General features: G+C 39.9%; 7 protein-coding genes across 15 annotated transcripts; 2 read left to right on the forward strand and 5 right to left on the reverse strand.

Annotated features, from left to right (window-relative positions):
* The first annotated feature begins 550 nt into the window (after positions 1 to 550).
* Positions 551 to 16,764, forward strand: CDC23 (cell division cycle 23). Its single transcript, XM_039334094.1, has 16 exons — positions 551 to 1,074; positions 1,856 to 1,928; positions 4,894 to 5,031; positions 5,146 to 5,188; positions 5,653 to 5,758; positions 5,956 to 6,088; positions 6,370 to 6,547; positions 7,655 to 7,752; positions 8,818 to 8,899; positions 8,997 to 9,150; positions 10,599 to 10,718; positions 11,232 to 11,307; positions 12,442 to 12,503; positions 12,821 to 12,899; positions 13,386 to 13,505; positions 14,419 to 16,764. Exons 1-16 carry the CDS (start codon positions 935 to 937, stop codon positions 14,587 to 14,589), a joined length of 1,773 nt encoding a protein of 590 aa, XP_039190028.1. The 5' UTR covers positions 551 to 934; the 3' UTR covers positions 14,590 to 16,764.
* A 1,491-nt stretch (positions 16,765 to 18,255) lies between these two features.
* On the reverse strand, positions 18,256 to 31,613 carry KIF20A (kinesin family member 20A). The gene is made up of 19 exons (XM_039334097.1): positions 31,513 to 31,613; positions 30,747 to 30,911; positions 29,451 to 29,537; positions 27,556 to 27,675; positions 27,206 to 27,344; positions 26,926 to 27,113; positions 26,697 to 26,841; positions 25,930 to 26,130; positions 25,592 to 25,703; positions 25,340 to 25,411; positions 24,793 to 24,933; positions 24,373 to 24,538; positions 22,877 to 23,038; positions 22,516 to 22,655; positions 22,293 to 22,395; positions 21,193 to 21,397; positions 20,650 to 20,741; positions 19,804 to 19,941; positions 18,256 to 18,998 (listed from the first exon to the last, which is right to left on the reverse strand). Exons 2-19 carry the CDS (start codon positions 30,891 to 30,893, stop codon positions 18,654 to 18,656), a joined length of 2,703 nt encoding a protein of 900 aa, XP_039190031.1. The 5' UTR covers positions 30,894 to 30,911; positions 31,513 to 31,613; the 3' UTR covers positions 18,256 to 18,653.
* Positions 31,614 to 33,511: 1,898 nt separating this feature from the next.
* Positions 33,512 to 41,574, reverse strand: LOC120304021 (bromodomain-containing protein 8-like). The gene is made up of 7 exons (XM_039334103.1): positions 41,236 to 41,574; positions 39,999 to 40,487; positions 37,821 to 37,963; positions 37,216 to 37,305; positions 36,761 to 36,829; positions 34,376 to 34,606; positions 33,512 to 33,733 (listed from the first exon to the last, which is right to left on the reverse strand). Exons 1-7 carry the CDS (start codon positions 41,536 to 41,538, stop codon positions 33,727 to 33,729), a joined length of 1,332 nt encoding a protein of 443 aa, XP_039190037.1. The 5' UTR covers positions 41,539 to 41,574; the 3' UTR covers positions 33,512 to 33,726.
* A 4,607-nt stretch (positions 41,575 to 46,181) lies between these two features.
* Positions 46,182 to 68,055, reverse strand: BRD8 (bromodomain containing 8). Of its 5 annotated transcripts, none has more exons than XM_039334101.1 (22): positions 67,923 to 68,055; positions 67,409 to 67,505; positions 65,958 to 66,027; positions 64,643 to 64,692; positions 63,768 to 63,890; positions 63,578 to 63,658; positions 62,780 to 62,844; positions 62,160 to 62,296; positions 61,679 to 61,894; positions 57,739 to 57,883; positions 56,615 to 56,824; positions 55,868 to 55,944; positions 54,929 to 55,393; positions 54,259 to 54,352; positions 54,077 to 54,123; positions 52,960 to 53,165; positions 52,530 to 52,622; positions 51,505 to 51,573; positions 51,085 to 51,262; positions 50,682 to 50,786; positions 50,370 to 50,414; positions 46,182 to 47,186 (listed from the first exon to the last, which is right to left on the reverse strand). In XM_039334101.1, the coding sequence occupies exons 1-22, from the start codon at positions 67,939 to 67,941 to the stop codon at positions 47,127 to 47,129; spliced, it is 2,652 nt and encodes an 883-aa protein (XP_039190035.1). In that variant the 5' UTR covers positions 67,942 to 68,055; the 3' UTR covers positions 46,182 to 47,126. The 5 variants fall into 5 exon arrangements, with proteins under 5 accessions (XP_039190035.1, XP_039190032.1, XP_039190034.1 ...); XM_039334098.1 differs by having other exon boundaries at positions 55,868 to 56,166; positions 67,923 to 68,054; XM_039334100.1 differs by lacking the exon at positions 61,679 to 61,894 and having other exon boundaries at positions 55,868 to 56,166.
* Positions 68,056 to 68,134: 79 nt separating this feature from the next.
* Positions 68,135 to 70,637, forward strand: NHP2 (NHP2 ribonucleoprotein). Its single transcript, XM_039334104.1, has 4 exons — positions 68,135 to 68,363; positions 68,475 to 68,544; positions 68,858 to 68,963; positions 70,169 to 70,637. The coding sequence occupies exons 1-4, from the start codon at positions 68,213 to 68,215 to the stop codon at positions 70,292 to 70,294; spliced, it is 453 nt and encodes a 150-aa protein (XP_039190038.1). The 5' UTR covers positions 68,135 to 68,212; the 3' UTR covers positions 70,295 to 70,637.
* A 1,253-nt stretch (positions 70,638 to 71,890) lies between these two features.
* RMND5B (required for meiotic nuclear division 5 homolog B) lies at positions 71,891 to 87,119 on the reverse strand. Of its 4 annotated transcripts, none has more exons than XM_039334108.1 (10): positions 84,822 to 87,119; positions 84,563 to 84,724; positions 78,807 to 78,952; positions 77,387 to 77,521; positions 75,763 to 75,863; positions 75,132 to 75,280; positions 74,190 to 74,355; positions 74,022 to 74,124; positions 73,754 to 73,908; positions 71,891 to 72,989 (listed from the first exon to the last, which is right to left on the reverse strand). In XM_039334108.1, the coding sequence occupies exons 2-10, from the start codon at positions 84,699 to 84,701 to the stop codon at positions 72,926 to 72,928; spliced, it is 1,158 nt and encodes a 385-aa protein (XP_039190042.1). In that variant the 5' UTR covers positions 84,702 to 84,724; positions 84,822 to 87,119; the 3' UTR covers positions 71,891 to 72,925. The 4 variants fall into 4 exon arrangements, with proteins under 4 accessions (XP_039190042.1, XP_039190041.1, XP_039190040.1 ...); XM_039334107.1 differs by having other exon boundaries at positions 75,132 to 75,298; positions 84,954 to 87,112; XM_039334106.1 differs by having other exon boundaries at positions 75,132 to 75,298; positions 84,822 to 87,106.
* Positions 87,120 to 89,908: 2,789 nt separating this feature from the next.
* N4BP3 (NEDD4 binding protein 3) lies at positions 89,909 to 116,457 on the reverse strand. Of its 2 annotated transcripts, none has more exons than XM_039334110.1 (5): positions 116,304 to 116,457; positions 95,913 to 96,338; positions 94,087 to 94,623; positions 91,723 to 91,980; positions 89,909 to 91,381 (listed from the first exon to the last, which is right to left on the reverse strand). In XM_039334110.1, exons 2-5 carry the CDS (start codon positions 96,312 to 96,314, stop codon positions 90,809 to 90,811), a joined length of 1,770 nt encoding a protein of 589 aa, XP_039190044.1. In that variant the 5' UTR covers positions 96,315 to 96,338; positions 116,304 to 116,457; the 3' UTR covers positions 89,909 to 90,808. The 2 variants fall into 2 exon arrangements, with proteins under 2 accessions (XP_039190044.1, XP_039190045.1); XM_039334111.1 differs by lacking the exon at positions 116,304 to 116,457 and adding an exon at positions 96,609 to 96,671.
* Between the last annotated feature and the right edge of the window lie 16,813 nt (positions 116,458 to 133,270).

Here is a 133,270-nt window from a genome sequence, read left to right on the forward strand (position 1 = left end):
TATGAGCAGGAAGCTGGGACTGGCATTAAATGAGGTAGATGATGGTACAAAAGATTCTTCTCCAATGTCTAATGGCCAGGCAGAAATAAGATGCCTATTTGGGGTAAGTAGAGATCTTCCATAAGTTGCTGCTGAATTATAACTCTGTGAAAAAGAAGAACGTCTGAAATTATTGGAAACCATAATATTAGCCGTATTTATTCAATTTATCAATTCAAGTAGTTAATTCAACTTAACCGAATGTTTGGAAAAGATAATTCCTGTGGGATTTAGGCAGAGACCAAAAGGATGAGATGGTAAACAAATCAGTGGAAAGTGATATTAAGTTGAATTAAGATGGCACAAGATTAAATTAAATCAAACGTACCTTTCCTTTTAATTCTCCCATTTCTTGACCTAGTCTTTCAAAAATTAAAATTTTGGTTATAAGAATTTTCTGTGCCACGGAAGTAGAGTCACGGGGGCTTAGTGGGGCTCAGAAAGATGGGGATGATGGGGACGATGATTTTAGAGATACAGTAAGAGTAACGTCGCCACGCACCTTTCAAACAGACGCGGAAAAGCCTCACCGGCTAGCCTTGTAACCGGCTAGCGTTTTACAGGAAAGTCATGCGCATTCCCAACAGATACGACCCTCCCACCTTCACACATACACCCCAACAGAAACCAGAACGGGTGCCAGCTCTCGACATAGCCATTCACACGTGAAAAAGGAGGAAAGTAAGAGCGGGTCTTCGTCCCTTACGCCAACCTCCCTTCCTCGACCCCTGTCATCTCTCAGCCAATGAATACTCAGAATTTCGGTTCCCTCCGTTGCTATTAGTCACCGAGGGCAAAGAAGAGAAGAACGAATCCTCCAATAGCTTTCCGAGTTTGGCGTGGCGCGCGCGCTCCGAGGGCCGAGTTGCGGAACGGAGCTGGGGACGCTGGGAAGATGGCGGCGGGAGCGGCGGTTTCGGTGCCGATAGCCGACTTTGCTTGTGCGGATTTCTCCGACTTGCGGGAGATCAAGAAACAGCTGCTGGATGTGGCGGAACGGAGCCGGGAACGCGGCCTTCAGCATAGTGGGAAATGGTACGGGGAGGGCGGCGCCTAGGAGGAAGGATTTGTACGCCGCTATTCCGATGTGCCGGGAGGTGATGATGAGGCGGGAGGTGGTGGTGACGCTTTATGCCAGGGGTCTTCAAACTTGACCCTTTTATGACTTGTGGACTTCAACTCCCAGAATTCGGCTGAGAATTCTGGGAGTTGAAGTCCACAAATCATAAAAGGGCCAAGTTTGAAGACCCCCGGCTTTATGCAGTTTGACCTGTGCGGGCATTTGCTGTGTGGTTGTTAAGAGCCGAAAACGACTTGACACATAGGCAATCAGAATTAACGCAGGCAGTTGGTCAAATCTCAGAAATAGTGGGACTGCCCTATTGAATTCTTTTAACAGGCCTGTGGCGTTTGGGATAGGTGGGTGGGCACAAAACAAATTCTGGGTCCTGCTGATCATAGCATTTTAGCAAGCGGCCTATAGATTTGCAGCTTTTAAGTAGGAGTTCAGCTGGAACAGCTTCCTTGAGTGTGAAGTTATACAGCATAGGGAGTTTTTGTATGAGTCCAAGATTGCTGGGTTCATACACGATGAGCCGTAATTTGTTTGATTGGGATTTATTGAATAATCTATAATTGATTGACTTTAGAAAACATTCTAAGATGTAAACTGAGTTGCAAGCCAAAAACTGGTTGACAGACTATGTCTAGCCAGAACTGAGTAAATGATATTGTGTAAACTTAGACAATGTGTTATGATTAACCAGGCAATTTATAAGCAGTGTTTGCTCTAACACAGTAGATGTTATTGTTGCAGGGCCTCAGAACTGGCCTTGGCTTTGGACCCTCTACCCTTGAATGAACTGCCTCCTGTTCCCGAACTTACAGAGGTATGGATAATTGTCTGTATTGTCTATAATATTAAACTAAAAATGATTACTTCAGTGACATTGTAAAATCTAGGGACATTGTATATTAATAGTTGGTGATATATGCAAGTTAGTTGCTAAGTCTGCAGCACCAAATTTACTTGGGAATAAGTTTAATTGAACATAATTTTTAGTTATGATTGTATTGTTTATCTCTGACCTATTGTTTGCTTGAAAATCTTTAGTCGGAAAGGCTCCAAGTACTAAGTATTGATCAAATAAAATTGTTGTTGGCATTAAGATTACAATTTTAAAAAAAGATATGAAAAAGAAAATTGATGAGTTGGGAAAACAAAAATACTCAGGAATCAGTTTAATGATGTAAAATCTTAGCCTTCAGCCTGATGGAATGGATTTTGGACTGTATTGAGACTGGTAAATCCTCATTATCTCAAAAGAGATAATTCTTTTTGTGAAAAAAAAGGGCAAAGAGAACTTTTAGTTTGTACTTCATTTATATTTACTGCTCGATCATTAGTAAATGATTTGTGGGAAAGGGTTTCAGACTTTAAACTTTAAAGAATTTTTATGTCACAATACATGCAACCATATTTTTAGTTCTGTATAATGATAATTACTTTTGATCTTCGTTCCTGAAGGATTATACTTTGGGCAAATTTTAAGATGTCCTAGTATTCTATTGAATGTTTCCTTTTTTTCTCATAACTCACCAGCTCAGCTATTCTAAAATTGTAGTTTTATAAAAATAGATTTTCTGAAAGTGATTTCTTATGTTCCAAACATAGTATAGGCCTGATTTGCTAAATTTTGCACACAACTATTTAAGAGTACTTAGACTTACATACCGGTCCCTAGTGCTTTACAGCAGTCTCTGTTTACAGAGTCAGCATATTGCACCCAACAATTTGGGTCCTCATTTTACCGACCTTGGACGGATGAACGGCTAAGTCAACCTTGACCCAGTCAAGATCAAACTCCTGGCTGTGGGCAGAGTTAGTCTGCAATACTATATTATAACCTTTGTGCCACCGGGGATAATTTATTAAATCTATATTAATCATTCTCAGAGAAGTACAAATCTTATTTTGTTGTAGCCAATAGAGTTTGAAAATTCATGATTTAATTAATTTATTAAATTCACAATTTAATGTTTTTGTTTATAATAGAAGTTGGGAACAGGTGGTCTTCCAAATGTTACTGAACTACAACTCCTAGCAAGCCTCAGTATGTCCAAGCTATGTTGATTGTAATTGCTGTGAGTTATAATTCAATACTGTTGGAAAGGAATAGGTTTTCCCACTTTTAAGGAAAGCCTGATGGTCAAGAAAAATATGTTCTAGAAATATCAAATTGACTAAAGCAGTCTCATATAAAGAAAATTTGTATAAATGTTTCACGGATGGTATATGACCCCAGTAAAATTAGCAAAAATGTTTAAAAATACTTTGAATAATCGCTGGAAAAGTAAACAAAGGTCAATACTTATTATCATATCTGGTGGACATGTCCTAAAGCAGTGGTTCTCAACCTTTTTAATGCCACAACCCCAATCGGTCGTAAGTCGAGGATTACCCTACCGGTCGTAAGTCAAGGACTACCCTACCGGTCGTAAGTCGAGGACTACCCTACCGGTCATAAGTCAAGGACTTTCCCTGCCCGGGAGCGCCGCGCATGCGTGGTGCCGCCCCCTGCACCGGCCGAGGTGTAGCTGGCAAGGGGCAGCGACGGCGCAGGGCGACTACTGGCTGGGCCACCAGCTGGCCCAGCCCAAGGGAGGTAAGGCACCCGCCGGGCCCCACGCGCGCCAGCAATCCTCCCTTCGCCCGCCAGCCTCCCACCTCCCACCCCTGGCCCTCTTTTACTTACATTTTTAGTAGTTGCTCAGCAGGGAGGGGTGGAAGCTTCCAGACAGCTCGCCTTCGCTGCAGACAACTTGCAGTACCGTTTGCAGACTGGGGCTTTTGGCGGGCTCAGCAGGGCAGAGACAGCCTGGACAATTCCTATTGGCTTTTAAAAGCCAATAGAATTAGACTCTATTCAAGACAGTCTATTCTATTGGCTTTCAAAAGCCAATAGAATAAAAGGGAGTAGCACAGCTAAGAAAAGGGGGGAAAAAATGGCAGACTGCGTTGTTTGGCGACCCTCGTGAAATAGTCATTCGACCCCAAATGGGGTCATGACCCACAGGTTGAGAACCACTGCCCTAAAGCAAAAAAGATTTTGGGGTAAGATACATACATGGTTGGAAAAAATGATTAAAAGAAAGACAGAATTTAAACCAGAACTGTTTTTGTTAGGAATATTAGGACCTAACTATGAGAAGGAGAATGAATATTTAATATTGCATATACTGACAGCAGCGAGAATAGTGTTTGCCCAATATTGGAAAAATGAAAACTTACCAACTGAAGAAGTTTTAATTAAGAAAATCTTAGAATGTGCAGAAATGGATAGATTGACCTTACAGATTAAAGAGAAAGAAGATTCAGTTTACTTAGAACATGGAATAATTTTTACCAATGGTTAGGAAAACGAACTAGTGAGAAATGAATGTGATATGTTATTTTGAATGTATATTAATAAGAAGAATGATATGCATTAATTAATTGATATTGTTTATGATTATCGTTTATTACACATTACAGTTATTTATTACAATATCAACTATTGTTAGCTGAACATATGTAGGCAGACAATAGTCTGTTTGCTAAAGATTGAAAATGCTATTGGGGGATAACCCCAATGTCGACCCCAATCCTCCCCATCACCAATCCTGATTCCAACCCCACCCTAAACCTTAATCCTTATCCCAACCCTATTCTATTCCCAACCCTATAAAACTCAATAAAATTCTAAAAAAAAAATCTATTATGAAGAAAAATATGTTTTTTCCCACAAGCTTTCCATGCCAGCAATGTATCATTTGTTATAGAGTGGTTTAACACCGCTTTCTTTTTTTCCACAGGAAGATGCTTGCGATTTGGATGCTTACACTCTTGCCAAATCTTATTTTGATCTAAAAGAATATGACAGAGCAGCCTATTTTCTAAGGAATTGCAAGAGCCCAAAAGCCTATTTTTTGTATATGTACTCCAGATACCTGGTGAGCTCAAACTACTTCCTTTCTGTTTCTGATGGTCAGATCAGTGTGATAAATATGAGAATCTAGTAGGATATACACTTGCTTAATCTTAAATTAATTGTTCTTTGTTTTCAGTCTGGTGAGAAAAAGAAAGATGATGAGACAGTGGATAGTCTAGGTAAGGAATCCAAGGTAAATCTTTCATTTGACTTAGTTTGATTGTTGATATGCAGTTTCTTAGGCATATTATTCTTTAGAGGAAGGCTGCAGTGCTTAGCATAGCTAGGCACAAAAATCAATTCTCAATATGACACTATTATGAAATACACAATAGCCTAACACAATATAACACCGAAAACGATGTACCTCAGAGTTAATAAATTCCAGACCAGATAATCTAAATGCAATGGTGCAGATATGGTATATGTGTTTTATCCTTGATTGCTGTGTAAGAGATTTTGAAAGCAAAGCCTGAGAAAGATTGTTTTATCACCTGAAATATAAAGCACTTCTGAACTAGCTACAAATTGGAAGGATGTGAAGTTGTAAATTACACATCCATTGTTAACATGTAAAATATGATTATATGACAGTGTAGAAAAGGTGACAATTGTAGTAAAAGGCAGTTTTCTTTCTCTACAGGTCCCTTAGAGAAGGGACAGGTGAAGAATGAAGTTCTGAGAGAATTAAGAGTTGAACTTAGCAAGAAGCATAAAGCCCGAGAATTGGATGGATTTGGACTTTATCTGTAAGTTTTGTATGAGATAACCAGTAATGTTAGCTACATAGAAGCATTTGCATTCCTATGTGAAGCAGGAATTGTGAAAATAGCAAGGCTTTTTTTTTTTCATTTACTTGTTTGCTATTCATTGTACAGTGTCATAAATTGGAGCAACATGATTACAGAGTTTTGTTTTTTCAGTCTTTGCCTTTGTGTCCCATTAGGTATGGAGTTGTATTGCGAAAACTGGATCTAGTGAAAGAGGCTATTGACGTCTTTGTGGAAGCAACCCATATCCTGCCATTGCATTGGGGAGCCTGGCTGGAGCTTTGCAACTTGATCACAGACAAAGAGACGGTAAATTGTGGGATAACTTCATGCCCAGTCCTTCTTTTCTCCCGTTGCTTGATCACTAAGCATTGACTGATCTAAATTTGATATTGTTCATGGTGTTTTTCTGATGAAGAAAAAAATAAATCTAGCTAACCTAATTAAATAAATAGCCTTGGAGGTTTTCACCTTAATCCTGTCTGAAGATCTCTTCAAATGAGCAAGCACAGTGATTCCTACAGTTCAGGGGAGGTACTATAGACTCCTTCTCTAAGTGTCTTCCTCTTCTATTTGGTGCTTGCTGCCAGCTGAAGTTCCTGTCCTTGCCAGATACCTGGATGAAGGAGTTCTTCCTGGCACACATATACACAGAGCTGCAACTGATAGAGGAGGCCTTGCAGAAGTACCAGAGTCTCATAGACGTTGGGTTTTCCAAGAGCACCTACATAATCTCCCAGATTGCAGTGGCCTATCATAACATTCGAGGTCAGTGAATCTTTTTAGGCTTGTTGTGGGAGGGTCTCCTTTTCAGTTCCGTTATGCGCTGATCAGAATAAGAGAGTTGGAAGGGACCTTGGAGGTCGTCTAGTCCAGGAGTCTCCAACCTTGGCAACTTTAAGACTTGTGGATTTCAACTCCCAGAATCGGGAGGCTGAGGAATTCTGGGAGTTGAAGTCCACCAAGACTTCAAGTTGCTAAGATTGGAGACCCCTGTTCTAGTCAACCCCCCTGCTCAAGCAGGAGACCCTATACCATTCTGGACAAATGGCTGTCCAATCTCTTCTTAAAAACCTCCAGTGGTGGAGAACCCCTAATTCTGAAGGCAAGCCATTCCACTGGTTAATTGTTTTCACTGTCAGGAAATTTCTCCTTAGTTCTAGCTTGGTTCTCACCTTGATTAATTTCCATCCATTGTTTTTTATCCTGCTTTCAGGTGCTTTGGAGAATAGCTTGACCCCCTCTTCTTTGTGGCAGCCCCTCAAATATTGGAACACTGTTATCATTTCACCCCTAGTTCTTCTTTTCACTGGACTAGACATACCAAATTCCTGCAACCATTCTTCATATATTTTAGCCTCCAGCCCCTTAATCCTCATTGTTGCTATTCTCTGCACCTTTTCCAGACTCTCAACATCTTTTTTATATTGTGGCAATGAAAACTGGAGGCAGTAGCACTGTAAAACAGTACTAACACTTCTTGTGATCTTGATTCTATCCCTTTCTCAATGCAGGATTGCATTGGTTTTTTTGGAGGCTGCAGCACACTGCTGGCTCATATTTAAGTGATTGTCTCCTAGGGCTCCTACATCCCTCTTGCAATTGCTGCTGTTGAGTAAGGTTCCACCCATTCTGTACACATACATTTGTTTTTTTCTTGCCTAAGTGTAAAGCCTTACTTTTCTCACCATTAATTGTCATTTTGTTAGATAGGGTCCAATGTTCAGATCTGTTGAGATCCAGATGGATCTTGAGCCTATCTTCTAGGGTGTTGGCTAGTCCTGCCAGTTTGGTATTGTCTGCAAATCTGATGAGTTCTCCTTCTATTTCCTCATTTAAATAATTTATGATCATTTCATGTTGCTTTTTCTTCAGATATCGACAAAGCATTATCCATCTTTAATGAATTAAGAAAACAAGACCCTTTCAGGATAGAAAATATGGATACCTTCTCTAACTTGCTTTATGTCAGAGTAAGTACCTTTTTTCTCAGCCATATTTTAACAAAATACTCCCGATTAGTATTATGTTATTCGCAGCCATACAATGTGTTCAAACTGTCAGCACTGTCTGAAGCAGCTGCCACCTCTTATAATGCTTTCAGTCACCCTCTGCACAGAAGTCCAGTTTCCATATAGTCAGCAGCCAGCTTTGGATTAGACCTCTTCTGTTCATTTGGCCTGTTTTGCAATTCTCCCTTGCAGTACTCTCCTTATTCCCTTTTCCACACACATACCAGCACAGCATCTCCTCCTAACATACTCATATTTTGATATAGAAAGATGCAGTCCATCTTCATGCATCAAAGTGCTGGAGAAGAGGACAAAAAGCAGGAAGGGAGGACATACACAGACTGTTGCATGTGACTTTACTACAAATAGTTTTCAAACATTCCATATCACTAAAACATCTTACACTTTTGCTGAAAATCAAGATCCCTTTAAATCAAGCGGATGCTTACTTTGATACATCCATATAGGTTTTCTTGGCGACATGGGTCATTTCAAGATGTTTGCCTTCCCATCTTCTCCAAGTACTTATCTCTTTCCAAAATCGGCCAGTTACCTAATGCTGCCATCTGCTGTGGCTTTACTGAAAACTAGATAATATAGTGGTTGTGTTATTTGGTTACAATGGGTCTTCAAACTTGGCCCTTTTATGGCTTGTGGACTTCAACTCCCAGAATTCCTCAGTCCGTGTGCCTGGCTGAGGAATTCTGGGAGTTGAAGTCCACAAGTCATAAAAGGCCAAGTTTGAAGACTCTTGGGTAACAATATTGCTACAATAATCAAATAGGGTTGTGGTGTAATTTTATGCCTTTCTTTGCTTGGTTATCTAGGAAAAAGCTAACATATTAGTAGAGCTCGCTTGATGGATTTATTTCTACAATTGTAGTGTGGCAGTCAAATCCTTAAGGTGAACTTGGTAGTTAACCAAGTGGCTGAATTTGAGATCTGAACTACTGTTTTTCCTAATTTCCTTTTGCAGCGGAGTAAATTTTCATTTTTTCCCTCACTCTTTATTCCTCCCCTTACTAGGGTATGAAGCCCGAATTGAGCTATTTGGCCCATAACCTTTGTGAGATTGACAAGTATCGTGTAGAAACTTGCTGTGTAATTGGTGAGAAACTTTGCATGTTCTTTTCTTGAAGAAACTGATTTTTTTCCCTTTTGAACAGTGCCAGTGAAGCTATTATTATTATTATTATTTAACTTAGGGAACTATTACAGTTTGCGTTCCCAGCATGAGAAAGCAGCCCTCTATTTCCAGCGAGCACTGAAGCTGAATCCTCGATATCTTGGAGCATGGACCCTTATGGGGCATGAATACATGGAGATGAAAAATACATCAGCAGCTATTCAAGCATACAGGTATGTGTGTAAGACTTAAGCTCAGTTGCCTGGGATTGGAATTGCTTTAACTGGATGTTACTTTTTACAGAAATTTTACCCTGTCCCAAACTAAATGCTCTGGGCATCAAATGAGAAAAGATTTATAGCAATAGCACTTATATACTGCTTCACTGTGCTTTACAGCCCTCTTTAAGCGGTTTACAGAGTCAGCATAATATTGCCCCCAACAATCTGGGTCCTCATTTTACAAACCTCAAAAGGATGAAAGGATGAGTCAACCTTGAGCCAGTCAGAAACGAACTGCTGGGAGTCAGCAGAATTAGCCTGCAGTACTGCCTTTCTAACCACTGCGCCATCATGGCTCTTTTACAGAAAAAAATTATTTACTAATAATTTACTAATAGAAGCAATCTATTAACCTAACTTTAAGCCTAAGATATAATTATGGTGCCCGCAGCCTGCGTAGGGAAAAAAATGACGGGAAATAGGATTGTTTTCCTTTACTTGGGAAAACAGGGCAGCTGCATGTCCCTTTGGCAGGAGAGAGTTTCACAAAGTGGAAGCTACTCTAGAGCAGTGGTTCTTAACCTGGGCGATATCGCCCCCCAGGGAGCGATTTCATTTTTCAGGGGGGCGATGAAACAAAAAGGGGCGACGTGGGGGCAAAGGAATGAAAAGGGGGCGATATGGGGGCGATGGAGCGAGGTGTTTTGGGGACACTTTTGAGACTTTTTCATACTGTGAATCGCTGTATATCGCTGTATATACAAAAACATCAGATCGCTCGCTATTAGTGGATTGAATTGTGTTTTCAAATGTTCCTCCAGCTGGCTTCAGTACAGAACACCGTACCTATGTGAAGACGCATTGCTTATCTTCATGTGCATTGCGCAGCAGCCTCTACCCTTTTTATATTTCTTTTTGCGTCTTAAATTTCACTTGTAAATCAATCATTAAATACTACTGTTTTTCTTTTCAGGCATTTCACTTTCTTGCAATTGAATTTTGTTTTCAGTGGTCGTTACATTTCAGTATTTTGAATAAATAAGATAATAATGAAATACATGTATCACGAAGTTTGGGAATAAAGTGACGGGTGGCACCAAAATTTTTCACACAGTTGAGATATGGGAAAAAGACTGGAAATAAATTATTTGCATCGATGTGTCCTGATGACAATTTTAAAGAAAACAAAAAAAAGTGTTTGCATAAATTGAAGAATTATTTCCTACGTTGTGATTGAGAGGTTACGTTGGGGGAGGGGGGCGATGACAACTTCCTCATTGGCTCAAGGGGGCGATTCTTTCGAAAAGGTTAAGAACCACTGCTCTAGACAATTCTTGCCACTTATTTTGCTTTCCCCTCCCTCATACGTCATTCATTTCCTTCCAAAATAAATAAAGAAATGCGTATGAAGTTTTTAACTATATTACTCTTTTTTTTTCCCAAATGCCCTCCTCTGTTAGACATGCCATTGAAGTGAATAAAAGAGACTACAGAGCATGGTATGGACTGGGGCAAACATATGAGATTCTCAAGATGCCATTTTACTGCCTTTATTATTACCGGCGAGCCCATCAACTCAGGTAAAACAGCGAGCATGGTTATCCCTATTGCTGCATTTTTTAAAATCCACTATCCTTGGTATGTGAAGTTAAATTATTATATATGAAATAAATTATTTATTGGGAAGTATCTATTTATAAAGAAGAATGCCCTGCAAACGATAAAACCTTGGTTTTCAGTGTTGACTATTAGCTCTATTAAAGGCAAAGGAGTATAAATTGCAAAGAATTACTAAAGATATCAATTTCATAAACTAATTATTGTGGGGAAAATAAGTCCTGTGCTTATTCAGTGCTAGCCTTTAGGGTTTTTCTTTTAGCCCGGTGTGATAAATAAAGCCATGAAATTAGTTGATATTGGAGGAAGTTTTTCCAATAGTTGGATCTGAAAAATCCCACTGCCAAAATCTGACAGGTCTTTAATTTTTTAAGTTTGTGGTTAAAACTGGCCAGCAGGCAACTGCTCAGCGAGCTATAGATGATTTTAAATGATTTTAATCTTTTTGTCAGCTAGGTATCTTGTGTTTTTCACAGACCCAATGATTCCCGTATGCTTGTTGCTCTCGGAGAATGTTATGAAAAATTAAATCAGCTAGTAGAAGCCAAAAAGGTACTAGAAAGCACAAATTTGCAAAAGGGGGGGGGCGGGATTTGTGGTTTCATGGGGAACCAGCTAGGGGAATTATTGCATGTATTATGTTGTCCTAGTCTGTGCATCATCCTTTGAAAAAGGTTTGTGAGATGTAGATCATATGGCTAGGCCAGGGGTAGGCAACCTTGGCTCTTTTATGACTCCTGGACTTCAACTCCCAGAATTCCTGAGCCAACATGGCTCAGCTTGGAAACCTCTCCCTTTCTCCTCGCATGGCTGGCTCAGGAATTCTGGGAGTTGAAGTCCACGAGTCATAAAAGAGCCAAGGTTGTCTTCCCCTGGGCTAGGCTATCTATGTTAAGAAAGGGGACAAAAAGCATCAAGTCCTTCCTAGAATGGAATGAAAAATTGGATTATGATGTACATTTTATTTTCACACTTCCACATGCCTAATATAATGGGGACCAGTCCTTTCTTACTGCTTCATATCCTAAATTCTATTCCAGTATGAAGAAAAAGAACGTCACTCAAACTTAGTGTTATAAAGTTATTTTCATTCCCAAGTCCTGATAATAAAGTTACAAAATGCAGTCAGAATATCTTAATATAAATATTACATCAGAATCAGTGAAAATCCAAAACATAATTAGTATTTGTAGTATCAAAAAGACTTTTTATTATAATAGTGTTGCTCAATTTGTGCTGATGTTTAGGATACTTTTGCCCAGGTAGAACAAGAACTTGTTGGCAAATATAACAAACATACAATGATTGCTAAAGAATCATTTTTATATTAACCCCATTTGCTAGTCTGATCTATGATGTTAGTGTCCCAGTAAATGCAAAACTCCATAATCTTTCACACCAACCTCTGACCAATAATTCAAAAGTAATTTTTTGCTGTGCAATAATCAGTATATGAGCCATCAACAAAAGGAAATGGATTTGATCATCTATATAATAGTTCATGTGACATCCCTGATACATTTTAACTAGCTTACTCACTGGGGGGATGTTTTATGGTGATGGTAACAAAGAGTGAGTGTGCATTTTGCCATCTGAATTTGGAGCCCAAATAAGTGGAGAGTTGGATGGCATACAAGTTTAATAGTTTAATATTCTTTACTTCATCTTTGCTTTTATTCTTGACAGTGTTACTGGAGAGCCTATGCTGTAGGGGATGTGGAAAAAATGGCACTGGTGAAGCTAGCAAAGTGAGTATGGCATTGCATTTCCCTTGCCTTACTTTGTCGATTAAGGCTGGAATGTTTCTGTTTTAAAAGAAAAGGGAAAATGGGGCTTGTAAAGGCACATGGGCAGTGGATACATCATTGTACCATGGGCATTTTTCTGTAGAAATACAGTTCATGTGTGGTTAACTTTATAGGCTTCTACCTAAAAGCCCCTTGCGGAGTGAATCAGGTCCTACAGCTTTGTACTCAAAAGTATAATGTTGAGTTGGTACCTCCTGCTGAGTTGGTACCTTATCCTCAGTCAAGAGCATCCTCTTACCACTTGTGTCCTTTCTTAGGCTTCATGAGCAGTTGAATGAATCAGAACAGGCTGCTCAGTGCTATATCAAATACATCCAAGATATCTATTCTTGTGGGGTAAGTCAGCTCTAAATAAGTTTGGGAGAGCATGAGAGGGAAATATAGGAAAATCCTAAAAGTCCTTAGAGGTAATCCTTGACTTACAATGGAATTGGGACTGGATTTTCTGTCGTAAGCTGTGATGTCACCTGACTGCATCACTTTGCAGTTGCAGTCCCAGTAGTTTCAGTTGCCATCATAACCCCAGGATTGTGCAGGTTGTTGGGTGGGAAGAGATGGGCATCCCCGGCAAGCAAGCTGGGGGGGGGGGTACTGCAGGCAGGTGGTAGAGAGCAGGGAGGGGAGTGCCATGGGTGTGTGGAAGGTGCCATAAGTAGGCATTGGGGACGGTTACAAATGCAGGTGGCCCACACTTTGAGGGTGCTAAGATGGCCAGAACTTTGAAGACTCGTGTTAAGTCATTTTTTTCAGCTGTAACTGAAACATTTAGTTGTGACCTTGAATGGTTGCTGAATGAATGGATGTACCTATATTGTATCCCAGGAAATAGGAGAGAACTTGGAAGTAAGCACCGCCTTCCGCTACTTGGCTCAGTATTACTTCAAGTGTAAGCTCTGGGATGAAGCCTCAGCCTGTGCTCAGAAATGCTGTGCCTTCAATGATGTGAGTAACTGCTACAGTTTAAGTGGACAATTTTTCACTGGGGCTTTATACCTGTCCCCATATGTATGTATGGGGACTCCCTTCTCCCCCTTCATTTGTGGCTAGGCCAGAAGCTGTGTCCTCCAGGCTTGGTATAATTCATATCTAAAATTAATCTGGCAGAGCTACTGCTTTAACTTAAGATGGTAAAAAGGAATGCCCTATGCCGAGGTGGATGGCAAATTTAGTAAATGAATAAATAATTTATTTAGTAGAGATGGCCTTTATTATTTGTAGGAATTCCATTCCAGCTTAACTAATAGATAACAAAACTGCAGCCAATGAGATCTTGAAAAAAATTTATTCTACAGGGTCTGAGGTACTTCTTCCAAATAATCCTTTGGTTTATTCAGACATTCGTGTATTTGCAATTTGCAAACTTTTGGCTATTAAAATGGTGGCAAATATAATACTGAGCCTATTGCTTTTCTTTCTTATCAGAGAATGAAGTTCTTTAAATTAATACTGACAGATCCCAGAAAGCATATAGACGATTACAAGAAATATTCATTTAGCTGCCTCCTCTATCGCATACGATCAATACAAAAGGCAGCATGTAGCTAGCTCTCTGAGTATGTTGCAGAACTCACCTCTACTAAGCTGCCATTCAGCTGTTTAATGGACTAAGGAGAGTGATATTGTAATATTCTCATATGCACACGAGATTTACCTTTCCTATATATCCTTTTTTCCCACCTATTGTGTGTGTGTGTGTGTGTGTGTGTGTGTGTGTGTGTGTGTGTGTGTGTACATTCTTTATATGAAGCAGTACCTACTGGTTTAGTTATAATTTAGCATGCTTTGCCTATAACCTGTTTTCTATCAGCATCCTCCCTTCTTTTTCTTTCCTCATGCATCTGGCTTTTCTTTGTAGACAAGAGAAGAAGGGAAGGCTCTTTTGCGACAAATCTTACAGTTACGAAATCAAGGGGAGACATCAACTACAGAGACAGCCACACCTTTCCTACTTCCTTCTTCCCTCTCTGCCAACAACACTCCAACCCGTCGAGTATCCCCACTGAATTTGTCCAATATTACACCTTGAACTGAACTACCTTTCTGTGCTGGCTCAGTTGAGAAGACGTTCCTGTTGTAAACTGGGTCTTCCTCTTGAGGAAGGCTGTTGTATTCAGTTCGGATGGCTGACATCACGTTGCTCAGGATGACTGTCTGTTGTATTGTAGCCATGAAATGGTAATAGCTCAGACTGTGTAGCGAGCTGAATTCACGTACATCTCAGTCTTCTTACAAGTCTGGCACCTGAGTGTGAGAGAGAAAACCTCTTTACACTGGCTGTGGGGTTGTTTTCTGTCCCTTTCTTCATCACATTCCTTTCTGAGGATGTAGTAAGATGCAAGTTTATCAGATTTGCATCATATTTGTAACAGTATCACATTTATTTGAAATTGAAAAGGAGTGTCTGTGAGCAGGTGACTTTGTCTTTTTATTATGTGACTAATAAAAGTTTACCTTATAGGAGCAACAAGGCAGAGAACGTGGATGGAGAAGGGAATAGGTCACATCTAATTCAATGTAATAATGTCAGGCTGAAACTGGTAACATGAAGTGATGGGTATATTTTATGCCAGCAGGTGCAGTGTTACTACTTTCCCAAATGGGCTCTAGAAGTTGTAGACTAGATTAGTTAATCTTTTGTTGATCAAGAACCAGAGGAGATTACTTGAGAGCAAATCTATTCATTTCTTTGACTTAGCAACTTGTAAATGTTCAGTTTAAACATTGACTATGTTATTGTAACCTAATGATTGCGACCAGTCTTTAAATGCCAAGACTGTTAGAATTCAGGAAGCATAAAACAATTTTTGTGTGGTTAAGAATCATGTTATCTGCTATTACCATGTTTTTATCAATATATTTTCAAGAAATCAGATTTATGATTTCTGACCTGTTTCAGAGATGTTGAGGCTTCAGTATTCATATTTAGAACTTCCTCCTCAAGGAAACTCAATGTGGTAAACTGCCTTCCAAATTTATGATAGCAAATAAGCTTTATAGTCAGTTCAGCCACCGTTCATAATTGCTTGGATCATCTAATCATAAAATAATTCTTATAAATAAAGTAGAAGTAATCTAAAGCTATCCCATACTTCTATAATTGTAAAATAATCCAACCCACTCTTGTACTGTACGGCAGTCATTAAATTTGGTGCCTTGTTATACTACTGGAAACTGAAGCAAGGCTGCCTCCCTTTGAATAGCAGATCTTGTCAACATCCAGTTCAAGAATCCGAATAAAACTCCAGGTTCATTTCGTTTCTGAAAAGCTTACTGTTTATTGAATACACAGCTTGGTTATGTCGAAGAAAAACTAGCTCTGAAGTTCCCAGGCACCAATTCATTGACTTAAACAATAATTCTCCTAGCCAAACCCCCAACATCTTATGTAATACATATCAACAAGTTCAGTTTGTTATGGAAACCGTCTGTTTCAAATCCACACCTGTTATGGTGTCCTTGACAAGGCTTCAGCCTCTCAGTCTCCAAATGAACTGAAGAGGTTTCGTTTCTCCATTTAAACCACTTGAAAGTAACATACTCTCCCCCCCCTCCTTAATCTGAAGGCAAGATGAAACGCAGAGGCACCTTGCTGCCAAAGTTTCATTCTTGACAGATCTATTTTTCCCAGATCAGAATCAATAAGTTTGTGCACAAGGAACTTCCTGCGAAATAATCAGAATTGTGTTTGGGTTGGTTGGTGTTCTAGATGTATCCCTCCTTTAGCCTTGGATTGCTGCAAATTGTTTCATGAACTAATGCCTCACATGATTATCAAAATCTAAATACTGGAATCTTTTACTATTAAAATTAGGCCTTTATCAAAGTTGGTGCATACCCATAATTTTAACAAACTAATGCCAGTTGCTCAGGTTTTTGAAGGCACAAAAATATCCCATATCTGCCATTGCCAGGAAATTGTCATATGCTTGCAACTACACCATTCAATCAGGATTTTGCACATTCTTTGTATTGAGTATATAGTAGTTGATGATTTAGGCACCGAAGAGGAATATTAGAGCCAATCCGATTTCATGGCTCAGGATTTTTCTGAAAAACAGTACATTTGTGCAGTTAATGTTCTGAAAGATATGTTTCTTGAAATAGCCCTGTATGTATTATGCTCTTAACAGAACATTTTGCTATATGAAAAGCCAGAAAAGAAAAAAATAAAATGGAGGCGAACTTGTTTTCTGCTTTTGAACGAGTTGCAAGTTTATATGAAGTTCTGATTACTTTATGCTCAGGAATGCAGGAAAGAGTATACGTAGTCCTTTGCATCTAGTCAACTATGTCTCTATTGTTTGACATATGTTAAGCATGTGACATGGATTTTTTTAAAATCTTAACCAGAAACATCAGTAGAATTTTCAGATTTTTCTATAGAACTCCTTCATGGGGTTCCATGAGATTATGGGGGAGGGGGGGGAAATGTTCATGCAAACTCTGCCAATTATCTATCGCTAGAGCTTTGCCTCTGGATCAGAGGTCCGGGTTTTGTTTAAAAAACAGTTCCATGGCCCGAAGAAGGCTGAAAACTCCAGTTGTGTACCTTAAAAACAATGGCTCCAATTTACACAGTATTTAATGAGTATTCAAGTTGAAAAATGTCCTTTACAGACTATCTTTACAACCTGTTGCTTAATGACTGTTCAAAACAGATTGAAAAAACTACAATCCTTCCTTTGAATTATGCCTGCTGTACCACCCCTGTGGCCATTTAATTACATTTCAGGCATTTAGCAACTGGCTCACATTTATGTCTGTTTGTGTCTCAGGATTATGTAATCATATTTTGCCATTTTCTGGCAAAAACACCCATTGGATAAGCTGGATTCAGACTTAGGACCACATGATCTGCTTAACAACCATTGTAAAAGTGCATATATTTGAGCCTGTTTATGTGTTTACTCAACTTGCGACTGCAACGATTTGCCATCAAAATTAGATGCTCAATTTTGGTTACCTGAATATTTTTGCAACCTATGGATTTACCAAGGTTTCCCCCCCACACAAATTTTAGAAAATTTGGACATTTTTTGCCTAAAAAATTGTTATTTTGTTTTCTAAACTTTCATTTTCAGTTTCAAAACCTACAGTTATCAAACTTGAGTCCATAAAAAGTCAAGTGAATCAGATCAAAAGTTAGTAAAAGCTGAAGCCCATTGACAGGTGCGGGACAATGGCTACCACAAGGCCCTTTCAAATATAGGATAATTGCCCTGAGAAACATCCTAAGACCTGAATAGCTGCGTGGAACTACATGCACACCAAAGCTGGGTAAAAGCTGTCTGCTATAAACCTACAGCAGCATATAATATTGCCTAAGGTTAACATTAGGGTTGACAGAAGAGGGTTTCCTGAGGACCATTTGCCAATGGGAGAAGAAGGCCTCCTGTGTTATTCCCAAGTTAAGGGAGACAAATCTTTGGGAGATCTGCTGAGGCTTCATTCTTCCAGCTTTTAGGAAAGAAGCCAAAGTTTCTCTTTCAGTAGTTTTTCTCTGACATTTGAATTAGAATTTTAGCTTGGGGTGACATTACTGACCACCTTGAATTCTAGAAAGAAGGTATAAATTGTCAATATATTTTGCAAGATACCTCTCCCCCCCCCACCCTGAATTCCTAGAAGGAACTCATATTGGCCAATATTTGTAAATACCTCAATTGTATAGAATCCAGTCTACGCAACTCAATAACATTTCAGAATTGAAAATAACGCATTTATTAGGTGTTTAACATAGATAAAATACATGTGCTTCTGCATGCTGTGTAGCATTTTTTTTAACACAAATAAAAGGGATGTAACATAAATCTAAGTTTCATAACCATTGGAATAGCAGCTGGCCTGAAAGAAAAGACATGCATAGTAATCATCTTTGGTAAGCCAAAGGTGTTCAGAAAGCTCAGGCCTTCTCACTAAATATAGAATAACTTATATACATTAGATTGGATGTAAAGGTACTTGAGGCTGATCTGTTTAAGCCACTAGGTCACAATCCACTTTTAAAGCCTTCCTGTACCTGGAGCCAACTCACGGACGGTAAAGGCACTAATTGGCTGCACTGCCTGACAAGGCCTGGGTTCAAAGCATTCAGTGGTTTTTGCCAAAGGGCAGTGGTTTAAACCCTGGAGTTCCTCGGGCACGCAAGATGCGAGTATAAGGGCTCTCTGTCACTGCGGGCTGAGTCGTTGAGCGAGTCAGGAAGTTGTGCAAGAATGGCTTCTTGATGGGAGGCTGACTCTTGGGCTGCAAGTTTTCATTATTTGCACAGAAGCGCTTTTTTGTAGAAGCTGGTACCCCCGACACTGTCTCTGCGTTTGCTGCAGCCTGGAGCTTCTGCACAGTTTGATACTGCTCTGCGATACAGGCAGCTTTCTTCCGCATATCCAGCTTCACCAGTATCATGTTATTCTGAATTTCAGCCAAGGTCTGGTCCTAGAAAGAACATCCAGCCAAAAAATGGTGATTTATCCCGACCAGTGGTTCTGCCATCTGACAGCTGCCTCCTAGGTCTATGAACTGAAAGTGACAGTTTGTGCCTCTTCCTGGCTAACTAGCACCATTTCCATTTCGGCCAGAGATCAAACCGCACGAACAACAGTCTCATCTACATAAGATCTGTCAACAGACTTTTGTTTTGGAATGCAAATTGTTCTAGTGGTATCTTGGTACTTGGTGTTAATTGGTTCTGGGAGGTGTGATGGGTACTAAAAAGGACAGGTCCTAAACAAATCACATGACCACATAACCCTTTGTTTCAGCCAGGAAGAACTTTCTGTCTGTCCCTTTTCCTATGCCAGCAATCTTCCCAGCATAACCAACTTCCTGTTCACCCTCTGTGGCCATCTAGCATGGCTGACTTCCTGTCCATTCCTCACAGCCACCCCCCCTCTTCTTATAGCATGTCGAGTACTAAACAAAGACCGAATACTGGGACAATATTTTCATGCCAAAATGCATTGAGTACCAATTAATTAATTAAATAATAAAGGCTTGCGGCAGTCCCATCTTCTCAAGATTTTCTTTTTAGTACCATACTTGGTAAAAGCATTCCCCAGCCCTCCCTCTAATTAAAAGAAAATCTAACTTACTGGGCTACTGCCTCTGCTTCACCATTTTTAGTTTTCTTTATGCTGAGGGATTAACTTTGCAATTTGTTTAGAGGGCAAGGTTTAAGGGTCAAGGTGTAATAGAAAAAAGAGCCTCACAAAGCGGCTAGATTCAGCAGGCCTTTCCATACCTGCTTGGCCAGGATATTGTCACACTTATTGAGGGCTTCGCGGAGTTTCCCAGCACTTGTGCTGTGACAACATGCTCTTTCGGCTGACTGGAACAGCTCTCCAATATTCAGCAGCTCCGAACGCAGCATCCTTACATTCTGAGAGCAAAGAAGAGTCAAGTAACAAAGACAGGAGTAAAACAAAAACCAAAAAACCCTCAGTTATAAAGGGCAAGCTGCCCACTAGCGGAGAAGAGGAGCCAGAAAGAATACACAGGAGTCCTTGAGCTAGGACTACTCATTCAGCGATCATTTAAAATTACAGTAGCACTGAACAGAACGGATTTACCACTGGCCCACAGAATTGTGGATGCCATCACAGCCTCTCTAGTCACTCAGACATTCAGTTTGCGATTGCAATGTCACGGTGAGCTGCAGTCATACAATTGTCATTTGCAACCTTTCCTGTGGCTTCTCACAAGCAAAGTCAATGAGGAAGCCAGAAGGGATGGTCACAAGTCGCTCCAATTGCTTTTTCTCTCTAGAAGTCCCATTACAAAGAACAAGATCCCAGAGAGCACATGCCTGCCTGCCACCACTGCTTGCCCACAACCTTGACTGGCCTTCCCAATGACATCTGCACAGCCCTTCACATTCCTTACACGGGATTCCTGCCTCTACCCACTTGACAACCCATACTGTCTGATATGCCACACAACATTTCATTTTATTACTGCATCACTTAGTGACAGCAACCCCACTCCCGACTTCTGTCGTAACTCAAGGAGTTACCTTGATCAGCAACATCCAAAAGAAAAGAAAATCTAATTTTCTTTAGCAAGCTCTTGCTCCCTCAGCTGAAGTTACCTTTTGACCTTCTTCTAGCTTCCGGTCTAAATCAGCAGCAATGGGCCTGGCCGAAGGTGGAGGCTCCAGCATTTTTTGATACTTAAGCAGTTCTGTAGGAAAACAGGGCCAAGTGCAAGAACAAATTAAGCCTAGCAAGCGAATTGCTAATGTACATGGCAGCTTCCAAATCAAGACCAAGCCCTGAAAGATAGAGATGTTTTCCGAGAAATATCAAATCTCTTGCTTCTTTCCCACAAAATAAAGCAGACCCACTGAAATTAGATGTAAGGAGGAGATTAGAAGTGATGATGAAAACCATTATTTCTGTTTTTAAAGCTATCACATACCTATGCAGGGATGGGCTTGTAACAAAAAAAAAAGCCGCTAGTGTCACAGGACACAATTAAGAGGACTAAGTAACAGAAAGAACAGGGGATAATGTATGTTTAACATTGGGCACATGTACATCAATCTTCACAACCCTCCAATAATTAAGGCAGTCTGCCTTTCTCCAGATCTACGGTCTGATCGCCATGCGAGTTTACAAGAAGAGGGCCTCACCTTTGGTAGATACACTCAGCTTTGCCTGGCACTTCTCTAGTAAATCTTTCACCTCCTGCAATTCTTGCTGCAATTCTTGCTGCGTAGATGTGATTCGTTTGGATCTACGTATTTCTTCCATATTTTGTCTCTTATCTGCTTTGGAGTCTTGTTGTTTTGCCTCCTGCAAGGCAGCTTCCAACTCTTTTATCTTGTCATCCCGACTCTGAAGAAAAAATAAGATGTTCTAACTAGGAAATGGGGGGAAAGGAGCTGTGGAACTAAGGAGGTATCTCCCCAAGGTTCCTATAAAAATGTGTGATTCTTAAGCATCAGGCACAAACAACTAGAGCCACACTCACAGAGTCACAAACAAGCCACCTTATTGTTCTATGTGTATTCTGCGGGAATCTCCCCATACTGGTAGCTTTTGCTAGGAAAGACTAAAGCTCAACAACATGAGATGTGTGGAGTGTATGTGATTAGACCTTGCCCTCTTGTGTTAAACTGATGCTGATTTCCCAGTGGAGCCCTCCTCCCAACTGACTGCTCTCCAAGATCAAGGCAAGTCCTCACACATAAGAATCTTCCACTAGCAAAGAATTTCCATTATAGAATCATATGTATCTGCTTTCTTTGTTGTTAGCAGTAGTCAGCATTTTATTTACCCACTGGGACTGTTAAGACCATTGTCAAACGGCTCAAGGCAGCCTTACCAGCAGGTTCGTAACCTAACCCAGCAGTAAATAACCAAATAGCTACACACTTTTTAAAAAGCATCAGTTCTGAAGAAGAGATTGGGACAAACATGATATCCAAGTTACATCTGGAGTCAGTTAAGCAGTTTAGAGTTGCAGCATAGCCTTTTTCTAAGGCACAAGCCGACCAAAATGTAGACAATTTTAATGCCCACAGCAAATTCTGGAATCAGGATGGAAGGAGGGAGGGAGGCATGCATCAGTTACATGAAGGAGTCTTGGTAGGTCTCTCCATTGCACACTACAAAAATACTAAAGTTTAAAGGACATGTCTTCTCTAGACTGCCACTTCTTTGTTTGTGGCAGATGATATAGCCCATGTCCCCAGAAAACCCCAGTACATCATCTACCTCGTATTCCTACCTCTATTTCTTCCAGATAGTAGTCTGTCAGTGACACCTTCAAATTATTCATTTTGTCTTCATAAAGCTCCTCTAACATCTCCTTTTGAGAATCCAGATGGTCACTACAGAAGACATTGAAGAAGGGAAAAAAAAGATGACACAGTAAGAGAGGTGGATAGAAAGCCAAGGACCAATCACAGAGGCTTCCTGGAAAATACAGGTAGCTCCAACAGCAACAGTACCTGCTCCACTGCTCTCTCTGTTGTAGGTGTGCCATCATCTCATTGCAGATCTCATCACGGAGACGCACCTCCAGCTGAAGCTTCTCCTGACGCTCCTTCAGCAGAAGCTCTTGCACAGCTTTAACTATATGCACAAGGTCCTGGATTTGGGGATGAGGAAAATACAAAGAACATGGTGATTTAGGTTCAATGGGACAGTCAACATCAGAATGCTTCACAGACCCAACCAACTGATTTAAAAATACTGATCAATACTTAAATCATATGCTCAAAATATGGAAGTTTCTAAAGTCCCAGGTGTCCAACTGAGTAGCTTTGAAAACTTCTTAGTTCAGTAAATAAGGAAGGACCAACCACTTACCTCCTTATCATATGCAGTGACATCTGTTTCATCTTCACTGTCTTCATCAGATTCTGTTTCTTCATCCAAAACAGACACAGAGGCCGTACTAGTTTGAATGCTGTGTTCCTTGATGAGTGAATGGATAGACAAAAGCCCCACCTTTGTAGGAACCTGGATAAGCTGTAAGAAACCAAATTACACTATCAACACAGTTAAAAAACAACAGCACTCATTTTCTTCCACCTTATGCCAAAGGTTACTCTGAGCGGAATATATTGTTTATGTTTTTGAAAAAGGCTTCCAGGACAAAGTGGCCCTGATGTTTACCCTCAGGAGGATGCAACTTGTGAAAAAAAAACCCATAAAGAACACTATCTTAGAGCATCTACATAAAGAATAGACTGCTTCCATGAAACTGTGGCTCTTTGGGTGATCATCTTTTGTATGCAATGTGTGCCTCCACACTGAAAATATTTGAACATGTTCTAAAGCAGGAGGTTTTTGTTGGAAACTTCCACCATAATGTGCACATGAAAGACAGCTCCTTCTTTTTCCCTCAGTTCCTTGAGACCACTGCAGCAGCCCTAGAACTCCAATCTTACACGCAGGAGTAATACAAGAGAAGGTTGACCGTAGGAATGCACAGAGAACTACTGGAAAAACCAGCTACAAATAAGTAACTTTTTGTTCTTTTATATAGTCTCTCTCTCTCACACCATTAGCAGCCTCATTTATTCAGATGCCCTACTACAGTAAAAATAAAGGGGAGAATAGTACATCCAAAGGAAACACCAGATCACAACAGGATACCCAAATCACAGATAGAAAAAGGACTAGAAATAGCAACCTTAAAAAGGTCCAGCAATTACAGGCCTCAAAGCTGAGTTATAAAAGTTGTAGTATATGTAGTAGAATGTCCTTCGGTGCTCCCTGGAGGGGGCAATTTAGGCCTGTCACTATCAAGTCCAGAGTCTGGTAGAACAGTAGGGGGTTAATGGCAGGAGGGAAGGCATATAGTAGGACTTTCAGCCAGTCAACACTGAAGACTTTTGTTGCCACTGCTCCCTGGTTGGAAAGCCAAAGATGACGGGCTGTACCTTTGCAACTGAAATGGGTGTAGCTAAGAATTTATTACTAGTCTCCCAAAGATCAGCATAAATTGCTCAGACATAATTGGTTTGCTTGAGAAAGCCCTTGTGAGTGATGGGTGAAACCAATGGAACCCCGTGGTCTCCAGAGCAAATGGAAACACAGGAAGCAACAGCCAAATTCATGCAAGTACAGGGAGATGATCACTGCAGGAAAAAAAAAATTGCTCTGTAACCTTTTGTGTTGACAACATTGGAGGAAGGACATCCTCTACTGGAGGAAGAACATTAGACTAGTAATTGGCTAAGTAGCCACAATCAACCTTAATAATTATAACATTGCACAGGACATTCCATCCCATCTGTTTTCTATCCAGTGAAGAACTCGAACGCTACCCAAATTAACTCCAATATTTCTGCTCTTACCTGGCTGGCAATGGCAGAGAACTTAGCCACATGGAGGGTCTCATCATATGAGGAAGCACAGGGGTTAATATTGACAATCATACAGGACTGCCCACGTCCTGTGAAAAAGCCTTGGAATACACGGGTTAGTTTGCTGTCCCGGAAGGGCACCACATTCTGCTTTGACCTATTGAGAGAGAGAGATAGAGAGAGATGAGAGAGATGAGAGAGAGAGAGAGAGAGAGAGAGAGAGAGGATTTGTGCTTTGGAAATGCTAATACAAAACATGAAGTCTTCCCACATATCATTGTCCTCATCTTAACCTAGAACACGTAGGCACATTCATCAGTATCTTCAACCAGACTGGTCTTAATACCAGAAGGGCCAGACAAAGCTACAGATTGCCGGTGAATGCTAGAAGTAGAAGTTTCTTTAACTTACTTGGTCTGATTGTGGCGCAAACCTGTGAGACATCGCCCCAACGTGTGCAAGGAGGTATTGATGTTATTGGCTTCCTTCATACGGTCCCCGGTTCTCTGCTCTTTGCAGCGTTCTGAGCCAGCAAGGTCACAGAGTGACAGCCTGGTGAAGAGAAAAAGAAGTATTTGGATGCAAGGCCTGGTTTCCCCCCCCCCCATCTCCACCACTCCCTGCTTTTAGTGGAGTCTCTCCTCCTCTTCCTACCCATCAGATTCTAACTTCAGGTTAGAAATTCTGGCAATCAGCATGAGAATCCATGACAAGATCCAATTATAGTTTTGCTTTTTAATTTTAGTACTTTAGGTTGCCTTGCTCCATATTGGCATGGGGGGAAAACTCTTTTTCATTTCAGGTTAGACACAAGACTGAACATTTTACACCAAGCCAAAGTTGTCATTCTGACAAACACATGTCAAAACTATTCAAGGCGGCTTCCCTGTGTATATTGGAAAAACAAAGCTGTCTTTCCCATTCCTTTCAGGCCTTCAGGAAGAAAGATTTCCCTTACTCGCTGATCTTTGGGACCATTTTACTGCTGTTTTCCTGAAGGTGTAGAATTCGGATGGAGAAGATGCTGTGGCTACAGAGAGCAAGAGAAGAAACATTTTTAGAAAATAAACTGGTTTAAATTATTAAGCTCATTTATTCTCATATTTCCCAATCCTGGGTAAATTAATTTTTTTTGTACAGAGAACATATTTTCCTAATCCTCCAGAATCCCAACACTCCCTCTGTCACCAAAATGAGGAATATGGCAGACCTGCGGCTAGAATTCTCATTCATGTGGGTGCTGGCAAAACTCTGATTTCTCCGGCCTAATTTCAGCAGTTTCCAGGCCTCTTCAGCACTTTGCACATTGACCCAGTTCAGATCTATAAAAGCAAAGATGAGTCAGGGAACAGAAATACCAGGAATTAGACTCTGCATTTATCTAGGAATCATCAGGGAAAACATCACCCCTCAATAAAGGGAGGAGTGTGTCTTCTATCACTGGTTCAAGCCACTCAAAATATGGCTTATTAGATGACTGATTAGCTGGATTAATTATTATACAATTTTAATCCAATTTATATCCTGGGTGAGAAGGATGAGCTGTACCTTTAACATATGTATTTCCAGTATGATCCTCACAGAGCCTCAGTGTAGGTCTCTTGCGGTTTGGGGCAGATGGAGGGGTCTCCAGCAAGTCATAGATCAGTTCATTGTAGATCTCAAAGAAGGAGACCCAGATAGAAAATTGCACATCCTCTTGAGTCACAAATGAAACACTATCTGGGTCAGTTTTGTGAGGTCCTGTCTCTATCAATGAAAACAAAACAAAAAGGTTATCAGTGATTGTAACAATTCATAGTTGATCCAATTAACAGACTTTCTGAAAATAAACCCAAAGCACATAGTGATTGTTCTTAATAAGCCCAGCTTCCATAAATTAACTAATGTTTCTCTTAAAGCAGAAGCAATATTTTCTTTTGAAACTAAGCTTCTCATAGCACCAAGGGAAAGTTTTAGCTTCATTATACATTATACCCTTCTACTTTACAAAGCCCTCACAGTTAGCAACAAAAGATGTTCCATTGTCCAGTAATTGGTAAACTAGAAGATATTTGAAGGGGCACTTTATAAGTTGCAGTAGAGAAAAACCAAAGATTGCATAAACCCAGTCCTTTTCTGTGAAATGTAATTGAAACATACATTGGATTATGGATATTGTTCTGATTAAGATGCTTTTCTTGAATTCCATTGTTTCTGAATGTCTTTTTACTGCATTTCTTACTGTTGAAGGCTTTATTATTCTTAGTTTTGAGGTGCTATAGTGCTTAGTTTTTCAATTCTATGGAAAATAAAAGGTTCATGACAGCACATACCTTCCAGCTGGCTCCAGTTCGTCTGGTTTGTCGACTGGCAAACCGAGGAGAGTCCACCAATGCCACTGTCAATACTACCACTTGGGGGTGCTTGTGATTGGGATGTTGTTCTGTGACTTTTGTTCAAAGAAGTAAAGAGTTCCTCCTGCCAATCCAAAAAGAAGAATTACAGCAGGGATTTTGATCAGCTCATCCTCTTCCTTGCCCTTATGGGCTTTGAGGCACTTACCTCCTTTATCCCACCATAGATTAGAGCCTGCTTCTTGGTTTCCTCTTGATGAATCTGTTTGCTGTCCAGCCAATTTACTATGTTTGATAGGAAAGGTTTCAGGTCTGTGGCTCGGTACAACCGTGTCCCAATACTGTTGAATATGATGACTAGGGAACGGGGTAGGATCCCTCTGTCAGTACCATTTCCTTCAAGCCAAGCACAAAGAAGCAACAGTCAAAACGAGGGACCCCTATTAAGCAGAGGCTATCTGGAACATTATACACCAAGCGCTGCTTACCTTGGATTGTATAAGTCTTTCCTGAATTAGTGACTCCATAGGTATAAACAAGCCAGTTCTGCCCACTGAGGACATCCTTCACCACTTCCTTCATTGTGGCATCAAAGAATGCTTTCTGGCCTATCTCTGGCCCAAAGATCTGAATATCAAATGATAAGGGTTATAAGTGCTCATACAGAGTAGGATTTCTCTAGATGTATGGTTAATTACATCAAATTTTCAGGAATTAATCCCTCTTTGTCCATGAGTTCTTTACCTGCAAAAGAGTTTTAAACACCACAATCTCTACTGGTTTCAGTAGAGGTCTGAGGAGGAGGAGGAGCACCATTGCATTAAATGAAAAAACGTACCTGGGTGAAGGTGAATTTGTGCACTGCCTGGCCAATTCCTCGCTCGGTGTTTCTCATCGTAAAGGAATCTTTGGGTGCTTTGAGAAGAAGGGTATCAGCATTTTCTATGCAGACACAGTCCTGAGAAGTACAGTTAGCATTCAGTACCTAAAATCATCTGCCATAGCAGCAAATCACTCTTCTGCAGGCACTCTTAATTTTAAATATTTATATCCAGCCACTCTATCAAAATATCTTGAGTGTCTTATAGCACAACAGTAAAAGACTATAACAACAACAATAAAGTTGGGACCTTGGAGGTCATCTAGTCCAACCCCCTGCTCAGGCAGGAAACCCTATACCATTTCGGACAAATGGCTGTCTAGTCTCTTCTTAAAAACTTCCAGTGTTGGAGCATTCACCGCTTCTGGAGGCAGGTTGTTCCACTGATTAATTGTTCTAACTGTCAGGAAGTTTCTCCTTAGTTCTAGGTTGCTTCTCTCCTTGATTAGTTTCCATCCATTGCTTCTTGTCCTGCCTTCAGACGCCTTGGAAAATAGCTTGACTCCCTCTTCTTTGTGGCAAAGATTTATGTATTCAGCCTTTGAGACCTCTTTGTTATATCAGTGGCCAAATTGAGTTGGTATCAAAAGATGTGTTTTGCTTTTTGAAATATGCCTCTCTCCTTGATCTGAGAATCTCCATCTCATCTCCACCCATAACTAAGCAAGCATTCAGGATCAGCAAGGTCAAAAGTATTGTCATTTGAAAAAATTAAATCATCAGCAGCTACCCCTTGTATGGAAAGAATGTAGACTTTACCAACACCTGCACATTTCTCTTTTGAATCTCTTATACACAACACAGGTAGTCCTTGACTTATGACCATGATTGAGCCCAAACTCTGTTGCTAAGTGAGACATTTGTTCAGTGAGCTTTGTCCCATTTTACGGTCTTTCTTGCCAGTTGTTAAATGAATCAATGCAGTTATTAATAACGCGATTGTTAAGTGAATCTGTCTTCCCTGTTGACTTTGTTGTGAGGTCACAGAAGGTTATCACATGAGCCCAAGACCCGGCAATCATCATAAATATGAGTCAGTTGCCCAGCGTCTGAAGTTTGATCACGTGACCATGATGATGCCGCAACAGTTGTAAGTGTGAAAAATGGTTATAAGTCACTTTTGTCAGTGCTGTTGTTCAAACTAAATGAACTGCTGTAAGTTGAGGACTACCTGTATTTTAGCACCCCTCTGCTCTTTTGCATATAAAGCTCTGCAAACCAATTTCAAGTGAGCCCAATAGCCAAGCAAAGGAACCATTGTCCAAAATGGTATAGGGTTTCTTGCCTGAGCAGGGGGTTGGATTAGATGACCTCCAAGGTCCTTTCCAATTACATTATTATTATTATTATTATTATTATTATTATTATTATTATTATTATTATTACTGGCTTGTCAAAGTTCTCCTACACCAGTGGTGGAAAACCTATGGCAGGGGTGCCAGAGGTGGCACTCGGAGCCCTATCTGTGGGCACGCGTACTGTGTCCCCAGCCCCGCCTCCTCCCACGGCCCCCTCCCCACCAGCAGCCCCCCTGGAGGAGTCACCCCTGGGCACAGCCCACGTGAAGCAGCGCAGCCAAGGACATGGTAGCCAGGTAGCGGGGAAAAGACTCTGCCTTGCGCCCCGTCACGCATAGATGATGCTGCGGGGCATGGGTAGAGGGCGTGGCCACCATGGTGCTGCTGGGCTACCTGGGTGATCTGTGACAGACCATGGAGGTGGTAGGTGGCCCAGTGGGCAAGGCGGAGCAGGGATGGGGATGGGGGGACGGTTTTGGGGCAATCGGTCTCTAAAAGGTTTGCCATCACTGTCCTACACTAACTGATGGCTCCTGCTCTGTTTCAGGTACTCACTTGATCCTCTTGCCTCTCGATTTCTGTGGGCTTCAGTGGGCGCACTCTTGCATACACCTTCACCTTTCCTCTGTCCCTGGAAACAGCCTATAGAAGTTACAGGTTATTTGGCAAAACAGATCTAGTATCAACCTGATCGACACATTAACATTCTATTAAAAATAGAAGCCAGTAATCCCAGCCCTACCTTCCCACCCAGCAACCCAAGAAAACTGTAGTCCTGTATTGTAAATTGGAACAAGATAAACATGGAGAGGCTGCACAGCAGTGACAGAAAATAATTCAGGAGCAAGAAAAAATTAGGCAGTATCAAGTTTGTTAGATTTAAAATAGGGATGCATTGCAAAAGAAATTCAGTTGCTCAGGGCTTGAAAAGGCTTTGGGCATAGCCACAAATCTACTCCAAAACTTGCTCCCAAACTGGTGCTTAAAGTAACTGAAGACGCAAATTGCTACTACAAGAATTACATGAGGATGTAACCATATTTACCATGTTTAATTTTAATTAAATAAATGTAAATCAAATGCAATGTAGTGCTCATCATTGTCCCGGATACTTTATAGAGTATGGCTCTAGCACAAAAAGCCTGCCCGCCTGCACCCATTGCCTTCTCCTCCACTAAGCTGAAGGAAAAATCCCTCACTGTTTGCAGAGTTGTGGGACATGTTGTAACAACAGCTCTATTTAGATCATGTTTGGTGAGAAGACAGATGAAAAGGGAGGGTGTACTTCCTTATTTCTTCTTCCCACATTACATGAATGTATGAGCTGACTGACTGAAGAAAGCTATAGTAAGTTGCTAGTTCTAAGAAATAATGAGCATTGGGTGTTAAATAGGTAAAACCAAATATCACATACTGATCAAACACTAATTCTTTAACCATGTCCAATGGAAACATTACTATCAAAAAAGTAAATTAAAATCATATTGCACAAACTAATTATACCAGACTACTAGGCAAGAGAGAAATTTGTGCTCCTCTATTCTTACATTATCAGAAATTCTAGAAACAAAGACCATGGGAAAGCTCAGGCCATTCAAGTCCACCAACCTGAAGCTTTGTAAAAGCACACAAATAGGATTGGAAGTCTATGAATCTATTACTATACTCTTATAGCAATATTAAATTCCTGATAACCTTGCAGCAGACCAGCAGAGTTGAATTTGGAATTCTTGCCCTGATTCCAGGACACCAACAATAAAAATGAAGCTGTTTCAGCTTTTTTTTTGGTAGATATGAGACCCTAGTGCCTAGTCTAACCCCTAACTCCTCTTCATGCCTCCCTAATCTTACCGGTTCTTGATCTGCAGAGATGGCAGAGAAATCTGGCAAAAGAGCTCGTCGCAGTCCACATTCTGCTGCAGTGGATTCCAGGACAGGAGACAGGGCAGCTTCTTCATCAGAAAACAGTCCAACTGGGGAGGCAAGTCCCTGGGCCATGACAGCCAAGTGCTCTTCCTGTAAGAGCAGCAAAAGGAAACATAAGTATTCCTGCAGGCTTCCCAGTTTATCTTCAGGCTCTTGGCTATTTCTAAATACCGCTTAGAACTACTGTTAGAAAATGGCTGCACTGCATACCAACCAGCAGCAGGTCCAGGCAGGCCTCACAAGGGGGCTTCACCACTCAGAGGGTTGGTCTCTATTAACTGCTGCCCCTTTCCCCCAGTGAAGCATATACACAGTTTAGGGATTTAACACACACACACACACACACATACACACACCACAAATATTTTCCGAGATGACAGATCTTCATCCAGGATCAGGATCCTGTAATATCAGGGGTAGGCTCAACCTACGGATTTTACTGCCTGGGCAGCAACATGTGAACAAGAACCTTTTATTATTATTAAGGCGTCCATGTCGGTTTAGGAATATTTAGTCAGTCGCGCTCGTTCCTTTAATTCCGAAGGACCTTAATAAAACCCGCATAGCCCACTTGGAGGCCGTTACAGAAGTCAAGAAGCCGCGTGGTCCCACGTAAGTCAAGCGCTCGGAACACCCACCCTGGGACCTCCTCCAGCATAAGCGATGAGATGTAGTTCAAACTGAGTCTCACCTGGTGCTTCCAGCGCCACTTACACCTCCCCTGCTCTGCCCAGCTCGACCACCGCCTGCTCAATGCACCACTTCTGTTTTCCTTTCCGACCAGTTTCAAACCTCGCGGACAATCCGTTCAACCAATCAGAGAACGGGACACGCAAGAACCAATCGCTGCCCGGGGCGTATCTCTAGAGGAGCCAATCGAGTCAGAAATTGCTTTCCGATTCACTTGGGGGCGCCTTTTGTACTCGCTAGGGGGGCGGGGGGGCGGAGCTTGCTTTGTTTCGTTTGGGGGCTTAGACGAGGTTAGTCCTCGCGCTGAAACGCTTTCTCTTTGCTAATTGCTGGTTCGGTGCTTAGTTTAGTTCGGACGAAATACCAGCCGGCATGACTGGACTCTTCTTATCCTCTAGCTAGCTGCTTGCGAGGCGGTGGTCCTCGGCTAAATAACGCGACCGCCGGGAAATCATGGGATAGATAGAGCATGGATTTTTGAAAATTGTCCCGTAGCTCTTTCGCGAGTCACGTTTTTGTATTCTACAGCCCTCCATCTAACTCAGTGATTTTCAAAACTTGGCAACTTTTAGGACCCGTGGATTTTTAATTTGCAAATGCTGTCTGTGGAAATCTAGGAGTTGAAGTCCACAGATCTTAAAAATGGCCAAGTTTGCAAACCAGTGCTTTAACTCTTCACGCTCCTCACATTGCATTCTGGAAGCCATGTTGCTCCTGGACCGGCCAAGATTTGGAAGCACACTCCTGGTCTCGCTCTCAGTAAAGAAATACTGGGGCCAGGTTTATATTTCAATAAAAGAATTCTTAAAATGAGTATAAAATTGAAACCAGGAGTTTTCCTTTTAGGACTACTGGGCAAGGAACTTGGAAAAAAATGGAATTTTTTTACTGTGTATGTTGCCTGCAGCGAGAATCCTTTATGCGCAAAAATGGAAAGACCTATCAACTGCCCACAATCGAAGGGAGGGAGGTAGCAGAGACGGCAAAATTAACTCTTTTAATGGAAACCACTTCTAGGCTTTGTGCTCAAGACAGGGGAAAAAATGAAATTTTGACTTTGAGATTTGCTGATTAGTTTGTTGTTATAAGAAATGGCTAGTATTTGTGGGGTGCTCTCTGAACTTGGTTTTCTTGCAGACGTTTCATTACCAAACTACTAGTGCTAATAAAGTGGGATTTGCTCTCATTATATATTAGTGGTTTGCCCTGTCACTTTATGGGAGTGAATTTGGTGGCTCCTTGATTGGGGTATTGTTTACATCTTGATTGCTGATCTAATGTTAATATCTGCTCATCTGGGTGTTTATCGCTGGTAAGGATGTATCTTGGTCTTTTGTTTCCTTTTTGGCTTTTTGATTTCCTTTTTGAATAGTATATTTTCATTTCATTCTTTAAATTATGCTATCATTTATTCATTTTATGTTCCAAGACATAATCTTCCATAAGCCATAATCATCAGCAGATGGGCCCATAGGTTTTACCCTCTGCCCCTTGTGGAATCTCACTTTTTGTTAAGACAGAAGAGTTTCTAGGCTATTCAACTGCACCATACATGCCACTTTTTGCTTACTATTATTAGCAGCATTGATAAAGGACTGTTCTGGTCACATTTTGGCCAATGTGCTACAAACATATCCAAAAGGCAGTTTCAAACCAGACACACTATTTTATACACGCTGGGATCTTTGAACTACAAATATGCTTTGGAAAAATAAAATGTTCTGCAATTGTCATAAGATGCAGAGTTGCTTTGCAGAGTGAGTAGCTGACATAAATTTATTAAATTAATATTTTATTGGAATAGGGTTTTGTAGCTTTTTCTGAGTACACATTATTAAGAAGTTTGATATGTTCCAACAGCAAAGTTTCACTTATGCTGTGGCCTATTGCTTGTCTTCATTTTTTTATTTCCCAAATTTTATTTAGGAATTCTGAGACGAGAGACAATAATGATTTAAAAGAAAACAGTAAAAGAAACACAATATAGTACTTTTATTATTGTCTAAAAAAACCAGTGAATTTCCAGATATTAAACAAGTCTCCCAATGAACAAAATAGGACACACATTCTATCATGAAGAATCTTAAGAAAAGAAAGTGAGGCGTCAGGCAGTGCTAAATTAGTAAACAAACAACTTTTTCCTTAGAACAAGATTTCAGGAAACAGGGTTGAACTCTTAACTTCTAAACATGCACCTGCTTTTTTCACTTCTTCATCAGCACCTGCAGAAGAGAAATAAAAGTAAAATTGTCCATGTTTACAGTGTCCCAGAACAGTTTCAAGCTCCGCTATGAAAACATTTGTGTTCCATGTGAAGAGTTTCACCGAAAATAAAAGCGATACCTTAAAAACCAGGTATATTTGTCATACAATTAAGAAAGGAAAAGGCTTCCAGGTTGAGATGAATGCCATTTATAGGTAGTCCTCGACTTATGACCATACTTGAGTTCAAAATTTATGTTGCTAAGCAAGACAAGTGAATTTTGTCCCGTTTTATGACCTTGCCCTTCTTGTTAAGTGAATCACTTTGCTTGTCAGAAGGTCACTAAAGGTGATCATATGACTGTGGAGCCATCATAAATTCATGCCAGTTGGCAAGCATTCAAATTTTGATCACCTGACCATGGGAACGCTGCAACGGTGTTAAGTGTGAAAGCGGTCATAAATCACTTCTTTCAGTGCCATTATAACTTCAAATGGTCATTAAATGAATGGTTATAAGTAAAGAACTATCTATATATTACAGATACTATTGCTGGGGGGGGAGATAATTGACATATGACCATCTTTTGCTTTCGAGGAATGAGAACCTAGCAGAGGACTAAGGCATGCAATTTCTCTTGTTCAGAGATGAATATCTTTACCTTCTCACAAATCCCTGCATTTCGTCTGAGCACAGGAGGGCCTCGCCCAACATCTGGAGTTGCTCCAGCACTTCCCGCTGCATCTCCACAGCAATGTGATGGATGTGGTGGTTAGAGTTATTGTACATGATGGCATTCTGAAACATCAGCATGAGATCGCGTTGGAACTGGACCATGTGCTGAATGTGGCCTTTGGACAGGTTTCTCTTTATGGAGGAAAGATCCATTGGTCTTCAGAAAAGCAGGAAAAAGCACAGAGTTCAGCTTTGTGTAATACCTTACAGAGTTTGCAAAATAAAAAGGATGCTTCTGAGATCCTTTTCCATTATCAATATACCAGAACTAGTGAGAAATCAAATTAAAATTAGACTAATAAAAGCAATTAGATGTGAAACTATCATTTGTGTTACAAGATATCTAAACTTGGAACAGAAAACTACAGTAGGTTTTCAATAATACTCAACCTTTGATAACAAACTAACAGTAATTCTAAATACATTCCCTTAATATTGTCCTGCACTGATATTTATGGTATGCACTTTCAACTATGCATAGGATCAGTTTATGGTTATACTGTATCTCAGAGAAAATAGTTAATGCTGGAGCAAAAACAAGTATTATAGCACCTTCAAGGCTACATCTATCACAGTTTGTACATTGTACCAAGTGTAGAAAAGCAAATACTAAGTCAAAGAAGTGAAAAGCTTGACAAGAAAAAAATAAATATTTGAAGACTAATAAATGTATTATAGCAGGGGTCCCCAACCCTCAGTCCGTGGACCAGCACCGGTCCGCGGCATGCCAGAAACCGGTCCACACAAACAAGCAAAGCCCCATCCTTGGGATGCAGGCAGTACATGAAACCACACCCCCTCTAGTCCACAGAAAAACCTCCACGGAACTGGTACCTGGTGCTCAAAAGGTTGGGGACTTCTGCATTATAGCATAAGCTTTTGTGGATTTCAATCCTTTCAACAGCTCCATGAAGTGTCATTTTGAGAAAGGAATGTGTGTGGAGGGTAAGAAGAAAATCTAATCATGCAAACAAGGTACTTGCGAGTTATTAGATTATTTGCAAATAGGGGCAATTCAGGAAACAATAGCTATGCTATGAAATCTCTTACAGTATTAAGTAACGCATGTACACTAATGGAAGCTGGGAGAATTGTAAGTTAGTGACCCAAATAGCTCTCTTGATCGAAATATCCACTTTTTCATGGGAAGAAGTTCCCTTATTTTTTCTGAGAACCTAATGAACATAGATGAATGGCATCTTACACCGGACTTCAGCCTGTCGCTGTATTTCGCTTTTCACTGAAATGACTCTCCTTCCAGAGATCCAGAACTTTGGTTCATACCTTCTGTTGTCAAGGAGATAGATTTAGCCATGTTCCACTATTTCCTGGATTAAAAAAAATCACCGTTTCTTCCCTTTCAAAACTGCTATTTATCAACGTGTGTATGTATATAGAGAGGGAAGAGATATAACATTACTACCAGTCTATGATTAACTGCAGATGCAATGAGAAAGCCATTCAAGCTTTGCAGTACTATTCATATCCTACCTTTCAAAGAGCTGATAGAAGAAAGCAAAAGGACATAATATAAATCATGGCATTTGGTCCCTGACTTATCAAATGACATTACAGCAAATTAATAGTAAAGTGTCCCTATGTCCCAATAATTCCATTTCTTCTCTCCTACTTAAAAACAGATTTTCTTCCCCTGTTGCATTTCTGCTACAGCTAAAATCTTTGTCCCAGTGAGATTAGCCTATGTTGCAGGCATTTTTCTTTTATATTTGACAGGCTACTTGCCATGCTACTGTTGCACAGTTCAGGGGAGAAGACCTCGAATGCAGCTGCACTATGAGAATTTAATGGGATTACACACTTCATAGGTGTGCCTAAATAGTACATGGGAGTTCAAAGCATTTTGGGGCTAGAAGGGTTAGGGGGAAAAACTCAGTGGTTGGCATTGATTGGTCTCCGAACTCACCTACTGGCTTACTCAGATTGAGCAATGTTTGGCTGAAGGTTCTCCCTATGCTTTACCATGCTAAATGCACTTGGGAGTTACAGATGAGGAGGCCAAAGCGGGAAAAGCGGTTTAAATTTAAACTGTGTTAGGAATTTCTTGGAAATGGAACGGATGGCAGAGTGGCAAAGCTCCAGAATTTCTGGACACCCATCCTAATAAGCAGTGCAGGAGGAACAATTCCTTTCCATGACGAAACAGATGTCAGGACTACAAAACACATTGCAGAGAGAAAACTATTTTCTGATTTCCAAAGGGGAACACTTTCATAAGCAGTGGACAGAGACAGAGGAGGAAAAGCAACTGAAAAACACATCCCTTACTAGCGCTCCCTTTTCCCTCACTGACCTTTTGACCACATCTTTGTAACCAGGAGCCTGCTTCTCTGAAACCGGCTTCAGGAAGGGACCGCTGTATCTAGGGAGAAAGACGACAAGGTGGGCTAGCAAGCATATCCCATCCTTTCCTGTGCAGCTGGGAATAATAACGAAAAGCTGGAATGATGAAAGTCAACTCCTGCAATCAGCCCAGAATCATTACATTACAATAGCGGAGTAATATTTTATATGTTGATGATGTTAAATGTATGTTTATATCACTTCATATACAAAAGCATCTGGAATGGTACAGGTACCCTGTATAGGGCCTTATACATAATAAGCAAAAACTCTGAAACTGGTCCAATAGCTAACTGGTCGCCAGTTATGGGCATAATACAAACTTTCTTGTAGACCTCCACTCTAGAGGACTTTCTAGTCATCTTCTCCTCAGAGGTCAGTAGTTTCGGTAGCTTAGTAGTTTACCTATGGCCAGCAACCATCTTCCAAATAGATAACAGAGTTTTCTTAAAGAGCAAATGCTGTTGAAGTGGATCGTCTTGGCTCAAGTGCATCCTGGATAGAAAAGAAATCAAAGGGATTCATTCGCATTTGTGAATGGGAAAGGAAGAAGGCAAGAAATTTTCTTTAAAAACTTTTCAAAAATTCGTATGAAACGTGTTAATTCAACTACCAAACCTAGTATTAAGTTTATTCCTTTACTGAAGAGAGTTGTACAACTCACCCAACCCACACAACTGTTCCGATTCAAAGCTATTGCTAGTTGCATATACCTCGTTGAAAGCCACTTTATACAGTCTCCAGAAAAATCAATCATTTTAGATACGATGGCACTGTTCACTTCAGATTCTTGATACTCTTTTCTCCCTCTTTTATTGGCCAGAACATTTATAAAATGGCCCAAGCCCCCCCTCTTTCTAGAAAGTTTTAGGCTGCCATATTTATCTAGGATTATCCTATTGAATTCAATGGACGTCTTTCTAAACAGATGTGTAATATTGTGCCATTTAACACGGCAGCCATAAAGTAGAGAAATAATTCCATTCAAAGTCCATGTTATCATTACTTACAAAGGCAGGGAGGCTGTACTGGTGGAAGGAGAGCTTATTAAGGGTGTTCCATAAGGACTGGAGTCGTCATTGCTATAACTCAAATGGAAATCATTGTCTTTCCACTCTTCAGTTTGATCTTCAGTGTTTTCCACAGCTACCTCCTGATGATCACACAGCAGGAATTAATCTTTTGGCAAAATAACAATAGAAATCCCAAGCCCATGAAATTCAGCCATGAAGATCCAGTATGGAAAATGCACTCTTGTGGGAAAAGTAGTGCCAAATGCCTCAAAGGAGTTGGTAAAGTACTCACCCCTCAAAAAAATTAAAAACTTTATGAATTCCTTAGATCTTAAGAACTACCATTCCTTAGCTGATATATTCTTTTTAGGGAAGCTATTTGAAAGGGTAAAGACTGTACAAGTCCAGGCACTCTTGAAAGAAATGGACTATTCTTCTATTTCATCCACTCTGGGTTCAATTTGAGTTGAATGAGCCTTGTTCGGCCTTATAAGACAATCTAAGGAGGGGTTCTTGGTGCTCTCTGAGCTTGCTTGTTTTCTTGCAGCTGTTTCATTGTCCTCGCACTAAGCACTGATGATGTTACCTAGTTAGGGTAATGAAACGTCTGCAAGAAAATAAACAAGCTCAGAGAGTGCCAAGGACCCGTCATTTCAACCCTGAGCTACAAATATTCTCCTTCGTAGGCAAGTCTCTTCCTTAGAAATCAGGAGGTTGCATTCTCCCTAAACAGCAACTGTGTAATCTGGGGGTGCTCCTAGAACCATCATTTTTGGTGGAAACACAGCGGTCTCTGTGACAAGGAATGTTTTCCAGCTCTTATTGCTTTGCCATTCAAGGCAATCATTCCTTGATAGGAATACTTTGGCCACAGTGATCCATTCATTGGTTACCTCAAGATTACTGTAGTGTGGTGCATGTGGGATTACTCTTAAATTGCCCTGAGTCTGCAACTAATCCCTGCAAGGTCATTTATGACATACAAACATTGTCTAGATCTAGACATTTAACCAAATGGCTTAACCAATCTAAATTATATTTACGAGGTTCTTTGGAACATACCACATCAATGAAGCAGTCCAAAGCTTGGTTGGGGAATTCTTTTCCTGTTCAGATCTTGGTAATGTCAGTGCCCTTAGATTTTCCCCTATAACAATTTTGGATCCCCTTATACTTAGGACATTCATATTCATTTATGTATTATGGGTATTACTGTCCTGTGTTTTAAAGCTTTTTACGTTAAGATTGTTTTAAAAAATCTAATTCTCCTGTATTATGTTAAATCACTAATGCTTTAACAGACTGTAAACCCCACTGAAATTACCTTTAATAATGAAAACACAACTTAATAATTTTGCATATAAAAGATAATAAAAACATCTAGCTAAGTTACCAATCATTTTGCTCTCACTTTGTTTTATCCCACTACTAACACACTACTTTCACTTTCCCTTGGTTCTTGTCTGGCTGCATTTATATTTGTCTTTTCAAGTGAACACAATCTCTTCCTTCATCAGGAGTGTGGATACGGTGAAAGGGGAAATGGGCGAGCAACACCAAAGTTATGTGTATGTATTTATTTCATTTTGTTAAAAGTATCTGTATGTGAGTGTGGAGGGAATGTATGTTAATATCTGATAAGTATTACGGTATATGTATGGGGGAGAGTTTGGAAAAATAAAAAATTATTAAAAAAAACAAAGAGAAAGAAGATACAGAATATTTTCAAACATGGAATATATTTTATCGATGGTTGGAAAAAAGGGATAGAGACTAAGAATGTAAACTTGTATAATTAAGCAAACAAATTAACCCAGACAACACGATGTTTATTAAGCACTAATCAAATAATAATAAAAAATTAATAGATTTTTTTGAAAAAAAAACCAATCTCTTCCTTCATCTAGTGAATGGAAGTTTCTTAACAGGACTTTCTCATAAAAGTTGGCTTGCCTCAACACGGAACTTACAAGGAGTTCAAAAAACCTTTTCACTCTCCACAAAACATGCTTAAGGAGGGCAAGATGGAGCAGCCAAACATTGCCTTTTGATTGATACCTTTGGAGCAGGATATTTAGCAGTCCGCAAAGGCAAAAGATAGGATTCTCCATTGATCATCCCACCCAAGTAATCCATCTATTAATAAAACAGTGTTCTGAGCTAGCCATAGCTTACCATTCTAGTTGGTGGCATCTCTTTCTTCCCTATTTTCCATTCACAAGGCGTTTGCTTCATAAGTTCTAAAGTTGAGGCCTCATCCACATCAGTTTCTGCGGTACCGGACATCAGATAGTGCATGATTTTCTTTCCGGATTCCTCATCAAACTGTCTATCCTGAAACTTAGAGCATCCAGGCTCCTCACACAGACTAGGACGTCCTTCCATGGCCTCCCCTTCCAAATTCACGACCGGCAGCCCTTCCAAGACCTGCAGTGCCCAATTTCCCCTTCTCTGGGAAGCTGATCTCTCCTTAGCTTGCTTTTTAAAAATCTCTGAATGACTTTCCTGCCCCAATTCTTCCTCTTTGTCTACAAGTGATCCTTTGGTGTCACCTTTGTGAGCTGTGGCAAGCCTTCCATTCTGCTCTCCGGCACCAGAGAAAACCTCAGGACCCTGTGCCAAGTAAGGGCTGCTAACACAAACGGGCTCCATTAAATATGTCACCTAGAACAGAAGGTAAGAAGTTAAACAGCTGAGGCTTGTAATTAAAACCACTCTCAGAAAAGCACACCTGAAGCTATTTTTCTTTCAGATATTATGTTCTTTCTTCTTAATGAGCATGCTTTGCAGTGACACTGAGACCACATCCCTAGCTTGGCAATTTCTTTCCTCCAGCCCTCCAGGATTTGTACAGCAGATATCTGTGAGCTAGACCCTGAGAGTTGTTGCCAGGCTTGCCCAAAGGGCATTAAGCTGAGGGTGGCTAAAGTGGAGTAACATATGTTCTCGGAGGTTAGCAATCTTTTCAAGTCTCCTGAAAATTATTTAGTGTTCAGGTGTCAAAAGAAGGGCAAATATATCCAGATGGCATAAGACTGGAAAGAAATCTCAGAGAGTTCAGCAATTTTTATTTTTACTTTGGGAGTAGTAAAAGTATCTTGGGGATCCATTGGAAGTCACTTTGCTAACCCCTGGTATAGAGAAAAAGTATAAAGTTTCAATAGCACTAGATCTCTATCAAAATTAGACTCTATCCAGTATAAGCAGTTAAGACACATCATTACTCAACTTTATTTTTGAAATAGTAGAAAATATTAACCTTTGCTCATCTTTACCACTTATCCTGGCTTTCTCTTCTTATTGAGATTTGCCTCTGTAGGCAGACTACTCATATTACTGAGAACAATAATCTCAGCCGCTCAGTAAATTATCATATCCCACCACTTGAAGTCCTGTGTACTAACTGCTATACCTCAGACAGAAACCTCAAGAGGGCATCCTGCTTGCATTTCCCACTCTCATCCTGCTCTCCTTCATTAGCATATTCCCATGCTGTGGAGTCACCGGTTTCCAGCTGGCTCGCTGCCTCCTGGCTGCTGTTCTCTTCTAACTCCTCCTGAACATCATCTTCAGTTTCCCTCCAGCCGCTCAGTTCCTTTAGGTCAAAGTCTAAGCTAGAGTCTGGAGAACTACAGAGAGATTTGCAGCAGCTGCTCTTCTCAGATTCAGTGAAGTATTCTTCTTTGGATTCCAGCCAGGTCCACACATGACCCATCTAAAAAGGTAGAGAAGGAAAGGTTTGTGACTTATGCAGTTGCTTCTTTTCTTTTGGGACATTCTAGGGCAGGGGTTCTCAACCTTGGCAACTTTAAGACTTGTGGACTTCAACTCCCAGAATTCTTCAGCCAGCTTTGCTGGCTGAGGAATTCTGGGAGTTGAAATCCACAAGTCTTAAAGTTGCCAAGGTTGAGAACCCCTGTTCTAGGGTCTCCCACATCTGAAATGGTTCCATCTCTAAATAGGATAGCTATCCCCCATACAAAATGAACAGGGCTCTTATTTGAGAAGTAGCAGCCATGGCAGAGAAGAACCTTTGAACAAATCCATTTTGTACATCAATCATGCCCATTCTTGAATTGGCTTTTCTCTCAGCCATTCACCTTTTGGACTACTGCAATGTACTCCTCATGAAGACCATTTAGAAGCAACATTAGCCCCAAGGTGCAATTCAAGCTGCCCCAATAAAGCTCTGTGTAATTCACAGTTGAAACCACTTGTTTCCAATGGTTTCCACTCATCCCATCATATCCTGCCTAGGTTCCTGGAATGTCATCTTGTTGGACGCAGGAGGTATGCTTTCTCCATTACAGTGTATGCTCTTTGAAACAGCCTTCCCCTTCAGATGACCCCCGCCAACCCTATTAGCTTTTCAGAGGACACTGAAGAACAGGCTTTTTCCTTAGACATTGGTGTCAGCATCTTAGTTGACCCTGGAATATATCTTCATGAGAGAATTTTGTCTGTATATCTCATAGTGGGAAAATGTTTGGAGCGCCAATTGTATTGTGTAGTTTTATGGGTAGTCCTCAACTTACAACCACACTTGAGCCCAAAATTTCTATTACTAAGCGAGTCAATTGTTAATCAAATTTTGCCCCATTTTATGACCTTCTTGCCATAGTTGTTAAATGAATCCCTGCAGTTGTTAACTTAGTAACGTGATTGTTAAGTGAATCCGGCTTCCCCAATGATTTTGCTTGACAGAAGGTCAAAAAAGTGTTCAGTTGACCCCAGCACACTGCAACCCTCATAAATATGTACCAGTTGCCAAGTATCTAAATTCTGATCACGTGATACCGTGATGCTGCAACAGTTGTAAATGTGAAAAATGGTCATAGGTCACTTTTTTCAAGGCTGTTGTAACTTTGAATTTAGCTGTTGTCACTAAATGAACTGTTGTAAATCGAGGACTACCCATACTCTTATTTTATTTTGTATTTTCTTTATCGTTAATTGCCCAGAGTCATTGAGATCATGTATACTTTAAATACATATATTCGTACACATGCACTGCTCAAATGCAACAATATCTATTCTATGATGGCTATTTCAAGTCAAGAACTTCAGTAGGAGAAACCTGGAAGAGAGCCATTTGTTAATAGTCAGGTCTGAGGCCAATGTATTTCAAAGAAAGAATGCCACTCCTCAGTTAAGATGGGAATTGTCATTATTTCCATAATAATGACAATTTACTCTTTCCGTGAAAAAACTCTGTGGCCTTTGTCTTATTATCCTCAGATATAATGCTCTACATAGGCTGCATCAGTATTTTTGGATAATAAAAATGAAGGCTATAGCTGCAGTTCAATGCCTTATTTCTAAATGTGCTACAAAAGCAAGCTGGGATAATAGCCAAAACCCTAGGTCCTGACAAAGATGGCAGGGGAAAACTGCTAAGTTTGCCTCCTTGATATCTTGTAATTAACTATATCCAGCATGGCCGGCATTTTCTGACTTCAGGTAGTCTGACGTACGACCACAATTGTGCCCAAAATTTATGTTGCTAAGAGAAACATTTACTGAGTTTGCCCCATATTACGACTTTTCTTGTCACAGTTAAGTGAATCATTGCACTTGTTGAGTTAGTAACATGAATGTTAAGCGAATCTGGAGTCCTCATTGACTTTGCTTGTCAGATTGCAAAAGGTGATCACATGACCCTAGGGCAGAGGTCCCTAATCTTTTGGGCACCAGGGACCGGTTACCTGGAGAAAGGTTTTTCCATGGACCGGAGGGTGTGTGGTTTTGTGTGCTGCCTGCATCCCACGGATGGGGCTTTGCTTGTTTGTGCGGACCGGTTACCGGCATCCTGCGGCCGGTACCGGTCCTCAGACCGGGAGTTGGGGACCTCTGCCCTAGGACACTGCAGCCATATATGAACCATTTGCCAATCATCTGAATTTTGATCATGTGACCATGGAGATGCTGCAACGGTCGCGTGAACAATGGTCGTAAGTCACTTTTTTCAGTGCCATTGTGACTCTGAACAGTCACTAAGTGAACTGTTGCAAATCGAGGACTGTCTGTAATTTTGCAGATATTTCATTACTAGACTAGGTAACATCTTCAGTACTATATTCTTTGAAGACCCATGGTCTGCTCCCAAAATGCCAAATATACCCAACTGCCCAAACAAAACAGGAACCCTGGTACAAATGCAGGCCACTTGTTCAGAAAGATAGAAGAGATGAAATACAAGCATGCATTTTCATTCATTCATTACGTATTTTCTATTCTGTTGATCATGTTAAACTGGGAATTCCCAAACACCCCATCGTTCTTGTTCATTAACCGTTATATGGGACTTAGCCAGGCAAACTACTCTCAGGTCAGCAAAGGAATAAAAAAAAAAGTATTTTACCCTTTCCTTATTTATTCATCCTATACACTGAATATATTTATTGAGGGAGGCTGGATAGGAAGATAATGAGCATGGAAGCAGCATCAACAATCAGCACAGTGCTGACGATACTATTCAAAATGCAAATGATCTGTAAACTTTAGTAATAAAGTTCAAGGAGCACAGTGAAAAAGGGATCTAAAATTCTACATAAAAATGGCTAAATAACAGATACAACAATCACCATTAAAACTGACTACAAAGATACTGAAGAGGTGGATACTCTTGCCTAGTATTTTATGATCAACTATCAACAAAAGACAATTGGCAATCAACAAAAATGCTGCAGACTCCTATTTGATAGGACAACAATGAAGGCCTTGGAAAAGATGCTCTGATGTACCTGTAGCTACAATATTAGAATTACGCAAGCAAATGGATTTCTCTGATACTCTTTGGAAGCAAAAATTGGGACTTTGAAGAACATAGGAATAGTATGGGCATGTTTGAATTTTAATATTGGAGGAAAATCCTGAGAACATGAAGAATAGTCAAGAAAACAAATGGATCATAGAACAAATCAATCCAACATAATCAATGAGGCTCAAATGACTGTATTTTGGAAATATTATGTATAAAGATGTAGACATCTGGAAAAATCTATAACCCTGGGAAAGATGAAAAGAGATGATGATGAAGCGGAAACATAGCAGATAGACTTGACTGTAGCAAGGATTGGTGTGCTAATATTTGAAGGACCAGGACATATTATCATATATTTATATAGTCACTAAGAATCAACATCGACCTGATGAACATAATCAATTTGCATCCAATAAGTTATTGTTTAATATATATTGAATATAACATTCAATAGATTTCTACCACTTAATAGCTGGTCCTGGAACTTGGCTTTGTTAGGTAGTTGCCCAGAATCCAGGGACACATAAAAAGTCCAGCGAGTCAATGCTAAACTGTGTGTATTTCCAGTTTGATGTAGTGTGCAACTGATGAGAATGATGATATTCTAAATGTGGTGTCTATGTAATACATAGACTCAAGTGCTACATTATTTAAAGCAATGCAATTACTTTAAATAATGATGTCATTAATGTAACTCAGTTCACACAATGAACATATAGTGGTCAATACTTTTGCCAGCAGCAATCAATGACATGTACAATGTGCCTGAAGGTAGTAGTTATCCAAATTTCCACATAAGGAACGTATCTACTATAAGAAATTAAAAGAACTGCCTGTTTACTTCTTTCTTACGTTGTTCAATTGAAGCAAAAGAGCTTAATACCAGAATGTGGAATTAATATCTGTAAAAATTGGGCATCACCATTTAAAGTGTCATTTTACACCAGTTCTTGACATTTGTGGTTTGAAAAGAGTGGATTAAAAAAAAAAACATTTAATTAAGCAAAATTCGAAAAGATGCAAAAGATGAGACTGAATTTACTATCAGTCAGAAGGCATAATATGCTGTAGGGACAAACAGTATAATTCAATCTTATTTAGCGTGTATATTCTTTTCAGAAAAAATGTCATAGTTCCATAAAGCAAATTAAAAACATTCCTGCTATATAGCAAGCATATAGCAAAAGAATGATCCTTTGGCCTCTGTGCTGTTGACATTCTTATGTTTTCAGAAAAGTTTGCCGCTTGAGCCCATCTGCTTAAAGGTCCCAGAAATGTTTGTGTGACTACTGGAAGAACTGACAACAAGATTATGTAGATCTAGATCTTTTCCTATCTGGGCTGGCTTCTCACTATGCTACTATAAGCAAAAATTACAGAGGGCTGGAACTGGTGGGACATAGAAAAACCTGGTATATTATGGAGATAACATCTGCCAAGCTTTCTTCTATGTTTTATGATTCACAGACGTGAAACAAATATGTTCAAGGTGCACAGCATTGTGTGATTTTAACATATGCAATAGCATTAAAACATGCAATCATAATCTGAAACCTTAATTCCCGAGACAGGAAAAACGGCTATTGTACACTATACAATATTACATTTTTTTATTCTTGCATTTTGTGATTGTCCAGATAGTTGAGGTTGCTAAACAGTATTAACAATTGAATAAATTTTCAACTGAACATCCAAAGTTTTAATGCTATTGTGTCTTGGACTGTACCACTATCATACCCAGTTATTGAAGGGAAACATTTATTCATTTATTTATATCTTGCCTTTATTATTTTCACAATTAACTCAAGGCAGCAAACATATCCAACACACCTTCCTCTCATTTTCCTTACAACATCCCTGTGAAGTGGGTTGGGCTCAGTGTTTGTGACTGGCCCAAGGTCACACAGTTGGCTTTCATGGCTAAGGACTTGATTTCTTGCTTTTTAGCCTAGTGCCTTAACCACTAGACCAAACTGGCTCTGGGCATATTTAAGTAATTTAACATTTCCAAGTTTTTATAACAGAAGCTAAGTTGCCTGCAATCGCATCTTTTGCCTTCAATATGAAATGTGACTGATTTGTGCTATTACTTGTCTAACATGAGGCATCATTATGAACTGCTGCTACAAGTAAAATAAGAATTTTAGAAGTCAAAAATAATAGGGAAATGAATGTTTAAGATCTTCTGGCTTGAAAGTAGTAAAATACAAAAATGAAAGTAGCCAGCATACCATGCTATACTTGATTCTCTACTACAATTTATTATACACATTTACAATCCACAAATACATAAAAAAAATCTGTACACATCACATTACAATACATACTAGCCACCAGTTGCTAGCTAATCAGAACACTCAAGGACCTGATTATAACTGCCTTAGAACAGGCAAAGGATCATTCTCCTGGCCCTGGGATTTCAATTATGCATTCCAGGATAACACATACTAATACAGATGGCTATCGATAGCCGTGTCTCATTCAGAATCAGCAAAATTCTCATTCAGATGCCACAGCCTGGGGTGTCTCCTGCCTTTGCATCATTTCTTCATCTTCATATCTGCTTCAATGGCACAACGACGTCCTCTAGTTCCCCCATCCTGTTCAAAATGCAAAGGAAAAGGGAAACCACTGTTACTAGAAGGGCTTATGCAAAGGACAGAGAGGCTTGGCTGCTATCTGTGTTGCCAGGAAAGACTTGGCAGTCTGACAATACCGCTTTCCTTCCTATAACACAGGATTCTTTTCTGGAATGGAATTGGGGGGTTTCTGTGTCAGCTCAGAGCAAATGGGGGGAAATATGTGTTGTGGCTAGTTTGGGGATGCTTGGAAATTATACTTGTGATTTTTCTCTCATTTGAATAACATGTGCTCATGTCTTCAAGTGGACAGGAGGGATGTTGTCTAACATACCTGATCAACTGCTGCTCTTTACAGAAGATCTCTTCCAGATGCAATACCCTGGCACTATTTTCCCTAGCATCTCCTCACAGCGGCTCTCCATGAATGTAGGGCAATCAGATAGCTTACTTCCTTTTGCTGCCCTCTCCATCTGGCTGCCTGTCCTCATGTTTCTCTGTCTTAATAGATAAGTATTAGAAATCCTACTCTTTTGGCTGGAGGATGAACCTGTCAAAACGTATTTTTGGCGTATTGAGAGACAATGATTGCCCAGATTACCCATGAAAAGAACAAACCAACCACTGTATTTTAGTCTTGTAGTAGTTTTATATACTATACCATCTCAGAAATTTGGTTCTCACGAGTCTCAAACTCACTGAAACCATTGAAACCAGCATCTTAATTGGCGCAAAATTCAAATTAAAGTATCTATAATAGATAGCTAAGGTTTCCTGGAACCTATCCAGTAACGAATAGCCCACCATCTATTTTGCTAACTGTATGGTTGTCAAATTACTTTCAGTTAGGAAGGGTTTTTTTTCTTAATTCAATCAGAATCTGTCTTTAAGCCCATTATATTAAACTTAATGGATTTAGAATACTATAATACAAAAGCATAAAGGATTTTATTTGGTTTCAGTGTGGCACATTGTGAAAATCCAAACAGTGGTGGTCAATTCAAACAATTTAGGTTTAGGAAAATATTTAAACCAAGCCACTGTGTGGTTGAAGGACTGCAATGATGGAATATCAACTCTGAAAGAAAAAAACCCTCAATGAAACTGGTATGGGTGGAGAAGAATAAAATTCCTCTCTGTAAAGGGAAACAAATTGAAGAATATTTACAGGTTTTTCATCTTTAAAATATGTGAGGAATAAATATGTTCAATACATTCTCCTGCACCACCAATAAATGTATGTTGTATTTTCTTTTACACATAACAAAATTAAATATAAATGAGTGTAAAAATGATAGATGATCTCAGAGCAACTTCAAATATCAATGATATATCAGCCAACTATGGCCATGAAAATTTATCTATTGGGTTATTATTTTTAGGCTTTGCTATGTTTATGCCATGCTGCATTTTTACACAACTTATTTAAAGATAAGGTTTTTCCAATAACACTATATTCTGAAATTGTGGAACATTTAAACAAAGAAATATTTTTCCACCTAATTATAATTGGAAAATGAGTCAATATGCAAAAATTAGTTCTCAACTATTCAGCTAGGCAAATATGGTTAGAAAACCACTAATGTAAAGATCATTCAGCAAAACAGGTACATGCATATCATTTATGTACATTACTTTTTTCTAGAGTGGATATAGCAAAGTATAATCCATAAAGCAAGGTTAGCAAAACTTTGCAACAATACGCAACATATATTGGAACAATGAATCCAAGAAAAGCATACAGAGGTTTCACAAGAAACTATGTTCTAATGAGAAGTAAGGCTCAAACAGACAGCACTTACAATCGCTCTGTACGAATAATTATTAGGCAGAGAAACTGAAACTGAACACAACGACAAACTACAATATAAAACCTTGGATCTTTTAACAAACTTTGATTTTTGGAGCACAATTAGGATTCTACTTCCCCTGAGTTTTTTTAAAAAAATCTTTATTTATATAAATTACCTTCATTTTCAATAAACCATTATAGTCACATCTGAGAGCATTTAAAAAGTACTATTTGGTCATATGTTTCTTATTATATCCTTGCTAAGAATTGAATTAATTAGTTCTCTGTTTTATATTTAATTTATCAATTGTTCATTTAAAAAGAGCAGGATACCTTTTTCTGCCATTCTAACAACAGCCTTACAGAGGAGTTAGGTTAAAATTTAATGATTGGTTTAGTTATCCATTGCATTACATAATTAACTAGGGTTTGAACAGGAATCCTCCTGCTACTTATTCAATTCTAACACTACAACACTTTTCCTCAATACTTTAGACCAGGGGTGTCAAACTGCCGGTCCGCGGGCCGGACGCGTCAAGCGGAAGCTGCGCCCATCCCATTGCCAGCAAAACTGTCCCTAAATGTTGCGTGATGTCATGTGACATGTCTGCTTTAGACCTTTCTGAAACATATAATTGGCTATCTCTGGAATTCCCTGCCCAGAGAAAATCGGCTCCATCCAAACTTTAATGACGTTTATTTTAATTAGATTTTATTCAAATTATTTATGTTCAAGGAAGATGAATAAGACTGGCATGATTCTATATTTAAATATTTGTATTGATCTTTGCTGACTACCTAAACATTTTGATGCAGTTTTATTGTTCTATTATATATCTAAAAACACCAAGTACCCTGCAGACCAGTAAGGAAGAACAACGTAAAGTGCTGCAAGTCAAGATATTACTAAGTTACATTCATTTTATTTATTTTCAATAGCCAACCTTTTCAAAATGCTGAAGACAATCTTGTGAACTATATAGTACAAAGCTATAAATGTAAGGCACAGCAGGGTCTTGCACCCCAAAATGACAAAAGCCTCTATCCCAGTGGTTCTCAACCTGTGGGTCGGGACCCCATTTGGGGTCGAACGACCATTTCATGGGGGTCGCCAAACAAGGCTGTCCACCATTTTTTCCCCTTTTCTTTGGCCACACCCCTGGCACCCGGTGATGTATAAGTGGTTGGGGGTCACCATAACATGGGGAACTGTATTATGGGGTCACGGCATTACAAAGGTTGAGAACCACTGCTCTATCCCTATCATACAATGAAAACGCTTTAAAGCATAACTGAGTGTTTCTTAGAATTCAGTAATAAAAGACCTAGAATCTTCCAATCATTTTAGGAAGGCCTATATCATGTATTCAATGTTCCCAATGTTATTGTAATTGTGATTGTTAAGTACTTACAAAGAGAGAAAGAAGAAATGCTGGGGAGCCCATAGGGCCACTGTCCTATTAAGAAATAAACAGAAGAGGTAAATGAATTTGTCAAGAATGAATACAACATATCTAAGCACCTAATTGTAATGACAGTCACTGTTCCATATATTTTACATTCAGAGCCAGGAATCTCCGATTCACTGGATACTGTTAGGCAGGAAAGTTTCAACAATTTAAATATCCAAACACCAGGAGTTTTGTGGTTTCAAAAGCTGCTTTAAATTCTCCCATACAGGTTATAGTATTAAGTCAAGATTCATCAGCTCTTATTGGTCCTACCTTCTCCGAAGCATCTTGTTTCCGAGTAGAATCTCGTCCACGGAGACTTTTTGCACTGATCCCAGACTCATTTGTCTGCATGATCAACTGCGTGGCTAGAAATTGCTAAAAACAAAAATCATCGCACAGTATGCATTACGATTCAGAATGAATAGAAAGTTTAGCATCTTACCATCATAACACTGGAAACAATTAGCTTGTTTTTAACCCTGTATACTTCTTGCTTCCTTTGAAGCCCTCAGGTATCAGTCTTATCAAGTTAACCTATTTCTTTCTATTCTAAGTCAAGGAGACATTAATAATACCAGAAGGAGCAGGCCACTCCCCTAAGGACGTTAACTTCTCCCGTGTCAAATCAGAAGAGGACTGTTGCTCAATGAAGGTATTAAGATTGTGCCTTTACCTGAATCTGCTCCAAGACATCTCGCTGCATTTCTACAGCCATGTGATAAACATCATGATCAGAACTATTGTACATGACAGCGTTTTGGAACATCAGCATAATATCTCGTTGGAACTCTGCTGTGGTTCTGATCAACCCATTCTCAATGTTCTTCTTAATTGTTGACAAATCCATTGGCCTGCAAAAGAGTCAAGCAAATAGGTTTTGTCTTAAAATCAAATGCATTAAAAATAGGTGCATTATGAGCAGGCTCCAAGCATCAGAGTATCACTTATAAAATTAATTGTTCTCTCGTGTTTTTCCTCTGCTATTTTATTTAGTAGTGGACTGAATGGGCCCCAGGCCAGAATATGACAGCAGTAGCAGAGGAAGGACTAGTGCTGATAGGTGACTCAGTATCAATAAAAAACAAATACTAACCTCTGTACAATACTATGGTAACCTGGAGCAATATCGTCAGTCACGGGCTGTAAGAAGACATTGGCATACCTGTTCAAAGAAGACATATTAGTCCTAAGAAATATTAGTCCTAAAATAGACATATCAGGCCTAAGGCAATAAACATAATTCCCACTTATTTATTTGCCTCTCACCTTTATTATCTTTACAAATAACTCAAGGAGGCAAGCATATCCAACACACCTTCCTCCTCCTAGTTTCCCCCCAAAAGCAACCCAGTGAGGTGAATTGGGTGGAGAGAGTGACTGGCCCAAGGTCACCCAGGTGGCTTTCATGGCCACTTGAAGAAGCTTGGAAACCTTTTCTAATCTACTATCCATTTATTTGCTCAATATGCTGTACAAGGGGGAAAAATCTTGCAGTCTGAAAGCCTGTCCTCTGTGGCATGAATTCCAGAAAAAAAACCCAAAGTGTGTATTTGCATCGTGCGATAGAGTACAGCAAAGCTGTAATATATAGTAGCAAGCATGCAAAAGGCAAGTAGGTACAGCACCATGAAAAAAGAAGCTAACCTCTGATCACCAGACACGCCCTGCTTTAGAAAGTTCTGCCAAAATTAATTCATTTCACACATTTTCTAATGCAGCTCTATGTGTCTGGTAAGGACTTTCTGGTGAAGAAATTGTTAAAAGTAAAAAATGTAGGACTTCAGAGGCTGCCAGACTATGTGCTAAAAGCTCCTATGAGTAAGTTTAAACTGCAAAGTTTGTTTAAAAAACATTTTTAATAATAAAAATAAATTCTCTCTCTCTCTATAAAATATGTGATAACAATTGCAAATTATTTTTGAATAATAAAAATAAATTCTCTCTATATAAAATATTTGACAAGAGTTACAAATGGCAAGCATGCAATTAAGTGGTTCTTTTCATCCCATTATCCTCCATAAGATAAGCTTTCTTTTAAGATGATGCTTGTTGCGACACACAAATTCCTATTTCTATTTTCCAGGAGAAGCACAGCAAGTCCCAAGGTTGTTGATTTACCTGTGATTAGCAGCTGCTCTCCAGACCAGCATAATTGCCTTCTTCCAGATTTTTTGTGCCTGAATAGCCTCCTGATCCTCACTGCAAACAGAGCTAGAGAAAGATGGGAAAAGCCATTCTTCAGGAAAGCGTACAAGTACTTTACTTCCTGAACTAAAGCACATAAAGAAGGATCTAGTAATGAACTCTCTCGGTGGGAATCCCCATCTTTTACATTTTCCTGCAAAAAAGGATGGCTGTTCTCCTCAAAGCTGGAGTCTTACCATGAGGCTCCACCAGAAATCAGCAACTCATTAGACAGTGTTCTAAATTAGGCAAGCCCCAACACTAGAGAATATGGTAGAAAGGGACAATACTACAACTAGCCTTCAGCCAGCTGGAGTTTGCTCTGGGGTATCTACTGAGGAGCTGGAGGTTGACCGATACTCACAACTGTGAGGAGGCAGGGCTGCTGGGAATGGAATCAGCCAGGGTGTGAGACTGCAAAGGTGCATTATGGATACTGAAGCCATCATCACTCTCACTCACAGGGGGCTCATTGTCCATTTCTGAGAGATATCCCTCACCCTGATCTTCCTCTTTGGGCTCCTCCAAACTGGCAGCCTCGCTGGCACCATCCTCCTCATCCTCTTCACCCTGAGCATCCCGAAATACAGGATTAAAAGTCTAGCAAGTCAGCCCAGCCAAAATGCAACTGCCAACAACAGCACTCGCACCAGCCTCCAAATATGATGGTTGCGGGAAAAGCAAAAGCTACAGTACATGCAGAAACACCCCCATGTATGGCAGAACATGCTCAGGGAGAGGCCCATGCCAACAGCTTCCCCATCTAATCTGTACTGCCTGATGAGAAGTTCAGATGGAGCTCTGTCTCACATATCTGAATATGGACTGAGGACCACTTTAAAGCCAGGACCTTCTCAGCAGTGACACCACCACTGTCGAGCAAAATTCAACCATTCCTTTAGATCAGGGGCCTTCAAACTTGGCCCTTTTATGACTTGTGGACTTCAACTCCCAGAATTCCTCAGACAGCATGCCTGGCTGAGGAATTCTGGGAGTTGAAGTCCACAAGTCATAAAAGGGCCAAGTTTGAAGACCCCTGCTTTAGTTTAATAGTAAGTAGCACTTTTCCCACAAGTCATTTGCAGCTACTGAGGTTTTGTTTCTCCTTGGTTTCTGTTACATTATTTTTCATGTTTACATTATAGATACTGCTGCATTTTTTGTTTTTAACTTGTCTGATTACAATTACTCTGTATCTAACATAAATAATTACTGAGGAGGACCTTGGCTAAAAAAAAAAAAACTAGCACAAAAATAAACTCCTAAAATTAACACAGCTGTAACTGAAATCCTACCCACCACCAAACTCCCCCATCCCCCTTTCCCATTGCTTCCAGAAAAGTTAACAACTGATTTCTGGGCATCAGGATGAATTGGAATGGGATTTTGCAGTAGGTCTGGCTTTCTTTGACTATAGATCAGTTGCAAAACAAAGAATAGCTGCTTACATCCTGTATGTATGCAAAGAGTAAATAAAATACCTTCAGCTGGTTTTCAAAAAGAGCTTGAGCTTCATCTTTCATTGATTCTGAGAAGAAAACAACAACCGTTACTTGCGAAATGCTCATAATTTTAAAGGACATTCTCCATCAGATTCACATAGGTTGTCTTTCCTGGAAACCTATGGCAACTCCCCGCTTCCCTTTCTATCCAATGCAGTTACCTGACAGCTCATATTTGTGGTGGACATCTGCCTGTGAGGAATCTTCACTTGCACTTGGAGCGTGTGGAGAGGAAGTCTCCTCATCAGGGGGAAGCTAGAAAGAAAATAATTTTTGTTGTGTAGGACAACGAAAGCAGGCTGGGAGGCTGAAGTGACAGAACCCCAACTGGACAGCCGCACGTATGCACATCCAGACAGGGAGCTCCTTGAAGACCTAACCAATGACTCAGAGCTCTGTAATCTCACAAGGGGAAAACCGGTAGTATATGATATTGGGAATTGCCTTCCAGCTGCTGAGAATCTTGGATTTCATTTAAGAAACAGCAAGGGACATTTTCAGACTGGTGACTGCACAGGGACAAGCCACATTTGCGGCAGTCTTCAACAAGAGAAGACAACTGAGTCTTAATTTTAAAAATATTGAAGCTGGGACATTGTGATTCTTAGATACTTCTGGTTAGCGAACGGTAATAAATTGTGTAAAATAATAAATGATCACGAATGTTTTATACTGGAGTTAACATTCAAGACTGTTTTTTAATGTCTCGGCACCAGAACAATACAGTGCCAAATTTAGCCAAAATACGAAACGGAACCAAACACAATACGAGAGCTATCCTTTCCATTTCTTTCACGCAAATTCTAAATTACCTACAGCGTATCAATTTACCTCTGCTTTCACAGTGCCATGATCCATGTCATCTTTTGTCGATTCTATATCCATATCAGAGCCTGTCAAACCAACCACCGTGGTCTCTTCATCTTCAGAGATCTGGCCCCTCAACTCAGAAGCTTCACTTGTTCTAGCGGCTAGTGCAGCAGCTTCTTCAGAGCCCAAACGTACCTGCCCTTGTTCAGCAGGCTCAGTTTTAATATCGGCTCCCAAATCCCCAAGGCTCATCAGATCTCGGATCCCCTTTGCTTCCAATTCCTCACAGTCCGGTCTTTCTTGCTTTATCGTTACTGTCATTTGGGGTATCTGGCTCTGCTTGTCGTGCTCCTGTTGGATCGGATGCTCTCGCTGGAGGGGGTGCTCCCACGGACTGGTTAGAGACTGAGGATCCTCAATTTCTTCACAGAAAGACAAGGCAGCCTCTACTGCTGCTACATCCAAGACTTCAGGATGATCATCCACCTTTCCAGACAAGAACATAAGGAGCAGACATAGATCGTTCATATAACAGAGAGGGAACCAGGACTATGGGGGTGGGGGGGTGGGGTTGACATCCCAACTGTTCTACATGCCAGAATGAAGAGAACGTATGGATGGAAACATTTTTTTTGGCCACTTTTCATAAATCAGGCATACTGCTACAGGTGGATAATACATGGAAAACTATATAAAACAGTGGCTTTGGACTGTAAAAGATTATAACAAATGCAAAGCTTCTTTCTAAAGGAAGTTATTTCCATTTTGGGCTGTGATTACTAAATCTGTGGGCCTCTATTCTTCACCGGTCAAAGAAACTAATACATGTTGAGGTGAAGCTATCTGTTGAGATAGTTTAAAAAATGAGGGAAAGTAAACCAGGCAAATGCCTTTTTGATGAAAGAGATTTCAACTCTTGCTAGAAAGTAGGACTAAAAGCTCAGGCCTCTGGATAATTACCTTGTCCTCAATGATAGCTATGATGTCCCCAACAGTTTCAAAATCAAGTTCTTCCCCAGTGTAGGAAGGCTCTTCCCCTGTGTAGGAAACGGCAATATCCATCTTCTCAGCCAAATCCAGGTCTTCTTTGCTATCCATGTGGTCTTTGGAAGTCCCTACACCACCAGATGCCCCAGAGCCTAGGCAGTCTTTCTTGATGGAATCAATGATCATGGAAATTTCACTGCTATCCATTGATACTGTCACAGTGTGAGGATCAGGCACTGCCTCCATGGAAACACAGGTGTTGGGCTGATTCACTGGACAAGAGTGACAAGTCAAGTGAAAGCCTGGCAGCTGCAGCAACCAGCAATGTGGGTCAGATCAAGGTATCAAAAAAAAGCATTTCACAGCCCTGCATAAAGGCACATGCAGGCTGGTACCACTTTCTGTCCCCTCCCCCACCAAGTTCTGAAATCAAAAGAAGAGCTACTTCTTAGCATCAAAGCCTAGTTCTAGTCCCACTCCAGTACTTTTACCATAACCCTTTCTTTAATCTGCCCTGCCTGAAACTCAGAGAACGTTTTCTAAACAGCCTTGAGCCAATCATTTGCTCTATAATTAGCATGATGCTGTTGAAGTCCAGCAATCTATCACTCTGCTATCAAATGGAGATGCCCACAGCCCACATTCACACAGCCCTTCCTCTAAATCAAGGGAAACAGTCTTCTGTTAGGTACTGAGTGGCATACGAGTGCAAGGACGCACCTGTCGCTACACTTTCTGGAGTTGCAGCAGATGGCACAGCAGGTGGCGCTTGTAGTGTGGGCACCATGACTATGGTGGCCTGAGACACGGACTCTATAGGGGGAGGCAGGAGTTTGGCTGGAGGCTCACTGGCAACAGCAGAAAAGGAAGCAAGCGATGAGGTGAATTGTGCTGGACCAGCTTCTAAAAGGCGGGAAAGAGTAGGAGCACCTAACGAAGTAGGAAGACAGGAAAGGCACATTAAGCCACAAGCAACAGCTACAGAAGACTACAAAGCAAGCAGTTCCTGTACTTATCCCACAATAGCTCATGCCACAACACTAACATATAACAACACCTTTTATAAAATGGCTACAGGCTGCTCTGCTGGAAGTCACCTATTAGAATCCCAAAACTAGGATGTAGCATGCTTTCAAGTGGGCAATAATACAACTTATTATTACTGGGAAAAATGCAATCCATGTTCTGCACCAAAGGGCTCTTCTTCATTTTTGTATATCAAATGATAAAAAAATAGTATTTAATTTATGAAGATATGCAGAATTTACAAGATCTTTCTCTCACTCTGTGATGCATCCGGGACCAGCTGTAACTTCCGAGCAACTTTCAAGGGTAGCCCAATGTACAACACAATACAATAATCCCAGTGAGGTGACTGGGGCATGACTGACCATCCAGAGGACTTCCTAATCTAAGAAAGGGCACAACTAGCCCATTAGATGTAACTGGGCAAATGCCATCTTGGTCACAACTATCACCTGCTCCTTGAGTAGAAGTTGTGAGTTCAAGATAACCCTGGGATGCACATCAGAAGGCCACCCTCCAAATTTTCTCTTGGTACCCAAGAGGCATAAAATCCTCCCTTTGCATCAATAGAGCACTTGACTATAAAACTATTTACTTGCTGATACTTGGGAAAGCAAATTCTGCATCAGGCTGAAAGCATTCAAATGTACAGAGCAAGTCAGAGCAGAAGGATCAAATATTACATAACATTGATAAAGCCTAGATTAAAAATACTGCACTTCGTACAATTATCATGTCTTCCAAGAACCCAACTTTTGCAGTGCTGCAATCACAGGTTTAAAACAGTAGGTAGAACATTGTCAAACAGCAGGCCCTACCTGACGCAGCAGGGGTCGCAGGAATAGTGGTAGAGGCCGACTGCATTTCCCCACCATGTAATACCGGAAGAACTCCTCCCACTTCCAGGAGGAGACCAGAGCTGCTTGGATGACCAGCAACAACAGAAAGCTCACCCTCTGCCACCTGCCAAAACACACCATATTCTAAAGATCAACATAAAGAAGATTTAACTTTCGGTAAAGTAACCAAGTCTCACTCAGCTGCACTATGTTGTAAACTTTTTTAAGGCTGAAGCTTTCTTGCCTTTGTAGGAAAAAAGAACTGTAAATGATTTGTTTGCAGTGTGCAAAAGTTCACCAAGGAGAAAAATAGGGGAAATTTAAAAAAAATGCAAAATATATCCCTATCTAAACAATGTTTCTATGTTGAGTTTGAGTTAAATACACTTGTTCTTTAGAATGAACACCAGAACAAGATAATCTTAAATTTTGATGATGTTAAATTCAGGGAGATTGCACTAAGTCTCCATTTGCCTGGCATTTAATGTACTATACTACAATGGCTCCTGCCCCTGTCTAGCATATCAGCTTAAGGCTTACTATGCCATTCAAAAGTTCTTTCTGGCATCAGCTAAAAAAAGAACATAGTTGTGATTTGTTAGTTATTACATTTCTGATAGAATCCTGTACCTGAAAAATAAGTAGCAATGGCTATTTAATAACTGCATCAACTGGGAGAATAGGAACCAGAATATGCAGGAGGATGCATTCCTTGCTTACCAATAAACTAGAAAAACATGTCATGAAAACCGGCTCTAAACAGACTTATATTGGATTCAAATTTTTGATAAGATTCCAGGCAACAAAATTTGGCTACATAATTTTTGTTTGTTTGTATAAAAAGGAAAAAGCTGAGAACATCTTTTTGGAAACTAGAGGCAGAACCTTTCCAATATTTTTAGGAAGACACACTCAGAGACAAAGAACAAGTTTCCTCAAAAAAAAAAAAAAAAAAAAACAAAAACAAAAACAAAAAAAACCCACGAGAGATGGATTATCTATGGTGTAAACAGTGAAACAAACACTGTGTGTGTGTGTGTGTGTGTGTGTGTGTGTGTATATATATATATATATATATATATATATATATATATATATATATATATATAACCTACATAAAACTACAATGCATCAATACAAAGGGTCAGCACCCTCAACCAGTGGAACTTCCCTAACACGGCTCATTATACATCTCTTTTTCTTGCATTATCTCCCACCCTAGCAGAAGTTATTGTTGCAGCTATGCTATGACTTCCCGTATGTATGTATGTACCATGTTTTCCCGAAAATAAGACCCAAGTGGAAAATAAGCCCTAGCATGATTTTTCAGGACATTCGTAATATCAGCCCCACCCCAAAAATAAGCCCCAGTTAAGATCGTCAGCCTGATGGATGCATTTAGGTCCGTATTTTCCCCAAAATAAGACCTAACCAGAAAATAAGCCCTAATGCATCTTTTGGAGCAAAAATTAATATAAGACCCAGTCTTATTTTCAGGGAAACATAGGTATTTATAACTGCCCATTTCATGGATTTGTGATTCATACAATTTCATCAAAACAAAGAAGAAAACACAGGTTTTTTGAGGTCGATGAATATGTTTCCACATTCAAGGATATGTTCTAAATATCATCCAATCTAAATACCATTCAATCTAATGCAATTTTTAAGAGTAAAAATGAAGTAAGGTTTCATGTAATTACTGCACTTTGCATTTGCCCTATAATAGTTCAAGAGACACCATTTTAAGCAATCTATAAACTACTAAAACTCTGTGTGTAACCTTTAACTGTACAAAATGTTGCATCGTAGGCCAACAATTTTTGAACCACGATATCTCAAATGGGCTAATTTACAGAACGTGTCTAAAATCCATAATTCAGGACTCCCAAGAAATTGAATCTGGCAAATTTCATAAAATATTTTATGATATAATATAAACTATAAGAATGTTATGAAAGTTTGTATTATATTATGAAAGATTTTATGATCAACTCCTGATTTTTAACTGTACTATACAGTTCAGCGTGGCCTATTTTCATCTCTGGGTATCTCCCTGAATTTTTAAGAATTTTTCCAGTGAAGGCAGTACATTAGAAGCTCTGCCATTGTTCAGAGCACTGAGGAATCTGGTAAGGAAATATCTCTGAAAAGATGGCCTAATGGGTCATGGGTTTTCAAGTCACACATAGTACTATAGGCAAATTTTCTTTCACTCTATGTATTTTGGTTAGCCGGTCCATCTCTTTCATAATTTTAATATTTGCAGAATTCATTTATTTTTATTCAACCTAGATTGAAAACATTTATAACATACAGAAAGTCCTTGATCTATGAGCATTCGTTCAGCTAACAGTGCTGAATGAATGGTTGTGACCAGCGCTCAGAGTTTCAGCCATCCCAGGACCTATGCAGTCCAGAGATTGCTATGTAGGCACTTGGCAACTGGTTCGCGCTTACGACTCAATACCCCATGATCATGCAATTACCATTTGCAACCTTCCTTCCTGGTTTCCTTAGAAAGTGAATGCGGAAGCCGGCAGGGAAAGTCACTGGGATAAGTCTGCCATACCCATGCACCCATCCTTAGCCGCTCTGTGTTTGTGCTATGCTGGCCACTCATCCACCCCCATGAACCTTGCCTGAGCCTCAACACTCTCCCTGAATCGTGATGCACCCCCTCACGGACCACATTGTGCCCTCCCCCACCCAACCTGCCTGCCAGCCTGCTTATGAGCTGCCTGGGACTTAACTTCCTGCTGGCTTCCCCACTGACTTGTTTGTGGGAAGTCAGCAGGAAGTTGCCTTGCCTAACAACTGTGGGATTTGGTTAACAATGGCAATCAGTACAGTAGGGATTGCTGTTGCTAAATGATATGGTCACGCTATATAATTTCATTGCTTAGTGACAGAAATTTCAGACCTAATTGCTGTCCTAAGTCAAGAACTATCTGTACAGTTAGTCCTCGACTTAGGATTGGTTGCTTAATGACCACTTGGACTTCAAAAAAACTATTTATGATCCATCCTCGAAGTTGATTGCTGCACACTGTGGTCATGTGATCGCATTTCTGGCACTTGGCAACTGGCTTACGTCCATGACTAGTTGCAGCATCCCATGGCTATGTGACCATGATTTGTGACGCTTTTGGCCAGTTTCTGGTGGGTTTTGTCAGTTTTTTTAAAGAATGGATTTGCTTAACAACCGTGATTCATTTAACAACCATAGTGACTCACTTCACAACTGTTATAAAAATGGTCATAAAACCAAGTCGTCACCTGGTGCCTCAATCTGCAGCTGAAATTTTGGGCTCCACTGTGGTCATAACTCAAGGACTACCTGAAATTAAAACTGACCTGATCCTGAAACATCATGAAAGTAGATTAATGAGCGAAGCATAACCATTATTTAATAAATACTAACCTTACTAAAAGAAAAAATATTTAGGAACAACAGCTTTCCCTAAATCTGATTATTTTGGGACCGGAACTCGTAACTACCACAACTAAAGGCCATATTTCTGTGAATTCTGGTGCCAATATGCCCAGAACATACCAGACTGCAGAAGGCTGATGATCAGATTAAGAGCAGTTTTCTTAAATTTGTTATCCCCATGTGCCAAAGTATGTTGGACTATATGTATTCCTCAACCTACAACCACAATAGGGACCAGGCAATTTGTTAAGCTTTGCTTAAGTGAGGCATCACATGACTACGCCCAATTTTATCACCTTTTCGCCAGGGTTGTTAAGCAGGCGTCGTTGCACTATGGAAAAAGTACTGTTGATGCCATGCATCACTTTCACTCCTAAAATCTATCTGAACGATTCCATTTGAAAAGCTCTGTGCCTTTTCTGGTGAAAGTCAGTCACAGAGATTCCCCCAGATTTTTGAACATGTAAGGAGGGGACTCCATACCAGCCTGGGGCTTGTGGGCAGGAGGCTGCCTTTCTTCAGCAGCTCTGAAAGCAGAGGAGAAGGAGGCGGAGTCGCTTTCTGTCCTAGCATCTTTTTCTGGGTTGAATCATCTGTGACTGGGGTCAAGGGGGCATCCAGGGAGGTGGAGCCCATAGGGGTGTCAGGGATCCCAATGAAGGAGGCAACTGGGGTGCTGGGCAATGTCCCTGGAGTTACCTGAGGAAGAGAAAAACCACACCGTTCAAAGCCACATCCTCACCATCTTGACATGTCCCTGTGACTCCTCCCAACAGGGCCAATGACACAGCCTATCCCAAGCAGCTCCTCCATCACACTAGCTTCCCTTGTAATTCATGTATCTCCACCTGTTTTTCCCTATATCAGCCACTGTCGCCAAAATGTGCCTGTAAAGCAGGAAGTCTGTGAGAGCTGTGGAAAGCTCCGTACAGCCTAATGGCTTCGTGTTCCTGCCAGATCTTACCCCTGGACTTGTCTCTTCCACACTGGGTTGAGACAAGTCTCCCAGAGCATACTCTGCTCCTGGTGATGTTGACCCTGCTGGAGAACGGACCATTATTCCTGGCATCCTTCGCGATGGATTTTTAATCGCTTGACGAGCTAAGGAAACAAAAGGCAGAAAATTACATTCTAGTTCACACTATTCAGATTAATTAAGAATTCTCAACACAAAATATGGTGATTGTCAATTTTTCCACTCCCAAGTCAGTCCAATGGGTAATCCCCTAAATACCTTTAATTCCATCCCACATGATATTTATGAATACAGAACAGGAAAAATGTTCATTTACTAGTTAACAATTTCTTGCTTATGACCATATTGGACAGGTTTTCTTTTCATTTTTTTCTATGCTTCTTTTTGGGTACAGGATCATTATGACAACCCATTATGCCTTAGTCCAGCCTTAAAGACAGTATTTTATGCTCAGTCTTTCCACAGGAAATTTGAAGAGGAAATAGGGATGGCCAAATAATTTTGTAGATCCTACTTTTTTAAACTGCATTTTACTACTTTTAATTTCTGTCAAAGAAATTTAATTCTGAGGACCTTGGTTCAACTAAAAATCCAAAATTCCAACTAACCTTGATAAGCAGCATCAGTAGCTTTTCTCTTCACTTCAGCCTCCTCTTCTTCTATTCTTTTTTTCCTGAAAAAAATGCAGATCACACAAAGTTATGGGAGCAAAACAGAATAGATATTTCCCACTCATATAGCTAGTCCTCATTTAACAACAGTAATTGGGAACAGACTTTCTATTATCAAGCAGCCTGGCTGTAAAGCAATGTCAAGTGACTGTGCTGTTTAGCACTTCTGATTGCTGTCATTAAGTGAATCCCACATGGATGCCATTTGTGACCTCCTGCCAGCTTTCCCATTGACTTTATTTATCAGAAACCGGCAGTGGTGGTCATAAATGGCAATAATGTGACCGAATGTGGTAACATCATAGTTGTGAGCCAGTTGCAACTACAAGAACCAGTTATCACTCATTCAGCCCCATTGTAACTTTGACAGTTGCTGAACGAATGGTCATTAAACAAGGTGTATGGGATAAAAAACAGTGAGAAACCCATTTTTTTATCCTTGAAAACAATTTTTAACCAAAACCTAAAAAATGTCAGGTACAGGTAATAGAACCCGTAGGCGATTCATCAAAATTCTACTACAAAGGGCAGACAGGCTGGCAAGGAATGACATGAATACTAAGATAGAAGCATATGAATACATTGCTTATCTCAGTAATTTTTATGCATACTTAAATAAACTTCATTTTTGAGGTTCATTTAAAAATTCACCTGATCCCAAGGATTCAAGACATGGAATTTGTGAGTGAAAGAGTTGGGGAGAGTGTGACAGAACAGGGAAATAAGATAACCCACATCACAATGTCATTGTAAATTTCCTCCAGCCTGTGATCCATATGTCCTGCCTGGATTAGTTCTGCATCTCTCTTCAGCTGCCTGTAAAGAAAATACAGGGTATACATTTTAATTTAATTAATTAATTATTAGCAACTGTTCTATAAGAAAACAAGGGTATTATTGATATCTCACCAAATCTGAGACCTACCTGTACTTTTCCTGTGTCTCCTTAATAAATTTCTTAAGCTCCTCCACTCGTTCTGCTGTCAGTTTTCTCACAATAACATCTTCTACAGTTTCTACAACTTCTCCTTTCTCACCACGCTTTCTTCTACACACAAAAAAACAGGAGGGAAGAAGACTCTAGCGCAGTGTTTCTCAACCTTGACAATTTTAAGGCATGTGGACTTCAACTCCCAGAATTCCACAGCCAGCATTTCACCTAGTGGGGTGAAAGTTTGTGATCCCTGCAGAATTAGCTAATCGTGCAGTACTGTGCGTACAATTTAATGAGAACTTTACTTCAAATCTATATTAGATTCTGGTTAAACAAACATCAAACAATATGGTATATTTTGCTGTATTTTTATCGAACACTATTGGAAAAAGTATGAGAAAAAAAATCTTCCGCAAAGATCAATAATTAAATAAAAAGCAGAATGCATTCCTGAGTTGGGATTATTTACTCTGTTCTTACTTTTAGCCACCAAATCCACAAAGTAAATGGGAAGCTCGAATTCAAATCATTTGCATATCAGCAATATCTTCGATTTGAATGTATCCGAACTATCAGTTTTAGCAATCTGAATAATCACTGTCTGGGAGCAGAGTTTCAACTGCTCTGGTAAGCTCACTCACAGTGGTAAGTATCACTGCTGTTATGCTCTTCAGTTCAAAGGCTGAACAATTTGTTAGTAGAGATGAACCTACTTCAAAATGATTTAGAAATGCTTTGTACCCAACATTTCCCAGATTTCCCTGGAAGCCTGCCAGCATTCAGGGTGCTTTATCAAATAACAAGGACATACTGTGTTCAACTTCTAATCTTCCTCTGGTAAGAAATGGTTCAACCTTTAAACTCACTTTGGAGTCTCTGTTGTCTCCAGGAGCTCAGAATATTGTGATGCACAGTGCTAGAAAAAAGTACAGACATATATTTTTTTAGAAAAGAGTCACCATAAACAACACAAAAAATAGTATTCCAACAAAAACTTGTGTGTGGCATATAACACATTTTCCACACTGTAAACATATTCCCTAACAATTGGAGAAGAGGACATACTTTCTGATAAACTACATGGAACTTTCCTTGTGTGTAGCAACCAGGAAGAGATGCTCACTGAGGCACTAGCACCATTACAGTTATCTCCAGAGAAAATGAGAATATACCATCAGAGGAAGAAGTGATAAGAAAAATCCTGAACTGTGCTGAGATGGACAAATTAACAAAAGAGATAAAAGAAAAGGAAGACACAGAGTACTATCTAATATGGAACAAGTGGTATGACTGGTTGGAGACTAGAAATAATAGAGGAGAATAAATGTGGAAAGGTCAAAAGTGGAAAATGTGTGTATAATAATGTATAGTAATAATAATATGTATTATTCTTAGTATGAAGTATAGTGTGAAGGAAGAAAAATGTAAATAAGAAACAATGGGGCAACAAGGACAAATATTCTAAAGAAGAAAAAGGGGGGAAAATGTAAGTAATAGAAGATTACCTTTACGAAATTGCTGTTTAAAAAAAAGGGAGGAGTATACACTGTGTGTGTGTGTATGTTTTGTTTTGTTTTGTTGGTTTAAAAAATAAAAAATAAAAAAAGAGTTATCTCCAGAAATCCTCTAAAACAGTGGTTCTCAACCTTTTTAATGCTGCGACCCCCAACCGGTTGTAAGTCGAGGACTACTCAACCGGTTGTAAGTCGAGGACTACTCAACTGTTTGCAGAATGGGACTTTTGGCGGGCTCAGCAGGGCAGAGACAGCCTGGACAATTCCTATTGGCTTTTGAAAGCCAATAGAATTAGACTCTGTTCAAGAGACTCTATTCTATTGACTTTCAAAAGCCAACAGAATAAAAGGGAGTAGCACAGCCAAGGAAAAGGGGGAAAAAATGGCGGACTGCGTTGTTTGGCGACCCCGTGAAATGGTCGTTCGACCCCAAATGGGGTCCCGACCCACAGGTTGAGAACCACTGCTCTAAAACAATGCTCTATTAATGATAACTAATGCAATGCCAAGTTTTTTTTCCATTTTTTTAAAAAATGTGTGTGCTGTGAAGCAAGGCTCCAAACAGTTTAATCCATGATCTTTATTTCCTAGATGTTCATAGTACATCTTCCCAATAGAAAAACAAAAGGCCATTATTATGCTTAAATGTAGTATTTAAGCTTCTTACCTTCTGAGAAAACCAATCAGGTGGACGGCCTGGTTCTGCAAAGGGTTTAATAGCTCTGCTGACAGATACCCTATACAAATAAGATGGAATTAAGATTTTCTTTCTCTTTATACAAAATATAGAGTATACCAGGGATACATTTACTAGACTGAGAAAAAAATACTGTATAAAAATACAGTATTTTGATAAAATACACTTTGAAGTTCATTTTGGTTTATATTCCACTCATAGTGATCTAGGGTCAAATATCTATTCATATCTGAAACTCACTGGTCAATTATACTCCATCAGTCTAACCTATCTCAGTCTTGGAAACCTGGATAATTAGAGAAGAAAACTACTCTAAGCAATTTGATTCTTTGGAAATAAAAGGGGCTGTAAATGGAAACAATAATCATCATTTCCTACTGCCTTTTTCTATTGCACAAATCTAACTTGGATAAAAATACACCATACTGTTTTCAAATGTTAACTGCATGAATTTTAGTTAATTCCTCTCCAAACTTTTGTCTCATTCCAGAAGCAGAAATCCAGTATGAATAAGGTGTTAAGTTGTATAATCTCTAGCAAATTTCAACAGTCAATTCAAAAACTATAGTTATGCCTCTTTTCTTTTTGATGACTTCAATCTGTGCTTCTGAATTTAATCAGAACAAGTGCTTAATCACTTTTCAACTAAAATTTAAGGATGGAAAGTAGTATATAATCCATTGATTTGGCTATTTGCACTAATAAATAACCTCACTTTTCATTGTCGTTAACAGTACGGGGAGGGAGAGGGTGGACTGTAGGTTTTATCCAAAGGTACATCACATCAAAACAACCAAATAATTTCCATCTTGGAATTTGCAGAAAAAAAGGGGAATATTTATTGCAAATCATTTTAGAAACTTCTGGAATATGAAAGCTGGGAATAACAGATATTTCTCAATTTGTTTTCATCAAAATACCTATCACTAATACTGAGTTACATCTCAAAATAATTTAATAAATTATTTTATTGAATATTTAATAAAATGGGTGTTGTAACATGGCTTAGTATATATAAAGTAACTATAATTAGTTGATTTATATAAGGGATACTGTAAACTGGTACATAGCAGTACAAATTAAATTATTTTTAATTCAGTGATGCTACTTACAACTATTCATTTAGTGTTCAAAGTCACAACAGCAGTGAAAAAAGTGATCTATGGCCAGTTTTCACACTTACAATTGTTGCAACATCTCCATGATCTTGTGACCAAAATTGGCAACTGTTCTAGGGTCATGTGATAACCTTCTGTAACCTTCTCATTCCGTTTCCGACAAGCAAAGTCAACGGGGAACCTAGATTCACCTAACAACTGCATGATTCACTTAATAACTGGCGTGATTCTAATATTCTAAGCCATTTTGTTGAATACAAGTTGGCAGCAAATGTTCAAATTCATTAATGGTATTTATCTCACCAATTCTGGTCCCCACTTCGCATGACAGAAGAAGCCAAGCACAGCTTCTCTCGAATAGACCACGGTTCCGTGGGCCCAGCATTCATCAACTTGTGTTCTAACAGGGGGGAAAAAAAATCACAATATTGCTGTAGGATGAGATATGAAGCAAATTATACATTCCTGATCTACCTGAAGAAAAAACATACAATTATCTGGAAAAATCTGGTAATAGCAGAAGGAAAGAATATTAGGTATGTTCGCCACACTATTTCTAAAAATAATAAAGGCGAAATTTAAAAAAACAACAACACTTAATCGCAAACAAATGGTTCCTAGAAGAGGGTGGGTAGCAAAAGGCCAACTCGCGCCCCTAAAATGCGTGCTACAGGCAGATACAGCATGAAGCCTGGCTGTACACAGCTGCGCCAGATGACTATGGTCTTCTCAGAAATACAAGGCCGTGGACATCCTGAGACCTAAAAAGGAGGCCCTGATACATTTGCCCTTAGCAAGGAAAAAGACCATTACTCACTCCCCGCTCCGGCCGCCATTTTCACGAAAGGACGATGGATTTCGAAGCTCCGCAGACATCGAGTCCGAAACGTTAGGTCAGGCCTCTCCGCTCAGACCGGTAGGCGGTCCGTTCTGTTCGACACCTCTTCCTATTGGTTGATTGAGAAGAAAAAATGGTGGCCGGAAAAACGGTTTTTTAATCTCTATGGTTGGTTTCCCAGGGGTCAGTGTTCTGGGAACGGAAGCGGAACTTGGTTAGTGTGGGGGAATAGAAGTGGCGCGTGGGTCTAGGTTCTTCGAATTGCGGCTATGGGTCGAGTCAAACACCAGGAATCAGAGGAGACCGAGGCAACAACCCCAGAACGGTCGTACCACGAGCTGGTCGCAAACGTAAATGCTATTGCGCGGCCGCTAGCTTCTCGGAAGCTCACACGCAAACTCTACAAGTGCATCAAAAAAGGTGCGTGCTATTTGGTGGGTGAGCCGCTCCCGGGTGGCTGTGATGGATTCTATTTCGAGCTTTACTGTCTCTTGGGGAATCTTCTTGAAAACTTTCGCGTTTATTTTATAGCATCGAAGTTTAAACAAATCCGGCGAGGGGTGAAAGAAGTCCAGAAATTCATCAACAAAGGCGAAAAAGGGTAAGAAACCGTGATGCTCCGGGTGATGGAATCTACTTTTTGTGAAAGTAATCTCCGAATTTCCGCTTAAAGTAACTACTAATAGTGTGTTTTGGACTAAACAAACTCTTTTAAGTCTATGAAAATATACATGCTTAAATTAGCTTTTTCTGTACAGAGTTCACAGAAACTAGTGTAGTTCTAAGCAAATTAGAGACATATTTTTCTGTAATTGTGATAAACTTATTCGACATTTGCCATTATTTTGCAATTTGTTTTATTAGTCCCTAATTTCTAACCAAGTGCTAAAATTGCTTTGTTTCATTTCTTATAGAATCACAGTTCTTGCAGGAGACACATTGCCTATTGATGTTTATTGCCACATCCCCATCATGTGTGAAGACAGGAGTCTTCCCTATGTATATATTCCATCTAAAACGGTAATATTTGGTTAAAGGAAATATATGTTCTTCTTGCTGGTCCTTGAGAAAGGAATAAATATATGAGATGTGACAAAAGAATTCAATAGAATTTTGTCTCACATGATAACTTTATTTTCCTATGTTAACAGAAAGTCTCAAGATATTTAGATACGGATACTTAGTTTTTCTCAAAAGCTACTAATCTCTACTTTTTAAATTTCATGATTTTACGGATGTCATTGATTATTAAATGTCCCAGTTTATGAACAAACTTTTGTATCTTATTTTTTTATCTTTTCAGTTGTGACTTAAATATGTAACAAAACTGGATGCAATAACATTTTAGCATTCAGAAGTTGGAATTCTAAACTGCATTCATTTTATAGATGGCTTGCTGAATAACATATGACATATGCATTCATATAATAGTAGACTGTCATACACAAGATTAAATAAATTATTGCTTAGTACAGTGTTTGAATCTAGCTAGCAAATGAACATTAGGATTTTCAAGCTATGGATCCTTACAATGTCAAATATAGTTTCAGCATAATCATGTCCAACTGTTGAATATGATACTAATACATGAATTTTAATAAAATAGCTAAAAAGTGATACACGTCAAGTTTAAAGATTTGAGTACCATATTTTGTTAATACCTTGAGGTTATGAGAGGCCAGTTAATATTGAAGTCCCTGGGAATTCCTTCCTAATATCAGCTCAGAAGTTGAACTTACGGGGAAGTGGTAATTTAAGAATTTAATGCCAATGATTCCTATGTATTCTGTCCTGCAGGTGCCATGTTAAATTTTTAAGCTTTTTATGTATAAGGTTTATAAATATGTATGGTCATACAAAAATGTGGGAATCCCTAATATTTCTTTCCTTTAAATTATTTATGGTAAATTTTAATACCTTAGCAAGATCATTTTGTCTCACATCAAAAATGTGAATTCTTTAGTATTAACTAAGCCTTATTCTCAAGTGGTTGAAATTTGGTTTCCATTTGTTAAGATGTTTGCAGTGCGGTTGCCGAATTAAGCTTTAGAATTAAGCTTTATAGAAGGTAGGTCTTCACCCTGAAGAGGCTAAAATCAAATTTCTAAAATACTGGATTTGTTTAGTTTACATCTTGAAATATGCATGAATAGTCTGTGCTGAAAAAAGGGAGACCTCTGTGTGTGATCCAAGGAGCTGAATCCTATTTCTTCTCTTGCATTCAGGATTTGGGAGCAGCGGCAGGCTCAAAACGCCCAACCTGCGTTATCATGATAAAGGCTCATGAGGAATATCAAGAAGCTTACAACGAGTGCTTGGAAGAAGTGGAGGCTCTCCCCCTTCCTTTGTGAAGAACATTAATAACAGACACTATTAAGATTCCAATATGATATAATATGCTGGATTCTATAGACTTTATGTGGTTAAATATCAGTTTCATGCCAGCCTTGATTGTTGAGCTGAGGAATATATCAAATGACTTACTGAGAGTCCAGGAATCATGGCAGCTATGCTGTTAATCGTCTATTTTTGAAGAGTTTGGGTAGCAATACTTGCTGGAAATTTGTGTTGGTTCTCAACCTGTGGGTCGGGACCCCATTTGGGGTCGAACGACCATTTCACAGGGGTCGCCAAACAACGCAGTCCGCCATTTTTTTCCCCCTTTTCCTTAGCTGTGCTACTCCCTTTTATTCTATTGGCTTTTGAAAGCCAATAGAATAGACTCTCTTGAATAGAGTCTAATTCTATTGGCTTTCAAAAGCCAATAGGAATTGTCCAGGCTGTCTCTGCCCTGCTGAGCCCGCCAAAAGTCCCATTCTGCAAACGGAGCTGCACCAGTTGAGTAGTCCTCAACTTACGACCGGTTGGGGGTCGCGGCATTAAAAAGGTTGAGAACCACTGGTTCTAGACCAGTGTTCTCAACCTTTTTAATGCCGCGGCCCCCAACCGGTCATAAGTCGAGGACTACTCAACTGGTGCAGCACCATTTGCAGAATGGGACTTTTGGCGGGCTCAGCAGGGCAGAGACAGACTGGACAATTCCTATTGGCTTTTGAAAGCCAATAGAATTAGACTCTATTCAAGAGAGTCTATTCTATTGGCTTTCAAAAGCCAATAGAATAAAAGGGAGTAGCACAGCTAAGGAAAAGGGGGAAAAAATGGTGGACTGCGTTGTTTGGCGACCCCCGTGAAATGGTCGTTCGACCCCAAATGGGATCCTGACCCACAGGTTGAGAACCACTGCTCTAGACCATTAGGATAGAGCAGGGGTAAGCAACCTTGATTCTTTTATGACTTGTGGATTTCAAATCCCAGAATTCCTGAGTCAGTATGGCTGGTTCAGGAATTCTGGGTATTGAAGTCCACAAGTCATAAAAGAGCCGTGGTTACTTGCCCCTGGGATAGAGGAACCATTAAGTAATAAAAAGATTTGTAGATATATTGGCTTTATCCAACTCAATATACTATAGACTTTAATATCACACGATCTTACTTGCTTACTCCAAAGTACCTTCCAATTTTGTTCCTCTCTGCTTGGAGTAGAGAACATTTCTTGCCTCACTGCATGCTCTCTTATGCATACAGATATGCTCTTGAAAATTAAAAAATACAAGTCATCTATAGCCCCTTTATTAAAGGGCAGTGTTATTTCAACCCTTGTTAACTGCATCATACTGTACTGTAGAAGCAAATATGAAGCATTCTCAAAAACATACCCAGCCCCGGGCTAGCTAGACTAAGATGCTTTATACAAATTAATCTTACAGTGAAGATTTAAATGTGGTTTTGTAGATATTCCATTGTATGGCAACATGCAAAGTGATTTATTTCAATTTGTTTCTATGTCACTCGCTGCCCCCTTTAGATGTTTGATATATACATGACTGGATGGAATTGAGAACACATGCATAAAGCCTCTGGCTACTCTTAAAGGCTATAGTGGCAACTTTTTTTTTTTCAATTATCCTTTCTCTAGGTCAGTACAGGTTTTTTGCTTCAGAAAAAGGCAACCAAATTTTATAAAGTGTAAGTTGTAAGCACTAGTTCTTACTTGAAACCTCCAAGTTAAAATAATGTCACTCTCCAAAATTATTCCTAAAGAGCTGTATGAGGAAATCTTTACGATTAGTCCATGAGAACACCAAGCCTGGCTATTAGGTATAATCTATGCCTAAAGATGTCTCTACATTAATATCTCTAAGGCAGATTTTAAATCCCTTTTACGTACACAACTGCAACATTTTATTACAAGCTGTTAAGCACCAAACTGTTAACTCATTACAGGTTTTAGATTTTTAAATATTTAAATAGTACATGCTCTGATGCTATAAATTGTTTGTATAAGGACGAAAATTGATCCTGACCTTTGAGGTTTTATTTCTCTACTAAAATAAGTCATCGTCGATTTGTATTCATATTCTAAGGAAATATTCCATTGTATAATTACTCATCTCTTAGTCTTTGAAGAACAATAGTGTATACAGAGGCTGACATAAAACATTAGGAAACACCAGTAAGCCTACACTTGTCCTCATTTCCATTCTAATTTACTTGAAAGTTTTTTCAAAACAGGAGTAATCTGGGTTCTGCACCTGCTTTTCTTATCTCATATACTGCATATTTCTGAAACACATTTCTGTTTTCAAGAATTTGGTAATCTGTAAGCATTAAAAGTGGGGATAGCAGCTCCACATAGAGCGCTTGTGATATAATCCAACAAGAAACAGAATTGTGAATAGAGACAAGACAAATTCTACAACAGGAGCAGTGCCTGTTGAAGCTGCCAGGATGAAGCCTAAAACAGGCAGACATGGAGTATATGTACGGATATTGCATTGCCTCATTCTGCAAAGTTTTTGTCTGGTCCACTAAAGTAATCGGCTTCCATTGTTTAGCAGTTGTTATATTAAGCAGGATATTACAGAGTTCTGCTTGCACACAACTGTATTTGAAGAGCCTATTTATAACAAATCTTGCCATTATCAAAAGATGAGGCGTTTTCCATCAGCTGGGTTTTGTTCCATGGGGCAATATGGACACTTCAGTCTGCAAAACAGAACAAGAATCAAATCAGGACTTTGGAATCCTTATCAGAAACTACTTTTGTAACAATATGAAGATGATCTGCTCCACACTCCTAGAAAACTGACAGCAAGTTCTAATGAAAGTGTGATAGAGTGGTTGGACTGGCACCACAGATATTCAGGTCAAGTCTATCATCTGTTACAGAAGCTTGCTGGGTGACTTTGGGCTACTTGTTCTCAGCCAAGCTTACTTCAATGTTATGAAAAATGGAAGCACTACATGTCACCTATGTGTGTTGAATTTCTGAAGGAAAAGCAGAATAGAAATCTTAATATTCGCCAACTTTGTTTCTATTTTTGACTTCACATTAATTAAATGAAATCTAGATTTTGTTCCAGTAATGTCAGTCATTCCTTTTAAAATGTGTGGACCTCAACTGCCAGAATTCCCCAGCCAGTATGTGGCTGGGGAATTCTGGGAGTTGAAGTCTATACATCTTAAAAGTTGCCAAGTTTGAAAAACATTGATTTAGAGTTTTTAAAATAGCCTTATTCAACAATTGGATTGAAGGCAGCAGATGCAATGTAGCCCTAGTACATAGAAATTTTAAAAAATAATTTGGGAGAAAAGTTTTACTAAATCTACATGGTATTGCATGTATAAATATGGGATGAATAAAGTATATGATTTAACTGCAGTATGGAAATTGAAATAATTCAGGCAATTATCATCTACTAATCCCATAACTTTCACTAAGAGAGCAAGATTTGATAAAAATCACTCACTTCCCTCCATTGATAAGCTTGTTGAGAGCATCTCGAGAAATAACATGTCCACAAATCAACTTGATGGGTGGATTGGAATCTGTGGTCTGTTGGCGCAGGATGGGACATGCAAAGACTGAATGATACCAGCATTTCATCCCTAGCTCAACTTCAATCTGTCAGGGAAAGAAAAGTTAACTTTAGCATGTACCGGTAGTTCTTTTATTTTCTCCAGCAAAAATCCTAATCCATCCTATAGTTCCTTCCCCAGAATGGGTAAGTAACTCACAGGCAGCTCATCCTTGTGGCTCCAGACACCTGTGCATTGTCTCTGCTCAATCACAGCCTTGATGTTCATCAGAACTGGCAATGCTACACACCCTGCAGCAAAACTGCAGAGACAGAGTGCTCAGCGCTGCCCAGTACAGCCCCCAGTCCCACCTGTATGAAGCTTTACCTGACACTGAGAGGTGACTCCACTGAGAGACCCAGCAAGGCACATGCATCACGAGTGAAAGACTCACAAATCTCTGTCCAATGACTTTCATCCAGTAGATGCCTATATGGAGAATTCTGAAGGCCTAAGCGTAGGTATACCAGACTGCCCATCATCACTTGGATCTCTGTTCAGCAAGATATAGGAGGTGCCATTTCAGTGAACAAACTTTCTCTAAGGCCACCAAGGCCTATTTCAAAACGAATTGTAGGAAACTGGTGACAGCACAAATGAACATTCCTTTGTTTCAAAGCAAGGAATACGCCAGTTTAGTTTATCTCTCGTATTAAAATTGGGGAGATAAAGCACACAGAGCATGGAATTCTTTTTCTACCCCATCATACCAGCTGCACTCAGTCACATGACCAGGAGGGAAGAAGGTGAGGCTTAAGAATGAAGCAGCTGGTAGCATTCCAAGGGCTGTCCAGCTGCTTCTTCCATACGAATGAATGAGGGGGAAGTTTTCTGGAATGCCTTTCTTCAAAGGACCAAGCTGGATCAGGCATTTTCAAGCTTGATCTTATGTCAGCTTTTCCCACCACACCAAATTTGGTCCTGTTTTTTCCCCCCAGTTCTCAGACAGCTACCCTGCTGAGAGATGAACAGGCTCAGTTCCTTTACACGCACTCTTTCCAGCATCCCATTTGGTTGGAGAGGAAAGGGGAAGAATGAGACCTCAACATTGTTTAGCTTTAAGAGTTGTTTGAAGCAACAAAGTCAGAAATGGAAGCCCATCAGTTCTGGCAACTATAAAGAAACGTTACAAAAAAACAATCTTAATACAAATAAAATTTGTTATTTTACCTTTTTTTAAGGACACTGAGTAGAGCATTAGCCCAACAGACCTAGGAAAGAAGTATCAATTCATGGCAAGAAAGCAGATCCAAGGAAAAAGTACCCCACCTTGCTTGTGTAGGTGGGCAAAGGGTTGAAAGTGACGTGCGTAGCTCAGAGCCTCCAACTCCTTGCCGGGGCCGCCAGAAAGAAGCCTGATGAAATGGAGCCGATGCAGCTGAAACTCCAGAGTACTGTTCAGATCAGCCAGCTGCTGCCTGTGGAAGACTGCCCAGCTGGGCAAGGTACATTATTCCCTCAGCACCTGAGTCTCTAAAGCAGGGGTTCTCAACCTTGGCAACTTTAAGACTTGTGGACTTCAACTCCCAGAATTCCTCAGCCAGCTTTGCTGGCTGAGGAATTCTGGGAGTTGAAGTCCACAAGTCTTAAAGTTGCCAAGGTTGAGAACCCCTGCTCTAAAGGAACTGTCCTCAGAGTAATTATAATGAACAGAAGACATGGCAATGTTCCAAGCCCACTTATATATTGGCTACAGGAGATCATGAATGGTGGCAGCTTGTTGTAAATGAAATCTCAGAAATGTACTAGATTTCACAGATGAGAAACAAAGCTTCTTAAAAAGTAATTAAAAACTAATCAAAATAAATTAAAAACCTAAACTAAAATAATTGGATTAGGAATTACAGGAAGAAAAGAGGATTTCCCCAAAGGAAAAGAGTGCCCTGTTCTAAAGACTCACCTCAGAGCAGGTCCCAGGTCTTGTTTGTGCAGAGCTTCCAAAATGCTGTTCAGTTCCAGAAATGGTTTTTTGAAGTCTACATCTACATTCACAGTTGACTCCTGCCAAGGAGAAACCAGAAATTGGTTGAAAAACAAATTGTCTTGCCCCCTCCAGAAAATAAAGGAGCAGGCAAGAAATGGAAATATATGCAGATGGAGGTTCAATTAAAAATTATGATTAATCTTTGACTTACAACAGGATGCTTAATGACTATTCAAAGTTATGATAGACCTCCCCTAAAGCTACTTACAAGCCAGTTTTGAAGTTACAATGGTCACAACCCTCCCCTCCGCACGGTGACATGATTGCATTTTGAGTGCTTGGCAAGTGGCTCACCTTTACAGCCATTTGCAGCATCTCATGATCACTTCACTACAATTTGCTATGAATTCTGCTGTTTTCCAGTGTTTACGTCTGGTTTCTGGCAAAAAAAAATGCATCTGGGGAAAATGGATTGGCTTAATGAGCATGGCATTTTCCTAACAGCCACTACAAAATATGTACAAAAAAAAACCCCAGGAAAAGTCACATGATGCCTCAACTTATGACTGCAGTGACTTATGATCATAATTTTGGGTCCAATTACAGTCATATGTCAAGGGCTACCTATATCCATTTCAGAATGGACAAAAAAGATATAAAACAGAAGAGACTAATTGGGTCAGGTGCTTCTTCTGGTATTCTAGGAAAGAAAGTAAGTTTGTGGCAAGCAGAATTGTGTAGCCCAATGATGGCAAACCTTTTAGAGACCGAGTGCCCAAACTGCAACCCAAAACCCACTTATGCATTGTCAGGCGCCGGGTGGGTATGGCCCATTGGTTGGGTGTGGCCAATTGGGGGATGTGGCCCATTGAGTGGCCGTGGCTGCAGTGGTAACAGCAGACTGGATGGGACTAAAAAGTTCAATCAATCAATTCCAACTTTGCAAGATCTTTTTTTTCCCGCAAGAAGTTGAAATTGACTGATTGACTGAACCTTTTTTTTTTTTGTACATGGCGGCAGAGGCCTAAAACGAAAAAGTTGTATAAAACCCAGCTGAAGGCGTAGGACTGGGGCAATGGCGCGCGTGCCCACAGTGAGGGCTCTGCGTGCTGCCTCTGGCACCCGTGCCATAGGTTTGCCACCACTGGTATAGCGTAACTGAAGCATAAGCCAAAAAGTGTAACACAATGTAGGATTACAACCATTATGTACTATACAGTATAGTCCTCAGTTACTGACCACTAGTTCAAAGTTATGACTGTTCAAAGTTACAGTGGAGTTGAACAAGGAGATTTAAGCTGGTTTTCAAGGTTGCAGTCATTGTCACATGATCACTATTTGGGTTCTTGGCAACCACCACACATTTATGATGGTTGCAGGCTCCCATAATCCTATAATCACCTTTGTGACGTTCATGGCTGGCTTCTGATAAGCAATGTCAATTGGGAAGCCAGCAGGAAGTCACAAATTGCATTCACATGATGTTGGCTTAATGATCTGTGGTTATTTGCTTTACAACCACATAGGGACAAGGTTGACAGTCCCAATTGCAGTTGTTAAGTTAGGACTTCCTGCAAAGATTTCTGACAGAGATTAGTACCTGACACAGTTCTTCGGCCACTCCCAACATTCCTTGTTGATAGAGATGTTCTATAATTGCCAATATCAGGATCTGTTTCTCCTGGGTTTCCCAGACCAGAGCAGGGACAATGCCACACAAATCAGCATCAAAATTCTGGAACAAAAATTTGCAAACTGTTCACAAGTACTAAAGGAAATCCTTCCATCAACCTATGTTGCCCATTCTAAAAGGATGTAAAAAAGGCCTACTTCTCAGCACTGAATGCACTATACAACAGTCACATGATAGGTATATTATACAGCCCGGTAGAATAAATGTTGGCTATATTGCTAATGCAATACAGTTTTGTCAGTTAAATGTCCTTAAAAATTCAGCTTTAAAAAAATGAAAGAGGAGAAGCAGATGATTCTTCAATCTGTATTTAAGAAAGGAAGCAAAGTAACTTGCTAGAATGATAATTTGCCTTATCTTTAAGCATGTAAATATGGTATAAAGATAAATCAAATTAACATTCTAGCAATTTAAAGAAGGATACCATACCATCAATAATGAAAACTAGATAGTCCTCAAATGAGATTGAGGTTCTACTCTCTTATGAACAGTATAAGTTGATATTCGACATGAAAAGCTAAAAATGTTTCTCTACTGTACAAAAATGTAGGAGATTCTCATTCACAGGCCCCACCTCATATACCTCTACTTAATGTTCTTAATATTTTTATTCTTAAATTGCTTCTTTATTAAATAATTTCTGTTAAAAGAAGCACACACATCACAATTATTTGGCATATAAATGCATACATTTATATACTAATAGAATAGAATAGAATAGAATAGAATAGAATAGAATAGAATAGAATAGAATAGAATAAATAATATAATATAATAATATAACATCCTTAACTGGGACTGACAACTTGATCATTATGTGAAGCCACTGCTAAGTGAAACCACAACAGTGTTGATGATCATACTTTAGCTTTCCTTTGCTTTACAGACTTGCAAAGGTTGTAAATTCAAGGATTGGTCAAAAAGTTACTTTTTCATCACCTTGTAATTGCAAATGATCACTAAAAAAGGCAGTCTCTAATGAGGACTATCTATAATCACATTTTGGAGAACCGTTTGTTTGCATATATTTCTTGGACCATTTTTCATGCAATATTCTAGATTCAGCATAATATGAAGAAAGTACAATGCTTATGAAGGCTGAGAAAGTAGAACAAGGGCTTTTTTGTACTGCACCAAATGAATGTTTACGCTATCAAAGCACAAAATAAAACGTGCATATTTCACTAGTTCATAAGCGTTCCACAATTGAGAGCATAAAATATATAATCATTGGTGTAACATCTACTCTCATAGTTCCCAGTTTAAAATCCAAAGCAATTTCCTTCTTGGTCCCAAACTCCCGGCTCAGTTAACGGAAGTTACTCACTCTATCTATGGCTTTGCCCACGCGGGAGATACTGCTGTGAATATCTTTGTGATCTGAAGCTAAATTCTGAACAGTGTCCTTGATCTTCTTACAGCACTGAGATATAACAAGGGAGAGTGTAGCAGAAAGAGGTGCTCGCTGCAAGGCTATAATAGGAAAAGCAATGTCATTTTAGTTTTAGATATCAGCTCGGCGCTTATTTGCAACTTTCATTTGTCATAAATAGGTGAAGATATGTTAAGGTATCCTCACCTGCAAGTCTTTCACATTTGGGGAAAGGCACCACTACGTACAATTTAGTTCCATATAATACTAATATTTTCATACACAACATTTCTTCAGCACCTGTTCACAAATATCTTGGAATTCAAGTGTGGAAATTTAGGGAAGACAGCAATGAAAGTAAACCAGTTGTTGTACAATGGCAAAGAGAAAGCACACCTCCTGGGTCCCAATAGCTGGCACTATTTCAAAGAAGGGCCAGGGAGTGGGGCCTATCAGAGTATGTGGACAAGGAGATACCCTTGGGAGCAAACAGTTCTCAAATAATCCAGTCCTATGTCATGAAGGACTTTACAGGTGTCAACCAGCATGTTGAATTGCACCCAGAATGCTACTGATAGCCAATGCAGTTTGCAGTATGGAAATGTCACATAGGCATAACAAACAACTACTTGCATCACCACATACTGGACCAATTGCATCTTTTGGGTGTTCAAAGGCAGCACACTGCGGTCCTGGGGGTATGTGCATCGCCATCTACTAAGTTTAAAGCTTTGGAAGAAAAGAATGTAGAATCACAGTTTGAAGAGCCTATATTTATGAAAACTGGAGAATCTTTGTGTGAGAGGCCTCAACAAGTCCAGGTTGAGGAGCAGAAGACAACTTGTGCAGTATACAATTCCAAAGAAAAGCAGCAACAGAAGAAGGTTAAGGAAGTTTCATACTCAGTGGTTTCTGAATCTCTGGGAGATGTTAGACCTACAAAGTCTTTGGAGCAATCTTTAAGGGTGGAATTGCTGCCTGAAATGGAAATTGGGAAATCTCAGTTTGAGGGGCATCAACAAGAGAGGAACGGGCAGAGGATAACTTGTACAACTTACAATGAAAAGCAGCAACAGAAGAAGGTTAAGGAAGTTTCATACTCAGTGGTTTCTGAATCTCTGGGAGATGTTAGACCTACAAAGTCTTTGGAGCAATCTTTAAGGGTGGAATTGCTGCCTGAAATGGAAATTGGGAAATCTCAGTTTGAGGGGCATCAACAAGAGAGGAACGGGCAGAGGATAACTTGTACAACTTACAATTGTAAAGACCAATACAAGGAGGAATTCAAGGAACCCTTATTGGCTTCGGAGTCGATGGGAGATTCAGGAATTTTGGAGCAGTCTCCTAAGGCAGAACTTGCAGCATTTCTTACGAGTTTGATACAAGAATGGAGAAGGGAAATGGAAGAATGGAAGAATGGAGAATGGAAAAAACTGGAATGTGAATAATTAATAATACTAATATAATTGAGACTGATAAGGATGCAGTTTCTTACGGATGGAATTTGTTATTGGTGAAGATTGAAATGTTTAATGTGTTTATTAATTTTGTTGTTTTAAGTTTTGAACCTTTAATGATAATATTGTTTAAATTTGTGTTTTGAAGGGATTATAATTTGCTTATTTTAGTGAGGGGATTCTAATGTTTTAAATTTTAAGTAATGTTTAAATTTGTGTTTTGAAGGGAGTATAACTTGTTCAAGTTTTAAGTATGCTTAAATTTGGTTTTTAAATATTATTAATATTTTTAAGAGAAAATAATTTGTTTAATTAAATGTTTAGATTTGTTTAGGAAAGAAAGTAATGTTTAAATTTGTGGTTTTGGAGGGAGTTTATATAGAATGATGATTGTATTTAGATTTGTTTAGGATTTAAAAGTGTTTCTAGTTTTTAAATATTATTATTAATATTTTTAAGAGAAAATAATTTGTTTAATTAAATGTGCTTAGATTTGTTTAGGACTTATAGGTTTTTTAAGTTTTTTTCTTTTTGGATAGGAGAGAAGATTATGAAGATTGAAGGAAATATGTACTTACTTTAAGTTCTTTAAGAGTATTTAGCTTTAATGGTATAACAAAGATTTGTATGTTTATTTTTTCGTTTTAGGATAAAGAAAGAGGGAGAAATTAGATTTTATACTATAGATATAGATATTCAAAGAAAGTAATGTTTAAATTTGTGTTTTTGGAGGGAGTTTATATAGAATGATGATTGTATTTAAATTTGTTTAGGTTTTAAAAGTGTTTTAAGTTTTTTTTTTTAATTAAGCCTGTACTCAGCTCTGGGAAGTCCAGGGGAGGGTTTGGGAGGTTGGGAAGGGGGGGGTGAGGTAGGGGGGGGTATGGGAAGGGGATTTGTTTTTGTAAAATGTAAAAATTTTCAATAAAAAAAAAAAAAAATAGGAAAAGCAATGTCATTTTAGTTTTAGATATCAGCTCGGCGCTTATTTGCAACTTTCATTTGTCATAAATAGGTGAAGATATGTTAAGGTATCCTCACCTGCAAGTCTTTCACATTTGGGGAAAGGCACCACTACGTACAATTTAGTTCCATATAATACTAATATTTTCATACACAACATTTCTTCAGCACCTGTTCACAAATATCTTGGAATTCAAGTGTGGAAATTTAGGGAAGACAGCAATGAAAGTAAACCAGTTGTTGTACAATGGCAAAGAGAAAGCACACCTCCTGGGTCCCAATAGCTGGCACTATTTCAAAGAAGGGCCAGGGAGTGGGGCCTATCAGAGTATGTGGACAAGGAGATACCCTTGGGAGCAAACAGTTCTCAAATAATCCAGTCCTATGTCATGAAGGACTTTACAGGTGTCAACCAGCATGTTGAATTGCACCCAGAATGCTACTGATAGCCAATGCAGTTTGCAGTATGGAAATGTCACATAGGCATAACAAACAACTACTTGCATCACCACATACTGGACCAATTGCATCTTTTGGGTGTTCAAAGGCAGCACACTGCAATGATTCAGATGGGAAGTGACTAAGATGTTAGTGATCATGAGCAGAGCCCCACAATCCAGAAATAGGTGCAAACAGCACTCCAAATAAAGTTATGCAAAGACACCCTTGGCTACAACTGCCAACTGTTCTTCAAGCTGGATCTGTGAGTCCTGGAGGACTCCAAAGTGCACACTGATTCCAAGCAAGGTAAAACTGCTCAGTGCCAAAGATCAATCCTCTCCGGTTTTGGGACCTATGGAACCTAAAACTTACAGTCACCTAGTTTTGATAGGGTAAAGCTAAATCCAGTTCCTCCCCATCTAAACCCTTATAACCCCCAGACACAGGAACAGAGCCTCAATGGCTTCACTTGAATTTGAAGGAGGAAAGATGTACTATTGAATATTATCTGCATATCGTATTGCACTTGTATCAATGGATAAGCTTTCCCTGAGGATTCATGTATATGGTTAGATAATATAGCTTACCAAATTGTGCAAAGTCAATACGTGCAGTTACACTGTGAGTTACAGTGCATTCAGAAAGTATTCAGACCCCCTTCACTTTTGACAATGTTGTTATGCTGCAGCCTAACATTCTACAGTTGTTGAAATTCATTTTCTCATTAATCTACACTCAGTACCCCATAATGATAATGTGAAAACAGAATTTTAGAAATGTCTGTAAATTTATTAAAAAGAAAAAAAACCTGAAATATTACATTTTGGTATAAGCATTCACATCCTTTGAAACAACACATGAAATTTAGCTCTGATGCCTTCCATTTCTCTTGATCAATGCTGACATGTTTTGACACCTTGCTTGGAGTCCACCTATGATAAATTAAATTGATTGGATATGATTTGGAAAGGCATACACCTCTCTATAGAAGGCCTCACAACTGACAATGTATACTGTAGCAAAGCAAAAGCCATGAGGTCAAAGGAACTGCCTGCAGAACTCAGAGACAGAATTTTTGCAAGGCACAGATCTGGGGAAGGCTACAATAAAATTCCTGCTGCACTGAAGGTTCCTAAGAGTACAGTGGCCTCCATAATTCTCACATGGAAGACGTTTGGCATAACCAGGACTCTTCCAAGAGCTGGTCACCCAATCAAACTGAACAATCGGGGGGAGAAGAGCCTTAGTAAGAGAGTGACCAAGAACCTGATGGTCACTCTGACTAGCTTCGGAGATCCTGTGTGGAGATGGGACAGAGTTCCAGAAAGACAACATCACTGCAGCCCTCCACCGATCTGGGTTTTATGGTAGAGTGGCTAGACGGAAGCCTCAGTGCAAAATCTGCTTGGAGTTTGCAAAAATGCACCTGAAGGACTCTCAGATTGCTAGGAACAAGATTATCTTGTCTGATGAAACCAAGATTGAACTGTTTGGCCTCAATTCTAAACATTATATCTGGTGGAAACCAGGCACCTCTCATCACCTGCCCAATACCATCCCAACAGAGATGCATGGGGGTGCCACATCATGCTGTGGGGGTGTTCTTCAGCAGCAGGGACTGGGAGACTGCTGAGGGTTGAGGGAAAACTGAATGGAGCAAAGTACAGGGATATCCTCAATGAAAACCTACGGAATTCAGGACCTCAGACTGGGCCCAAGGTTCACTTTCCATCATGACAACAATCCTAAGCACACAGCTAAGATAACACAGGAGTAACTTAGGGACAACTCTGTGAATATGCTAGAGTGGCCCAGCCAGAACCCTGACTTGAACCCTATGTACATCTCTGGAGTGACCTAAAAATGACTGTCCACCAACGATCGCCATCCAACCTGAGTTTGAGAGGATTTGCAAGGAAGAATGGCAGAAAAACTCCCAATTCATGTCACACGCAAAGACTCGAGGCTGTAATTCCTGCCAAAGGTGCTTCAACAAAGAATTGAGTAAAGGGTCTGAACACTTGTGCTATTTCAGTTTTTTCTTTTTAATAAATTTCCAGACATTTCTAAAATTCTGTTTTCGCTTTGTCATTATGGGATACTGGGTGTAGATTAATGGGAAAATGAATTTCAAAAACTGTAGAATCAGGCTGTAGCATAACAAAATTGACAAAAGAGGGTCTGAAGACTTTCTGAATGCACTGTATATGAATCCAAAACTAGTTAACTGTTAATAAGTATATCACAGCAACAGCCAATAATTAGATCGTTCATTCATTCATTCATTCATTCATTCATACATACAAACAAAGGCAGTTTTGGCTAAAATCAAAGAATATATTTTATTAAATTAACCCATTTTCTGGGTTCACCCAGACACACTTGACTCATAAACTAATTAAATGGGCTGGGTTCACATAACAGGCTTCACAACCTATACATCTAACCAAGGATAAAGTTACAGAAGGTTTTTAACATTTTCACTAATTGTATTAAGTGTACTTTGCAAGCCCACTCAATTCAATAAGCATGTAACATAAAATCTCCCAAGTAAAGCTCAACTTCCTAGTTTCATGATAAATTCTGTGCATGTTTTCCGGGCAACAACATAAACGTGGTTTTTCCATTGTGCTCTTCTAGGATGCTTTTACAATATGACTTTCTAGTGTAAGATTTCCGTGCGGGCTCTCATCCAAGGATTAGCCAGATCCGGATCTGCCTGGCTAATTTATGATCAGATGGAAGGGGCTTATTTTCAAAGCCGAGACCGCAATCCAAACCCCTTTCCCCTTCCGCGCCTTTCAGGGAATGCGAACCTGCCGCCCTGCCTCCAGGCAGAGGCATCCCTACCTGCAGCGCCCAGCTCCTCCCTTAGCTGGCTGACGTAGCGCAGCAGCTCTTCCAGGCCTCGCTCACAATGCTGGCCGTAGCACAGGAACTTCTGCAGCACTTTGTCCACCTCCCTCTCTACGCAGGCGCACCGCTCCATTAGCCCGGCCTGCCTGACACGCTCTGAAGCGGAAGGAGAAAAGCTTCCAGTCAGTACAGTCGGTGACCTTTCAGGCGCTAGCCCGGGCGCGGGGGCTGGGGTGAGGCGGAAGGTCCTTACCGGTTGGACGACGGCAGCGCTGACAAGAAGAACTGGAGACGAGGCCAACCAGCCAGGCATCCACCCCCAACCCCGGTTTAAGGAGTAGAGAGACTAGTTCGCGGACAGAATTCTGCCTGTGTCACGGCTCACCGTATGGATGCGGTCGCTACAAATTGACACGATGGAATCTTTGGTGGTTCCTATCACAGACGAGCGATAGGTTAGAAAGACACCCTCCGTACGCTGAATGGCACGTTCCTTTACTATTCAGTATGAAGGTTGGGTGGAGCCACTTTGGAAAAAGGGGGGGGAGGGAAACTTAAATAATGCTGACCTGAAAACCGTGGAAAGAGGCTTCAGTTTTCTGTAATCTGAGAAAATAGAATTAATATTAATTAGCTTTCTTCTTGTATTATGCTGACGTCCTATGCGTATCTAATTGCTAAAGTTCGCTAATGATGGAGCAAACCATTTTTATTGGGAAGGGTGTGCCTGGAATGAACTATAGGATGCAACAGCTGATTGGGACAAACCATTTTTGGCTTAGGTAAATTGTTAGTGACGTGTAGGTTTGGAGTGAACCATTTTGTGGACAGTTGGAGTTACTGGTACGGTAAGAGTCTAATACAGGTAAGATGAAATATCAATAACAGATCAGGCAAAAGTTTGATGGACTGTGACTCCAACCTGTGTTAGACTTGGTATTATTAGTTAAAATGGATCAAGTCTTTCAGCTTTCCTCCCTCTCACTGGTGATAGAGGCCCGGTTCCCACATGCAGTTTGGGAGCACCACAACATCCCTAATAATTTGTCTTCTCCCTTGATATCCAATGCTGGTCTTATCCCCAGCCAATTATTTAAATAGTCTTGTGTCATCACTTCCTGCGCTGGAAGAAAGTTTTTTTTCCCCTCTCAGTCTCATAATATCCCATCAAAAGATCATATTCTATAAAATTAACACTGTGTCATCTATTATGCTGGAGCTAAATTCAGATTACCTGTTGCATGCAAATAACCATGTGCTTTGGGTGCAGCTCTGCCATCTAGAGGAAGGATTGAATGACCTGTTACAGGTGTGCTCAAAGTATGGTTTGGAGTATGTGGCTGGAGTCCTTTGTGGTCATTAAGTCTTCATTGCAGCAATCGCTCCCAGCAGTTACCTTCTCACTTACCACTAAATATCCTGTGTTCCTTTCATCCCGATAATATTCCCCCACCCTATTTTGGAATTAATATTTCTTCAGTTTTCTAACCAGATACACAAAAAAGAGACAAGTTCATTATTTTGTTGAGAGAGGTGTGCCATGTTTATGCAATTCTATATTTGCATAATTCCAAAATGTTTTCAGGAAACAATCAGCTTCATATTTTTCCTCAGTGCAGCATCTGGAAAATCAAGAAGGTTGTCAAACTGGGCATTTATTATTTGCCAGTTTCTCTGTGCTAATTTCTTACTTTCCTGGAACTAAGTGTATACTCAGGATATACTTATACAATTCTCTAGATCTTGGTTAACCATGTAATTATATCATGGTCTCTCTCTCTCTCCCTACTTGTAGCAATTTTTAATCTGATGTCTCCCTAAAAGTGTTTATCTGAATTAAAATATGCTGGAACTGCTCAATTAATTCAAGCATTTTTGGAGACAATTGGGAGCCTTCTTGGAATTTGCCCAAGTTGGATGTGGAAGATAAACCAATGTAAGAAGTTGTCCCTAAATTGTAGAATTATAATTCTTTTTATGCTGCACTGTTCCAGTTGGGGGACGTTTTCCTGCTCGATAAATGTGAAGTTGGATAATAGCAAAGTTATAGGAAAAGGCAAATTTGTGTACATAAAACAACTGGTATGGTTACAAATCTGGATGGACTATGCAGCTTAGCAAGCAGTTGCAACAGAAGAGCAATTTTATGATGGCAATTAACCAGTGGAACAGCTTGTCTCCAGAAATTGTGGGTGCTCCATCACTGGAGATTTTTAAGAAGAGGCTGGACAGTTACTTGTCTGAGATGGTATAGGTTCTCCTGCTTGAGTAGGAGGCTGGACTAGAAGACCTCCAAGGTCCCTTCCAGCTCTATCCTATTCTAAATCATTTTGTACCAACATGCAGAATGGAAAAACTTTTAGATTGTTGTTTTGTAATGCATCTTTTCTGGAATACAACTGATAATTCTTTGTCTTAGAAAATTACCAGATTGTGTGAAACTTAAAATATTTCTATTTTAATTACATATCTTAATAAATATCCGGCTTGACTGCTGAAATATATTTACATTGTGTGCCCATGAAGTCATTTTAGAACAATAACTGTTCAAAATATAGTAGCTGATTTATTATCTTAGGTCATGAACATAGAACACATTAGAGTCCTTTTACTGCAAAAATTACAGTAATTTCCAACTATTTCCAGTTGAAGCTAGATTTGGTATTGACCTGTATTCCCTTGTCTAGGCCTATATATGTCATATATCAAAAAATTTACCTATCTACCTGCAATATCTATCTGCAGTTGAAAATTAACACAGCTGTATCTTAAGACAAGGCTTCTTATTTAGTTTCCCTTGTGCAGAGCTATATGATTGTAGCTATTAAGTTTTTATTAATATTATTGTGGTTATTAGTTGCTTGATGCTCAGTCAAATACTGATTACAGCCATTAAGTGCAGGGCTTTTTTTGTCATAGAACGCCCAGAATGGAGTTCCGGCACCTTTTTGGGATGGAACCTTGTAGGGTAGGCAAGGCGGGTTATATGACGTGTGTGAGTTCCGGCACCTTTTTTTTTTTTTTTTTACAAAAAAAGCACTGATTAAGTGAGACATCATGTGGTCACAACTTGCAATCTCCTGCCAGCTTCCCTTTTGACTTTGCTAGTTGGAAATTAACTGGAAAGGTTGCAAATGATGATCATGTGACTATGAGATGCTGGAATGATTATTAAGTGAGGACCACATGTACAGCAATTTGTCCATATAGAAGAGACATTGACATCCCAGTTGTCAGTGAAATTATACTGGAACTTATTTAGCTATTTCAGTCCTAGGTATTACTAGAGCAGACACAGGCAAATCTTTTGTCAGACTATATTAGGGTCTTATTAGTACTACTAATAATAATATTGGGAAGTGAGTGGAAAAATGACTGAAGTAATTAGAGACAAGAGACAAGACAGTCTAACCTTGGATTGTTACAATTACACAGAATCTAAATCTGCCGGATATGAATAGCAAAAATACAAAAGACACTTGCTATGTGAAGCCCAGCTATAGAGCTGGAAAATAAGGTAACACCGATAGGTTTTAAGAAGTCCTAGTGGTATAAATGAAATGCACAAAAAAAATTGAAAAGCATGTTCTAATCTAAGGAGACACATCAGACAAGTTGCTCTTACAGTTCTCTGAGAGAAATGTGGTTCGGATCTAGATGGCTAGAGGGGTCTGAGTTTCACCAAGTGTTTTTAGATTAGAACTATAATACTGTGACTCTCCTCATATCTTTAGCAGATGCCTGGGCTTTCTTTCTTGGATGAAATGAACCAGTCCTATGGAATTCAGGAAACTGGTTTATCCAGCAGTTCTAAGAGGCAAATATCCTTGTTACTTTTTGTGACGCCTTGACTCTTCCCTGTGGCATCTGAGCAAGCAACTTGGTTTCTGGCTTAGCTGCCAAGTTTTGGTGCCGCCCTCCCTGGGTTGCTTCTCAACTCCCTGCAGTTCTAATTGATGGGTGGAAACCTGCTCTGGGGATTTTGGAGTGAGGCACCAACAGAGCTTTGGACTGGCGTGGGCACAGGGAACCAAACAAGAAATTTCAACAACCAGCGGTCTTGCAAGAAAAACAAGCATTTGTGGTTTTTTGGGACCAGCAAAGAAAAAAAACCCATCTTGATATAGTAGGAAGTATGTTCCTGGTCCAGCTCACTGTAGTCTAATTTACAATTTCTTTTTTTCAGCCTTCTTTTATAATTTGCTAACCCAGGTTGGTATGTTGAAAATTAACCACATCCATATAAGTAGCTCCCTGATAAGGGATTAAGCTTATATAGTAAGAGTGAGACTATAGTAAGAGTCAACTGTTTAGTGGATTTCTAATTATATTAAGTGCTTACACTTAACACAGGATAATTCAAAGATAGTGGTGCAGTAAAGAACTCTGGCACACAACTGGATTGTTTCATACCTAGTATGATACATTTTCATCTAGATTGCATCAAATCGCTTCATAACCAGTAGCTTTTCTGTTCTGGAAAATGAAATATAGTGGGCAGTGATGTCTCCAGATAGCACACTAATGACAACAAATTTGTAGTTCCAGTGAACATGGGTTGAAACAAAATTGCAATCTGAGATGTCCCTGAGCTAGTCACCATCAAACATATTTTAATACAGGATTTCATGTACCATATTGGATAATGGCAGTCCAAAAGTAGCAAGATTTGAGTAAACTGATAAAATGTTTGCATTTGGAACATAGCAAGACAGTATTCTGCATTGATCCATTATATAGTGATATTTCTCTTATAGCATATATAAAGCTTCTGACTTCATGCCGGAGTTATATTCTTAAGAACACATTTTTTTCTTTAACTTCACATCTGTATATAGTCCATACAGCATGCAACCTTGTACCATTTGTCTTGGACAAGCCCAATTCTACATGCAAGGAGATTTTCCCTCATCACCGCAGGCTTTTCTTACAAGAAGGAAATGTAAAGGTCTGTTTTAAAAGAAAGAGAAGCTGCAAAATGGTTGAAAATATTGTTCATCGTCTTTTTTTTTTTTTTTTTTTTGCTGGCTTAAAGGATATTCTTGGTATAGGAATATTTTCATTTTATATCCATAGATTCCCCAAAGTATCTTAAGATAATTTATTATTTCCTAGCCCAATCTTCCTCCCCAAAGGAGAAAAAAACCCCAAGAGATTAAACATTGTTTCCTCGTTAAAAATGCATGTCCTAATTTTTTCTTATATTAGCTTACCAACTTTTAGAGTTTCTAAAACAAAATGCGTATTATCTGTTAAAACATCTATCATAGTACAAATGGCAAAAATACTAGAAACAAAGCATTATAATGAGAAAAAAAAATAGCAGTCAGGGAGCCAGAATATTTAGGCAAATATTTTATGCAATACATTGCCAGGTTGTGCTTCCATTTCAAAATTCATTATGTTAGCAAGAACCTTCAAACCTAGAACTGACACCAAGCAGCAACAGAACAAATATGTTCACAGTTTCATTCTCATTATTATGGAGAAACTGACCATAACCCAGATAACATTGTCCTATGGTTATTTTGATGGCTGAGCCCGAATGGTTTGGCTTGTGCTTTTGTTTCATAGGCCAATGGAACTGGAGTTGCTGCTTCGTTTTCCAGAGCCAAAGAAGGATCTTTCTTACAATACAAGATCATACAATCACATTATACCTGTGGCTTTGACCTTAACAGCATGAGGCCTAGCCAGATAGATAGAAAACAAATGCTATACAGTGGGATTCCTGATAGAGTAGATATTTTATGCCTTTCCTTCAAGCACAGCAAGCCAAATTTCAAACAATTAATGGGAAGGCTAAACCTCAGTAAGGAATAACCTATATATTCTCTGTTTGTTTTCCCCACTGAGCCATATCAGGAAGGTTAGCCATAGTTCCCAATTACAGCTAATTCACATTTCATAATTTAAAAAGAAACTTCTGTATTGACAGGCATTGCCAGCCTTGTCCCCATGCAGGATACAAAAGGAAAGCCTTTTGCTCTCCAACATAGAAATGGTACGGAGGCAACAGCCTACCTGGATTGGCAAAAAAATCTAAATATATTTGCCGTGATTCCATTCTACAAACAGCAATCTGCAAAATCCTGGATGTTACTACAGGAACAAATTTCTGGGCTGGGTTAACCGGCTCTTTAGCTTAGACATTTCTTCTACCAAATCTCAGAGTCCATGTTGCAGTATGGGGCTTCTGCCCATTTGCAATCCCAGCAGGAGATCTTTCTCAAACATAGCTCAGATTTTAGAAGATTCAGCTCTCTCAATCCAAGGTGATTCTGAATTGCTATTTCTGGATTCAGCTGGGAACTGCCGAAATTCACTCAGCTGCCTTTCCAGAGCCTGATTTCGATGGTACATCTCCATGTAGCTGGCCTGAATCTCACGCTGATAGCGCAAGACTTTTTCTTTTTCCTCTCGCCATGTTTTTCGCTCCTGCTCAAAGTTTACAGCTTGCAGTTGGGCCTGCCGCCTTTCCTGCAACAATTCTGCCCACAGCCACTCAGTTCCTTCTGCACTCTCACCTTGCAGTCCCCGACATTTAGAATCATCTGTTTCACAACCCAAAAAGTCCTGGCTCGCTTGCATGGGAGAATCCCTGGAAGAAGGAATAGGGGAACCATGATCTGACAAGTGTTGGAAGGAGTCCCCCAACTGTGCCAGTTGTGAGTCCTTGGCTTCCAACTGTGTTCGAGCCTCCCGCAGCTGTGTTTTCAAACTGAAGATTTCACCCAGTTTCTGGGCCATCTCTTCTTGGGTATCTCGGATCTGCTGCTTCAGCAATGAAATCTCTGCAGTTTTTTGACACACCTGTGAAAAAATATATTAGGATGAAAAAAAGAAATTAACAAAACGTAGTGAGATACGGGAGTCTATGAGATGGTGGAATATTTCCAGCAAAGGCAACAATGACAAGCCCAGATATTAAAGGAGATGATGAGATAGCTCATACTGAAGATTTTGTTGTGCCTTTACATCTGAAACTTAGTTTCATGGTTGGACAAATCTTTAGTATGGCAGTAACCTTGTCAGTTATCTAGCAAGAGTTTACCTGCTTCAGAAAGAAGTCCAAAAGGTCAGTATAATTGACTGTTTGCATTCAGCGTGGACATTAGACTAAATGAAGATAGTCCTTTGTGCATATTTCTCACCTCCCATTTGGTCTCCTCCAGTTTCGGACTGAGGCGTTCTGCTTGTTGCTGCTGCAGCCTCAGCTCTTCACAGTGGCTCTGTTGAAGGTCCAGTTCTTCTTGCAGCCTCTTCTTTTCCTGCTGTACTTTGTAGAGTTGTAGTTGAAGTGCCCTCTGGCTGCGCTGGGCCTGGTGCATTACCTGTTGCAGCTTGGCCACATACATCTGCTTTAGCTCATCTAGCTCTTCCATCCAAAGACGCTGTTTGTCTTCAAACACCTACCAGAGTAAGAGAAGATTATGGTGGATTCACAAAGATGATTCCTATGGAACACCACACCCATTTCTCTCAAGAGATGGCATAAAAACCACATCTATGCATACTCTTATTCAGTAGCTGAATAAGTCCTCCACCTAAGATTTTGCTGCCCATTGGAATTAGCTAATATCTCATAACCAAACTGCAAGTGTCACCTCTTTGGGGGAGCTGCATTAGTTGCCAATTTGCTTTGTGGGTCTAATTCAAGATGCTGGTTATTACCTGTAAAGCCCTATATGGTTTGGGCCCACCTTATTTGAAGGACCATCTTTTCCCAATTACATCGACTCACCTCAGCAGAATAGGTTCCTCCTATTAAAGAGGTCCACCTTTTCCATGGTGGTTCCCTCCCTGTGAAACACCATCCCTGCCAAGATAAGACTGGCTCCCACCTTCATATTCTGCCAAAAGGCTCCGAAGATGTCCTTTTGGCAATGGGCCTGGAGATCCCAGATTGATACGGAGCCCATCAAATGGCTTGTTTGAATGTTGTTGCTAGGGTGGGGTGTAATGGGTTTTGTATTTAGGGGTTTCATTCCTGGAATCGGTGTGAGTGAGTTGGGCAGCCATATAAATTCCCTTAATAAATAATAAAAGTAAATATCTTAAGATCATTAATATTACTAAATAAAAATAAGGACAATAAGAATCATTAATCTGAATATTAGATATTAAGATAGGGTATGTCTAGTTTAATGAAAAGGACTAGGGGTGACTTGATAGCAGTGTTCCAATATCTAAGGGGTTGCCACAAAGAAAAGGGGGGGGGTCAACCTATTCTCCAAAACACCTGAGGACTGGTCAAGAAGCAATGGATGGCAACTAATCAAGGTGAGAACCAATCTAGAACTAAGGAGAAATTTCCTGACAGTTGGAGCAATTAATCAGTGGAATGACTTGCCTCCAGAAATTGTGGGTGAACCATCACTGGAGGTTTTTAAGAAGAGACTGGACAACCATTTGTTTCAAATGTTATAGAATCCCCTGCTTGAGCAGGGGATTGAACTAGATAGAACAGTGGTTCTCAACCTTTTTAATGCCTCGACCCCCCAACTGGTCGTAAGTCGAGGACTACTCAACCGGTCGTAAGTCGAGGACTACTCAACTGGTGCAGCACCGTTTGCAGAATGGGACTTTTGGCGGGCTCAGCAGGGCAGAGACAGCCTGGACAATTCCTATTGGCTTTTGAAAGCCAATAGAATTAGGCTCTATTCAAGAGAGTCTATTCTATTGGCTTTCAAAAGCCAATAGAATAAAAGGGAGCAGCACAGCTAAGGAAAAGGGGGGAAAAATGGCGGACTGCATTGTTTGGTGACCCCCGTGAAATGGTTGTTGGACCCCAAATGGGGTCCCGACCCACAGGTTGAGAACCACTGAGATAGAAGATCTCCAAGGTCCCTTCCAACTCTGTTATTCTGAACAACAGCCAAAAATGGAGCATCACTTTCCAACTCTCTAGGCTCCTTCACACAAGAAATTTGTCACCAAGACATCTTTCAAGACAGTCCGTTTCTTAATAAAAAAAACATCACCTCCCACTGACACAATACATACTGCAAACAACTCAGGCAAGTCACACAACTCTTCCTACATAAACTTCCTTTTCTTCTCTATTATAAATTACAAAGATAATGAGATGTATCTGTGAAATTAAAAAAACAGGTTGAGGAGTAGATCAGTGACAGGATTTGCCACAGCCTGGGTGTGGAAAGCCGACATAAGAGCTTCAAAATAAGATTCTTGCAAACAAATCAGAATTACTTGTTTACTTGCCCAAATATACCTGTTATTCATTTGTGGCATGCTGAAAGCATAAAAAAGGGAAGCAACCAACTGCTTCTCTATAAAAGCTTCCGAGCTTCATTGCTTTGAGGCAATTTTTATTCACCTGAGGTATCCATGCAAGTGGCTTTTAGAATGCTTATAGAAAGGTTAAAGAATGGATAACACTATTATAGAGTCACATGGAGAATTTTACAAACTGGGGATGGAGCCAAGTCCAGCAGGCTAATTGAGTTTGTGATATCCATAATACCAAAACATTCCTACTACGCAAATTTACCCACCTGTGTGAAGGGGTCATCAGTCTCACTTAGATTTCTCTTAAACTGACGGAGCTCCATGCCTTTCTCACACAGTTGGTCCTCAAGCTGCTTCACTACATCTTCCAAAGAATATGTGGGCTCATATGGAGGGGGTGGTTCCCCTGAGCTCTGTAGTCGGCTCAGGCTCTTGCAAGACAGTGGTGCTTTCTCTACTGCCAAAGGGTCTTGTGGTCCCCGAGAAGCCCTATCTAAGGAACCACCGATGTGGTTGATGTGTCCTATGGAAGCACTCAGCTGATTCGGACCAGGCTTGAAGCGGGGATTGTATGTGGGAAAGCTTTGAATGGAGTTTGTGCCCTCATCAAGACTGATGGTGTGCAGCAGATGGCTACGCAGAGGACCACGTTGTGAGGAGCTGCCGGTACTGTTCTGGGTTAAGAGTGTATGCAGACTCCCATTGCTCTTTGACATCTTCTGTCCTTTGCTGCATGACAATCCCTGCATAGACAATAAGCTCCTCCCGGGCACCATCTTGAAAGCTGAGGGCCTGATCCGACACTGAAAATAATACAACGGCCATTAGCAGTTAAATTGGCTTTTGCATTCTGGATAACACAATGGCCATTAGCAGGTTAGCAAGATAGTTTAGCATAGCAGGAATACAAGGAAGCCAGCATATTATTATCATTCTAGTAGAATTAGTCATTTAGAACAACTCAACTGTTCTCTTGCCCATGTTCAGCCTTTCAATTTCTTTCAGCTGCTGAAAGAAATAAGTTCTAAAGTGTGGGGTCCTTGGTGGTCTTTGAGCCTGGTTGTTTTTTTTTGTAGATGTTTCATTACCAAACTAGGTAACATCATCAGTGGTGATCAGAAGGGAGTGCACCAAAGACCCCTCTGAGCTACAAACATTCTTTTCTATCAGTAAGTTCTAAAGTGGTAACCAATAATTTTTTCTTGATCAGGATGGGGGGAGGGGGAAAGATTTCTTTTGTAGCAGCTTTCTAGAGATGAAGCCGTTTTTGGCTGGCATTAAATGAGGATACTGTTGAGAAGAATTAAGCAGTATTGTGACATTACTTGTAGCACTATTAGCTCTGTTTCTTATTGTGTAGATTGGGGCTAGCATTTAGGATCCTGTTTCAGAGCTAGATTAATCCTTCAGAATTGGAAGAAAAGATTCCTCTGTTCCAATTCCAATATGGATAATTGTGATTATCTATCTCAGAAAGAATAGATTTCTTTAGCTTGGCTTTATCTGCTGTTTTAGAGAGTCTCCTGGAAATGACAATAACTAAATTAAGTTCAGCTTATCTGATAGTTTGGCACCAGTTCTCAGCAATCACTTTCACACTTTTCAGAGATAAACAGATCACATTGCAAGGGCCTCTGCACTTAACATCAGGGCCTTTGAGTCATCACTTCTTTAGGTACCATGACACTAAACTGACCTGGAGGTGGAGGAATAAGAACTGTGTATGGATCCACAGTTATTTTTCAAGCCAACAGAGCAGCATGCTAAATAACATCTCTGAACTAACAAGTCCTGAAATTTGTAAAGAACTGGCTTGGGGTGAATGTCCACCACATGGCCTTTCCCACTCTAAAGATTCAGTAGCCGATTCAGTTGTGTTCTGGGGAAATTACAATTAGCTCAGTTCCTCTGATCCATTAGTTTCTTAGTTTCACACCTCATCACGCAGACTTTCCAAAGCACCTACTAAGTATAAATCTGTATATTTTAATATCATAAAATTCAGAAATATTCTAGACTTACTGAACAAAGAGCAAGTGTATTTGTTTCATGCCAGAAAAGTATTTTTTAAAAACATTCTTGAAGCCCATACCTTGTCAAAGCGTCCACGTTCAGGCAAAGAACTCTTGGAAAAATCTGCTCCTCGATTGTCCTGGAAATACCGCTCAGGGGACTGGTTCTCCCGGTCACTCTCATAATCCCGTTTAAAGCCACCACCAGATGACTGATGCTTCTTCTCAGCCCGAACATCCCGTTTGCCCCCATATGGGTAGCCAGAGACTTCATGTTGTGGTATTCCTTTCCGGAGCAACCCATCTGGCTGGCGCATCCGTCGCAGACCTCCTGACGCAGAGGGCGAGAACTCTTGTTTCTCTACTAGGCTGCCCACGCTGCCCATATCACAGTTGTTGTCAGGCTCAGAATCCAGAGAATGAGGATCAAACAGACAATGGCTGAGGTCACAGGTCACATGAGAGGCCTGTGCTGTTGCCATGGAGATTTAGAGATGATTCCAGCACTGCCAAAAGAAATCATATACACAAAAATGTAGTGATAACTCGGATCTCACCAGCCCCCGGGCATATTGATCCCAAATCTATTCCTGACAGCCAAAGAACACCAGTTAATCAAATCACAGAGATAAAAAAAGGGGTCTTTTAGGCTCAGTAACTTCAATGCCAAACAGAATTCCAAGTTTTTCAAACTTAAAAAAACTCAATAGTCAAAGACAGCGTGAACACAACTATGTGATTTTCTCAAAAAAAGTTCCAAAATGATTTCCCATTACCTTCTTCAAACACCACTTCTAACTTTTGACTCCTGGCTTCTGCATCTCTGTTGTGCTTTACTCACCTCCTGTTAACTATGTCAAAATGGTGCCTTACCAGGAAGAAACATTTCCAAAAACAAAGCACTAAGTTCCACCCAGTTCAGGGCTAAGTGTTTGTTGTGCCCTTTTTATGATGCTGTTTCCTAAATCAAGCTCCTCCCCTTACTCTAGGCAATATTGGCATTACTTGTACAGCCACCAGCTCCTTATTGATCAGAATGATTGATGCTGGGCTGATCAGCATATAAGGTTTTCCTAAGAACACCAAAAAGCAAATGATAATCACCGATCATCTTCCCTGCTTACTTGGCTTCATATACAGAGCTCTGCCAGCAGCAAAGCAGAAGTAATCCTCGACCAGTAATTTAGTGACCGTTTTAAGTTACAATGACACTGAAAAAAGTGACTTACAACTGGTTCTTGCACTTATGACAATTGCATCATATAGATGGTCACATGATCAAAATTTAGATGCTTGGTATACGTTTACAACTGTTACGGCATCCCAGAATCATCTGATCACCATTAGTGACCTTCCCAGCCAACTTCCAACAAGCAAAGTCAATGGGGGAAATCGGATTCATTTAATGACGGTTTGATTTGATTACTCACTATGTGATTCTCTTAACTGTAGCAAAAAAAACTTGTAAAATCCGATAAGACTAACTTAACATTTGCCTTGCTTAGCAACAGAAATCCTGGTTCCAATAGTGGTTATAAGAGAACTACCTCTAAGTCAGCGGTTCTCAACCTGTGGGTCGCGACCCCATTTGGGGTCGAACGACCATTTCACGGGGGTCGCCAAACAACGCGATCCACCATTTTTTTTCCTCAGCCGGCGCAGGGGGTGGCGCTGTGCATGCACACCACGCAGGGGCGGCGCATGGGACAGCGCCGCACATGCGCGCCGCGCAGGGGGCAGTGCCGCGCATGTGTGCCGCGCAGGGGGTGCCGCCGCGCATGCGCGCCGCCTCCTTATGACCGGGGTCGCCGGTATAAAAAGATTGAGAACCACTGTTCTAAGTGGTTAAATGGCCAGTCAGAACATCAGACAAGCTGCCCCTTATACAGTGCTACACAGAAGTCTGATTTGATTTTATATGGTCTTGTCAAAGTGATACTGGTAGTGCAACTGGTGTTCCCACCTTCATAAGTGGTTTTAATTCTTTCCACAGTCCAATTTGAGTAGTTCGTAGTAGAAAAAAAGATGAGATATATAAGGTTGTAGTGATTTCTTCTACACCAGGGGTAGGTAACCTTGGCTCTTTTATGACTCATGGACTTCAACTCCCAGAATTCCTGAGCCAGCATGGCTCAGCTTGGAAACCTCTCTCTTTCCCCTCAGCATGGCTGGCTCAGGAATTCTGGGAGCTGAAGTCCACCAGTCATAAAAGAGCCAAGGTTGTCTACCCCTGTTCTACACTGTTCTGACTTCTCGACTTCTTGCTGCACCTAGGGCAGTGGTTCTCAACCTGTCTAATGCCGTGACCCCATAATACAGTTCCCCATGTTGTGGTGACCCCCAAGTGGGTGTGGCCACCAATAAGACGGAGTAGGACAGCTAGGGAAAAGGGGAAAAAATGGCGGACAGTGTGGTTTGGCGACCCCCGTGAAATGGTCGTTTGACCCCAAATGGGGTCCCGACCCACAGGTTGAGAACCACTGACCTAGGGTTTCCAGAAGTATCACCAGGGATCCTTTCAAGAACATGTTAGCTTGGCTTCAGGGCATGGAGACAGATGTAAGAAAATAAGCATTTGGTATAACAATGGAACTGCAGTCCACATTATTTATTAATTTTAATATTAAATGGGTATTTATAAATACCCATTGTATTCACAGATTCTCAGTGTCATGGTTCTGACAGAGACAAATAAAGTAGAACTCTGAGGCTAGGAAATTCCTCAAATAACATGTTTATTAGTTACAATGTATCGGCATGTCAAAAGTGAAACCAAGTCTGAAGACACACATAACAATTCCCCAATACAAAGTTGAAAAATCCCAGCCCTAAGGCTATGCAAGCAACTACATTCCCCAATACATCTTGGGGGGCTTTTCACGAAACACCAGCCTGCAGTCTTGGGAGCAGCCGTTGACCTTGGTTCCCACGGAACAAAAGTTTATTTAGACTAGTGAAGCACCTGGCAATCCTCCCTCCCTCCTTTCAATGTGTCAACCGAAAATAAATAAGATGGCCACAGCCATGCTCATTTTTAAAGTTGACACTCAGTAGTTAACAATAGCAACAATAAAGTTATAATACAATGAAAGTAGGAAAAAATATAAAATTGAAAACTATTTTAAAATATAAAACAACCATAACAATAATAAATAATAACCACAATAATAAACCACTGATGTAATTTCATCCTTCGTAGGCTCTCCCATTCTATTTTTAAACTTTACAAGAAGCCAATAATGTTGAGTGCCAATCCAATTTCTGCTGAGAAAGCATTCCAAGCTACAAGTATTCCAAATTCAGAAGTGACATTTGAATGATTCAAATCCTCTTGGCTTGCAAAAGTGGGGAACCACAAATAGTTTCTCCCAGAATGATCAAATCAAATGGGAAGTACCAACCTATCAAGACACAACACTTGAGCTGTGACTGTAACTCCATTTTCTCAGGGTTAAGTTTCACACTGTTTTGTCCCATTTGGATCTTGACAGTTTCCAGATACTAAATCGAGACACAGACATCATCTTCACCATGGCCTGGGGCAATGATGTACAACTGGATATCATCAGTTGATGATGGATTGATACATTGATGGATAAACCGTAGCTGATGGATGGCGTCTAGTGTTTCTTTAGTTTCTTTAGCCCAGACAAGTAACTCAGGTAAGAGTCTCCTCAAGCAGCAAGGTAGCTGGTATACCAATTTGATCCCCAGCTTTCCCTATAATTTGCAGGCATTGACACTCTGTGATCTCAGCAGCAGATTCCTTAGTCATAGACAAGATGTCTTCAAAGATCAGTACTATCCCCCTCCCCAGCCTTGACTTCTCAAGGACTCAAAATCCAGGAGGGCAGATCTCTGAGACAGTAATATCCCTTTCTTTGCCCAACCAGGCCTCAACAATAAAACAGACCCGTATTTACTACCAGGAGTTTCTGGCCAAGAGCATCAAGGATATAACCACTGGGTACCTATATAATTAGTTTCCCTTTTCCCTGCAATTTGTGATTGAATACTTTATCTATCTTTGTTGATACAACAAAATACCAAGCAAATGAATGAAAAAGGATAATCCTAAGACACTGATAGACTGAATATCACTAGATTCCAAGGTAGAAGTTCACCAACTACCTTTAGTTCTGGTTAGATACTAAATGCTAGGGGGAAAAAAAGAATGGATTCTTATTTTCCCATTGCCACTACACTTTTCCCTAGGGAACAAAAGTCTTCTGCATTCCTTGCTAAAAGCAGATCATGTCTTTAACTGAAGGCATTACAGGTACAGGTAGTTCTTGACTTACAACCATTTGTTTAATGACCCTTCAAAATTACAACAGCACTGAAAAAAGTGACTTATGACCTTTTTTTAACCCTTACAACGGTTGAACATCCCAAATGGTCACATGATCAAAATTTAGCTGCTTGGCAACTGGCATATATTTATGATGGTTGCAGTGTCCCAGGGTCATGTGATCACTTTTTGCAACCTTTTGACAAGCAAAGTCAAGGGGAAAGCCAGATTCACTTAACCATGTTACTAACTTAACAACTGCAGGGACTCACTTCACAACTGTGGCAAGAAGGTCGTAAAATGGGTCAAAAGTTGCTTAGCAACTGTCTTACTTAGCAATAGAAATTTTGAGCTCAAATGTGGTCATAAGTTGAGGACTACTTATAGTTCATATTTAGCAACTGCCTCGGACAACAACTGTTCACAGTTACAATGATGGTGAAAAAGTAATTTTCCAATCAATCCTAGCATACAGTATATCACTTTCACAGGTTTGAAAGGAAAGAAAAGCTAAAATAAGACTGAAAGAACAGTTGTGATTTCATTCAGTGACCACTTTGCTTAAACAAAGTTGCTGGTGCCAGTTGTGGTCGCTAAATGAAGACTACTTGTCTCTAGTTTCTCTGAAGAAGGATTAAAGTAATTGTCTGAAAAAGTAATGTATTGTGCTCAAATGATGCAGAATTTTCTTTCAGTAGATTTAAGTACAATTTCTACACTGGAATTAGATACAAAGAGAAAGAAAAAGAATCCAGACAGCTAAGCCAAAGGAAATAAGGAAAGGCTATTAGGCAACAGAGTCAAACTGTACCTTTTTCTAGGAGAGAGTTTGAACTTAATTTAGTACAATAAGTAAAACAGAGCCATGTTTCCTTGTTTAACCAGGACGGAGCAGTTTGCACCTTAAATGTTACAGAATATTTAAGCTGGCTCAGGAATTCTGGGAGTTGAAGTCCACGAATCATAAAAGAGCCAAGGTCGCCTACCCCTGATCTAGTGGTTAAGACACCAGGCTATATACTAGGAGACTGTGAATTCTAGTCCTGCCTTAGGTATGAAAACAGCTAGATGACTTTGGCCAGTCACTCTCTCATTCCAACCCACCTTACAGGACTGTTGCTGGGGAAAAAATAGGAGAGGGAATTATTAGATTATTAGATAGGTTCACTGCCTTGAGTTATTTATAAAAATAATAAAGGTGGGATAAAAAATGAAAAAAAAACATGTTTTACTTAGCAACCACTTTGTTTAATGACCAAGTTGCTGGTCCCAATTGTGGTCACTAAATACGGACGATCAGGCACAGGTGGGCCACATATGTTTATCTTTATTAGCAGCTTGGAACCATTACTTGCACAGATACATCATTCATGCATACATACACAATCCATCCTCTTCTCTTTCCTACACACTTAAGCTTTACACACACAGTGGTAAATCATTAAACCTATGTATCCAACAAAAATCAAGGATTCGTGGATATGTCAGTTGTGTGTGCAAGTGAAGGACCACTATTCTGAATGTTCCACCAAGTAAAATAATAAAGAATATACACTGCAAGTACAAGCTAACATAGTGAAATGGCATATCACATTCTACTTGTCCAAATATGAATAACTGTTGTTAATGTGGCAGAATACACCAAAATTTATAGTATCTGCTTCCAACCATCCGAAATACTGCACTCCAGTCCACCATCCCCACAAAGCAGCAGATCAAAAGGATCCACAGTTCAGGAATCAGCTCCATACTACTCTTAAATCCTTCTAAAGTCAGACATATTTAGAACATATTTGAAGCAGTAACCCAGTCAAGTAACAAGATAGCCAACCAGAAGTGCTCACGCATTATCAACTGAGAATTTGATTTCTGGAATTTCAGCAAGGCTGGCATCTCATCAGTGGCAATTTAAATGAGCTTGTTGACAAACACCAGTGCTCTTACCTCAGGTGACAATGTCCCTAACCAATGCATAAGCTTCGTAATCATTATATAATTAATTAATTAAAGCCAGTACTGAAGCTTCTTGGATGAGAAGCAAAACATTTTCAAGGAAAAACCAGGAAAGTCCGGTTGCCTTTTAGAGAATCTCCTTAGACAGCATACCGGTAACCAAAATATTGAAAAAAAAAATCATATGGAAAGAAGATGTTTGTCAACAGATACAAAAACATCCATAGCTGAATGGGCAACAGATCGTATGATTTCCAGTTTTCCCTTTCCACTAAGCCAACTCCAGTCAATGCAAGTGGTCAGCATCATGGCAATATGAAAGGGAAGGTTTCCATGGAAGCCATCTTCTACGTGCTTTTCTTGTTCCCATGTGTTAATAATATAATCTATTCCAAGTAGGCTTATGGCAGAAAGTCAGACCAACTATGGCAGATGTTGGCACTGTTCTTACAGCAGAGGAACCCATTTTAATGTATGCAACTGGGTCCTCAACCTCAATAAACAAGAGGGCAGAAGCTGAGGTCTTGCATCAAAATGTTCTTTTCTCAACATCACTGGAAGAGAGGTAGAGGGTAGGTCCCAGAGACAATTGTGACCCAGATTCCTATGGAATGGCAAACCCACTGATTCTTGGAACTTCTCTGTTCCAGAAGGCCATGCCCGTTGACTTCCAACACCCTGTGTATAATGTAAATAAAAATCATAATAATCATGACTCTTAATTGCTCATACAGATAAGCATTTGCATATACATGTGCATCCTATCTAACAGTTCAAGCAAATTGTCACTGTCTTTTAAAGCATTATTTTCTAGCAGCCAAGTACTGTGTGCATAATCCTAAAAGGAGGAAGCTGGCAATGAGATGGAATAAGCAGCTGGAATTCAGACTCTACCTATCATTGGGCATTGAACGTTGTGGAGAATGCAGCCTTTTCTCTTCTTTAGTTTCCTGTATCTAATCATTTCGGAATCTGCTACTTCTTCTGAAATCTTTGAATTTCTCTTTATGGGCATTTTAAAGAATGTGCCTTAGTATGTTAAATAGAATATTTACTAGGACCTACAGTACATACATACATTTCCATTACACTATTTCCTTTTAGGATAAACAACATTATGTAGAATGCAGAAAAAGAGTAAGAAGTGGTAAGCCAAAGAAACTGAAGGCAAGAATAAGAAAAAGAAAAGGCAATGTAGCTAATTGCCAAGCACAAATGCAATATGCACAAACAGATTAAACAAGTTGTATGGACATCCATAAGCAAGCATAGCTGCTGTTGTGGGGAAAATGCCTACTTTAATAAGGAAGTGCAGCATTTGGAGATTGTTGAAACAGAAATATTTTTATTGGCATGCACAATTACAGTCATCGCTGGGCTCTTTGCCAAAGGAATGCAGAACAGCCTTAACAGAACTATGGTACAGGTCGTATATCTTTGATTTGTTACACAGGAAAGACAAAATAAATATTGAATATCATATCATAACCTTTACAACTATAATGTAGCAACTGATAATGTAGTTAGTCCTCTAACTACATACACTAACACACATATACTATAAACAATTTATTGTAGCCATTTACTGCCTCCTCTTCACACTATAAAAAGACAAGTTGGTTTTTGTCATCTGCCCCTTTTCCAGGGTCAAAATTCCAGCTATCTGTTCTTTCCTCTCATGATTTTCTCATACTTCAGGCATAGCCATAATATGTCATTAAATCGCCACTCTGTAATTTAACATTTCTTCAGTTATAGTTAACCGTTTCAGTTAAGGAAATGTGGCTGCCAAAAAAAACCATCACCCCATGATGGCTGGATATCATCAAAGCTGACACCAAACTGAACGTAAGCCAAGTGAAAGAAGCCATACAAGCCTGGAAAATGTGGAGAGACCTGGTCCATAGAATGGCTGAGAATCAGATATGATTGAACAGATAGCATTAGCCTCATAAGTTACACCATCTATACCTGCAGCCTTATTCTTCTATTCAAAGCATTTATTACTTCCTTTCCATCATTTTTTACTTGAACATTAACAATTACAGAATTTGTTTCAATTCCATTGTTCAGTATATCACTGTCATTCCCATGTACCTCACTAAGATACACTAGCCAGATTCCTTCACTTTAGTTTCATCACTAAACATCCCTTTCATTTTTAAGTGAAATCACTCTGCTAGAAGCTCCTTCTTTAGCTCTTGTAGAGAATAAAATAGGATGACTTTGATGGAAAGAGGAGGGATCCATTAAAGCAATGAGGAGGGAAAGCCTAAGCCCAAATAATACATAGGTTTTGTGTAAATGTCTCAGATCGAGAAAACCCCAATTCATATAAGAAAGGGAGAAGGTATAGCATAATTAGGCTTGCGAGATTTTGCTATTATACTATATCTTAATAAAAGTTGTTTTAGTCTTTTGTGGAATTTATTTCTTGGTCTGATCTTCCTCATGGAACTGACAGCTCCCTTCACCCACTTTCAATAATTTTTATTTCTATTAAAAATATTCTGCAAGTCCTCTGCCTCTTTTAATCTGCATTGTTCCTTGTTCTCTGCCCATATAAATATTGTTCTTATTCTCATTTTGCAGCTTAATTTTTATGCATTTTATCTGATCTACCTCATCATTTCATGAAGCAGAGGCATCCACAGAAACCAGTGCTTTCATTGAGAGAAATACAATCTCTGTCCTATATACATACATATATACATATACATATACATATACATATACATACATACATACATACATACATACATATATATATATATATATATATATATAGTTCAAGAAGCCGAAAACACCAGCCTGAAGATGACGAATGGGACTTCATCGAAACGTCGCCAAGACACTTCCAATTTTACGTGGGAGAAAACCTGAATAACCAAAGACCTACATACAAACACCCGCGAAAACCTCAGAATATATATATATATATAATATGTATTCGTACAGAAATCCCCAGCACGATTCGTACAGGGAGGCGGGGTGCCACACTCACAGGACAGGAGGCACTGGGGGACCATCCTATAGCAATATGTACTCAGATACGTCCAAAGCGGACAAAGAGAGCGACAACAAGAGAAGCGATGATCCCTGAGCTTAGAAGCAATACGGTCAACTGAGGTGCATAGACTGGTAATGTGTTCTATGAACAGAGGGCACAAACTGCTGGTCTTATAAGCAGGCTTTCGAACCTCCGGCATTCCACTCTGATGTTAGCTGACGAAAGCTAAGTTTATCAAACAGTTGTTAGTTTATTAAACAGTTGTTTTTATATTTATCCCAGTGTGTGACTATTTTTATCAACATAAATATTCCCGGGATTCGCATTTTTAGTATAATTAGAGACCATACATACATACATACATACATACATGCATACATACATACATATATACATATTGCACACAAAAGAGACAAAGCTTGGATCACATCAATAAGATGTTCCTTTTATAAATTGCAATCTCTGACCTTCTTTTGCAGATGCCTCTCCTGGGGGTTTCTGCAGAGAGATCCAGTGTAAAAAAAAAATCAAAATGATTATAACCAAGAAATCAAAACCTAACCTTTGTTTGTTTCCCACCCATATCACCCCTCACTGTAGCCTAACATTAAACTATCAGCAACCTTTGGGTTCTTACCACAACAGGAATGCCACAACAAACAGCATGACAAGTTCTACTTTCTAACATACATTTTAAACTCTTTTGTTTATAATGAAACTTGTTCCCTCGCTTCCTGTCTGTATTCATCAGTTCTACTCCAAGATCAAACCACTTTCATTCACATTTCTTACATCAATCCTCTTTCACTTATTTGCACAAACACACAACATATTTCATGCTCTTTATTATTTATCCCTCTCGCATTCCAAGTCACAATCTTCCATATTCCCTGGCTGTCACTAGATGAGCCCATAAGATTGACCTCTGCTACCCATAATGGCTTTGGTCAACTGACATTTTCACCTAATGTTTTTTAGTAAAGTAGAAAAGGTGTAAGCTAAGTTTCCAGCCTTGCTACATACAGCACTGCCTGCCGATGGTAAAGACAGCTTTGATTACTTTTGGTATATATGAAGCAATATGGTGGAAGTGTGACCAAATATGTTTTTCCCTCAGCATGTTTACATTAGTAGAAGTACAATTATCATCATCATCATTATTAAATATGCTGAAAACTTTTTAAAAACACTAGATGGCAAGAAAGAGTGTTTTCTAACTTTTTGCTGCCACCTAATGGTTGTTTGGTTCTTTGCAGCCTAGTATTAGTAGCCTAGTACATGGCTTTTCCAAATCTAGACAGCATACTAAAAAGCAGAGACATCACCCTGCCAACAAAAGTGCGTATAGTCCAGGCCATGGTTTTCCCAGTTGCAATGTATGGCTGTGAAAGTTGGACCATAAGAAAGGCTGAGTGCCAAAGAATTGAGGCCTTTGAACTATGGTGCTGGAGAAGACTCCTGCGAGTCCCTTGGACTGCAAGGCGTTCAAACCGGTCAGTCCTAGAATAGATCAACCCCGACTGCTCTTTAGAAGGCCAGATCCTGAAGTTGAAACTCAAATACTTTGGCCACCTAATGAGAAGGAAGGACTCACTGGAGAAGGGCCTAATGCTGGGAAAGATTGAGGCAATAGAAGAAGGGGACAACAGAGAAGGAGATGGCTGGATGGAGTCACTGAAGCAGTAGGTGTGAACTTAAATGGACTCCAGAAGATGGTAGAGGACAGGAAGACCTGGAGGAACGTTGTCCATGGGGTCACAATGGGTCGGACACGACTTCGCAATTAACAACAACAGGGCTTTTCAACCTTTTCACCCATTGTACCACTTTTAGGATATGGCAACATCCGAGTATCACCAGTCGCCTAGCAAGGTGTCAAAAACTTGATGACCAAAAAAAAAGAAAAGAAAAAGGAAAAAAGTGATAAAGTACAGATAGTCCTCGACTTACAACAGTTCACTTAGTGACTGTTCGAAGTTACAATGGCATTGAAAAAAGTGCCCCACAAGCCACAGCCGAGCAAGACACCTGGCTGCCCGTTTGGTTGCGTTCTTCCTCCTGTCCGAGGTTTTCATTGTGAGCATTTCTGTTGAGGATTGGCAGTGGGGGTGCAGTGGGGGGTGGTGTTTGGTTTTTATTCCCCCCATCTGCTGGGTGGTTGCAGCAGGTTTTGGTCACTTCACATGACCCTGGGACACTGTGACCATCATAAATATGAATCAGTTGCCAAGCATCTGAATGTAAATCACATGACCCTGAAGATGCTGCAACATTCCAGCTGATCGGCGCTTCTTCTGGGCTCAGCAGAACCACCAGGATCAGTGCCGCTTTCCAGCTGATTGATGCTTCTTCAGGGCTCAGCAGAAGCACAAGGATCAGCGCCAAGCTCCAGCTGGAGCCTGGTGCTGATCCTGGCGCTTCCGCTGAGCCCTGAGAGCCCTGCAGCTCCAGCCATCTCTCGCTCAGGCTTGTGCGGTGCTGCACCGGTTCAGCTCATTCCCCTCCCCCGCTACTACTTTTCTAGGATGGTCGCATACCACCTACCAAGTGCCAATGTACCACAGGTGGTACCTGTACCACTGGCTGAAAAGCCCTGGCCTAGTAATAGGAAATGGAATCTTTAGAGATCAGACCAACAGATTGGACAGTATTATGAATCTGTAGTTCTAGACAAATGTTCAATATGAAAGAAACTATACCCCAATTAAAAGAAGGTAATTAGCAAAGGAAGCACAGAACATTTGTTGTAAAATGCAATTATGAGAGTCTCATGTTTGTTTTTCAATTACAATTGCAATTGTTATTGCATCTTATTTGAACTGTATTTTATGATTCTTGCCCTGTCACAATAGGGAGGACCAGTGCCTGCCATGCAGGAGAAAAACTTTACCTTATGGCAAGATGGGACACTCCAATCATTGTCTGTTGAGCCTTTTTGTTTCCATACAGCATCATCTAGTATATATGATGACTATTTGTACAACATGCTTAATCTGATTACAATGAATTTATTTATTTCCCAACACTTATATACCATTTACTTGCCAAAGCCTGGTTATTTCACAATAATAATAAACAGAGTAACAGTATCAATAGATCAAGGCATTAAAAGAGAATTAAAATCAACAAAATTCAACAGAATTAAAGTGAAGATAACTAAGTTCAGTAACACCACTGAATGAGTAGTCTTCCAGCTCCAATGTCTTATCGGTAGTTTTACCCAAAAGATTGGAGCTGGAGCTAAACTACATCTTCAGTGCTTGAAAGTGACCAGTGTAGGACCACCTGAATCTAGAAAGAAGCTTGTCTGAGAAAGCCTGTTTCTGGACTCTCCCCTTCCTGCCCCCTTTACTGCCAGAGGTGCATTTATAGTATGTACCTGTTGGCTAAACAAACAGGATGATGAGATTCTGATCCAACTGGAATTGTGAATCCACCGTACCTCTAAATCACAGACTTTCTCCTATGTGAGAATATGATCCCCACCAAAGCCAGAAAAAGGACCCTAAAACTGTCAAGTTATTCTGTATGAACACCCACTCTGTATTGTAACAACTCTCTTTTCTTTGTCCCATTCAATAACATTGTTTCCAGATACTGGGTAAAGAACTCCACTGCATGTTTGTGAAAGCAGGAGAGTTACCTTAGTCTTAGAAGCAAACAAAGACATTGCTGTATTTCTCCTCTCTTTATAAATATTTACGATCCTTCAAAACTAGAGATCAAATGCTCCTATTTCAGAATACACAGATCCTCTTTTACATCATTTCTAATCAACTATTAAAATTTATACCATGATTTATTTATATCCGAAGATTAGAACTGAGAGGTCTGAGTAGACACATTCTATAAATGCTGGTAGGTTTCAATGTTGGGGTGGAGATATTTTTGACATACTCTCTATGGATGTTTGTTTTGTATATTTTTTTTACTGATTAGAGCCCTATCTAGTCCACCATTCTGTGCCATACTGTAGTCAACTTGACATATGTGGAAAACTGGACAGGAATCAGTGTCTCCTTTCAGATCATTTTCAATCAAGCAGTAATTAGGAACAGTAAATATAGATCAATATTACCAAGTGTACTAGATTAAAATTATTTCTTTCTATCAGTCCTGAATTGGATGATTTAAATTCTTAACACATGCAAAATGAGGAAAAAAACCTCTCTATTCATATTATAGGAGCCATGCATTACTTAACAGACATTTGTTGCATCTCCCCTTACTCTTGATTTGGAAGAACCATTCCTCAGAGTGGAATTATTTGGTTGTCATTATTTCTGAAGGTTTTTTTTAAAAAAAAACAACAACTATTGTGGCTAATATTATTAGGTGTCTATTCTCAAATTTCATTTAAACTCATCTGAAACTGTGATAGTGCATTCCATTCATTAATAATAATACCATAGCAATAGTAATTCTTATTTAAAGTAATGTCCTTAGTTTTTTTTTGAATCAGCTGCCAAACAAATTTACTAAATGTTTGTGGATTCCAGTAAGAATTTTACTCTTTCTGCACAGTGCATATTTTTTCTAAACCTTGGTTAGTCATGATTTCCTGCAAACAGTTCATATGCTTACAATTTTCCTTAGAGGAAAATATTTCCATGCCATAATAATTCCTTCTAGTTATGCAAGGACATTTCTCAGACAGGGGAATCATAATGATACATTTCAGTCAATAGACTAGCCCGTGGAAACTTCACTCCCAAGTTAAGTCTTCATCAGCTGGTTACTTAATTCAGTAATACCTTTTCAAGGAATCCATTATGTTTCATTTCCGGAACATCACGTCCTTCAAAATACCCCAAGGGAATCTATGGGCTATTTGCTGTTGTAAACATGTGGCAAGAGCTATTTTGCAAGACATATTTTCCAATGGTGAAAGGAAAAATCATGGAAAAGTACAGTGAATCTCTGATATAATGAGCTTTGGATACAATGGACAAGAGGGGAAGTGAAATCCAGATTTCATTATACTATGATATTCAGTATCTATAGATAACAAGTAGTGTTCACATATTGCAATAAGCCATAAAATAATTTGTTTGGTTTTGATTTAGCATAACTTACCCTTTTGAATAAACCAATTGTCTATAGTTTATTCAAAGATAATGGGTAAACAAAATGTGACTTAGTAAAATGTCTGAAGTATAGATATAGATGTTCTGAGTGGCCACACCCGTTGCAGATTCTTAGTAGGCTATGCATTCGGCTGACAGGACAGAATAGGAGTACCAACCAAATACTTTCAGGCAAGACCAGTATCCTGAGAGGAAGAAAGACAGCCTTAATCCCTGTGTGGCCCATGTAAACTATAATTTCTTCTCTAAACAAGGTGAGGCAGCAATTGAGAACAAGGAAATAGCCAGTATTTCCTGTATCCTCCAAACTCTAAGAATAGCAATGCCACAGGAAGCAGCTTGTGAAACCCCCAGGCAGGTAAAGCTAACTGTGTTTGGAGCATTCAGAGCTGGAAAGCAATATCCAGACATTCCTTTGAGTATGAGTGTTTTCAGTCTTGGCTCTGCGCTGAGAGTGCTCTTTCAGGAACAAAATAAATATGTCTACAGAACTGCTTTGCCACAGACAGCATTTGTCATATGGCAAGAGATACAGGAAATAGCACATCATCATCAATCTCCTACAAAGAACTCCAAAGAAATGCACAAGATTTTTGGTTCTAACTCTTCTGCATATGAATAATGAAATCACCCTCTCTTTAAGGATAGAATACTTCTGATTATTAAAAGTGAGAAGATGAGACCAAAATAAAATACAAAGCCAAGTATTAAAGCTCTTACCCAATACAATCCCACTTTGATTCCCTATCTACCAAAAGAATTTGTTCCAAACTTTTAGCGAATTTTCTGCAGCTATTTCTGCACATTATTTCTAAGAATTGGAAAACAAAGTACTGTGACTGAACCCTCTCCCTATGTAAAAATCCCCATGAAATCAAAAGGGCATTAGTGCTGTCTTGTTTTTGATCTGGATTATAGTTTGCTCATGGCTCTAACTATGAATGTATAGAAAGGAGAACTTGCACAATGTTTAGCTTATTTACCTTTTTAGAGTTGGGAATTTCCCTCAATAATCAGTGAGCCTGGAGGCTTTTATATTCCCTAAATTGCAGTATATCACTTGGCTTACAGCAGGAGACAACAAGCTATTTTTGCAACACAACCACTGTTTCCATTTAGTAAACTGTGTTCTGTAGTTAGAATGTGTAACTTGATCTGCAGTAGGTGGAAAGAATGATATTGCTACCATTGATAGATAAATGATCCTGTCTTAACATCCAATTTCTGCCCGAAGTCTTGATTCTACTGATAATCAAATTTTATATTTGTAACTATAAATTAATGAATGTCTCTATCACAACAAACAAGTCTTACGTACGGAGATGAAACTTTATAATCAGTCTTGGAGATTCCTTATAGCAACTTCTCCAAGTAGGTTAGAATGAAGATCCCATTTCACTAAGACTCAAATGGAATGGGACACCTTGCCACGGTCAATTCGCCACAGCTAACTCATCACAGGACAACTTGCCACAAGGACAATTCAATTCAATTATCTAAAACAATTAAAACATTATTTTAATTTTTGTCATTCACATTTCATTTTGTCCCTCCTTTGGCATTCTTTCTTTCTTTAATGATTCTGTGCCACCATTTCTTTGATATTAACATAACTCTTGTCCCATGGTGAGTTACACCATTGGAAAACAGATTAGGGACAGGATGTCATGGAGAAAATCTATGTGATCATTAAGAGTCAGTACAATGATGGCACATAATCAGTAAAAAAATATACAGGAAAAAACATAGTTGCAAAAAATGCACTGTAGTCAGAACAAGGAACTGGTTAAGAATAAAGGAAGGAGAGAAAATGCAAGCAATTTTGATGGACACTTGCCGATACAGAACTTTTATTATACAAATTAGAAAACTACATTACATTACTTTTCAACATCATTGCCATTCAAATTGAGGCACTTGTCATAATGTCTTACAAGGTGTGAAATGTGAAGATGCCAAAGAGTCTGCTAGTGAAGTTCATGGAGCGTGTTTCAATCATCAGTTCAGAAGTCTACTGTGAAACGTTATGAAAACCCAGATGAGCCATCTATAACAAGCGTCGGAGCATGCTGACTTCCATTGTAGTGTTGGTTCACGATAACACTCGCCTGCAGTTGAAGCAGTTCTGTTGGGATGTTTTTGATCGCCCGCCCATAGCCCAGATTTGGCGCCAAACGACTACCACTAAGGAATTTCAAACCGACGTTATGACAAGTCCTCAATTTGAATGGCGATTATGTCAAAAAGTAATGTAATGTTGTAGTTTTCTAATGTGCATAATAAAAGTTCTGTATCTGCAAGTGTCTGTCTTTGATAACCAAATGGAGATTTATTTCCGAATTGCCCTCGTATGTGTACTTTTTATGCAGATGATGCCATTTTGCTAGCCAAGGGCTGAAGTATTTACAGTCAATATTAGACTGCTTACATGATGAGAAACATTTATCTGAATATGAACATACTTATATGCTATGATTAAAAGCATGCACCTGCCCCTTTTGTTATGTGGGGTAGGATATGTCAGGAGAAACATAAAATGAAATTGAATATTATAGGAAGAGAACATTTGAAAAATGTGTGTGATAAAATATGAAGAGATAGGATTAAGGGTGAAGGAGTAATGAATGAATGTAGACTGAATACAGGTAGTCCTCAATTTACAATCACAATTGAGCCCAACATCTCTGTTGCTATGTGAAATAGTTGTTAAGTGAGTTTTGCCCCATGTTACCTATCTTGCCATAGTTAAGTGAATCATTGCAGTTGTTAACTTAGTAGCACAGTTGTTAAGTGAATCTGGCTTCCCTATTGACTTGGCTTGTCAGGAGATTGCACATGATCCTGGACACTGTAACCAGCATGAATATGAATCAATTGGCAAGCGTCTGAATTTTGATCACATTACCAAGGGGACTCTGCAATGGTCATAAGTGTGAAAAATGGTCATAAGTTACTTTTTTCAGTATCATTGTAACTTTGAACTATCACTAACTGACCAGTTGTAAGTCAAGGAGTACCCGTATAACATGGAGTAAAGTGTGAGTTTATTAGAGTCTTAGACCAATATAGAAAATAAATACTAATGCAAAAGAAATATATTGAAGGGGTTTGGAATGGACTGAAAAGAAGGGGAAAACTGAGAAAATTGTGATGGGATGGAGTTAGGACTAAATGGAAAGAAGTAGTTTAGAGAATAAAGTTAGTGTATGAAGCAATGTATGGATATGATAAAGCAGTGATGGCGAACCTATGGCACGGGTGCCAGAGGCGGCACTCGGAGCCCTCTCTGTGGCACACAGGCTGTTGCCCCAGCCTTGCCTCCCCCCATGACCCCCTCCTCACCAGCAGCCCCCCTGGAGAGTCGCCCCCAAGTGTGGCCCACGTGGAGCAGCACAGCCCTCACCCCCGATTGCGCACAATTGATGCTGCAGGGCATGGGCAGAGTGTGTGGCCACTATGGTGCTGCTGAGCTGCCTGGGCGATCTGTGGCGGGCCCTGGAGGTGGTGATTGGCCCTGCAGGCAGGCGGGGTGGGGGTGGGGCAGGGGGTGGAGCAGGAGCGGGGCCAGTTTTGAGGCACATGGTCTCTAAAAGGTTCGCCATCACTGTGATAAAGTATCAATGATATGCAAAGATAGTAAGTAGGAAAACATAAAGTGAACGGTATATATAATTTACAATTTCCTTTTTTGGTCTCACGTCTTTAATTTTTTTTTTTTTTGCTATTTTTACCCTCTTTTTAGGATTTATATAATATTGCTTAGCCCAAAAGACAAGATCATGATAGCTACAAATATGAATGAATATATATATATATAAATCAAGAGTTTAACATTTGAAAAAGATTAAATTATCTGTTACTGATATTAGCTTATATGCTCCTAACTCAGAAATCAAGGGCCACAAAAAATGTGAAGTTATTAAACCATATAATCAAAACTTAAAACACATACACACACACACAAAAATATCATTTCAAATGAGATCCCATATACATCAGACGTATCTATAAATAACATTGGTATTCGTAGAGACTAGATTTAAACACCCTTATTGACTATTTTTATCCAAGCACCATTTGCAAGGGTGAATCCGTTAGGAATTAGTTGTTAGGCAATTTGGGGGCATTTTTAAAATGTTTTGGGGACAATTTAATGATAGCAATGGAATCAGTTTGTCTCCTAAGACCTCCCATTCTCACTCTTAAATACACATCCAAATCACCGGATGGCCTCCTGCTGTCCTTTGGAAGGTTCCCCTGCTACAACCACTGTCCCCTCAAGTGCTTCCTAGGCCAATATATGTTTTCCAAACATTCTTATTGTTCTTGATATTAAGAATTGTCTGGTGACCTTAGAAGAAATAATGCATTTATTCCAATTTAAAACAAGTTGTAACTTACGAACAATTCTTCTGCAAAGCAGCTTCTCATAAATAGGTTCCCTATCAATAACAAGTTATATAAAATCCACTAGTCGTCCTTGAACCGATGCTGTTTATCCATGGATTTAATGTGGCTATTGAGGCGTGAAAGAAGGCTCAGGGAGTCAGAATTCATTTCACCTCTTCCAAACTTTTATAGTGAGATTTAAATATAGATTTGTACTACTATCCACAAGGAATGCTATGACAATTGCTCTTTTGAATGCTAGGTAATTTAACTGATTTAATTTAAAAACATCAAAACAGTTTCCAAGTCTGAGATCTTGCAACTTCAATAATTTTTGTTTACATATTGTTTCCTTATTTTATATTCAAAAATTTGCATATTCAAGAATCTGCCTCCTTTACAGACAGAGGGCAGAACTTCAGGGTGGTCTCTTCCAACAAAAGAATAAGGCGGGTAGCACAAGAGCTTTGCTCTATTCATTCTGGGTTTACAGTCCCAAAAGAATAGGATTAAGGTTTTCATAGATTCAAGCAGGTAAAGAAAAAGGTTCATTTACAGCAGAACTACATAGACACACAACTTACTCGAGATCTCCTACTGAATTCTGAGCTGATTTATGCATGATGTCTGTTACATTTTGAACTCAAGTCATCAAACATTCCTGAGGATTCCACCTGTATACATGATTTAAATCAATGTCTTTATCTTTTTCTGTTGCGAAGGCCAAGTGTTGGAGAACTGTAAAGAGATCGCATCTACGGCACCGATCAAGCGCTTGTTTATTACAAGCAGCTCCCCGCAATTTTATTTCATTTCATTTTTCCGGGGACTATTAGCGCAGGTGAAATAGATTGAGTTTAACCTTTGGAAAGCAGCAGCTCCAATTCACCTTCGCATGAACTGTGGTTAGGCTGCCTGCTGGCAAAAAAAAAACAGGCGCTGCTCGGCTTTCCTGCCGGACCATATTCTAGTTGCTATTCTGCCCTACTGGATAAAAGGCGCGCACAGAACCCGACCTATAGCTATCATGTGTTCCGGTTTATCCAGATTTACGGCTCGCTCGGTAGAAAACTATCCCGGCATTAATGTCACAATGTGAAGTTACCCAGGAGGCATTCACGGAGAGAAGTTCTCTACACAAACTAATTATATCGCTACCACGATTATCCATTCCAAGCCTTTGCCCAGCCAAGCGTAATATTTGACGGCGTCCAGCCTCTGCCATGGAGGATCGTCCTCGCAAATAAAAAGGTGTCACTTTTTTTCCAACTCGGCCTCGGGCAAATCAGCTGCCTGCTCTGCTGGACTGGCTCCGGCCATCCTTTCCCCCCATCACTTCGTGATGCTGAGCCTGGCACTAAAGAGACCAAACTCCTTCGCTCCAATTGATGTCCGAGGCAACCTTAACAGCCGTCCCCACCAGCATCCTTATATCCCCTAAATAACCATTAACCGGCCCCATATGCTATCCGCCGACCCCTCCACCCGCACCCCGCCTCAAGGAATCGGGTCCAACCGGTTGCAGATTCCCAAGGGAAGCGGCTCCCCTTCTCTTTGGTTTTAGGGCAAGAAACCCCGTGTCAAGGAATCAATGGATTAAATCGACGCGGGTTTCAGAAGGGCAGACCAAGTACTGGTGTCCGAAGAAAGCCTGAGAACAAAGGCAACTGGACCGATCCCGAATCGAAAAAGGGTCTCGAGAAAGCTTCCCGCATAAGCACAGTGGCCAAGAGCGACTCACCATCGTTGCTGCTCGAAAAGTCGACCCTTTGCTAGATGGGATTCGCCTCCATTGCTCCGCAGCCCCTTAAACTTAGATCCGCCTTCCCTCGCTGAGATTTGAACACCCCACAGTACAGTAGGCAAGGAATCCAAGAGTTTTTGGCTGCGTCGCTGGGGTGGCAGCAAAACCCGGGCTGGAATTCTTTAGCATCTACGCCTACTCAGATTTTAGAAGTGAAAAGGCTAAGGCTAACGCTAATAGACTGCGGCAAGGGGAACGGTAAAGTACGGCCTGGATTTTGCCTTTTTCCCCTGACCTTGGCCTGGCCAACAAAGGGAAAGAGAGGGAAGGCACAGATTTAACTTTGCTGCGGTATTTCAGTGATCATTTATTCGGGATGTTGCCCCACTGTTTCAGGTAAAAGAATGCAGTAGTCTAACTGACCAGCAATATAAGGTCAAATTAAACCGCCCCCCCCAGAAAAAGAAAAATTACAGTTTCTTAAGAATGAAAAAACTATTGAAAATATGTACTGGAAACAAGTACTAGAACCATATTGTCCTGAATAAATGGAGATGAACCATTATTTCTACTAAAGTTCTTCTGAACAGGAAAAAAAATGTAATTAAACATTGGAAATCATTGTTCCTGTAATTGCAATACCACCTTCACTGTAGGGCTTCTTTGCAGTTTAGTTCATGACTAGTTCATTGAGGAGATTGATACTTAGGGGAACTTTTTTTTATTTTATTCCAGGGGTTCCAGTGTTGATATGTTATGGAACTCCCGTAAGGACAAGAGCCAGACAGCAGTTGTATGGAGTTTGGGGGAAAAAAAAATAGCATCAACAGAGTTGAGTCAGTAGGGTGATTTCTATCTGGTTGTCAGGAAACTTCAAATTGTAGTTCACTGCATATTAAGCGCTTTGTGCTGCTATTCAATACCTTCACTATCTTTAGAATGGGAACATGAGTATATTAATCCATACGTTTGACCCAAAAGTCATAAAGAGTATTGCACTGAAATACTCAGTGCAGTTCATGTTGCAAGAGTTGAACTTGCAATTTGTAACAACCATTAGTAAAACATGAGCTTAGTCCAGAAGAATGAGAAAGTATGGGAAAGAAACTAAAGATTGTCCCATTTGGAGTCTCCTTGGTACTCGTATAAAAGGGATGGAAGAAGAAACATTATCAAGTGTTCAATATTCTGTTATTATTGCCTATAGTGGTAGAGGTCTAGTGATGTCTGATCTGGCCAATCTTGAAGAACTGAAGGCTAAAGTAGGGTTAACACTTCTAAAATTATGTACATAAGAAAATATAATTGTCCAAAGGTATTACCAACCTATATATAACAGACAAGTATTACTGATTTTTAGCATACATAAAAACTAAGGTAAAATGTGTTAAATATATAAAGAAAACCATTTTTAAGAAAAGGCAAGATATGCAATTAAACACTTCAAGGTATATCAATCAAACTGTCAAATCAACCCGAAATCCTTGTGCTATCTTTAGATATTAAAATCTGTACTGTGCTCTTTTCAAGATCAACCCTGAGAATACTTCCTTATCAAAGAGTATTTATATTTAAACAAATGTACAATAGTCACTTTAGATCTGATAATACTACTGAGGTATGCCATTACTAGATCATCTGATAAACTATATAAAAAAGCTGCTGTAACTGAATCCTAAATATGCTTCTATAAACTATCATAGATATGCAGCCTAGCTCTTTGAGGATCAGCACAGTTGTGTTGAAGGCCACTGGGAATTAGACACAACATTCAATTATTAGCTTCAAAAATAGCTGGCAAGTTAATATTAGTAATCCAAAACAGGTGTACTGCACACTTGAGGCAAAGCCTGCAATCCTAAAACTGAACTTCAAAGTCTTAATTGTCAATAGTATCCTTCAGAGTAGCAAATTCTAACACTATGAGAAAATGGGAGCTAGAGTTTGCTCTGACTTGAGTCCTTGAAGCAAAGGGCCAAAACCATGTGCTAAGTTAGTTGTGTATTCTCATTTAACAGAGTAGTACTGTTCAAGTAGTCACTGCCGAAAAAGCAACCTTGTCATGTCTGGATTTACAATGAACTGGGAAGGACCTTATTTTTTTTTTATCCCCCTGCATCCTTTGTGGCTCCCAATTAAAATTACTATTTAAAATCATTGTTTGCCTCAGGAGACAAGATGTCAAAACAGTAAACATATCCCTCTGGAATTAAACTTTAAAAGAGAATATTTGTAGCTCAGGGATGAAATGAGGGATCCTTGGTGTTCTCCGAGCTTGGTGATTTTCTTGCAAACATTTCAGTACCCAAGCTATATAACATCATCAGTGATAGTGCTAACAGAGTTAGACTAGCATGGATGATGTTACCTAGTTTGGGTAATGAAATGTCTGCAAGAAAACATCCAAGCTCAGAGAGTACCAAAGACACCTGAATTAAACTTTTTTACACACAAAGTGGGACCTTCATCTCCAGAGGAGTCCTAGAAAAGAGAAATGTGTTTATTTATTTTTTGTCAATGTACAATATATAGCCCTCCAATTCACAAATTGGGACTCTGGAGGTTCCTCCATTCATCATCTTGACCAAAGTCAAATTCAGTCAAATTCTTCTAATCAAGCTTATTTCACTTTTTTATCTGCATTTTCCAGTCTCCTCACTTTGTCCAAAAAGCATGTTGCCATTTCAATCTACACAAATGAAACCCAGCTGCCCCCTCCTCCCTAGCTATGAGTTCCTACAGTTGTTACCTTCTGACTATTATTCTCTCATTTCCAGCTGCTAAATCACATTTAAAAAGCTAAAAATATACTAAACACCCCCCTGATGTGACAGTGTTGTTTTACATGGCAAAATAATTGCCACAAAGAAGGCATGTGATCATGAGTTGGGGGAGAAGAACTAGATCCTGGCAACTAGAGAACCCCTGCCCTGGAAGCAAAATTCAAAATGGGAAGAAATGAATTATATATATATATCGGAACTTGTGAGCAGAATGTATTTTAAAATAAAACAGATTATTGTCCAGATATATAAAAGGAAGTACATCTTCGTATTTGAGCTGAATAACTTGTAATCAATCCTGTAATCCAAATGAAAGGTTAAGAGGGGCATGGTAATAAGGATACAGAAAGCCAATGTAAGAGTTCCCTCATATAAGCTCTTTGCTCCAAAATGGTCTACTTATTGTTTCTTAGTATACTTCCACATCGGAGGGCAATCCCTCCCCTGAGGACAGTTGAAAAGGACTTGGCCCAAAGTGGTGTTTTCCATTGGAAAATGGAAGGAAACAAATACAGACGTTCTACATCATATGAAGGAGTCACCTGTGAAAGTTCAGAGACCTGCTGGGCTCCAATAAGCCTGCTGAGAGACTTCCTTCTTCCTTTGGGCCGCAGGGCTCTGTATCGCATTGGCCATGACTGCTTCAGTTGTCAGGCTGTTATATCACCCAAGAACTTTTTTCTTTTCTTGGTTTGATCCAAAGGTCAATATTCTCATTAGTAAATTCCACTGGGGGGAGAAGAACAGTATTAGAATGTTTCCTAAATTATCCAGTACCAAAGACTAGGGTTAGGGTTACATGGGGGAAATGGCTACTGGTCACTGCACTAGCAAGCAGAAAAAAATGAATTTCTACTGCCAGCCTTATTACCAGTGCTGTTGCTGAGACTTCAGTGTGGGCTCTATAGCAGAGGCCACCAATCTTTTGAGCACCAACAGCCAGTGCTGTGGAGAAAGGTTTTTCAATGGACCAGAGGGGATGTGGTTTCACGTGCTGTCTGCATCCTGCAGATGGGGCTTCACTTGCTTGTGCAGACCAGTTGCTGGCATGCTGCGGAACGGTGCTGGTCCATGGACAAGGGTTTGGGGACCCCTGCTCTATAGGGTTGGAAAAAGACCACTTCGTTAGAAACATAGCAGAAGCAGCAGCTACTAACCACCTCTCCAGGAAGGTCCATGCTTTTCCCTGTTTCTTTGCCTTTCCTGACAGCAGCTAATTTCTGAGGAATGGTTAAAAGAAAGTTCATCCAAATGCAGGTGAATGTTCATTCTCTGAGCTTGTGGGCTGGTTTCCAAACATTTTGTTACCAGGCTAGGTAACTCAGCAGCATTTAGGGGATGTCTGTGTCAGTGCTCTTCTGTTTATAAGGGCTTCTGGTGTGAGTGTGTCAAATGAGGGTCTTGTGATGGGTCAGGTGTGAGTCATCCTGAGTCTTGTGATGGGTCTTGTGATGGGGAGATTACATCAGGTCAGGGTCATTGGAAGGTGAACTGCTGGAGGGGGGAAGGACGCTGCTGGAGATGTGACCTAGCCTGGTAACGAAACATTTGGAAACCAACCCACAAGCTTGGAGAATGAATCTTCACCCTCATCCTACACCCAAGCTACAGATATTCGCCACTATTGCAGATCATCCAAATGCATTTAGATTCAAAATGGCCATTTCAATAGTCGTTATTTGTAGCATGATCATAATTTCACCCAGCCATCATTGAACTGATATAAAGCCTGTCCTCAATTGTTTTATTTTGGCTCACCAGTGATTGGATCACTATATCACTGTATATCACTAACTTTATACCTAGTGGGAAAATTACCTTTATTTCATGATTCTATTTTTTTTATCTAAACTTCCAAATCAGCTCCACAATTATTTCTTTCTTCTCTCTCACTAGCTAACTGTCCTTTAGCCCCAAATTTTGATAGCTATTATATTCCCAAGGATGCTTAGAGATTTCCAGCTATTAAGGAATGTAGCTATTTTTGTTTTCATCCTTGTTTGTTCATGGTCCTCACTATGCAATTGCTCAACAATAAATCCACCCAGAAGATAATCCAGATTGATAGACAAACATTTGTGATAGTGGGTGATTGTCCTTAGACATTCACTCAAGAATATTTTGGGTGCATATAACAGACAGTCCAGCATTTGTTATGATTATCCAAATGTCACATGAAAATATAAGAGAAATAGCATGGAAACACCTGTGCAATACACAATGAAACATGAGCATTTGTTTATTTTTCGAAAAAGACAGTTTAGATGCCAGTTAAGAGATTATTTGTAAATATATACAGACATCATCTTGTAGTTGATAAAAGTATGCAAGCCTGGAATTCTGTTGGATGGTTCTAATTAAATTCTTAGAATTGGTTTTCCTGGAATTGTGAAAATTGTGTGGGTTGTCATAATTGGCTGACAGCCACAGAGAACAGACTGTCAGCAGGCTGAGTCAGTGCTGAGGGATTGCACAATATTAAGGACAGGTTTTTTTTTTTTAACTTCTGCTGTTCAAAGGATAAAAGTTAGACCTGATTTTAGTATTTATATAGCTCCACATTTGTCAAAATAATGGAACTTGCATGTGAAAGAGACGTTGTTTATAGGGAAAGTTCTTTGTGCTTAATTCTTCCCCCCTCATTCTTTGCAACAGGAGTTCTGACTGGAGGGAAAGATATGAAAAAGGTTTAATGATAATCAATGCATGGATGAGAGATTTAAAAACCTCTTCCTCAGCCTTTAGCTTAGCTTCAGCTAAGTAATATTAATATTATTATATTAGACTACATGGCCTGATCTCCTAACTTGGTCTATAACCCTGTACAGGATGCTTAGAGATTTTGATTATTATTGTGGCTCAAAGACAATGTAGTCCTCCCAAGGAACCGAGATATAATTATTCTTTGGAATGGGCCAATGCTTGCTTCCTTTTTTCCCCACTTATCTGGCCACTGGGAAGGGCTGTTGTGAGCATTTCATCTGGCTGATACTCAACTGCATTGCAAGGATATTGTAATTCCAAAATAGATCTCCCAATAACAAATTGATCTTATTCAGCTCTGATGTGCAACCCACCTGAATTTCTGCTTCCATACAAATTATCAACTATATCCAGATGCTGCTTCTAAGCATTCAGTTGGAAGATCAATCTTATTTCACTGGGGTCTTTATATAACAATGCACTGACAATCTAGACTGCAGCAGAATCCTCATCCGGAATTGTCCCAGGCTCTGGAATGTGATACTGAGTTATGAATGGCCTTGTCAGAGGACAGATCAAATTGCTGCAAGAGCAACAGTTTGCTTCGCTATGATTAATCGTTGTAGGAATTGTTGTTCTGCAGAAGCTCGGATTTGCCATGACTTGTCAAGCACTCAACTCTACAGTTAACAGAACAACCCCTTGATATAGATCGCTGTGAGTCAGCTTGTGAAGCCTACAAAAACCAATAACAGGAAACAGAATTGGCTGCAGATGAAACAATTTGACTGCATGATGAAGCATCCCAAATTCCCAGCCACTTGCAGGTCAGAGTCGGAAAGGCTGCCTAGGATTCCAGCTTTGACTCTCTGATGTAATCACTTTAGTGTGGCTTGAGCTGAAGCACTGGGAGCAATGTAGCAGCTTCAAATAATACAGCAGTTGGGGTGGGACTTTCTTAGGAGTCTTCTTCACTTCCAAAGACTATCATTCAGGACAAAGCTGACTGCTTTACCCCTTCCCAGTCTCATCTTAGTTGTTCATGGAAGTCTTGGCTACCAGAGTTGCTAACAGGCCTATAATGGCATCAGAATCTGGATTTCCTGAATGGTGTCAAGAGTTTCTTCAAAACTCAATCCCTCAGAGAACTATGCTGAGGAGCTGGCTGACGATGCTCTGAAGTTAATAAATAATAAAATGTGTGGCTCAGGATGCAAACAGAATGTTTGAAGGTTTTCCACAAAAACTTCATTTAACTAATCCCCTGGAAAAAGGAACAGTGCTTAGAGCAGTTGTCTAAAATGAGCACCCTCTAATTTTAACAATCTCATATCAGTTAGATATTTTAAATATTAACGGAAGAGTTAAAGATAACTAGACAAACATTATGAAGCTCATTTTTTTCAGAGAGAGATTGGTGGCATATAACTTTAACAAACAAAGTAACAATATATTAATAAAGTGTACCGCTCTATCCTTTACACAGAAATGTAAATTATCACAATTCTGGTGATTTCAGATAAATGTGTTTAGGATTATTATCCTGCCGCATGACCTTACACATTCAGAAGAAAATCCTGCTTCCAAGCTTGATGTGAGCTTTTCCTAGCAAATTTGCAACTGCTTCCAGCCTTAATTTCACCTGTTTTTGTGCACCCAAGATACAGCAGGTCTTTGTAACAGCACAGGTGCTGTTCTTGTCAGGTTCACATCATTGCACTTCTATTCTGCTTTGATCAGACTGCCCCTAGAATACTGCATCCCATTCTGGGACGGATACTGATAAAGTAGAATATGTCCAGAGGAGAACAGGCACGATACAAAGGAGCCCGGAAGGAAAGAAATTATGAGGAATGGTGGAAGATATTGGATTAATGGGAAGAATGGCTGTGTGGGGATATGATAGATGTCTGAAGGGCAGAATTTACCAGAAAACAGGACAGAAAAATGCAGCTTTAAATTACAAGAGCATAGATTTGGATGAACGTTAGAAAAAAAATCCTCACAGTAAGAATTGTTCAACAATGGAAGAAATTGTCTTGGGAGATGGTGAGCTCTCCTTTGTTGGCTGTATTGGCCATCCATCAGGGAGTGCTGCTATTGTGGATTCTTGCACTGGGCAAGAGGTTGGGCTTAGATAGTCCTCAAAGTATCTTCTAACTCTTCATTTCACGATTCTGTGAATAAGCTCCAATTGAGCTGATAACATTCAGAACATAATTGTTCAGCATCCTGTGGAGACAGCTAGATTATCATCAGCTGGAAGTCTAAGAGATTTGGGGGGGGGGTTAAGATAATGCTGTTTAAGTGAACAGCTAAAACCCAATTTGTAAATTCCAAAATTGATCATTTTGGAACCCAAGTCAGCTATTCCCAGCTTGCCACAAGCACAACTTGCCAGGTTTGCAGTGGGATCCCCAAAAGCCTAAGTCTTTGGACAGGCATTCAGCTGAACTTGGCTTGGCAACTCCACTGCCTCTACCATCCTGTTATGCAAATGAGACGTGATATAGCTGAGTGGTGATGACTCAGTCTTGCTCCCTCCTAGCCACATTCTGGGGTTTGTTCCTTTCCATCCCTCCCCAGCTGTCACGGGCTCATGAGGCAGGAATTGGGGGCGGGTTGTCAGGGAGCCTCTTGGCTTGGTGTGATGGTTACACCTGGGAGAGATGCCAACATCACTGCAGTTCAGCTCAAAACAGGAACCGGGGCAAAGCACCTTCTGGCTTAGTAATTACACACTGTGCTCCTAACACATGCTCTATGCTGGGTGTGTTATATATGACAAATTCCAAATTTCTCCTTAGCCTCCTGCATATTTCTAGGGCTAGGCAGAGACTCAAAACCTGACCTATAAACCTCTCTCCACAAAGTACAGTGTCCCACATTCCTCCTTAAGATCTTCTCTCTACCAGCCTACATAACAATTTCTGCCTGGGGATATTTTTTTCCCAATGGTCTTTGAAGATAATGTCCTCCAGCATTAATCCATACTTCTGCCCAGTTAGATCTTCTCAATATATTTGCTGTCCCATATTTGATTATCAACGCTGTCTAAACCTGACAGAAATATTAGGGCTGTGCAAAATGCCCCAAGAGGGCTTTAGACCCCCCTTTGTTTTTGAAGGTTTGAGGCAAAGGTATTTTCAGCTATTCTGAGGATTTTCACAGATTGTTTTCACATGCATGTGCATGCATAGCTGCTTCTGTTTAGCAAATTGAAGCAGTCTTACTTACATGCATAGAAAATCTGAGAAAACCCACAAAGCTGGCATCTGAGGACATGGTGGCTTTGGTAGTGTGAAAAGATGTTCTCATAACGTCATACTTCGTGAAGCATCCCTTTGAATCCTTTCCAAATTCATACCAAATAGAAGCTAACATCATTGATTTCAATGGCCCCTTCCAACTCCATAATTCTGTGGTCTCCATATATTGTGGTTATGCCACAAATCCTGTCAGTTGTAAAAAGATAATGCTCCTGTGGGCACATTGCTGCCACTCAGCCACTGAGTCAATATAATTTTGCCATTTATTGTCCCAAACAAAATATCCGATGGCCACAAAGCAAGACAAAGAAAGTGCAGGTTTCCTCACAGGCTTTTCTGTTCTGGTATATGGTTTCTGGCTCTTCTTGTCACTGGTGCAATCTGTATTTGCAGACTGATAGGCAAGTACTAGGAAATAATATATCCATAAAGCACAAATAAATCTAGCATTCTACATAGATGGTATCCTCCACCCAGAAAGGGTATGTTCTTGCATATGTTCTTGCATATGTCATCTATTGGGGGGCCTCATTCTATGCCAGGTGGAATAGAAGAAAGCTGTGTGAAGATCAGTGCCAAATATATTTGGGGCTGCCTGTTTTTGTTTTTTGTTTTCTTTCTTTCTTTCTTTCTTTCTTTCTTTCTTTCTTTCTTTCTTTCTTTCTTTCTTTCTTTCTTTCTTTCTTTCTTTCTTTCTTTCTTTCTTTCTTTAGCACTCTCTTCCTGTCTCCCTTCTCACTTAACCGTCTGTGAGGAAAAAGTCAGATTGTTCTTGCCAAGGGTTTTGAAAACATGAAATCAGTCCAAGAGTTGCATATGGTCCTAAGGCTGCAGGTTGCCCATTTCTGCCCTCCAGAAATTGCATGGTGAAAATTGGACTATGAGGTCATACCATTCCCTTGAATCATGAGTGAAGAGACCCTAGTTAACTAGGATAATAGACTGGGTGAAGGTTAATAAACTGAGAGTTGATTCGGAAGACAGGAGTATTATTTGTGGATGATTAACCTGTTAGGTTGAATGCTCCACTCCCATAAAAGAGGTCAGAGCAACACTTATGGAATGCTCTTGGATCCACTTCTGTTGCTAGAGGCACATGCAATGTTAATGGAGTCACGTGCCTTTCATTAGACTAGGCCAGAATGAGCAACCTGCTGTTCTCCAAGTGTTTCTGGACAAGTCCCAGATAGCAAGGCCATTAACCAATGGCAAAGCATTCTGGGAGGTGTAACCCAAAATATCTGGAAGGCACCCAATGGCCTAAGTCAGTGGTGGCGAACCTATGGCATGCGTGCTAGAGGCGGCACTCAGAGCCTTCTCTGTGGGCATGCATGCTGTTACCCCAGCCCTGCCTCCCCCCATGGCTCCCTCCTCACCAGCAGCCCCCCCGAGGAGAGTCACCCCCAGGCGCAGCCTGCACAGAGCAGCGCAGCCAAGCACATGGCAGCTGGGTATCGATGACAAGACTCCACCCTCGTGCCCTGTTGCATGAAGATGATGCTGCAGGGTGCAGGTGGAGGGTGGGGCTGCCATGGCACTGCAGGGCCACTGGGCGATCTGCAGCAGGCCATGGAGGCAGTGGGTGGCCCTGTGAGGTGGCGGGGTGCGGGGCCAGGTGGGCCGGGGGTGGAGCGGAGCGGACAGGGGAGGGGGATGGGGCGGGAGTGGGCCAGGGGACAGGGCAGTTTTTGGGTACTTGATCTCTAAAAGGTTCGCCATCACTGGCCTAAGTGATACCTTGGGAAAGTTTTATTCATGTTCAGGGAATCCTTATTGTACATCACATGTGGAAATTTTGGAAACTAATTCTGCTAATTTGTTAATGGGGATTCACCAATCACATTATTCCACATTTTGCCATTTATTCATTTTTATATTGGCTGGAGCTGGCTAGAAGAAAAATAACTTTTTAGTAGTGATACCATCTGAGACATGATCTCCCCAAAGAGGCTCATTTGAAGTCTAAAGTATGGTAATTCTAGTGCCAGATAAATATATTTTTGGTTCCTGACAGCTTAATTCCTACTGTTGATTTCTACTTATTTTTAATGAATATTTACCACGCCAAAGAAACAATTCAGCTTAAAGTAAAAATGGCTAAAATCAAGTATGGCAGTGAAAGAATTAAGGTCATGACAGCTAAGGGGGAAAAAAAACTCTAGGGTATCCCTCTTCCCTGTGCTTATTTTGCTTAATGATTAATTCAGCCCTATTCCCAACCAAGCCCATTGATTCAGCAGTGATGGAGGTGTTGAAGCAAGGTGGGGATACTATCCAGATTATTCCTTCTCTCTCTCTCTCTCTCTCTCTCTCTCTCTCTCTCTCTCTCTCTCTCTCTCTCTCTCTCTCTCTCTCTCTCTTTCTCTCTCTCTCTCCCCGTGCGCACCTTCAAATCAGTGTTGACTTCTGTTGCCTGCCTTGGACTAATCCCTGTAGTTTTCTTGGCAACATTTCAGAAGTGGTTTGCCATTACCTTCTTCTTAGGACTAATTGAGACTTGCTGGCCCAAGGCGGGACTAGAACTCACAGTCTCTCTCTCTCTCTCTCTCTCTCTCTCTCTCTCTCTCTCTCTCTCTCTCTCTCTCTCTCTCTCTCTCTCTCTTTCTCTCTCTCTCTCCCGTGCGCACCTTCAAATCAGTGTTGACTTCTGTTGCCTGCCTTGGACTAATCCCTGTAGTTTTCTTGGCAACATTTCAGAAGTGGTTTGCCATTACCTTCTTCTTAGGACTAATTGAGACTTGCTGGCCCAAGGCGGGACTAGAACTCACAGTCTCTCTCTCTCTCTCTCTCTCTCTCTCTCTCTCTCTCTCTCTCTCTCTCTCTCTCTCTCTCTCTCTCTCTCTCTTTCTCTCTCTCTCTCCCCGTGCGCACCTTCAAATCAGTGTTGACTTCTGTTGCCTGCCTTGGACTAATCCCTGTAGTTTTCTTGGCAACATTTCAGAAGTGGTTTGCCATTACCTTCTTCTTAGGACTAATTGAGACTTGCTGGCCCAAGGCGGGACTCGAACTCACAGTCTCTTGATTTTTTAGCCTGGTAGATTAACCGCTAAGCAAACTGGCTCTCATGGAATGGGAAGGGGAGGCAGGATGGTGGGCTGGCCCTCTGAGAGTCTTCCCTTGGGATAAGATGGATTATATAAGGATATTTATTTATTTATTTAGCTTATGACGATGGTACAATTAATCAGGAAATTATAATGTTTGTATAGTTATTTGGCTGCTGGAGTACAGTACTAGTTCGTTTAGTCTGCATGCACGCTATCCAGGGTGTACCACAGGGGGCAAACTAACTCTGCACCAGAAAGATGACTGGCATCCTACAGCAACATCCAGGGCCTTCTCTCACCACGAGTGTCACAACCAGGCAGGCCCAGCAGTGGCAAGGGTCCAACCATCCTCATGAAACACTGCCAGAGTTCCCCACTGAAATGGTACCTATTTATCTACTCGTGTGTAATATGGTTTTGAACTGCTAGGTGGGCAGAAGCTGAGGCAAGTGATGGGAGCTCACTCTGCCCCACGTTGTTAAGATTTGAACTGCCAGAACAAAGATCATCTCCAGTGTCTCTGAGCCACTGAGCTACCAAGCCTCTTGTACAAATCCAAATCTGAAAAATCAGAGACTCTTCCATGGGGTGTGGATGTAGGTTGGTTTTTTTCTTTGCATTTCTGGGTGCAGCAGAGGAGCAATCATCTATGTCCCTATTTCAGAATATTTGGAATCTCCCAATAAACCCTTATCTACACTCTATAAGGACTATACTATACTCTGTAGAACATTATATAGTCCTGCTGCTCTTCTGAGGTGGGATTGCACATCCTTCTGTGCAGGCCTCCGAGCTGTTGTCTATTTTTTTCCATAAAGGAAAATACACTAAGTCTCTTTTTTCCTTTTACAGTTCTCAGGACTGGAGTTTCAGTGTATTTTGTGACTCCATTTTCATTACACAAATAGATGGCTGAATTGCACTTCACTTCAAATTGTACATTCAGTCATGAAGATGTGCAAAAAAAAGTATTAAAGAATTATACTTTAACTGCTACTGCTATAATATTATTCTCTTTAAACTTCAAACTTTACGAATAACTTTAGATCAAAGTTACATAATGTTTATTTCCTATTGCAGGGAATGTCTATATAAGAAGTACACAGCTACAGGAAAAAATAGGTATCGCTAATTTTTCATTTTGCATACAGTTATTAAGTCCAGGAGTGGGGAGAGCCCCAAGTTCATGGAGACTCACTGAATGACTGAGCCAGTCAATCTCTGGAGTCCAGTCTATCTCACAGGGATATTGTGAGAGAAAATGAAAAGAGGGACGGCCACATATGCTGCTCTGAGCTCCCAAGGAAAGCTAGTACTATTTATATTATTTATTGGTCACCACGATGTAAAAAAGATGTTGAAACTCTAGAAAGAGTACAGAGAAGAGCAACAAAGATGATTAGGGGACTGGAGGCTAAAACATATAAGGAACGGTTGCTGGAATTGGGTATGTCTAGTTTAATGAAAAGAAGGACGAGGGGGGACATGATAGCAGTGTTCCAATATCTCAGGGGCTGCCACAAAGAAGAGGGAGTCAAACTATTCTCCAAGGTGCCTGAAGGCAGGAAAGGACAAAAACTAACCAAAGAGAGAAGCAACCTAGAACTAAGGAGAAACTTTCTGACAGTTAGAACAATTAACCAATGGAACAACCTGCCTCCAGAAGCAGTGAATGCTCCAACACTGGAAGTTTTTAAGAAGAGAATGGACAGCCATTTGTCTGAAATGGTATAGGGTTTCCTTACTGAACAGGGGCTTGGACTAGATGACTTCCAAAGTCCCTTCCAACTTTATTATATTATTATTATTAATAATAATAATAATTTAATAAATAAGCAAATGCATTTCTTAATAAAAGAAGGAAAATCGTTCAACATCCTGATAAACATCCTCAATTTCACATAAGATTGGTCTGAGAAATAATTCAAGATAACCTGCACTCCTAAATCTCACTTTGGGGGAGGGGCTCTTGTAGCTCCCCAAATTTGTGCTGCTGAAATATGGCTGTCCAAATGCCAACAATGAGTAGTGCAGTTTTCTTGCATTTTGACAGGTGAAAAACTGTAAGTTTAAAATAGGCTTCTTTGTAAGCAACTTCGATTCCTTCCCTTAAATATTGTCTTCTAGTGGGACTTAGCAAGTGTGCCTTTTGGGTGGTGGCGCTTACCCTGTGGAACATTTTCTTTCCTGATGATCCAAGAGGCTCCCATCATTTTAGCCTTCCAGAGGGCCATAAAGAGCAGGCTCTTCACACAAACAGTAGGACAGAGAGAGACTGGAGTCCACGGATGGTCTGTTGAGACATCCCAGAAGAACAATGGAGATGCCAGGTTTGGAGTTTTGGGGTTTTATTGCTGTTGGAAACTGCCCAGAATTCTGTTCTAAGATGGGCAGCCATACAAATCTTTAAAATAAAATAAATACTGAAATCCAACGGGGCATGAGTTTGGAAGTTGAGCACCCTCTAGTGCAACAGTGATGTTACTGCCAACCTCCACTTTCCCAAATGTAACGTTGCATCTTTAAATCAAAGAGTACAATTCAGTTTACAAAATCCAGGGGTTCCCAGTCAAATGAAAACGTGCAGAAAGAAGAGCAGTGTGTCTTCTGCTTTATGCCCACAGCAGTATCCAGTTCAAACTATATACTTTGAGGAGTACAGGGAAATTGGCAGGTACTGTAACACACACCTTAATGGAAGTACTGGGTGTTTTAAGCTTTTATGATCTTCTATGGGATTTGAATAAGGAGATTTTCCCATACTTCACAGGGAAAGACAGCAGGGGGGGGGGAGAGAGTTTACAGAAGGAGGGGGTCAACCTATTTTCCAAAGCACCCAAAGGCCAGACAAGGAATAACGGATGGAAATTGATCAAGGAGAGATGCAACCTGGAAATAAGGAGAAATTTCTTGACAATGAGAACAATCAACCAATGGAACAGACTGCCTTCAGATGTTGTTGGTGCTTCATTACTGGAAGCTTTCAAGAAGAGACTGAGACTTCTAGTTCCGGACTGCGGCGCTCACAGCTGTGCGAAAAGACTGCTCTCTTCGCCAGCTGATTCTCCGCTGCCGGTAGACCCTTAATCGGGTCAAAAAGCTGCCTTGGAGGGGCGGCTACCGGCTACCGGTGAGGAGGTCCTCGTTGGGAGAGCGGCAGCTTCTTCCAAGGACCGAGATTGCTCCTTTGGTCCGACGGTGGAAAGAACGGCCAGTAAAATGGCCATTCACCTTGCTGCTGTAACCAGAAGTCAGAAGAACATCTAAGCACAGGAATCACCGTGGCTAAGCCGGGTGAGACTTTTTTTCCTTTCCTCTCTTGGTTCTCCTTTTTCTTTTTTTGTGCCTGTAAAAAGCACTTTTGAAATCATTTCCCTGCTCTGAGAAGGCGGCATTGTTGAGTGTGGGAAAAAGAAGCTTATGGACTGAATTAATTTAAAGTGACTTTTTTTCTCTATTTTTATTTATTTTTTCTTCACCTTGGGGTCTTGGAAAACTTTTTAATATTGAATCTGCTATTGGACTTGAATTCTCCTTTTTTCTGTGTTTCCTGATCCTGTTTATGAGATTCCTGGTCTATGGGAGAAGACTTCACATTGTACTGAGGATACCTTGTGGAAAAAGTTAAAATTGCAACTTTCTCTTTTCTCTGATGATCAGACTGACCTTGATTTTCAGATTACCATAAAAGGAAAAATACAAAGAAAATTAACAGCTGTACTGGTGGGAATGGACATTGATATGTTTTCTGAACATAGCCTCTACTAAATGATACAGACTGTTTCTAATTATTTTTGAAATGGAGCAACCCTTAGTTCAACTGGACTATAAACTTATACTGGAAAAACTTTACGAAGCTGCTGATGAAATATGTTCGCAAATAAAAGAATTTACTATAGAAATAAAAAACAGAAATTCTGCTTTGAATCTACAAATTGACTCCCAGACCTTATCTGAGCACTCTATAGACCAAAAAACAACAGAAGCAGGAGTAACTAAAGGTAAAGAAGATTCCATCCTATTTCATATGCATGCTGATGAGATCTCCGAGGAACTAAAAAGGATTGCAATTAAACCACTTACAACCTTAAAACCAACAGAAATGGACAGCCAAATTCAACGAATGGAGAACTATGGTAGCTTGGATAAACAACTATCATCTACAAAGTTGGAAACAATTGACCCGGCTATTCAGCAGTTTCATACGTGGAGATTTGACTTTTCAAAACAACAAGGAATTACTTACAAAGGAGCTAGGTCTCTAAAACAGAAAAGAGGACGTCTCTGTTTGATTCAAAGGATACTACAAGGCATAAAGAGTGACTTGTTCATTGATATAGAGGCCTTGTTATGGAAACCGGTTTGGCATAAAAGGAAAGCTAGAATAAGATTTAAGAATGTGACTTAAAGTTTTATGTAATTGATTCAAAAGGCTTATTAGATATCGATTGATTTATGGCTTAAGACAGTTAAATAAGAGGTTAGATTGAATAAAAATTAATTAAAGGTTTGAATTTAATAATAAGTTGTTTTGTCTATGTATTAATATGTTTTGGATACAGTAACCTTAGGAGGACATTAAAGAAATTTGATACAGATATTGAGGGATTGATTGTTAGATTACAAAGAATAATAGAAATAGAAAGGTATTTTTCTCTTTTCTTTTTTGTTGTTGTTTTGTTTGTTTTTTCTTCTTTGTTTTTTTTTCTTCCTTTCTGACTTGAACTAATATTTTCTTTTCTTATTAGAACTGATAGTCATTTTGTAATGGAAGAGGAATAAGAAAAAAGAAGAAATTATATTAATAAATGTTTATTGAATATGTTAAAGAAAAAGGTTATGGGGAGACTCTTGAAGTGTTAATTAGGTATTTAGAATAGAAATATGGAACATAGTAAGTGAAATAGTTAAACTTAACACAGGATCTGGATTTGTGGATTTATTTAGATGAAAGATTATTGAGGATTGTTATGATTGATTTAGTTGTATTGAAATATTTCAATTTGAATATAATATGTCATTAGAGGGAAAAGAGAGGTGGTTTTTAATGACTTAATCTGAACTTTATGAGTATGACTTTGTTTTGTGGACAATTGATTGCCCTGCCACCACGTTGTTTCTTAAGCACTTGTTTGTCAAATGAAAAAAAAAACAATAAAACT

Source organism: Crotalus tigris, unplaced genomic scaffold, assembly GCF_016545835.1.
Source record: "Crotalus tigris isolate CLP2741 ecotype Arizona unplaced genomic scaffold, ASM1654583v1 scf7180000017625.6296891, whole genome shotgun sequence".
In the NCBI taxonomy this organism is placed as follows: domain Eukaryota; kingdom Metazoa; phylum Chordata; class Lepidosauria; order Squamata; family Viperidae; genus Crotalus; species Crotalus tigris.

Coding starts and splice junctions, on each gene's coding strand:
- LOC120304021 (XM_039334103.1), bottom strand. CDS start 41,538: ATGGGTCATGTGTGGACCTGGCTGGAATCCAAAGAAGAATACTTCACT. Junction 37,306..37,820: donor AGTACAGCCTCCCTGCCTTT/GTAAGTAATGAT, acceptor TTTTCTATCCAG/GATGCACTTGAGCCAAGACG. Junction 34,607..36,760: donor TACAAAGATGTGGTCAAAAG/GTCAGTGAGGGA, acceptor GCTTTTCTGAAG/ACCAATGGATCTTTCCTCCA.
- CDC23 (XM_039334094.1), top strand. CDS start 935: ATGGCGGCGGGAGCGGCGGTTTCGGTGCCGATAGCCGACTTTGCTTGT. Junction 5,189..5,652: donor TGAGACAGTGGATAGTCTAG/GTAAGGAATCCA, acceptor CTTTCTCTACAG/GTCCCTTAGAGAAGGGACAG. Junction 10,719..11,231: donor CGGCGAGCCCATCAACTCAG/GTAAAACAGCGA, acceptor TGTTTTTCACAG/ACCCAATGATTCCCGTATGC.
- KIF20A (XM_039334097.1), bottom strand. CDS start 30,893: ATGGCCCAGGGACTTGCCTCCCCAGTTGGACTGTTTTCTGATGAAGAA. Junction 27,114..27,205: donor AAAGACTTATACAATCCAAG/GTAAGCAGCGCT, acceptor CTTGGCTTGAAG/GAAATGGTACTGACAGAGGG. Junction 25,704..25,929: donor TGGAAATACATATGTTAAAG/GTACAGCTCATC, acceptor TTGCTTTTATAG/ATCTGAACTGGGTCAATGTG.
- NHP2 (XM_039334104.1), top strand. CDS start 68,213: ATGGGTCGAGTCAAACACCAGGAATCAGAGGAGACCGAGGCAACAACC. Junction 68,364..68,474: donor CTACAAGTGCATCAAAAAAG/GTGCGTGCTATT, acceptor TTTATTTTATAG/CATCGAAGTTTAAACAAATC. Junction 68,964..70,168: donor TATATATTCCATCTAAAACG/GTAATATTTGGT, acceptor TCTTGCATTCAG/GATTTGGGAGCAGCGGCAGG.
- RMND5B (XM_039334107.1), bottom strand. CDS start 84,701: ATGGAGCGGTGCGCCTGCGTAGAGAGGGAGGTGGACAAAGTGCTGCAG. Junction 77,522..78,806: donor TGGGCAAAGCCATAGATAGA/GTGAGTAACTTC, acceptor TTTTTGTTCCAG/AATTTTGATGCTGATTTGTG. Junction 74,356..75,131: donor TGCCCACCTACACAAGCAAG/GTGGGGTACTTT, acceptor CTTGCTGAACAG/AGATCCAAGTGATGATGGGC.
- N4BP3 (XM_039334110.1), bottom strand. CDS start 96,314: ATGGCAACAGCACAGGCCTCTCATGTGACCTGTGACCTCAGCCATTGT. Junction 94,624..95,912: donor AACGTGGACGCTTTGACAAG/GTATGGGCTTCA, acceptor TATTATTTTCAG/TGTCGGATCAGGCCCTCAGC. Junction 91,382..91,722: donor TGGAGGAGACCAAATGGGAG/GTGAGAAATATG, acceptor ATTTTTTCACAG/GTGTGTCAAAAAACTGCAGA.
- BRD8 (XM_039334098.1), bottom strand. Junction 64,693..65,957: donor CTGATTGGTTTTCTCAGAAG/GTAAGAAGCTTA, acceptor ACTTTTTTCTAG/CACTGTGCATCACAATATTC. Junction 55,394..55,867: donor TAGCTATCATTGAGGACAAG/GTAATTATCCAG, acceptor TTGTCTGGAAAG/GTGGATGATCATCCTGAAGT.